The 124727-nt window shown below is 38.1% G+C and overlaps 2 protein-coding genes and 1 pseudogene across 2 annotated transcripts; 2 read left to right on the top strand and 1 right to left on the bottom strand.

Moving 5' to 3' along the window:
- Positions 1 to 7913: 7913 nt before the first annotated feature.
- On the bottom strand, positions 7914 to 86744 carry LOC149839337 (uncharacterized). The gene is made up of 21 exons (XM_090002475.1): positions 86442 to 86744; positions 74381 to 74479; positions 72841 to 72992; positions 58765 to 58837; positions 54937 to 55059; positions 50481 to 50589; positions 49987 to 50066; positions 49700 to 49781; positions 49006 to 49145; positions 48781 to 48891; positions 48524 to 48640; positions 48284 to 48373; positions 40594 to 40647; positions 40305 to 40379; positions 40029 to 40104; positions 39019 to 39118; positions 25534 to 25603; positions 23971 to 24044; positions 11099 to 11208; positions 10497 to 10739; positions 7914 to 8462 (listed from the first exon to the last, which is right to left on the bottom strand). The coding sequence occupies exons 1-21, from the start codon at positions 86565 to 86567 to the stop codon at positions 8101 to 8103; spliced, it is 2466 nt and encodes an 821-aa protein (XP_089858601.1). The 5' UTR covers positions 86568 to 86744; the 3' UTR covers positions 7914 to 8100.
- An 18801-nt stretch (positions 86745 to 105545) lies between these two features.
- LOC149839336 (uncharacterized) lies at positions 105546 to 105990 on the top strand (annotated as a pseudogene).
- Positions 105991 to 115582: 9592 nt separating this feature from the next.
- On the top strand, positions 115583 to 119052 carry LOC149839335 (trans-cinnamate 4-monooxygenase). The gene is made up of 3 exons (XM_090002466.1): positions 115583 to 116386; positions 118222 to 118361; positions 118450 to 119052. The coding sequence occupies exons 1-3, from the start codon at positions 115602 to 115604 to the stop codon at positions 119046 to 119048; spliced, it is 1524 nt and encodes a 507-aa protein (XP_089858592.1). The 5' UTR covers positions 115583 to 115601; the 3' UTR covers positions 119049 to 119052.
- The last annotated feature ends 5675 nt before the right edge of the window (positions 119053 to 124727 follow it).

The following is a 124727-nucleotide window of genomic DNA, read 5'->3' as shown; positions in this document are numbered from 1 at the left end:
TTAGGTTTTCTAACTGGGGTGTCTCTTCCTTTTATATTCTTTATTTGTTATTTTTAGGTAGTGTTAGCACTGTTTAACATTTTCTTGATAACTTCTTATCCCTCGAAATGGAGTCTGGGGCAATATGATTTCAGAAAAAATGTGCATTAAGCACCCAGTCGCCCTCCATAAGGTCTTGGAGCTCACTAGGTAGGACAGTGAAACGGTCTTGGCCTCGCCTTGCCCCTGGACTGGGGATGGAGGACATGAAATGGGGATGGAGGTTAAAATCAAAACCCGTGCATGGATGGAGGCTAGGGATGGCAGTGGACTGGGGGAAAGCAGGCCCCAGCCCTGCCCTGCCTTGCCCGTTTGGATCGTGTATGAAACAGGGATGAAGGTGGGGATGGACTTACACTTTTCCCTGCCCCCGCCTCATCCTCGTTTGTACCGGGGATGGAGGACGTGAAACGGGAATGAAGGCGGGCATGGAGGTTAAAATCCATCTCTGTGTGGGGATGGAGGTTCTAATCTTGAGACGGGGCGGGGGTGAAGACCCTATCCCTCGCCCCGGTCCATTGTCATCCTTAAATTGGAGGCCTGGATGGACTTATACTTTCCCTTGCCCTGTTCCCATCCCAATCCCTGCCTTGCCTCACCCTACCCTGTCCTCCAATCCTTCTTTAGGGATGGTAATAAACCAAAAAGAAACGAGGCCCTGCCCTGTTTGGACCCTGCCATCCCTAAGGCTCACACTTGACAGGCCCTTTTCCCAAGATGGAGGGTGATAAAGTGCTTAATTCACAAATATTTGTGCAATCATATTGCACCTGATCTATTCACCTCCAACTGAAGCAAAGACGAACCAGGATTAGGTGATATCACATGACACACTTTGAGTGTGCCGGCACCTGGCTACCCTTCATTTGCTTTTCAACCCCACAGCTTACGCACTATCAGCCAAAGATGGAGGGCATCAGGTGCAGTGGCATACTTCAAAGGCTAGGAAGGGGAGACGCATACAGCCTCTAATTTGGCCTACTGCAACTTGGGAAATAAAGAGCTCTGACTCCTTTGGGGGGCATCTCCCAGGAATGATTCCTTCCAAATCTGGTCCACGACTTAACCATAGCAGCCTCACTGACCGACCATGTCACTTTGTGAAAAAACAAAGAGCACACAGCCCACACCTCAGATTTCATTTTTTTTCAAAGAGCCAAATTTTCTATATGGTGTGTAAAACCCCTCTCTCCAATACTTTTTCAAGTATTCTAGCTCAAACTAGGATGGCAATGGACCTGGGCGCGGGGGCAAGGTACAAGTCTCTACCCTTGACCTATTTCAAAATTTCACCCTCCATCCCCACATGGGTTTTGATTTTAACATCCATCCTGGCCTCCATCCCCCTTTCATATCCTCCATCCTTGGTCCAAAAGGGACAAGGTGGGGTTGTACTCGTTTCTCCCTGGTCCACTGCCATCTCTAAAGGCATTTTAGTTATTATGCTAACGGGGATGGAGAAATGGTAAGTCTATTCCTGCCTCCATCCCTGATCCAAATGGGTCGAGGCAAGGGAGGGCCCCGTTTTCCCCTGATCCATTGACATCCCTAGATCAAACTTGTGGCCAGACCACCAACTTAATGTCACCTTAAGAAAGGGTGGCTCACGAGAATTTGAGGCCCATATATATATCTATATATATTGTTTTTCATTAGAGGCCCTCAGCATGAGTCGTAGTTTGTCCAAGGGGGTTTATGGCTGGAAAGGTCGACCACCCAAGATGCTCAGGGTGCGCTGTCTTTGTGCCAAATGAACAGCACCATGGTTCCACCTCATGGTAGTGCTGCAGTTCTTTTTTTTCTTGATAGGCAAGCTGGGATTAGGCAGACCCCTACCAGTTATACAATGTACGATTTGAACTTGCAACATCTGAGATGAGGATTTGATTAGACCATGGATCTGTCCAGAATTGGCATTTAAGATCATCCCCCAGCCTCCAAGAAAGATGGTGCTACTAGACCTTTTCATGCTAAACTTAGGCTTCACAGTACAGGGAGAGTTCCTTTCTTTGTCTTCACCAGTCTAGCCCAGGCTGAGTCACATGTGGCCAGGATCAGACCGAGGTATGCTATGTTCGCCCTATTCCAAATTTCGAGATCCCTCAATCCAAACCCAGCGCCCCTCTCCTTGCTGCTTCCGGTGAAATAGCCTTTATGATGCAGTGGACAGGAGGATGGCGCCTCAACAATAGGCTGCACCCCAGCAACAAAACTAAGAAACTAGTAAAAACAACAACAATTACGCCTTCATCCTAAAACAATTGGGGTCGGTGATATGAACCAAAAAAGAAAATCATTCTGGGTCTTCCACATGAATCCTTCTCCTCCAATCATTATCTCATAATTCATTCATCTCTTTTCCTCTGTCTACAATGAATATTTATTATAAAGCTATAAAAATCTTAGAAACCCATACCCTAGTATAGATTCAAGATAAATCTAATAATATGAAACTACATGACTCAGAAGTCAGAACCAATATGAATCTGAGATACTATAAATCTAAAACAATATCAAATAGCCAAAAAAGATCTAGCTGGACCCTTTATGAACTTGGGTCTTGGCTTGGCTCCTGCATCACTTTTCAAGGTTGCAGCATGTGCTTTAGAAGGCATAGCCTCCTATCATATGACAACAATCGGCCTTGCCAGCCAGCGAGATGATTGCTAACTCTTACCACAATCTCATGACAGTCTTCCACTTTTAAGTCTCCCAAAAAACAGGGGGAGACCTAAATCTTTCATAGGAAGAGCGCCAATGGACCATCCCAGGATTGCATGCAACTGCCCCCCACACTTCTATAAGGTACAATAATGCTGATAAGATGGACTTGTGAGAGTTTATCTGCTTTTGAGAAGATAACTACATGATCAGAGAAAATTAGTGATGGTCCTATATCCCACAAAATCAGAGAAAATTAGAGAAAAAAAATTGATTCTTTGAATCCAAGTACTGTATCGCCTGCAGGAACTCCAACTGACCTTATCATATGCCTTAAACAAATCAAGTTTGAGGCAAACTGATGTTGCTTTACTCCTTGTCAGCGAGTAAAGGATCTTATGAGCTCCTAAAATGCTATCTTGGATGGTCTTACCCTGCAAAAAAGCACCCTGATTATGTGAGATAATTCTGGTTAAGATACCTTGCATCCTCTCCCTGACGATGAACTTGTAGAATGAGTTGGATAATGAGATGTGGCGGTAATATAATATGCTAACTGCATCTTAGGCATTTGGAACAAGAACTATGAATGTTTAATTTATATGAGATGATATGAGATGTGGCGGTAATATTTAATTTATCAAATATTGATTAACGCAGGTCGAGGCTGGATCCAATTGACGGACCCAACCCAACCCTTGTTTTTCACCCTATGAATTTTCCATCTCATGTTTTTTCACGCCTTGTTTACTCTCATCTCTTGCCTATAAAATGACTCACCCTCTCTCTTTTTCAAATCTCACTTCCTCATCTCTCCCTACCACTCTTGTCTCCTCTCTTTCGAAAGCCATCGTGGGCAACTCTCGCCAGCGCCACCATCCCTGTCACCTATCCTCCTCCTACCGACAACATCACCACATGCTCGACAAAAGAGCTACCTCTTCCTCTTCCACCTAAATCACTGCTTTCTCTACTGCCGATATCATTAGACATGCATATCGGTGGATTATCACACTTGCACATATTTTCTTGTTTGTGACATAAAACCCGAGGTGTACACACAAGTCCTCATTGCATTTGGACCTTTGGCAAGCATGATCCATATTGCGTAGTTCAGAAGGAAAATCGCTAAGGGTCTTTTTGGAATTTTTTTGCTTTGTAAAACTTCATGAATTTCCAAGTAGGGAAATACACTAACTCATGTATAAATACGGTTCTATTTCATGCAAGTTAGAATAGAGATTTACGCATAGGTTTTGAATATTATTTCGACGTAAATGATGCGCGCGCGCACACACACACACACACATATATATATATTTTTCATGCATACGTCAAGTTTAAATTGCGCATATTAGAAGATTAAATGCTTTTAGATATTAAATACACATGCTTCATGTTTAAATTATGAATAATTGGATATTCACTACTGTTTATGCATGCTTTAAAGTTCAAATAATGCGATAGACATTTCAAGATATTTCAAGTCTTTTGGACTCTTGACGAATATGTAATTTCTGAAATATGCAATTGGGAGATGTTAACCCGCTATTGCGAAACCTTAAACATGTGAACTTTGATTACACAAGTATCAAGTTCTTTTGATATGTATTCGGGAAATCTGGGTTGTCCGATTTGACTATGTTGATATTTGGGTGTTGTTTATATTAAATTCCAGATTTGACCATATTGACTTTCTGATTTTCCCATATTGGTTTTCAAACATGAATATTGGAATGCATATGAAAATCCATGAACTATATATATGTAAAGATCTTATAAGTGGATGTGGATCATGTACAAATACTTGGTAAAGTGGACATATTACGATGGAGCACTTATGCAAAAGCATTGTTGTGCCTTGGATTCTGGATTTCTGTAATGCTTGTGGATTAGTGTCATATTATGAACTCGTGTATAGCCTGATAGATAAAACCCTGAGTGATTTTAGACTGATTCAACTAGTGGCTATGCAAGGATTATAAATACTGAAATAAATACCCAATGTTCACACAATGATTTAGAAAATATGCCCTGCTAATACAAACCCTTAGTTGGTCATTTTCATGTTTGGAATGATAGCATTAACATTATAATATCTTTGTTAAACCACTTGTGATATTGTGCTTCGAAAAGGTAAGCATTATGATGTGTTCATGAATTCTTGATTGATGTGTAATATGATTATATAATTGGATGCAAGAGTTATTTAGCATGTATGTCTTAGTTCTTTACAACTATATGATGTTATTGTACCAACTAAACTGTGTGATTCTGATAGATTACTATTCTAACCTTTTTAGGTATTGAGTAGCGTTGGATGTAATAGTGGGATGGAGCGACAAAGTTATGGAATCACACTATATCTCGTTTCATTCTTTGACTTGCTTTGATATGTCAACCTTTGACATTGAACAATTTCAAATCAATTATATATGGGTTGAAATGAATCATTTGTAGATTCTAGATTCTCTGTTTGAATCAATGTGTATGGGTTCATACCCAGATCTATTAAGATTGAGATCTAATTCTTCTTGTGGTGTATTTCACCTATAAGCTGCCCAAGGTTTGCTAACTTAGATTAATTAAACGATTTTCTTTGCGCTACCAATTTGATTTCAAATGGATCAATTATAATAAAAATTTAATTTTCTTAAAATTTTCAAGTTGAAATTTTTGGGGCATTACACCATCGACATCAATCTCTACCTCAGCATCTCCAACTTCTCTATCCTGTACCATCACCTCAACCACAGACTTCACATCCTCCCTTGGACATGTTTCTTTCCATCTATTCTTCATATTCTCCCTCTCTATCTCGCCACTGCCACTATAGGTGACCACATCTTCAGCTTCCTCTAGTCGGGCATTGAGGTTAGCAACAACCTTAGACTGAGTCAATGACTCGAACTTCTTCACCACAGAATGCACACATGAGTTTCTCTCGTTCTCCCCTTCCTTAGATGCTTCTGAAATAAGAGACATGAATGTGGCCACAAACTTCTCAACCCTTCTTTCATCTTCAACTATATATTTGTGGCACATTGAAGGTGTTAGTTGTTGCTTGTTTGATAGCAGATTTCTAGGTTTCAGTTGACTGATGCTGCATTTTTTGTGGAAAGTGTCAGACACCCAGGCTTTTGACCATGGAGCAAGGTCCCTCTCAACCCACTTGTTAAGCGTACTCCGTACTTCATAGTAGGAAGTATCACCTAGTGTATAATTTTTTTTGACTTTTTCAGTTGTATTCCAACAATAACACATGGTGCGAGTGTAGGTCCATCCGAGACCGTCTCTTCAATTGTCATTTTTTAATAAAAAAGTTTAATATTTTCTATAATAACATTATAAAAAATAAAGGTAAATAGGCGAGCAATAGCGATAAGGAATAGGCTATTGAAAAAGCATTACAAAAAACAATCATAATAGGCTATTGAAAATGCAAAAAAACTCAAGAATGATACACGTGTTCCCTACTCATGTTTATAATATAAGATACACAACAGATAAACAACTAAATTCGATGATTGATGCATATCTATTGTTAAAAATAGGCACTCACTGATAAATGATTTAAACAAAGAAAAAACAGAATACATGATTGAACATGCAAAGATTACTTAAAAACCATGTAATTCATTCAAAAAATAATTGACTCATGCCAATGTTTCAAAAAAATAACTGATTTATGTTGTTTAAAAAAATAACTGATTAAGCCGTTAAAGATCTGCTTACCAAAAAACTCATCTCGATGATTATCAAAAAATTGTCGATTAAGTGCCACCGATGAATCACTGAAAACAGTCACTAAAATTTTTTGCCATTTTTTTTTTGTCAGGGAAAAGAATGTTGGGGACTATAAAAAACCCTAGTTTATGCAAAAATAGCCCTGGAATGCAAACTTTACCATCTAGCTATCTCGATTGGAGCCCCACCAGATCTAGGTTCAGGCTCATGATTGCGAACTCAACTTCGGATGGTTCTTTGATGTGGACTGATGTTACATTGTATAAAAAATAATCACCAATAACAGTTGGTTGTATGCCCTCTTTGAATTTGAGAAAATTGAAATGCAAACTACTAAATCCGTTTTGCAACTGATGTTGGTGACCATAACCATCATAAGTTGTACCAATAAAGCTATTGGAACCATGGATTACAATATGCTTACTATTGACATTTGCAGTTATTCAGAATTTCAAAAGAAGCTCAAAGCTCAATGTGTTGGAAATAATTCTTTCAACAAGCCAAACATTTAAATATTAGAAGCTTTCAAATGTTCAAAAGAAGCTCATTATATGTTGGATAACAATTTTTTAACATTTTAAAGGAAATTTACAACCAATTTTTCAACTGTCTAATCAATATATGGATCAGGTTAAAAAGAAACAGATTTCTTGATTCATTTGTATATAATTCGAGTAATAATCTGAAAGGCATCACATCTATTGGAGGATGATTGGAGCCATTTGTATGCATCAAAAGATACATCATGAACTAAGACCTTCGTAAGAAAACAAACAAATCTTAAACAAGGACAGCTAGAACATCCTACAGCATCTAGGTACAGGGTCTAGAACCTGGTTATGCTGTTGCATATGCAAATCTGGGTGTAGGAAGCTAGCATGAACCAGGTTCATGCACATGTTAATGCAGATCTAGGGAGAGTTAGATACCCGGGGTATGTGTCATTTGCCGCAAGGACTAAGCCAATGGGAAACTATCCCTGGTGGGCAAAGGGGGACTACTTATGGAGTTTTACACTGAGAGCACCTGACCAAATTCACGGTCAACATGACACTTCTTGCAACAAGATGTCCAAACCATAGCAGTAGTTTGGACCCAAGGAGTTTGGCATAGTGGGATGGGGCTTAGACCGGACAGGCAGTCTAGGTTCAAATCCCATGGGCATCACCCCCCTGAGTAAGCTGAAGCTTGGTGACTCCCTATGGTCAAGGGGTAAGCCATCAGAGTTTTACACCGCCATGGACAGACTGTAAGTACGGCAAGCTGAGCCAGCGCAGCTTGGTCTCTGCTCCTGGGGCGGTTTCTCGGAGTAAACAAAAAAAGATGCCCAAACCATAACAGTAGTTTCTCCAAGCTAAATGGAAACATAGTAATTGTACAGTCACGTTCTCCGCTAACAGAAACGAGTACAAAATGCACAAGAAACTAAAACCACCAAAAAGTAAATAATGAAAAACATAATGGACTTATGATCCACCTCAATACAGAGCCATTTTGAATATGAATATAATCACAATCCAGAGTCTAATTTACAAAATTAATTCAATGAATTCCAAAAAAAAAAACAAAAAGAATATTACACATCCAAACAGCATACATGATACTTCTTTCATATCGATGTTCCACTTTGTTCCATTTTCTTTCTCAAAAAATCTACATATCTGATGAAGTGCGATTTATCCGCTGTGCCCCCAACTTCATGGGTGCAGCACGACCACCTCGGCCACGAGCAGCTGAGAGTGGCTTTGCACGTGTAGTAGGTGGTGGTGCAGCTATGGCAGCCCATGGATCGTCGTCATTGCTCACAGTTGATTTTGGCTGCAGTGGTTTAGCAGAAGTTTTTGGCGGTGGAGCCGCTATGGCACCCCAGGGATCCTCATCATTGCTTGTCACCATCTTTGATTGGATGGGCTTAGCGGTGGCGTTTGGCGCAGGAGCAGCTATTGCACCCCATAGATCATCATCTTCTTCCTTGGCTGCAGGTGCAATAGAACTTTTGGGTCTGGAACTTGCAACTGCAAAACAGTAACATTTAGATCGTGAATCTTCTCACATGTTCTGCTGTTTTTTGCATCAGCTGGGAAGGACCTGTAGAACCACGCTTATTATGCAAATCAATTCCATGCCATTACTAAAAAATGATCAAAATCATTTGTGGTCAAGCAATCATGCATCAGAAATGGTCATCATTTTGAAAGCTAAAAGTTTCAATGCAAAATGGCAATGCACATAGCACTGCTCCAAAAAGTTGGCATTCTAGCCATAGAATGGACTGAAGATGTACAAAGTGAAAAGCGGCTCTAAAAAGTCATATAACCGTTCATTGAAATTCAAAATCATATTGACAAAGATTTTAGAGCTGAATCCAAGATTGCCAAAAATTCGGAAAAGACCATAGCACAGTAGACTGAACATGTAAAAAATGTGTCGCTAAATTGAGGACAAGTCGTCAAAGGTCCTTCAAGCATGTAAAACCAGGTCTCTCAAGGGGTAGAAATATGGCCGATTTTCTGACCTGCACCATAATCAGCCGTGCAAAAGCCAATCTGATTATAAAACAGGTCCGACTTACAGCTCATTGTGCTCCCAAAACAGCTAAGGCTCAACTCTGATCGGAAATGTATAATGACAGTCTAGAACTTGGGCCACCATTTAGCAGAAAAAACCTGAATTCTGTCACGAGCACTAAACTTTGTTAGGCACATGCACTTGCATGTGGAGTCAAGGTGGCCCAACTAACACTGGATTGATGCTGAGCTACATGCCTAATACACTCATTGGTAGCAATCCACTAGGTGTTTCCATGCTACTAACAATGTTTCTAATATTGTTTTAGTACATTCTATGCATAGAGGCACACGTTATGACCCAAGTTACTTTAATGCAACATAAGTCTCCCTAGAGATACCATTTTGAAAAAACAGATGAGTTGGAATTTCAGGTTCTTCAAAAAATCATACTTGGATAATGTCCCTCAGTAAAGATCCAGCAAATATAGGCAAGGAAACAAGTGTATCTGAAGTGCATTACAAGCAAACATATTTAAATGGGGAATTATTAAATTGTCAATTAAATGTGCATTTCTAACCACAAATAACCATAGTCACCGATATATTGAAAATATCTTGATATTATCGGTATTTCAAGGTCAGCCAATATTTTCCCGAGATTTTCAAAATATTGCTAGAAACGAAAATATCGTGAAATTTTCAAAAAAACAATATCTTTAAATATTTGAAGTATCTTTTTTTGTTTCTTTTATATTAAAACTTTCCTAATTGTTTCTTTATTTTCATATCTTTCCTATTATTATTTATATTTTTTCAACTTTTAAAGTTTTCAAGATTTTCCCAAGAAAAATCACTTTTTGAAAATATCTCCGAGAAAAACCCTTGCTGAGAAATTACCTTGAACGGTACAGGTGACTATGCAAAGAACTAATCATAGAGAGGGTACTACATTAATGATATCGAAGTTCCAGTGTGCCTGCTGTTTTAGCTCTATGCCTTTCTGGAAAACGAAAATATAGTGAAATTTTCAAAAAAACAATATCTTTAAATATTTTAAGTATCTTTTTTTGTTTCTTTTATATTAAAACTTTCCTAATTGTTTCTTTATTTTCATATATTTCCTATTATTATTTATATTTTTTCAACTTTTAAAGTTTTCAAGATTTTCCCAAGAAAAATCACTTTTTGAAAATATCTCCGAGAAAAACCCTTGCTGAGAAATTACCTTGAACGGTACAGGTGACTATGCAAACAACTAATCATAGAGAGGGTACTACATTAATGATATCGAAGTTCCAGTGTGCCTGCTGTTTTAGCTCTATGGCTTTCTGGAAAATGAAATCAACCCAACTTTTTTGAAACCTAAATCAACCCAACTTCTCAAATACAGGAATGTGTAATTTCCTGCACTTTCAAAGAATGAACCCAATGTTGCATTTTCACACATATTGAAGATATTTTTAAAATTTCAATGCTGTTCTGTCTTGTGGGGATATAAAAAACAAATACAATGAAAGTAAATGTGGATTGTCTACTAACCTTGCTGTTTAGGTGGTGCCACAGGTCGTTTCTGAGCAGCATATATATTTGCAAGTGCTAGAGGGGCCTTTTGCTCAACTGGTTCAATATCATCCCATCCATCTTTGTCGCTCTCATGCTCATTTATTCCATTTTCTAGTTCCCCCCAACCATCTGTGGATGTAGGAGACGAGGGTGCAGCCTGATCAGCCATGTCACTACTATAACTCAAGTTTCTTGGCATAGAATCTGTCACATCAGTAGCTGCATCCCAGAAGCTCACAATTAGCAAAATATCTCAAGGTTTGTAACCACATGAAGTTTTCCAACCAATGATCAATGATCAGGATTTGACTGGATCTGGGTGCAACTCAGCCACCTTGAATTTGAGTCAGTACAGAAAGTCAGAGGACTTGCTGCCTGAGCCAAGTCAATTGTATCATTGGAACTATGCCAGGAAGATACAATATATGTCACTTAAGACATTACAAGTTAAATTGAGTCAGCTGAGTTGACCCACCAACAAAAGGTCATGGATTATGCAATTAGTAGCATTTCTTTTAACTAAAAAAATAACATTGATCACTGTACATTTGAAAATGACTGAAAACAGTGAAACATACCTAAGCTTGTGCTCGAGGTTGCAGAAACAATAGGTTTATCAGAATTGGCAGCAACAGCAGGTGCTTGCTCGGAAGCTTTTCCTTTTTGTGTCAGGGAACTCATAGCCCACCTGCACATTGAGTGCAACAATTAGACTTCTTTATATGCATCATGCATTTGACAGGAAAAAAGGAGCAGCAAATATCATTGATGGGATTTTGGAAAAAAAATGAAACTGTCAATCAGTCCAATGTTAAGAAATGTGTAAAATGTTGTATCACTAGTTATGTGCTACCCTATTCCTTTTAGTATTCTTTTGTACATTATAACATAATCACGGGTAGTTTTGTCATGTAAGTTTTATTTTTCTTGTCTTGTATTGTACCAAGAGGGAGTCGACCCTTAAGTGGGACTCACCTTCCCCTTTATGCAACTAATGAAGTTTAGTTTTCCCTCTCCTTTCTTGTTCCTCCATTGAGAAACCCGAATGCATCTCTTAGAATATGGTATCAGAGCCTTCGTAGCTCTAAGGAGAGGACATATGAGATTGGAAGGAAAGTATCAAGAGCTTCATTCTGGAACTGGTCACTGTTCCTGTGGGCACGAATCTCGAGGTGCTGATGCCAGCACGTCCAGGTAAGAGTTGCAATCTTCCTGATTTGAGTTAGGGCTTTGGTAGTGGATGATTTTAAGAGTTTAAGGAATAAAAAATGGTGGTGATCGGATTTATATCTGATTTTCTACAATTTTTTAAATATTTTCTGAGTTTCACGGAGAACATTGTCCAGATTCGAGTTTTTGGGTTATTCTGATCTTATCGATGAAGTTGGGTTGCCCCATTAAGGTCGTTTTTATGGTAGAAGGCTGTTGGGTATAATTTTGTGTGCCTTATTTCGTGATTTGAAGGTTTTGATGATTTTTGAGGTGTATGCGGCTGGCGATAACTGTGAAAGGGTTTATTAAAGGCCATCGACTTTGGGAATGACTTGCTAGGATGCAAGTTTGATCTGTTAAGCATGTTAAATGCATATTTTGGATATTGTATGCATAAAAGCTGAAGGAAATCGACTGATTTAGGTTCTTGACCCACTGCATTTTGAACATCGGTAGTGTGGTTGGTTGTTTGGGTGTGTATTCTTGTGTGTCGAATGGTAGAGAGTACTTGAATAGCTCTAAGGTGAAACCCAAGCCCACAGATGTGGACTTTGACAAAGAAATAGATGAGTGAATTGTGAATAATGCAAGGGTCAAAGCTTGGATATTGGGTTCAGTAGAACAAAGGATAACTATGACCTCTCCAAATTTCAAGAGACCAAATAAGCTTGGACATATCTCAAATAAGTTTACAAGAAAGAAAATTAGGCTAGGCAATATCAGCTCACTCAAAAATGGACAAATATGCGTCAAGGAATCAAGTCGATTGAAGAATTTTATTCTGATATGCAAAGAGTTTGGGATACACTAGCACTAATGGAGGGTCAAACAAGTGCTAAGTGTGAGATGTGCACCTCATGTAAAAATTGTCTAGGGCTTCTTGATCAGCATAAAGAGACAACTAGGGTCATTAAGTTTCTTATCACACTTCAACCAGAGTTTGATAGAGTGAGGAGTGCCATAATGCATTGTCCCCTTTTACCCTCGGTCACCAATGTCCTAGCTGAATTGATTGCAGAAGAGACCAAGATAAGGTCTCTTGGAACCTACTCATCCAATGACAATGTTATGGCAGCTCCTCGACAACTGGGTGATAGATTTGGTGGTAGAGGTGGTGGAAGAGTGGGAGAAAGAGGTGACTTGAGCTATATTCGGTGTCACTATTGTAAGAACTTTGGTCACATAAAAACACTTGTATGATCCTCGGGAAAAAGAAAGGTGGACTTTATGTAGTATCTTCTGATGGTGAGGGCACTAAGCCCAATAATGATCACACTGATATTGGTGCTCAGCCAGTTGATTTGTCTGCTGAGAGAACCTCAGAATCATCAGGTGGTGGTCAACTCCAGTTGTTGAAGAAGATGCAGTAACAAATCCAACAATTGCAACTCCCTGTCCAATCAGTTGTAACCTCTCCCTCTGTTATTCATGCTTCTTCCTTTGGTATTGCTTTATCAGGTATCTCAAGTCACTCTTCAAGTTGGTTAATAGACTCAAGAACCTCTTGTCATATGATAACCAATGAGCTTATTTTAACCAATTGTCATCCCAGCAGTGACACTTTTCGCAATGCAGATGATTATTTTATGTCTTTCTCAAAAGTCGGTTCAGTTACCTTTGATTCTTATCCTAGTAGTAAGATTAATATCTTCCAGGTTTATCATATTTCATCACTTACTATGAATCTTATCTCTATTGGCCAAATTACCAAGCTTAATTGTAATGTTACCTTTTCTCTCCCCTTGGTTGTGCGGTGCAAGATCAATTGTAAGGGAAGAAGATTGAGATTAGCCATAGAAGAGGATAATTGTACTACTTAGATTGGTTTGATATAAGAGAGCGAAGGAGGTCTGAGATCAGATTGGGAGCTTCAGATATAGATGAGTTTGTTTTGTGACACCAGAGATTGGGTCATATTTCCAACTCTAGGTTGCAAAAGTTGGTGTCTTCAGGAAACATTGGTGGGCCTCAATTAGTGGTGTCTGATCATGTTAAAGATTATGAGAGTTGTAAATTGACAAAGGCTCATGCCTTGCCATTTGGGTCTAGAGATAAGGAGTTTGAAAGTCCTTTTAATCTTGTACATTCTGATGTCTGGGATCCTTCACCAATTTTGCAAAAAGGAGGATCATCATATTTTGTTACTTTCATATATGATTGTACAAGATTTACTTGGTTATATTTGATGAAAAATAAAAGTGAATTTTTTGAGATCTTTTAGAGCTTTTATGTCAATCGTACTTTTGAGAAGTTCTTGCAGGAGAAAAGTATAGATCATAAACAAAAATTTTCCTACATTCCTGAGCAAAATGGGGTGGCTGAGAGAAAGAATAGACATATCTTGGAGACAACAAAAGCTTTCTCTTTGGAGGTAAAATGCCCAGAGCATTTTGGGCTGATGCAGTTCATATATGCCCTCAAGTGTGCTTAAAGGTATATCTCCTTTTCAAAAAATTGTATGAAAGATCCCCAAATTATGATATGATGAGAATATTTGGATGTATATGCTTTGTACTTCTACCTGATAGATATAGAGATAAATTGTCTCCTCGAACAGTTAAGTGTTGCTTGACATGTTGTCTTTCATGAGGATATGCTATATTTAAGTCAAAATGGAAAAAAGACAAGAGATGAGTCTAATTTGTCCCTCTTGGTGCCTTTTAGTGAAAGAGAGGGTGTAAATGAAAGAGTGAGATTCAAAGAGAGCAGGTTCAACCAAGAGATAGTCGGTTTGGACAAACCTACTCAAGAAGACATGAAAATGTTGTCGAAATCCCTTTCTTGGACCAAGTGGAGGCAGAGCCAAAGAGAAGAGAAGAGGTCAATTATGATATTATTCCTTTGTTAGATGATTCTGGCCAACCAAATTCAAAATCTTTGTCTGAGTCGTCATCTTCTTTCCTTAATCCTTCTCAAGTACGTAGAAGCTTTAGAACTTTGATTCCCCCTTATCATTTTGTATCCTACGAGTCATTCTCTCCTAAACATCATGCATTTTTTGTGTTGATTCATTCTTATGTTGAGCCTGAGTCATATGTAGGGGCAGCTGGAAATGAGGAGTGGCAAAGAGCTATGACTGAAGAAATGGGTGCACTTAAAAGGATGTAAGCATGGGAATTGATAAAACCTCCGTAAAAAAAGAATATTGTTAGGAGCAAGTGAGTTTATGACATAAAGAGATCAAGGCGGATGGGTCAATTGAAAGATATAAGGCAAGATTAGTAGCAAAGGGTTATAGTCAACGGTTTAGAATTGATTTCGCTGAAACCTTTGTTCCAGTAGCTCATATGACCACTATTCGTACATTACTCATTGTGGCTGCAGTACGACAATGAAATTTGTGGCAGCTAGATGTCAAGAATGCCTTCTTGAATGAAGACCTAGAAGAACTAGTTGGGAGTATCATATACTTGACCATATTCAGGCCATATATTACTTATGCAGTTCATGTAGTCAGTCAATTTTGTTGCAGAGCTCAGGATTATTAGATATGTGAGAAACACTATGCACTATGGTATGTTCTTTTCATCATCATCTGCCACAGAGCTGAGAGCATTTTGTGATTATGATTTTGGAGGCTCTACTCGGGATCGTCTCTATACTATAGGTTTATGTATTTTTATTGGAAGCTCTCTGATCTCGTAGAAAAGCAAGAAGCAACAAAGGGTTGTCTTATCGACAATAGAAGCTAAATATAGAGCTATGGCCCAAGTCACTGCAGAAATTATTTAGATACGGTGGTTCTTGGGTGAGTTGTGAATCGCCATTATGGACAAGACTCATTTATATTGTGACAATATAAGTGTTATTCATATTGCAAAGGATCCATAATTTCATTAGCGAACCAAACACATCGAAATAGATTGTCACTATACAAGGAAAGCTTATGAAGACGGAGTCATTGCTTTAGAGCATGTGAGATCAAGAAAACAGATTGCAAATGTATTTACTAAGAGTCTTACTCCTCACTTCAACTCATTCATTTGCAAACTCGGAATGATTCCTTTGCACCATCCCATGTTTGAAGGGGAGTGTTAAGAAATGTGTAAAAAGTTGTATCACTAGTTATGTGCTACCCCATTCCTTTTAGTATTCTTTTGTACATTATAACATAATCAAAGGTAGTTTTGTCATGTAAGTTTTCTTTTTCTTTTGTCTTATATTGTACCAAGAGGGAGTCGACCCTTAAGTGGGACTCACCTTCTCCTTTATGCAACTAATGAAGTTTAGTTTTCCCTCTCCTTTCTTGTTCCTCCTTTGAGAAACCTTAATGCATGTATCTCTTGGAATATCCAACTCCATACCTAAGGCATGAAACAATAAAGACACTGTTCCACAAAATTATGAAGAATATGCCATGCTTATACATTTCACGAACTTTTATGCAAGTAGACGGGGAAAAATACAATATCCAACATATCTCATCTCTGGTCTGTGCAAGTTTAGTAGTGCCCACCATGTCATTAGGTGATCTTTTTCGCTGCATAATCATATTCATGGCTAGACAGTAAACCTGATATAGCTCTACCATGAAATATTTTAGTATCTCACAATATGCTTCTGATGCTATATTGCTTTATATTTGTGCTCATTGCCAGTCATATCATTTGCTCCTATGTATCATATCCTTTTTCAAAGAATCGGTCCTCATGCTGATTTATATAATGAGTGATCCAGAAAGAAAACTTAAATTGATTAGGTTTAGAAAATTTCATATTATGATTTGTTTGCCAACCATGAGAGAACTAAATTTTTAGATGCTGATTAGGTTTAGAAAATTTCAGATTGTCGTAGCAACTGGCTTTCAAAATTTCCTAACAGCTTAAAAAAGGAAAAAGAAAAAGCTTAAGGCCTGCAGTTTATTTTTCCAATGGCTGAATAATGTGTAATTTTGTAACAATGAAAATTTTGAAACAAAATTTTCTCAAAGTAAAGGGCTTTACATGGATCTGACTACACAGTTGGAAGCATGCACTTTATTTAAAAGAAAGAAACTGATGCAGGGCAGGACCCGATTGGGCCCATCGTGCCACTCGATCCACCACACAGGGCAGATGAAAGACCCCGTGACTATGACTCACCTGCAGGGACTGAGCCACGACGCAGGGAGGTACCCCTGCGCACCTACGTCAGGCGTGGTGGAGCTCGCGCCCCCCCAGAACCAGCTGCAAAGAAGGACTGAACCGGATCGTGGGTCGGATCCAAATCTGGACCCACGACCCGGTCCAGTAAACACTCTTTAAAAGGCCTGTCTAGGGTTGCGTGAAGGATAATTTTGAAGATTGAAACAGCCCAGCCGACTTCTTTTTATGCAATTTTTCCTATTCTCTATTTGATTACTGTTTTCCCTTTAGATTTTCCTTACTGTTTATTGCATATTCTCATTGTTTATTGAACATTTCTGAGTTAATAAAGAAGTTCAGCCACACCGATTCACGGTGGGCCATTAGTTTTCACTCCTCCTCCAACGCAGTTGCATCAAAGTGGTATCAGAGCCGGCGTTCCACCTTCATCAGCGGTATGGCTCTTGAGGCGGGAACCGATCCGGTACAAGGCGAAGCGCGTGAGGAGGCGAGCAGCGAAGACCCAATGCTGCGTGTCATGGAGATGTTGACGAAAATACAGGAAAACGTGTCGCGTATCAGTCGGGACGTGGCAACCATATCACGGCGACTTGATGGGGTCGAAGGCCGAGTCGCTGCCCTTGAGTCGCCGGTGGATCCCTCTGCGACCTCAAGGCAAAGACTGGGGGTTGCGCTAGAGGTCGTAGCAGATGCAGCAGCAGTCCAGCCGACGTCCTGTCAGCCCGACTGTGTTGCTGCCCAACAACCAGCGTTCCCCCCTCCATTCCCAGGTTCGACAGCAACAGTGTCACGCGCAGTAGGTACCCCCCATCTGAACCAGGAAGATAGGGCAGGGCAACCCCACGTCGTGGGTGCAGTTTTGCCCTGGCCTCGAGCCATGGGGGCTATGCCGCCGGCAGGGCTGGGCCTGCAGGAACCCAGCGTCACGCCGGGTCCTGCCACAGGTTTGGGTCCGAGTGCACCCCAGACCAGGGCTCGGTTTCCTGTGGGTCTGCCGCAGGTCGGGTTGGGTCCGCAAGAACCCAGCAGCACGCAGGACCCCGCTGCAAGCCCCAGCGCAGCGACCCGACCCGGGAAAGAACTGTTTCTCCCTCCTGGTCCCGCGCGCAGAGGCATTGCGATGACCAACCAGCGGGTGGAACCTGGCGGACCCGTGTGGATGGGCCCGAACCCGAGAGGGTCCGGGCCGGAACAGTTTTCAGCAGGACCCAGGCCTGGATCTCGGGGACCATCCTTTGGGTCCCTGGGAGCGGGTCCGGGATCCGAAACCCCTTACCCAGCCAATCCAATTGGGTTTGGTGCGCGGTTCATCCCGACTCAAACCCAACCCATTAATTTCGAACCCCAAAATGAATCTAGTACCGACCCAGACCCATATCGGACCCGGACGGAGCTCCAGTTTGGATTCGAGCCGGGTCAGAACCAGACCCATAATCTCTTGGATCGGGGATCGAGTTCAGACCAAGCCTATTATCCCCAAAACTCGAACCTCGATCCTTCCCATCCATATCTTGGTCCGACGAATAGTGTAGGAGTGGGCCCGATTCACATCCCATCGGGCGAGTCAACCCATCCATATACCCACCAAGCCCCATACCCATACCCATACCCAAACCCAAACCAACCGGTTTACCCAAACCTGACCCAAAACCCAACCCAATATCCGGCCCAACACCATACTCCTAACCCACAACCATATTATACCCATTCTACCCGTCCGGAACCAGAACCTCAACCGAACCCTCCCCCGAACCTTGGACTTCCCGTCATTCCAGTACCACAATACCGACCGCAGATGGTACCCGCCCACGGGCAAACCCGACCGAGGCAATGTCAGCAGGAACCGGTGCGCCCCGACCGCCGACCCCCCATCGGGAGAGTTCGACAACACCAGCATCCCGGCGAACAATACCGCCATATGGGCAATGAAGCAGCTTGGGACGACGACATTTTCTGGAACGAGCATCCTGCAGGAATGGTGGAGCCGCGACAACAGAGACCACCAGACCACTCTTCCACCTATGGCGTGAAATTAGATCTTCCGGAGTTTGTGGGGCGATTCGACGCGGAGCAGTTTTTTGACTGGTCTTATGCAGTGCAGTTCTTCTTCGATTATCACACAGTTGCTGAACATCGTCGTGTCTCGTTAGCTTCTACACGATTGAGAGGCCTAGCACGGACATGGTGGGTGGAGCTACAACGATCAAGGGAGCGGCAGGGATTAGAGCGCGTACAGTCGTGGGAAGAAATGCAAAGACTGATGCAGTCAAAGTTCGTGCCTTCGGATCACGCCGAGCGAGCCTACAAGGAATACCTGACCCTGCGCCAAGGTTCCCGAACGGTAGCAGAGTACACCGTGAAGTTCCATCGTCTTTCCCTGCGTGTGCAGATCGAGGAAACAGCTCGTCAGCAGGTCACGAGGTACATTTCGGGTCTCCGCCCTGCTATCTCTGATGATTTTAGTTGTGTCACAGTCGAAACATTAGATCAAGCCAGCAGTTATGCCATGAACATCGAGGACAAGCTGAAGCGGAGGCAGGAATATCGGACGACCCGTAGTGAGCCCCCCAGCTAACCCAAGCCGAGTTTCCCAACCAGGGGAGCAAGCTCCCCTAGTGATTCAAAACCTAGGACCGACCTTAGCAAATCTGACCAGTCAGGTCCATCTTTCCACACCCGGTCCAAGACCAAACCTATTGAGTCGACCCTTCGTTGCTTTAGGTGTCAAGAGTTAGGACATGTCGCGTCCAAGTGTCCGACCGTGAGCAAGAACACCCATTTGGTTGAAGGAATTGTCGAGTCCGCAAGTGAGAGTGATAGTGAGGACAATTCATTAGTTGAGGTTGAGGATGAGCGGGGAGTTATAGAGTTCGACGGCAACGTCGAAAGTTTGTTGTCCATCCGTCATGTGTTGACCACACCCCGAGAATTGATCCCATCGAAATGGCTAAGGAATAACATTTTTAGGACCCGATGCAACTGTGAAGGTCACGCTTGTGATGTCATCATTGACACCGGAGCATGTGAGAACATGGTATCTGAGAGTGTGGTGTCTACCTTGAAACTCAACACCGAAAAGTTGTCCTAACCCTATAAGATGGCCTGGTTCAAGAAAGGAAATGAGGTTCCCATCACTCAGCGTTGCCTAGTCCGGTTTTCCATGGGGGAACACTACCACGATGAGGTGTGGTGTGATGTGGCCCCTATGCATGCGTGTCACATTCTTTTGGGACGTCCCTGGCAGTTTGATCGCCAGACCACTCACGATGGCCGCAAGAACACTTACTCTTTTATCTTTAATGGCCATAAGATCGTCCTTCTACCAATCCGGGAGACAGGTTTCCCCACAGTTGACAAACCCGAACGAGTCCCCCGACTCGCAGGCCTCTCGTACCGGCTTTTCCTGGACCACTGCCAGGAAGATGGCTATTGTTATGCCCTGGTGGCTAAGCCAGTGATGAGTTCACCTGTGTCCATTCCCGCGGATGTTGCCCCTCTTCTCGAGGAATTCCGCGACGTTATGCTGGATGACCTTCCTGATGGATTACCTTCGACAAGGGTGGTTCAGCATGCCATTGATTTTGTGCCCGGGTCGAGTCTACCCAACCTTCCCGCTTATCGCATGAACCCCTCCGAGCACACTGAGTTGTTAAGACAGGTTCAGGAATTACTGCAAAAGGGTTTCATTCGTGAGAGTGTTAGTCCTTGTGCCGTGTCTGCCTTACTCACTCCTAAGAAAGATGGGTCCATGCACATGTGTGTCGATAGCCGTGCGATCAATCGCATCACAGTCAAATACCGTTTTCCCATTCCTCGTTTAGATGATATGTTTGACATGTTATCCGGTGCCTCCATTTTCTCTAAAATTGATTTAAAAAGCGGATATCATCAGATTCGTATACGCGAGGGAGACGAGTGAAAAACGGCATTTAAGACACGTGATGGATTGTACGAGTGGTTAGTCATGCCGTTTGGGTTGTCTAATGCCCCCAGTACCTTCATGAACATGATGACCCAAGTCTTGCGTCCGTGTCTTGGGAAGTTTGTTGTCGTCTACTTTGACGACATCTTGGTCTATAGTTCTTCATTGTCTGATCATTTGAGTCACCTGCGTCAAGTCTTAGATATTTTGAGAAAGGAAAAATTGTATGCCAATGCCAAGAAGTGTGAGTTTATGACATCCAGTGTCGTGTTCTTAGGGTTTATTGTGTCTTCTGATGGCGTCAAGGCCGACCCTGCTAAAGTCCGAGCGATTGTCGATTGGCCTACCCCAAGGACTATAGGAGAGATCCGTAGTTTCCACGGGTTAGCCACCTTTTACCGACGTTTCGTGAGGAATTTTAGTACCCTTATGGCCCCCATCACGGAGTGCCTAAAAGGTACTAGCTTTCAGTGGACGCCAGCGGCTAGGAAAGCCTTTACGATCATCAAGGACAAAATGACCAGTGCCCCTGTCTTAGCCCTCCCCGATTTTAGTGCAGTCTTTGAGGTTGAATGTGATGCCTCTAAAGTGGGGATTGGCGCCGTCTTGAGCCAGAATCGTAGGCCTGTCGCCTTCTTTAGCGAGAAGCTGACTCAGGCCAGGTGCCAATACTCCACTTACGATGTTGAGTTTTATGCCGTTGTACAAGCCCTTCGTTATTGGAGGCATTATCTCATTTATAAGGAATTTGTTTTGTACACGGATCATGAGGCATTGAAGTACCTGAACAATCAGAAAAAGTTGAGTGTTCGTCATGCCAAGTGGGTCAGCTTCTTGCAAGAGTACACCTTTTCGCTTCGGCATCAATCGGGTACCCTGAATAAGGTGGCTGACGCTCTTAGTAGGAAGAACAGTCTGTTGATGACTATGTCGGTGCAGGGCATAGGTTTTGAACAATGCAAAGAGTTATACCCTACGGACCCTGATTTTCACAAAGTCTGGGAAGGGTGCACCTCCTCCGCTCGCAACCTTGACCCCCGTTTTTGTATTCATAATGGTTACCTCTTCCGTGGTAACCAATTATGTGTACCCAATTTCTCCCTCAGGCTTCAGTTGATTTCTGAATTACATGAAGGAGGGTTAGCAGGGCATTTCGGGCATGATAAGACGTTCGCTCTCTTAGATGAAGGATACTTTTGGCCCAAGATGCGCAAAGATGTTGTCAAGTTTATCCAAGGTTGTCATGTGTGTCAAGTGTCCAAGGGTCATCGTCAGAATAGTGGTCTGTACACCCCGTTACCCATTCCTGAACGACCGTGGGAGCATGTGTCCATGGATTTTATCGTGGGCCTTCCCAGCACACCACGTCGTTTTGATTCAATTCTAGTAGTTGTTGACCGGTTCTCCAAAATGGCTATCTTTATTCCGTGCAAACGCACCACCGATGCCTCTTTAGTCGCTTCATATTATTTCAAAGATGTTGCCCGTTTCCACGGTCTACCTTACACAATCACTTCCGATCGCGACACGCGTTTTATGAGCCACTTTTGGAAATCGTTATGGGCCCTGTTGAAAACTAAGCTCCAGTTCAGTAGCGCGTATCACCCCCAGACTGATGGCCAAACCGAAGTCGTGAACCGCACCTTAGGAAATTTGTTACGGAGCTTAGTGGGCGAAAATGTCAAAACTTGGGATCTCGTTCTGCCTCAAGCCGAGTTCGCCTATAACAACTCCATTAACCGGTCCACTGGTAAATCTCCGTTCCAAGTAGTGTATGGTCGGTCTCCCACCCATGTCGTTGACCTCGCCCCTGTGTCAGATCTCTCAGCTCCAGCTCCGGATGCCTTTGATGCCGTTGAATATATGCGTGACATTCACAGACAAGTCCGGACCAAACTTGTTGAAAGCTACGAGACCTACAAAGCTTTCGTAGATCAGGGTCGTCGTGATGTCCATTTCGAGGTCGGTCAACTTGTTTGGGTGTACCTGCGTCCAGAGCGTTTTCCCGTCGGTACCTATAGCAAATTAAGTTCTAAGAAGTATGGCCCCTTTCAGATCCTCCAGCGGTTAGGTTCGAATGCTTACCTCCTTGAGCTGCCCGATGATTGGCATATTTCCCCTATTTTTAACGTGGCTGATCTATATGCTTACTGTGGCAACAACAAGTCGACAGAGCCGACTTCTTCCCAACCAGGGGAGAATGATGCAGGGCAGGACCCGATTGGGCCCATCGTGCCACTCGATCCACCACACAGGGCAGATGAAAGACCCCGTGACTATGACTCACCTGCAGGGACGGAGCCACGACGCAGGGAGGTACCCCTGCACACCTACGTCAGGCGTGGTGGAGCTCGCGCGCCCCAGAACCAGCTGCAAAGAAGGACTGAACCGGATCGTGGGTCGGATCCAAATCTGGACCCACGACCCGGTCCAGTAAACACTCTTTAAAAGGCCTGTCTAGGGTTGCGTGAAGGATAATTTTGAAGATTGAAACAGCCCAGCCGACTTCTCTTTCTGCAATTTTTCCTATTCTCTATTTGATTACTGTTTTCCCTTTAGATTTTCCTTACTGTTTATTGCATATTCCCATTGTTTATTGAACATTTCTGAGTTAATAAAGAAGTTCAGCCACACCGATTCACGGTGGGCCATTAGTTTTCACTCCTCCTCCAACGCAGTTGCATCAGAAACACAAGCAACTTCACATGTTATTGCCTCAACAAGGCCTAGACAAGGGAGAACCCGTATGTCTCCTCTAAGGGATGCACGGTTGGCTAACCAAGTTGCACAAGCACTGGGCATGGCCTAGGCAGTGATCCTTGCCTGGCGTGGCATTTGATGATGCCTAATTCCTGCCTAATAGAATTTATTTTAAGTGGGAAATTCAATGAAGAAACACAGTATTAAATTATTACATTACAGGTATGTGCAAAAGAACATTATATTTTATAGAATATGGTAGCAAAAAGGCTGGTTATGTGGAATTCCACATAGTACAAGTTCCTAGTCGACATTGAACTGTTGGAAACTTGGAAACCAATAATAATGAAAAGATGGCACCGTACCATTGTACTGGGATAATCAACATTAAAAAAAATGATCTAAAAAAAATATCAATGAACAGAAGGAACACCATATAATACAGCCTCATGAATGGAAATTTGGAGAACAATTACACCACATCTCACAATATGCAGGGAAGCATTCAAAAGATAAGATCCAATTCACTCACCCAATCAAGCTTGTGTTTCCTGCTACTGAAGGCACTCCGATGATTGAAACTCCACTTGGGTCACCTGTATTCATCTGAAAAAGGATGTGCAAAGTTATAAACAGTCAACATGCCATATTTCTCAGCAAAAGTTCAATAATGAACAAGAAAACAAGCTTCTTAGTAATTAAAACACATAGAGAACCTAGTCACTTCAGCAGGATTCACAAACAAAAAATATAGGATGTTCCAGATGAACTAATTATGAAACACATAACAGCTTTTCTTTTACAATTTCAAAGCTCAAATATGTCAGGTTCTTACACAGGGACTCTGTTTCTTGATAATAACCATTCTTTACACAGGTAAGGAGGATTAATGTCACAACTGGCTTTGTACATCACCATCATTATAAGAAGGATCATCAGATTAATCTATATGCTAAAAGTTTCACATTATGTAAGTTGTAACTTGTAAACCTGCAATCCTCCAGTGGTATCTTTCTGGCCGGTATGAGCCCATGTTATATGTATAAAGCATTAATGACCAAATATCCAACATCTTGAAAAGAGAGATGATCTATTTATCATTTCTTTTTCTCTATGCTAGTTATTTGTGATATGCTAAGTATCAATATACAATCTGCCATTTAGTGTGATGAAGAGCAAATAATAGTAACAATAAAGACTGACATTATAATGATACTGTGCAATTTTGATAGTTCCAGCTTTATTTGAGAATGTAACATTTTCTTAAAATTTGTAGAACATATGATATTGGTCTACACATTCCGAGCATAGTCACAAGTATAGCTGATGTTGAAATATTTTCATGATATTAATGATAAAACATTTAAAAAGGAAAATGCTGTGATGTTTTCAAAATAATGAAAATATAAAAGAAAAATCTCATTTTTAATACTCGTTTATACAACTTGAACCAACACATGCAGCAAATGAATGCAAGAGAATGGATGACAAGTCTTCTAGATTTGTAAATGATTTTTCTGAAAGAAAATTAATCAAGGTGAATACTGCTATACTACTTCATGAGGACTAAATATGACACGCCAAGTGCAAATATAATAGTAATATGAAAAATATGATGAATTAAAATAAAAAATCATATTGAAGTTTTAAGATAGTATCAAATAGCACCATAAATATGATCAGTCTTCATGGATAATAGATAAATGACCATTAATGTAATGCACAAAAGCATCATTTAAGCTTTTGCTATTCCATTACATCTCACACAACATAAGAATGCTACTTTTTTTAATAATTGCATTTTCACTTTCATTATTTATTTTTCTTTTTTTTCCAGTTGGTAGTCAACAGGCACTTGATGTTTTGATATAGTCTCTAAAAATGTCCAGAGCAACCCAAATGATAGTCAGGACAGGTTTCACATGAAATTATTACAAACTTATGCCATTTCAAATTAGGTAACTCTATGAGCTGCCAAGCTCTATAGGAGACTTGGGACAGCTTATCTAACATTGACAGCTTTAGGAAGTCCCTACAAACAGTTAACTCATAATACAAAGTAACAAAATTAATCAGGGATGAGGGATGAACATACCTTCTCATGATGCTGTCTAGCTATCTGCAGAAATTGATCAACAGCAGAAAATGCTTTTGACCTCACATCACTGGGGAAAGGAGAAAAGGAAAAGGAAAAGCCCATTTCAATCTTCATCCTCTTTCAAAGTGCAAGTCCAGAAAAACATTCATTAGAATATGATGACGTTTCTATATGCATAAACAAAGGGCCCTACATATGCAAGTTTTTATTCGTGAATATTCGATAATGACCAATACAGACAAATATTTAATGGGTTTCTCTGTACACCTGATTGAAAAATAGAAAATAGAAAAGGAAAATCTAGTATCATAATACATTTTCATTTTTAATTTTAAAAGCATCTTATACCCACTTTTCTTTTCCGGGTATTCATGCTTAACATGAATAAATCTCCTAAATTTAGGAAGTTCCCAAACATGGAAACATGCCCCAAGCCAATTCGTACAAATGTGACTATATATATATATATATATATATATATATATATATATATATATATATATATATATATATATATATATATCAGGGGTATTTTGGTCATTTCCCTGTTGTATTAGGGACAGTCTAGTAGAGACTGTTTTGTAATTCTTGTTTCTTTTTATTTTGTATTTTCATGTTTTGTGACTGTTACAGTCAATATGACTGTTGGAACAGTCCAACGAGTTGTTGGACTGCTCCCAACAGTCATATTTATGACTGCTGGAGGCAGTCCAACTGCTAGCTGGATTGCCTCCCTTTTGCTTTCTCTTGGCTCTATAAATAGAGCCATCCCCTTGTTGTAATCTATGTCACAGGGACTCGGCTAGCAGGGTGCTGCACCCGCATCGACGCGACTCGACGCGGGTGCGGTCAACCCGACCCTGGGTGCGTTGACCGCACCTAGGGTCATTTTGGTCCATTTTTTTGTTTGTTTTTAATTTTGCCCTATGAAATGGTCTGTGGAATTTAAAAAAAAAAATCTGGGGAACCCGCGCCGGGGGGAACCCTCGGAACCCCCTTATATATATATATATATAATTTATTTTTTTACATTTTTGCCCCTGCCGCACCCCCGCACCCGGGTTTTTTGGAAGTGCCGAATCCCCGCACCCGCACCCATGTGACATAGGTTGTAATGCATGCTTTTTACAAGTATACTTAAGATCACTGTCACCGATATCGCTGATATTATGAAAATATTGTGATATTATCAGCTATTTCAACATAGCCGATAATATCGGGAATATATCACGATATTTTTAAAATATCGCCAGAAACAAAATATGGCAATAATATCGCGATAGTTTTTGAGAAAAATTCTTTTTTTTTTTAAGTTTGCATTTCCTATTTTTTTGTTTCTTTTATATTTTAAAACCTTTAAAATGTTTCTTTATATTTTTGAAAGAAAAATAATGCAAAACTTATTGTTTTCTTAGCTTTTTTGTTGTTATTTATATTTTTTTCAATTTTTTAAACTCCCGAGATTTTTTCGAGATATTTCCGATATTTATCAACTTTTGAAAATCTCTGTGAGAAATTACCTTTAACGATACAGGTGACTATGATTGAGATATTATAAAGACTTTTTTATGTGATTGTGTTTGGTGATTGTCTTCAAAGTGAGATTGTATTTTGACCCATTAGTGGTCCTTGTGTATTTGTGCTCTCTTTTGTAGCCCTTAGTGGCATTCTATTACTTTTGTTATCTTATATTTCACGGTATCAGAGCCATAAACTCTTGTAATTCAAGAATTATCTTAATCGAGCTATCCTTTTGGAGATTATTTTTTTTTCAGCTATCACTATCGAGAGAGAATTTTCTTTTGTCATCTGCTTCAAACTCAATGAAAACAACTACTTGATGTGGTCAACTGCTGTGAAAACCCACATCAAAGGGAAGAAATTATGGGGTTTCATTAGTGGATCCACTATTGAACCTCAATTAAAGTTAACAAGGAAAGAAGGAGATCAAGTGAAAGCCCTCTCCGATGAAGAAAAAGAACAAGCTCTAAAGGAATATCAAGACAAGTTGGAGGATTGGGAGGCGACCAATGCTCAAATACTCTCACGGTTCGTGAATACCATGGAGTTCAAGATTGTCACCAATATCATTAGATTCAAGAAGGCATGTAATTCATAGGTATTTCTAAAAAACACCTTTACTTAAAGAGACATGGCTTAGTTATACTATTTCAAAGAAAATGTACGTACTACCAAGCAAGGAGATAGAAGTGTTAGAGACTTGTATGGTCTCTTATCACCTATATGGGATGAATTAGCTATGCTAGAACCTAAGTGGGAAGGTCCGGCAATAGAAATGAGGCAAAAACAAGTTGAGAGAAAATATTTTCTCCTTGTATGGGCTTAAACCAAAATTTGAGCAAATAAGGCCATCCCTTCTTCATATAACTTTTGCACCTCCTAATAGTGAGGCTATTGCCAAAGTATGTCAAGAGGAAACTAGGCTTGAGATGCACAAGACTAGTGATGAGGTTTTTGCCGTATCAAGGCCCGAGAACCATGTGAGAACATATAAACCTCCTCACTTTGAGAAAAAAATTTAATGGAGATTTTGAGAAAAAGTACAATGGAGGAAGAAAAAAGACCATTGGTTATTTTTGTAATGAACAGGGGCATATTAAACTGGAATGCCCAAAACTCAAAAGAAAGGTGGCTGTGGTGAATGAAGAAGCTCCCAAACGAGAAGAAACAAACAAAAAAGCAACCACAATGACTTGACGATCGCTCAACTAGCGGAGGCTGTTTCACAAATACTAAAAGTCACCCCATCTACGTCTAGTGCCGCCATGTCTACCTCTTCCCCTCCAAGTAAGTCCTCTTGGATTTTAGATTCGGGAGCTTCATTTTATATGACAATGAATGAGTCCTTACTTTCCGATTGCACCAATTCATATTTTTCACGTGTCAACCACCAATGGAACTTCTCTAAATGTGAAAAGTATAAGAAATTTGAAAAATCTTTCAAAAGACTGAAAAATTTTTTTTGTTCCAAACATTAGAGTCATTCCACAACTTAACTTAAACCTCGGATCGATTTATCAAATTTTCGATTGCGGGTGTAAGGTCTTCTTCTCATCTAAGGCTTGTTGGATGCATGATCTCCGGTTAGGGAAGCTGATTGGGTAAGGCCATAGAAGAGGAGACCTCTATTATATGAATTTTTTGCGTCTTTCTAAAGAATCTTTTTGTAACTATGCCGAAGAGATTGACTTAGATCTTTGGCATAAAAGATTAGGACACCCGAGTATATCCAAATGATCCCTTTTTCATTTTTAAAAAAATATTGTAAGGAAAAAGACTGTGTAACGATTGTATACTTGGAAAAATGAAAATGCTACCTTTTGGATCTAGAACTTTTTTGTCTAATGAACCTTTTGAATTGGTGCATTCAGATGTATGAGGCCCCACTCCCGTTATGTCGAAAGGTGGACTCTTGTGTTATGTTATATTTATAGATGATTTTAGTAGACATACTTGGATCTACTTCCTTTGATTCAAATCCAATGTGTTTGCATGTTTTAGAGATTTTCATAATCTTATGAAAAATCAATTTAAGACAAATGTTAAGATCTTCCACTCCGATTTAGGTGGAGAATTTCTCTCAAATGAATTTCAAACTTACCTAAAAACCCATGGGATTATACACCAAAAATATTGTCCTAGAACAAGGGGTGTCAACGGGTCGGGTTTGGTTCGAACCCAGGTGGAACCAGACAGACCAGATTTTCGGGTATGGTATCGGGTCCGGACTTGAGTCTAATTGGGTATACTATAAGAGAAACCATACCCAAACCCGATAATAACTACATGAACCAGACCCGGACCATACCCAGTAAAATAATATTTTTTATCATTTTTACATTGAAAATTTGCGGGTCTTAGTCGGAACTCGGGTTGAGCCCGGGTCTGGTATAACATTTCACAAACTATACCCGGTTCCATGTATTAATCGGACCTTCGGGTCCAGACCCGAGTCTTAATTGGGTCTTCTTATTTTTCACCATACCCGGACCCTATAGGGTTTGGTTTGAGTCGGGTCTGGGTAAACCCGACCCATTGACACCGCTACCTAGAACTCCTCAACAAAATGGAGTTGCCAAAAAAAAGCATCGACATATATTGTTGAGACTACTAGGACATTACTTATTTCAAAAGGAATCCCAAAAAGATTTTGTGCCGAAGCTGATCTCACTGCAGTTTATTTGAGAAATAGAATACCCTCTCAAATTTTAGAAAACAAGTCTCCAATAGAAAAGCTTTTTAAGGTTAGTCTGGATTTGAAAAGATTAAGGGCTTTTGGATGCAAATGCTTTGTTCTTCTTGAGAAACATAATAAACTTTCTCCCAAAGCTATTAAATGTGTATTTTTTGGATATTCCGATAACCAAAAAGGTTATTGGTGTTATGACTTGAAAAATGATAAACGTTGTCTTTAGGAATGCTACTTTTCTTGAAAAAGAAAAAAGATTTAATCCTCAAGGATCTAAGGAAGAATCCGAGTATGCTTTCCTGTTTAATTTATTGCCTAAACAAAATATTGTGGTTAATGATTCTAGTGAGAATGATTATGATAATTGTAGTGTTAATGATGAATGAAGTAATGAACCAAGAGATGGTAGAGAACCTACTCTTGAACCTATACATTACTATAGACGTGGTGATGGGGAGTATCCATGTGCACTTGATAAATATAGTCAATCACTTGAAATAGTGGAACCTAGTCTTAGGAAATCCGAACGCATCTCTAGACCACCAAATAGGTTTGTCTCCTATCAATCCTTCTCTTCTAATTATAGGACATGTCTTTTAGTCATATATTCATATCATGAGCCTTCAAGCTATAAGGAAGCCAAAGACATAAAAGAATGGGTTGATGCAATGAACTTAGAACTAGAAGCTTTACGTAAAGCTATAAGAAATTTTTTGCTATGATTGACCATGGTTTCTTGAAATATTTCTTAAGTATTGAAGTAGCCTATTCGCCAAAAGGATACATCTTGTCTCAGATGAAGTTTGCAGCTGATATCGTTGCACGTTCAGGAATCATAGATGAAAAGCATGCCGACACTCCAGAAGTAATCAATGCCAAAATGAGAATTGAAGATGGGGTCTTGTTAGATGATCCAACACCGTATAGACAACTTATTGTATCACTAACATATTTATCTATTACTAGACCGGATATTGCGCATGCAGTTCATACTGCAAGCCAATTTCAGCATGCGCCAACTTCAGTCCACATGAGTGTTGTGTTGAGAATAGCCTGATACATTAAAAAAACTATATCTAAAGGGTTTTTTTTATCTTCTTCTTCATTATTAAATTTGATTGCACTTTCGGTGATCTCACCGCAAGTTTGAGGGGGAGCGTTAAAATGTGACTATATGTAAGGATATCTATGTCACATGGGTGCGGGTGCGGGTGCGACACGGGTGCGGCACAATTTTAAAATTTGTGGACACGGGGACTCGGCAAAAAAAAAAAAAAATATATATATATATATATATATATATATATATATATATATATATATATATATATATACTTTTATTTTATTTTTAAAATGCCACAGCTGACAGCACAGTCTGTGTGTCTGTGCACAGGCACAGACTGTGCACAGGCACAGGCACAGCACTGTGCACAGGCACAGACAGTGCACTGTGCACACTGCACTGTGCACAGGCACAGGCACAGGCACAGCACTGTGCACAGGCTGTGACTGTGCACACTGCACAGACTGTGCACAGTCACAGTCTGCACTGTGCCTTTTTTTATATATATTTTTAAGCAAAAAAAAAAATAAAAAATTGGTTTTTTAGGGACATTTTTGGACTCGGTCAAAGTTGACCGAGTCCAAAATGTGGACGGACTCGGCCTGGACTCGTTGACCGAGTCCGACTCGGCGTTGACCGAGTCCGGGCCGAGTCCGAAGCCGCACCCGAGTCCGCACCCGTGTCGGGGCGTGTCGACTCGGGTGCGGCACCTCCTTAGCCGAGTCCGTGTGACATAGAAGGATATATATATTATCAGGGGTATTTTGGTCATTTTCGTCCAACTGCTAGCTGGACTGCCTCTCTTTTACTTTCTCTTGGCTCTATAAATAGGACCATCACTCTTGTTGTAATCTAAGTCACACGGACTCGGCTAAGGAGGCGTCGCACCCGAGTCGACACGCTCCGACACGAGTGCGGCTTCGAACACGGCCCGGACTCGGTCAACGAGTCGAGGCCGAGTCCGTCCTTGTTTTGGACTCGGTCAACGTTGACTGAGTCCAAAAATGTCCATTTGTAGGGTGAAAAACTAAAAAAATGATTTTTTTTTAGATTTTTTATTTAAATTTTAAAAAAATATATAAAAAGAGGTTGTGCTGTGCACAGTCACAGACTGTGACTGTACTGTCTTTGCACTTTTTTTTTAATATATATATATATATATACCGAGTCCTCGTGTCCAAAAAATTTAAAATCGCGCCGCACCCGCACCTGCACCCATGTGACATAGGTTGTAATGCATGCTTTTTACAAGCATACTTGAGATATTATAAAGACTTTTTTATGTGATTTGTGTCTGTTGATTGTCTCCAAAGTGAGATTGTATTGGTGATTATCTCCATAGTGAGAATGTATTTTGACTCATTAGTGGTCCTTGTGTATTTGTGCTCTCTTGTAGCCCTTAGTGGCATTTTATTGCATTTGTTATTACTTCATTTCAATAAATAAGTCAAATATGGAATATGGACTGATCCACATACAGAAGCAGATATGAGTGGACCTAGATATGTATCTAGGTCATCTTAGATGGATATAGATGTGCAGTAACCCCAAATTGAACCATAGCCGACACATTTCCCACTGGTCAGACTAGAGATACAATTACATAAAAGCCATAACCAGGAATTCTACAATCTTGGATTGAATCATGTGTCCCAGTTAGCAAAAACATCATATTCCAGGTCAAATATGAAAGCAAAGCAGAGCACCATGGCAACGTTATCCACAGAAAAGTTCATGGGTTACACATTTATTGATCTCACTAAAGACAAGGATCAATTGATCCATCCTTAATGTTGATATTTGACAAGTTATATTCTATTTCACTACATCCAACCCTGCTTTGCATAACAAAACAGTTCAATATGAGCAATGTTATACAGAAGGTTGACCAAGAGTTCCAGAAACAATTCACTGCCACTGAACAAGTAGCAGAATTGTCAACCAAGTTTATTACTTCCACAATCAATACGTTTTTAAAAGGCAAGCATTTAAAGGGGCGCCTTAGAACCATCGATGCAACAGGGAACTTTTATAATTTAGTAGACATATGCCACTATTGTAAAATGTGATAAAATGGAGGCAGTCCAGGGTATGTTCTAACAATAGACTTCAACTCCCTTACCAATGAATGTAAAAAACAGCTCATCTCTCTAGTAAATTAGGTAGGAACACCTGTATACCTAATCTATGCAAAGTAGATGCTCTATTTAGCAATACAAGATGCCCCTGCATAACTCCTTGAAGTATTTCCCATACAATGGGTTATTTAGCAAGCCTATGTTGGAAGCAAGATATTCTGATTAGATCACAAATTACAAATATTTGAGAAAGCTGCATTGCTATTTCTCAGGGTAATCCAGATCGATGCAACAAAAGTGATAGGTCCAGCACAATGATGCAACAACTTGATTGACCTGTTTACCAAGTAGAATCGCACAAAATCTTCCCTCTTTGCCTTCAATTACCATTGAGGATGACTTGTAAACTTTATTTGACCTTTCCCCTTCAATTATTAATGGATGCCATTACCAAGAAGTGTACCTACAGCTTCTTGTACAAACTTTTTCTAATACATTTCTAATTCCACAGTGTAGATCTAGTTGTCATTAACTAATTGGTAATTGTTAATATATATATATATATATACCATCATACCCGTCTAAGGGTATTTCTGTAATTCTGCCCAATAGGGGCATTTTAGTCTTTGTTATGCTTTTCTTCTTTTTCCTTTTTCTCTTTATTATTTTATTTTTCTGTTTTTATTTATTTTGAACATGCATTAAATGCATGTTGCATTGTGGGTCCCAACCAAGAATCGTTGGCCCCAACGGTCACAAATGTGATCGTTGGGGGCCCAACGACTCCTTGTTGGGCCCCCCAATGCCCACTCCTTCCTCCTTTTTCTCCCACTCTCTTTCTCACTCTCTTGTCTATAAATAAAGGGGTAGACCCCTTTGCATTGCAAGGCTTCTTGAAGCCCATTCCTTGCATTTATAACATCTTTATGTTTGCAAGCCATTTTTGGCTTTTGGGTATGTCCATTGTGGACTTGATCTTTGCGTTCTATGTGTGAATGTCCATTATAGGACATTGTGTGTATTTCCGCGTATTTCATTACAGTAATATCATTGTTTAGCGCATTGGTTTACCCCTATCTGCCTGAATGATTGGCCTCAACTTGGGATAACGAAGTGGAAAGAAGCAGAAAACTGTTGTACGTTGTTATGACTATTAAAAACATGTTACAATTTCTCTCATTTGTAACTCAGACATAAACTTAGTTTTCAAAAATGCTAGTTGGAGCTTAGGTGGAAGAGCTGTAAAAGTACTAGTTTGCGCCTAGGCGAGATTGGTTGGGCTAGTCGAGAAAGAGAAAAACAACAAGAAAAGCATAAATATTACAATAAATAGTTAAATTTAGTAACAAACATATGATTGTCACAACGAATGAAGTGTGTAATTCAGTGTAACAAATCAAAAAATTTGTAAAACTGCATAACATTGAATATATATATATATATATATATATATATATATATATATATATATATATATATATATATATATATATATATATATGTATATATCTGTGAAAAACACAGATATACATGTGAAGAACAGAAATAAAAGGAGGAGCAAGAGGAGGAAAAAAAAGAAAAGGAGAAGAAAATAGAAAAAAAAATTAGGAGACAAAAAAGAAAAGGGAAAAGGAAGGAAAAACGGAAGAAAAAAGAAAAAGAAGAAGAATGTGGAGGGGCGAGAGAAGAATGAAGAAGAAAAGGAGGAGAAAAAAACAGAAAAAAGAAAAGAAGAAGAAAAGGAGAGAAAGAACAAAGAAAGGGGTTGGGGCAGGAGGAAGAAGAAAAACAAAAGAAATGGAGGGAAAAGAAAAAGGCAAAAAAAGAGGACAATCATGTCCACACCATGTTGGTGGAAAAATATGGCCCTACCGTTGTGACCTATGTCACATGGGTGCGGGTGCGGCGCAATTTCAAAAATTTTGGACACGGGGACTCGGCTATATATATATGTCACAGGGACATGCTATGTCACAGGGACTCAGCAAAACAGATGCCGCGTCGACGCGACGCGACGCGACGCGGGTGCGGTCAACACGACCCTGGGTGTGGTCAACGCACCCAGGGTCATTTTTGTCCACTGTTTGGGCGTAAAAAAAAAATCCCTGATGAAAAGGAGGATTTGGGCAAATTTTTTTTTTTGCCCTAATCTCTCCTCTCTCTCCCCCTGAGCTCGAGCTCTCTCCCAACTCCGCCTCCCAGGCTCCTCCTCTCCTTTCGCAGGTATGTACACTCTCACTCTCTTCTTGGGTTGGCAGGGGAGGGGCCGAGCACACCCTTCCCTTCTCGCTCTCTTGTTGGGTCGACAGGGAAGGGGCCAAGCCCCCCCCCTCCCCCTCTCTCGGTTTCTTGTTGGGTCGACAAGGGAGGGGCTGAGCCCCCCCTGCTCCATCGTTTTTCGGCACAGGAGAGGCCGAGCCCCTCCCCCATCTGGCTCTTTTTTTGGGTCGACAGGGGAGGGGCCGAGCCCCTCCCCCATCTGGCTCTTTTTTTGGGTCGACAGGGGAGGGACCGAGCCCCTCCCCCATCTGGCTTTTTTTTTTTGGGGTCGACAGGGGAGGGGCCGAGCCCCTCCCCCATCTGCCTTTTTTTGGGGGTCGACAGGGGAGGGGCCGAGCCCCTCACCCATCTGGATTTTTTTTGGGACAACAGGGGATCTGGCTCTTTTTTTGGGTCGATAGGGGAGGGGCGGAGCCCCTCCCTCCTCTGGCTCTTTTTTTGGGTCGACATTAGGTCGGCAGGGTAGGGGCTGAGCCCCCCCCCCCCCCCCCCCCCGCTCCCTCTGTTTTCAGCAGGGGAGGGGCCGAGCCCCCCTCGCTCTCTTGTTGGGTTGGCAGGGGAGGGGCTGAGCCCCCCCTTCTCCCTGTGTTTTCGATAGGGGGGAGAGGGTCGAGTATAATGGATTTGAAAATTTTAATATTTTTTTTTGTGTTTTCAGGATAAAAATGACGGATAAAGGGAAAGGACTTGCGTCATCCCCATCCCAACATGCGAGTTCTGCTGCTAGTTGCAGTGGGATTGATGATGTGGGGCCACTATGGGTACATGTAGATAAACTTGCAAAAATTGGAGAAGGAGGTGGTGGAAACAAGAGATTTCGATGCAAGCTCTGCGAAAGAGATTTTGTTGGGTTTTACACAAGAGTGAAGGCTCATTTGTTGAAGATACCAGGACATGGCATTTTAGCTTGCAAAAAAGTTGATGAGGCAATGCGAAGACAATACAAGAAAATACAAGAAGAATATGAGAAGAGAAAGGTAATGGCCGATTCTTCTGCAGTCAGTGTGTCATTTGCAAGCCACCAAGAAGATGCTGAAAAAAAAAGAAAAGTCAATATAGTAGGTAGAGGAACGATACAAGCAACATTCAATACATATGTAAGAGAAGAATTGGATAGAAAAGTTGGGAGGTATTTTTATTCTGGTTCACTCTCATTTAATGCAACTAAAAATCCTTATTGGAAGGATTTAGTAACATCCTTGGCAAATTGTAATTTGAGTGGTTATGTGCCTCCAAGTTCAGAAAAAATACGAACCACACTTCTTACAGAAGAGAGGGCAAATGTGGAGAGGTTGCTAGAGATTAAAAAATATTCATGGGAGCAAAATGGAGTTTCTATTGTGTTTGATGGATGGACAGATATTCAAAGGCGTCCATTAATCAATTTCATTGCTTGTTCGCTTAGTGGCCCAATATTCTTGAAAGCAGTTGATGCATCTGGGGAATATAAAAATGCAGAGTATTTGAAGGGATTGTTTATAGAAGTGATAAAAGAAGTGAGTGATCAGAAAGTGGTACAAATCATTACAGACAACGCTCCAGTTTGTAAAAGTGCAGCGTTGAGTTTGGAGAGTGAGTACCCTCATATTTTTTGGACTCCCTGTGTAGCACACAACTTAAATCTAGCCTTAAAGAGCATCTGCAACCACAAAGAAGAAGAAAATCCACAAGCATATGCTTTATGTTCATGAATTGAAGATTTAGAAAGAAATGTCAAAAGCATTAGGATTTTTGTTGTTAACCACCATCGTGCTAATGCTATATTTAATAGGCATTCTGATTTGAAATTGTTGAAGGTCGCTGAAACACGTTTTGCGTCCATCATTGTGATGATGAAGAGGATTAAAAGAGTGAAGAATGCTTTGATTAACATGGTGACTGATGAAAATTGGACATTCTATCGTGCTGATGATGATATCAAGGCTCAAGAAATTAAGAAATTCATTCTTGATGATGAGTTTTGGGACAGAGTGGTATACTTCCTTCAATTTACGCAACCTATTTGGGAAATGTTAAGAGAAGTTGATAAGGATGAGCCCATGCTTCACAGAGTTTATGAAATGTGGGATAATATGAATGAAAAAATACAAGCTATAGTTTTCATGCATGAAGAAAAAAATCCTGCATTGGATGATTCAGATTTTTTTAATCATATTCATTCAATTTTATTCAGAAGATGGGATAAGAGCAACACTCATTTGCATTGCATGGCACATTCTCTTAATCCAAAATATTATGCAAATAAGTGGCGGGCTGGTGGTATTGGTCGTGTCCCTCCAAATTTAGACCCAGAGCTATCAAGACATAGAAATATGTGTATGACAAGACTTTTCCAGAAGCATATCTTCTACATCAAGTCACACAAGAGTTTGGAAAATTTTCATCTTCGAGATTATATGGATCGACATTATTCGCGAGAGAAGAAGATAATATAGATCCTATCACATGGTGGTCAACATTTGGATCAGAAACACCTCTTCTGCAACGTCTTGCATTAAGATTGCTATCGCAGCCTGCTAGTTTATCTTGTTGTGAAAGAAATTGGAGCACATATTCTCAAATCCACAACATGAAGAGAAACAAACTCACCAGCAAGCGTGCAGAGGATTTAATATATGTTCATTCAAATCTTCGATTACTTTCGCGAAGTAATGATGAATACAAGTACTAATTTGTTCTCTTAGTTATTTGATTATTTCTTAGTTTTCATTTAAATATACTTGTATTGTATTTATCATTTTCAAATTGGGTTTATAACGCAGACAAGGAACATCCAAATTTTGGGATGTAAACCCAGAAGAGTGTGACTTCGAGGGAGAACATGATTTCAACATAACAAACATGGATTTAGCTGAGCCCAATATTCCTTCTAATGATGCATTTGATGATGAAGAAGAATATTATTAACATTCATTACTTCATCAGGATATACTTTGGTATGTAATTTAGTTCTTTTATACAATACTTATTTGATTGATATTTAGGTCGATTTATGTAATTGCTTTACTTATTTGATTGATAATTTGATATTTAGGTTGATATACTGCATGCATGATGAATCATATTATGACAATGTTTACTGTTAAATGTTAAATTGTTAAAACTTCAAAATTATATATATATATATATATATAATTTTTTTTACATTTTTGCCCCTACCGCACCTCCGCACCCAGGTTTTTTGGAAGTGCCGCATCCTCGCACCCGCACCCATGTGACATAGGGGGACAAGTGATGAGTTGTGAAGCCTGATTCAGGGTTTTTTTCCTTAAATTCTGTAGCCCAGAAAATTTAAAAAAAAATAAAAAATGGACCAAAATGACCCTGGGTATGTTGACCGCACCCAGGGTCGGGTTGACCGAGTCCGAGCCGCACCCATGTCGGTGCGTGTCGATGCGGGTGCGGCGACCTTGGAGCCGAGTCCGTGTGACATAGGTTGTGACCCATAAGTCTAGGTGGTGGCCCTGAGCCTAACCCTCCTAGCACCAGTTTTGACAACTGTCATAAATAGCATTTATAATGTTAGTGCAGTAGAGAAGTCAAATCAACCAAAATAAACCATGCTTCAAGAAATTAGACAGAACTCATGGACATCCACCTTGATTACTCAGCAAAATTTTGATGCCTTATTGTCAGTATGCAAACAAAGAACCACTGATTCCTAAAGCATAACATAATGTGTAGCTTTCATTGGCATTTGGTTACATTATCAGAAAACACCATGAGATGTTATTCTTACAAAGCAACACCAAGGTCATTTTGTTTGAAACATAGAACAGGATTTATTTGGTAAACAAAACGAATCTAGTAGGATGTTTCAGATACATCGATAACAAGAAAACAATGTTTACCTGTCAGGATCAATTGTAAGTACAACAATATTTGGCAGAATGCGAGTTGCAATCTCTGTCATGTCATAATATGCACTGGTGGCAATTAAGGCCATAACACCTGCCACAACAAATACTATATTACATCCTTGTGTTTGACTCAACTAACATTGTAGTATCAACAAAATGTCGACATAAAGTTAGCTGTTTCACAGATACCAGAAAAAACAGGACAACTGTATCAACATCTGCCATAGGGTATGAATATGACAGCATGGCCTACATTGTTAGTTGGCAGGAGAGCAAGACTTTGCATTGAGATCTTGCAACCTATCTGATCTTGTAAACACAATATTTTGTTGGATAAACCATCATGCTAAAACTAATCAAGACTGCATCAGAACTGAAGACCGATTTGCAGTTTCGACTAAAAAGTGCTTTGAGGTAAGAGAGGTTTTCCCTTTTCCCAGTTAAAAGATCAAAAACATCTCATGTTTTCATGGATGCCAAAAGCGAAAAGAACATAGTTAAAATTCCAAGTCAAACTTGTGATAAAGTCATCTGTTAGCATACATTCAGAATTGACCTAGAACTGTTTTATTTTCCAGAACCAGGATCTAATCAATGCCACAGATATATACACATGATATAAATATTCTTATGAACCATCCTATAGGAGCAAAGTAACACAATTTATAAAGGCCATCTTTTTTCTTCAACACAATATCCCAGCAGATGTCAAGATTAGTCATGAGTATCTATTATGTAAACACGTTCCCAGAATACCGTGTACAGCTACATATCTGAATCCCAGCAGTGCTTTAAACTGTCTCAACAGCATGTTCTACACTTCCTATCACAGCAATTAAATTTGTAAAATATTCTAATAGCTGCAGTACCACTCAAGTAAAAGTAAATAGATCCCTTTTTGTCAATTTTCAGAAAAATGAAACTACTAGAACAGAACAGCTTTAATAAAACAAAAACACATTTTGTGAAGGGAAGAGGACATCAAAAAAGGGTTCTTCCACCTGCTGCCCTGGCTGGAGAAAAACTATCACGCAGTGCACGAACAGTGAAGGCATTTATCAGAACTCTCTTCCGCGTCTGCATTAAATATAAAATTCAATCACCCAGTTGCACATCATATTAGGCTTCTTTAATAGCAAGTATTCATCAAGTTAACACACACTAATATTCAAATACGAGCAGTCATCAGAAATATTAACATACTAGTAACTATAAAAAGACGATCCATAATCTGATGCTTGAAAATGCAATAATAACCACGGAAGGTGTAAACTTACCCCATCATTTAGATAACTGGCTATATTCCCAAGTAGAATTGTTGTATTTGTCCTGATTGCTGCTTCTTCATCCACCTGCACAATTAAAAGCATTGTATATCTGCTAGCAACCCCTTCACAAATTGAATAGATAAGAATTATTTCTTGGGGGAAAAGAGCTAATTGCATCAGGTTAGAAACCACATCTTAAAAGTTGATAAAATTCAAAATATTAAACAATGAATTGCTGAAATGAAGAATAAAAGAAGAACACACAATTTTGAATGAGATATAGAGTATTGAGATGCACCTGTAACTTTGAAAGGTATTTTAGCAATGACCCTGAAATAGAACGCTGAGAGAGCTGCAAATTCAAAGAAAACAGAGACCAACATATTAGAATAGCCTCCTAACAAAAACAATATTGCCAGGAAAAGTGGTGTTAAAAGCTTGATCAACTGTAGAAAGAATACTACTTATTGAATGAAAGATTTAAAACCCAGTAAAACTATGCAATTACATCATGCACCAACTAAAATATTGCTATCACAAATATAAAAATGCATCCCAAAGCAATTTATCAAGTTCCATCAATTTGATACAAATATCTTATAGCTTGTGTTGCTTTTTCTATACTGCATGAAATTGAAATAAAATAAACTTATGTTCATGAGCTATGTCATGGAGCCTAGGGTTTGCATGTTGCAAGGATATCTACAAACAAAAAGCAACATCTGTTTCCTGCTAGCTAATTCAGTGACTAACAGCAAGCAAAATGTGCATGGCCTGTATGTGAACGGTAGGCATATTTATAGCCTGTTATTTATGACAGTTTGGATAAGACATCTCACAGCTCCACCAGATTCTTCAACAGGCTGGCTTGAAGCTTATGCATGTAAAGTAAGGATTATGTCCTGCAGCATATGACTATAAATGCAAGGGCCACAACCGGAAATTTGACCACACCTGATTCAGTGATCAGGCCTAATCCCGACATAACATTGAGCACTTTTTACAACTATACTAACGACATAAAAATGGACTCAGAATACAATGCCAGTGGTCGTTTACCTATTCTGCTTACTAATCGACAGTGTTGGTAAACATTTACAGTTAACAGCCACATGTCTGATTACAGTATTGCCAGTAGGCCTTGGGATCATCTCCCAAGTATGTAAAAACAATACCACCTTAATTTCTTTCCAAGATATTGTTGATATGCATTTTCCATATCAAAGTTAGGGCTGCCAACATGTTGGGTCAAGTCTGGACATAGATGCAATATTATGGCAGCAGCTCAACATCACATCAAATGGCTGTTTGTGTATGTCCTACAATGTCATCATGGATGTACATCAAAAGTCATTCTGTAGTCTATGAGCTGCATCTACACATTCTCCACTGCCTGCACGCACACATGCACACAATCTTCTCATAGAGCCATTTAGTGAAAACCTCCCCTCTTCAATCCTCATTCATATATATATATATATATATATATATATAAGTGCTATTTGGAAAGAAAATGAAGGTCCCACAAAATTTGAGGAAAGCTTTCCTCTTTGATTCAAGTCCATATACATGCATAGTAATTGGATGGCTCAAGGATCATCATTGTAATAACTGCAATTTTTAAATGTTAAATAAATTCATTATATGAAATTGAACCCTATGGATCTTGAATCGGATCTGGACGTGATCCAAAGTCCAAAAGCTTGATCCAAATAATATTCAGATCTGGATCTTTTATCAGATCTGGATACTGATTCAAACCCATATCCAAAAATAAAATGGATCCTTCAACGGATTTGGATATTATTCAAATGGATATTTTAACATATCTGAATATTATCCAAATGGATATTTTTAGCCGCATATCTATAAATATTTAAATTGACCATGGGTAAAATGGTAAAATTTTAAGTGTTTAATATGAAATACTGAAAAATATAAGGTTTACTTTTGAAATTTATATAAAGAAATAATAAAATAATAAAATATCAGGCATTAACCAATGCCTGATAGCCTCCATTGAACCTCGTCATCTGGAGATGACACCCAAGGGGGGGGAACACCCCTTTGGCCTGTATATACCCCCCCCCGGAGGGGTGGTTTCTCTCACTACACTTGTTCTTCCATCAGAGCTTCTCTCTCCTCTTTCTATCTTTTTAGACCTTCTCCCTCTTGTTTTAATGCCCTAACCTTGTTCCCTTTCCTATTTCTCCTTCTATTTGACCTCAGAACCTTGCCTGCCTAGCTAGGATACTTGCTATCCATCAAAAATTCGATCGTCTACGATTCAATAGCGGAAGCTCTGTCTTTTTTAAGACAGGTTTGAGACCCTACCGCGGAAGCGCTGCCAAAATCTCCGCTCACCCTCAGAGGTTTTGAGAAAGCACAACAGAAGCGCTGCCAAAATCGTCATCGCCACGATTAAAGGCAGACTTTAGAACGCATCGCGGAAGCGCTACTAAAACAGCCACATTCAAAGGCGGACTTGAGAACGCACTGCCCAAATTTCTACTCACAAAACAAATAAGGTATGTGCCCGTAGAAATCATTTGGTCTTTTCATATGGATTTATAGAATCTCCTAGCTCTCTCCTGAACCTTTAGGATTTTTTTTATAGACCAAAAATGAGGTAATTATGTCAAAAAATTTGTTCAATTATACTCCTATATAAGAGAGGTTCTGTCAAAATCTTTAAAATAACTTTTAGATTTTTTATACTAAAATAGGAAAGGTTCTGTCAAAAATTTCAAAACAATTGATGGATTTTTGAAATTAAAATAGTCCAGATACTGTTCAAATTTCAGTAAATTTGTAGGGCATTATTGCTCAAAAATAGAACAGATGTTGTCCAAATTTTTAAATAATTTTTTGAACTACAATATGAAATAGGGAAGGTACTTCTTGATATTTCAGAAAATCCCAAAATGGTGAAAAGGAATCTCAGAATGATTCATATGAATTTATTTGAATTATTATTTAATTTTTAGAAATTCAGAAATTTAAACATGCGTATGCATATTTATGAATGAGTACTAATTTAGAACTCTGAAATTCTTCCAAGATCTATTCATGATTGAAAAAACCATAATATGATGCGTTGAATTGTGTTGATACAAATGTTGCATCATTTTTTATAATCATTTATGTTTAAATTATTTGAAATGCATATTGTGATGCATAAATGTGTGATGAAGTAAATGTATACTTCAATTGTAAATTTCATGTTATTCGTATTACAAACATGGTTGTTTTTTAAAATGCATATTGCATAGCATGAAAAAATTTGCATGAAAAAATTTATGGGTATTGACCCAAAAAGTGCAACTTATTGTAAAATTTGGGCATGTTGCATTTATTGTAAAATGGGCATACATTGAAAAAATGTTCTAAAAAGGATAAGAAAAGTTGCACTAATGATTTGGAGCTTGTCACATTGAGAAATGGTGGACGAGCGAGTCGGTCAAATGTGAACCGACGTCAGTACCAACCCCGCGGATTTTTTTGTATTCCCTGTGAAGATGAAAATCTAATATCAGGAACTCTATGAAGATGAAAGTCTAATATCAAGTCTATCAGGAACACGTACGTGGTTAAATTTTAGTTGTGGTTTGGTTTTGTTTACTTTTCAACCCGCGATGGGCCTGAAGATCAAAGCAGTTTTCTATTTTAAAAATTACTTCCACTGTGTTTAAAAAAAAATTTAAGTGAAAATTTTAAGTCTCTAAATTTTCAGGGTGTTACAATCATCGTCATCACCATACCTTTTCTCTACTACATGGGGTCGGCTTTGCGAGTCCTATTTCTACATTTTTGTCTATATAGAGCTATAACTTCGGCCACTTTACAATCTTTCAGGTCTCCTCTAACAACTTTCTTCCAAGTCTTCAGTGGTCTTCTTTTTCTAGTTCCTTCAAATTGCACCATATCAACCTTTCTCACAAGCACCGCGAGAGGTCTTTCTGCAACATGTCCAAATCATCTTAAACATCATTCACTTATTTTGCCTTTTATTGGTCGGACTCCTAAGCGCATTCTAATATATTCATTTCTAATTTTATCTTTTCTTGTAACCCCAAACATCCATCTTATCATACGCATCTCTGCAACATGCACTTTGTCTTCTTGTCGCTTTCTAGTCGTCTAACATTCATCTCCATAAAATAGCGTTAGTCTTATAGCAATCTTATAGAAATGTCCTTTCAGTCGTAAGGTACTCTTTTATCAGATAACACGCCACTAGCTTGTCTCCACTTAACCCAATCGACATTGTTCCTATTAGTGACATCTTTAAATCTCTCATTTTGTTGCAGCATAGACCAAGCTTGCCAGTCGAGGAAGTGGGAGCAGGACGCAATTTGGGAAGCGGAAGTGGGAGGCGAGACAGTTATAAGAATTTAGGAAGCGGGAATCACAAAACGACTTGAAATCGAACCGAAAATTGAATCGGAAGCAACCTAGGGATCAAACCGGAAGCGAAAAGGGATTCGAAGTGGAATCAAAGAGAGAATCAAGTGGAAAGCGAAAAGAAAGCAAATAAGAATCAAACAAGAAGTGAAAGTGTAATAATATTTTTCCTAATTAAACAAAATATAAAATTTATGTTAATATGGACAAAATAAAGCATGAGTACATGACATTCAAGCTGATCTATTAATCTCAAAACTAAATCATATATGCAAGTGCAACCATTTAACAAATGCATCTTGTTTGCAAGTGCAACATATCATGCATTTTCATGTCAAAAGACCAAAAGTCAGAAATGTCATAATTTTTCAGTAAGTTGATCTAGGAGCCTTTGCATTTTCGTATGATCCAAGAGACTTTGCATTTTTTATGTTTTTTTTTCTGCTAACTGCATTAAAATTAACCCCTCTGCTACTTTGTTTTCTTGTTTTCTCTTTTGTTTACAATAGAAAATGAAACCAAGAGAGAAACAGAGAGCAAAACAAGTTACAAAACATTTGCTAAACAAGTGAAAAACAGGTCATATATAACAAATGCATTATTTTTCTGTTTTATTTTTTCCTTTTACATACAATTAAGTAATTACTAACCCTATGCACGTATTCTATTTGACTATGTGTTCCTTTGCAGCAGAGAATTAAAGTTATACCAGTGAAAAAAATGCATAATCAGCAGAACATAACAGAAATAAAAAAAAAAGTAAAGGGAAAAAGGGGAAGAGGAGGGGGAGAAGAAAGAAGAAGAAGAAGGGCAGCAGGGCAAGGAAGCCCAATTCCGGGGCTTTTGGTTTTTATATGGGGTTATGGATTTACAAGCAAATGACCTTTTTGTCCTTTAAAATTTGTTTTAATTTTAACCATTTTCCTTTTTTTTTGGGTCAAAGGTAAACTTAATGGAGTAAAAAATGTTAAAACACAACGATTCCCAAAAATTGGGAATCAAGATTCCCTTTCTAGAGAATCGTGTTTCCTAATAAAACTGTGATTCTCTTGTGACTAGAAATGTGGTTCCCAAAGGAACTGTGTTTCCTTTGCAAAGGGAATTGTAATTCCCTTATATAGGGAAGCACAATTCTAAAAAAAAGTAGCGCTCCCCCACGCTTTTCGGAAGCAGCACGCTTCCCCATAGCCATAGGTGCTTCCGATAACTCTCATATAGATCCTAAATACCGATACTTATGACATTGTTGAACATGCATATCTTGTAATATTATGCCATTGTTTTAACTAGCTTTTGTACTAAACTTGCACTCCATATATTCAGCTTTTGTTTTACTAATTCTTAAACTATTTTTCTTCATTATGCTCCCCAAATTTTTAGTAGCTTTTGTATATCGTCTCTGTCATGACTAACCAGTACTACATTGAGAGGCCTAAGGATAAAGTATTTAAATTCCAATTCTGAATAGAATCAAAACTCCAACTCTTCAATGACAAAAAACAAAAGAGACACAAGATGCACCAATGAGGTGACCCATGAGCTTGTCCTTGCATGAAGGGCACAATCTGTTTTTCCAAACAAGGAAATTAAAAAAATGAGCTTATTCAGGATACATTGGGATAGAAATGAGGAATTAAAGGATAAGGAAGCCATGTTAAAAGAGGTTACAAGAAGAAAAGGAGGCTGACCAATGGTTTGGATCGCGTAATGGAGTTAATGCAGACCTACAACAGGGAGGAATGGATGGCATCAGCAGAGTACTGCTGACATCAGCAGATCTAGGACAATATGAAAGTAAAAGGTATGAGAAAACATCAATTCTGGTTCAAAAGATGCTTCTGGACTTATTGGAACAGAATTTTTAAGGGGTTGCTGACATCAGTAGGAGAGTGATGACGTCAGAAAGTTACAAGTCGAGGCTACAATCAGACTCCTTGGTGGGGGTTGGGGGAGGGGTGGGAAGCAGCAAGAGAACGAAGATAAATAAGAAGAAATAATATGGAAAAAGAATAAAGAGAAGGGAAGATAGGGAAGAAATGAAAAAGGAAGAATAAAGAGAAAACTCACTGTGAATCTGAATGGGAGTTACGTCATGTTTGCAGGACCATTTTTCCAATCTAAGACCATGTTAGACTCACACACATGATGTGCTAGAGAGGAACAGAGGAGAAGGGAAGAAGAGGAAGATGAATAGGCGGCAAGAAAGGAGTGAATATCAGCCCACCTATTTCCATTAAAAACCTTCTTATATATGGGACATCTGGGGGGATACAAGTGAATGACAAAAATACCCCTGACGTCATGGAGTTACAAGAATGCCATTCCAATGGAAGCATAATATAAATAACAAAGGTCAAACATGTCTGAAACATGGTAACAACAAAGTAATCCCTGATGCTAAGTCTAACAATTTTCATATCCAGATACAAATGAACTGAAATCTTTGGCCCACCACAATAAACCAAACTCTTCTGTTGTTTCAAATTAAACGATAATTCATATCCCCATAGATGGATTTTCAAAAGAAGTCCAATCTATGACAGCTATAAATGTTTCAATATGCTCCTAAGGAAAAAATCAGAAACTTGCTTTGCAGTATACGAAGCAGCTAGTAGCTGGTAAAATCTTGCAAAATTCGGAAGTGTAGACTTTAAAACAATGCATGCAAAAGAAATATCTTTCTAAATATAAAAGTCATGAATTACGTGCAATTCTAATAACAGTCAAGAAAGCATGATATTTATGCCACACAGAATAACCTAAGCAGCAGGAACATCACAAACATGTCACACGGACACTTCACTTAGCATGTGTATCCCGTGTCAATACAACACGACACCCGGACACGATACGACACTTCACGTACATAATCAAACCAGTTGCACACACAGTCAACATTGTGTCATTAACTTTATCTATTTTATTGAGTTCTTTTTCTTTTAAAATGTACCACCAATTACATTATATTTCAATTCCAACTTGGCTTCATTAATTGATGTTCCTAATTATAGTGATTTAGAACTGTTGTTTTACACACACATACATACATCTATGTGTGTGTATGGTTGTGTACTCGTATCCTAATTTTTGAAAATTACCGTGTTGTGCCAAGCATATCCACATCGTATCGCACCCACACATCCATATCCATATGACATAGCTACAAATAATATTAAAAGTTGCAATGAAACTCTTTAGGCTTGTGGAGCCCCTTATTGGACAGAATCTATAAAATAAATTTTCATTATAACTAGACAACACTATATCTCTAGGCCGACAAAAGCACCAATAAGCACTATATCTATAGGCTGACAAAAGCACCAATAGGCCTAGATTATACTAGCTGAGAATAACCAAGATATAAAAAGATCCAAGCAATGAATTTGACCAAAAAATCGTGAGTCCATAAAATAAGCAAATACATTCATAATTCATAGACATATTGATGAAGTGCCATCAGAATGAATCACTGCCCATCACAATCAGAAGCTGAGATCCTTGCATTACTACACATTTACAAGGCTATATTGCTCAGTAATATTATCAAAATTTTGATTGTACCCAGCAAGACAAAATTTACTCACTTTTGGTGCCAAAACTAACATAGATTTAAGTGTCAATTCCCGAAGGAAGGCAGATGTATCAGAAAAGCCAGAAGCAACATGAGGATAAACCTGAAACAACAGGAAACAGTAAGACAAACGATTTTAACATTTAGAAGATACAAAAGGATTCATAGTTTCATAAAGATACATATCATGAATGCATGTATATGTTACCTATGCCAAAATAAAATAAATAAAATAATTTTCAGAATTGCTTACTTGCTCATCCACAACTTGAGCTGTCAAAGATGCACCGAACTGATCAATGTGCTGCAGAAGACTAACTCGGACAGCTCGATCAGTTGAAGCAAACAATTTGACAATTGTTGGAAAGACCTGAAGGAATGAGAAACAGCAGATAAGAAACCTGAAACCTAATTAATGAAATAATAAAGAAATATTCAGATCTTGCAGATTCAGCTCAATATTAAGCCTATCTCCATTTTAAAAAAAATCGAAGGTAAAAATATCATAACCTTGAGATTAAATTCATCATTGGAAAGCCAAGAACCCATTTTCAAGAGAGAAGTCAAAGCAGGAGCAGGAGCAGATCCAAATTCCAGTGCAGAAGCTAATAAAGGAAGTAACTGCAAAGACAAAATTCAGGCACCACTGACAATCTAATGTAAAGTATAAATAAATGGAAAGCTCAACAAGATGGTAACAAGTATCAGGCAACTCGATCATGAACAGAAACAGACCTTCTTTAACACAATTTGGTGGGGAAGTTGTTCAGCCAAGTTTGGGAGTTTCCGGAAAAAAGAGTCCTTTTCAACGCTGTCTTTCAAATTTAGAACTTCCATGAATTGGATGGTCTCTACCAACTTATTCTCGAAATATTCTATCAAATAAGAGGAAATTGTAATCTAACAATCAAAAAGTCAACTAAACAACAATAATGCATTCAAGAAAAAGAAACTCCAATCGTAAAACATTAGAAAGAAAGATACGCAATTGTAATAATCACAAAGTCCTTACAAAGAGAAGGAAAAACATTTTCCAACAACCATGACATGGCCTCCCATACAAATGCTACAACAATGTTGGCAAACATTGGAAAGTCTATCCTTGACATTTACAAGATAAAAATGTGTCCTAACACTGTTAATGGTCAGTGTCCATGCCCAAAAAAGATGTCAGTGAAGCTCTCCGAAAAATTGCCTCACAGAAATCGTCCATGCATAATAGAAGCATTTTTTCGTAAATGTATCATAATGAATATAGAATGCATCATAATGCTTATTCATCAAATGTTCATTATAAATGTACATCACTGGATCCAAAGAATGTAAATGTGATCCATAACAAATAATAATTAGAACACACTACATGAACAAGAATTAAATGAAAGCCAACCCAATCATAATTGGAAGGCATGGAATGACATTAACTCACCACTGTTATCAATAAGCTTTGAAGGATTTAATCTCCGTGATGGTGTGGAGCTCAAAAGTCTCTGATAATCTGGAAGCAAAGACTGTAAGGCGAGCGAATCAATAAATCCAGAGCAACATTCAAAGAGATTAACAAATGATTAGCATTAATGCAATAATGTTTGATAATAAGTAATTTGACATGGCATACATGAATAAATTGTTATTGAATGCAATCATTCACTATGTTGCCCCCAGAAATTTATATAGAAAGCCAAACATTATCTATGTAAATACTGTCAGACTAACCTTTGGCAAGGAAGAAGTGTTACGCAGATCTTCAGTTTTAGATAATTTTGTACCAGAGAATAGTTCATGGATAAGACAACCTGATAGAAAACAATTAACAGACTCATTCAATATTCTCATTGACCATGCAACAAGCATCGAAAAAAAGACCAAGAATGACTAAACCAACTGCATCATTTTCGTCATCTTCACAGTAAAATTTCACTTAGATACTTTCTTTTTTTAACTTCTGTAAAGTATATACACTAATGCAAATCAGCAGTAGCCATTTTGCCTGCAGTAACTAAGCTTTATGCTTGAAGGCACTCTCCACCATTTGGTAAATGATACTTTGCATAGATAAACGAGCAGAATATAAGAAACTTTCAACATCAAGAAGTAGCCACATAGGAAACAACCTCTACTCAGAGCACTGCACCCTTGTCCTAAATTAACCAACCAACCAAAAATCCAAACAGAGAAGTGACCATAGGCACATCAAATCAGAGACTCACCCAAGCCCCACGAGTCAATTGCCCATGGTGGAGATTTTCTGATTGCCATCCAGTCAGACTTAACCAATTCCATTGGTTTGTACTGTGAACCAACCAGCCATTCATATTGCTGCAGGAAGAAAACTTCAGAAAGAAGCTCAACATCTTTATCATAAAAGGTCAATTCATAATGTAGCAAACATAACCAAGCAAAGATAAGAAATGGGCATATATAAGCTTCTATCACATCACACTGATGTAATGAAATGAAAACAAAAGCAAACAAGTGTTTCTTATGGACTTACAAGAACACAACCAACCAAGAAGAACACTTGATAGATCAATCCACACCACCCACACAAGGGGTCAAATAAAGGCTTTTGTATTACATAAAATGCAGGCATTGAAGTTTATAAGGGCTTGAAGCCGTATTAATAACAAACAATAAGAATAGGGAGCAGCCAAACTAGCTGTTGGGCTGCTCCCAATGGTCAATCAAGGTACCAAAAAGTAAAAACTACAAAAACAAAAAATAACAATTTAAACAGTCAGCCCCTAATGGGCTGACTTCTATTACAAGGTAAAATAACAGGAATACCCCTGATGGGTATTCCGGTTTATATATATATATATTAGAAGCTTATCTTAACACCCCTTTTAAACTCATGGTTTAACAACCGAGAGTTTGCCAAGTAGGAAGTCAAATCTAGGTGACGGGAGCACTTTAGTGAAGAAATCCGACAATTGACACTCAGAATGAACATAAGGCAACGTGATGGTCTTCTTCATAAATTCTTCACGAACGTAGTGACAATCAATTTCAATGTGTTTGGTCCTTTTATGGAATATATGATTGCTTGCAATGTATACTGCGCTCTTGTTGTCACAACATAATCTCGAGGGTTTTACAATGTGAACTATCAAATCTTCTAATAACTGTCTCAACCGGACTAACTCAAACTTAGTTGTTGTCATGGCACGGTACTCTACTTCAATGGAAGACAGGGACACCTTATATTGCTTCTTGCATCTGCATGAAATTAGAGAATTATCTACAAGAACCAATGTTTGAGCGTCTATCATTCACATCCCCTCCTCAGTCAGAATCAGAATATGCAATAACTTCTAACGAGGAAGAGGATGAAAGAAATAATCCATAATTAATAGAATTTCTAATATATTTAATAATTCTCATTACATCATATAATTTGTTTCTTTTAATTTCATAACATCTATATCTTTTTTTATTTTCAGCATAGCCTAGAAAAACACATAATAACTTTTGAAAAAAGTTTAGCGTTTTTGTTGGTAAAGACAAAGCATTTACAACCAAAGACTCAACCTTTTATAATCGAGAGATGTTTTAAATAATTTTTCAATAAAAGAAATGTTTTCAATGGTTTTTTAAGGCATTCTATTTATCAAATAAACCGTCGTAAGAGCGGTTTCAGCCCAAAACATTTTTGCAACATTTTTTTATATAAGAAGTGTTCTAGTAGTCTCAATAATATGTCTATGCTTCCTTTTGGCTACTCCATTTCATTGAGGAGTCTAAGAACATGATTTTTGATGAATAATCTCATGTAAGTCAAGATAATTTTTGAACTCCTTTGATACAAATTCTCCTCCAAAAAGATTTTAATATTGGTTTTAAATTAAGTCTTTGTATAGCAATAAAATTTTTTGAAACAATCAAATACTTTGAATTTGTGTTTAAGAAAATATATGCAAGTGTCTACTATAATCATCCACAAACACAACATAATAAGATACTCCTTTAAATATAACTGGAATCGGTCCCCATACATCCGAATGTACCAAATCAAATGGATTTTTAGATATAAAATACTAGGCCCAAAGGGTAAAGATTTCATTTTACCAAGGATGTAATCTTCACAAACAAAATCCTTTTCTTTATAACTTGTAAGAAATTGAAACAAATGTAATTTGGAAACACTAGGATATCCTAGTCTTTTGTGCCAATTTTCTATATATTTTTTTTTTACAAAATTACAAAAAGTATGTTTTGATAATTTAAGTTTGTCCATAATATAGAGATCTCCTCTTCTATGGCCTCGCTCAATCGGCTTCCCGGACTGAAGATCCTGTATCAAACAATCATTAGATGAAAACAAAATTTTACATCCATGATCCGCAATTTGAGAAACGGATAAGAGGTTCAAATTCAATTTTGGTAATACTCTAATATTTGGTATAAAAAAAGTTTGTTGTTTTTGAAAAACCCTGAAACTTTTAATTTTTAATAAAGTTTCATCGGCGGTTGAAACATAAGAATTATTTGGGTTAGTATGACATTCGGATAATAAGGACTCATTTGGGGTCATATGGAAAGAAGCATCGGAATCAAGAATCCAAGAAGTCTTACCGGGGTCAATGCTTGTGAATACAGAAGCACCCGAGAAGGAAGAAACTTGATTTTTGAGTATTGGTTGTAGTGCCTCCATGAGTTGTGCCAAGGATAATGAGCTGATGCATTTGGAGTCGTCTACACCATTTCTTTCAAAAGATGGTCTCACTAAAGCCACCTTCTTATCATCTCTTTGATTTGCTTTCTTTCTTTTGGAGCAAAAAGGCTTGATGTGATGCGACTCATAGCAATAGTTACATATTATTTTGTCGCTCTTTTAGTATTCATGATCGCCTCTTTTATCATGTTGACTTCTTCCATAGTCATTGAAATTTCTTTCATTCTCAATATTTCTTCCAAAGTGAAGAGGTTTATAACTCCTTTGTGATTTTCGGGCTTTGACATAGCAAGCACGGATTCTCCATATTTTGAAGAGGATGTTTTTTTCAACCTATTTTCCTCCATAGTTAACTCTTCAAAAGTTTCAACTATGGTAGGTACACCTCCTCTATGAAGAAGGGTCAATTTGGTCCCTTCAAATTCGAGTCTAAGCCTATTAACAAATTGATAGAAATGCTCCGTTCTAATTTGTCTTTCACAGAGTTCTATATCTTGGGGGCAATGTCATTTTGGCTCTAAAAGAGTCAATTCATCCCAAAGAAAAGAGAACATTGTAATATTCTCTAATGCTCATCCCTCCTTAAGTCATAGTTCTCACTTTATGTGTCACTAGCAAAGTCAAATTTCGCTAAGCTAGAGCATATTTTGATGTCAACACTATTAATGAGTCATCCAATTATCTTGAAATGACCCATCCTCCACTCTTTCGATTTTTTCTCATATTCGGTGACGACCTTAGACATCTCTTCTCCTTGAAGAGCCACTTCCTTTCCATTCTCAATCTTAGTAAGTATAAGTTTAGGCTCTCTTTCGGTGTCATCAACCAAACTCAATAGACCCTTTTTTCAGATTTTATGTTTTACTATGGATGCCCACATCACATAGTTAGTATCGTCGAGTCTCACGGGAATAGAGATGATCACTTCTCTTTCATCCTCAATTTTTACAATAATGAGAGAGAGAAATAGAGAAATGAAGGTAGCATGAATTTTTTTTGATGAGATCTTTGATATTGCGCTTCCCGATGCAATGATCCCGCGAACCGATGCTCTACCAATCTCACGATCCTCCTCTTGGCCTTTCCAAATGAATAACAACCTAAGAGCATCAAAGCGTTGATACCATGTAATGAAATGAAAACAAAAGCATACAAATATCTCTTACGTACTTACAAGAACACAACCAACCAAGAAGAACACTTGATTGATCAATCCACACCACCCACACAAGGGGTCAAATAAAAGCTTTTGTATTACATAAAATGATCAAAAGGCATTGAAGTTTACAAGGGCTTAAAGCGTGACCGTTGGGAGCAGCTCCAACAGCTAGTTGGAGTTGTCCCAATCAAGGTACCAAAAAGTAAAAACTACAAAAACAAAAAATAACAATTTAAACAGTCAACCCTTAATGGGCTGACTTCTATTACAAGCTAAATTGACAAGAATACCCCTGATGGGTATTCATATATATATATATATATATATTAGAAGCTTATCTTAACAAAAAAATATGCATGAGCACTCACGCGCACAAATGAACACACACACACACAACACAACATACACACACACACACAAACATAAATTGTTAACTTCCAGGAACATTTGAGGATGTTAACAAGCTCACCACAAATTTATACATCTAATGAATTTAAAAACGACATGGTGGTCCCACACATTACCTGACAGCACAATGGGCATTATAACATTAAAAGGCATTGTGCACTTCAAAAGCACTGTTAGTAAATGTCCAAATTTCTCTCTATATGATAAACAGAATGCCTATGGTGGCGATGGACATTTTCCCAGGCTCCGAAAACTGGAGAATAAATGTCATTTATGAAGTCTCCCAAAAGATCTGGTGGGTTGCACCAACATTTAAGAAAAATATAAATATGATAAACAATTAAAGAGAAACAGCCAAAAGTCAAAATGCTGAGAACCAGAGATGGCGAAGGAGATCACTGAGAGAAGATAGACAACCATTTACCAACATTGGACCCGTAGAAGATTCATTATTTCCATCAAACTCAGACAATACATCAAATGCGTGAAGCTTCCAGTCTAGTGTTGGTGTCACCACTACGCTAGCCAAACACACATTACCATGAACCTACAACCAAAGTAAAAGAAATTAGGAAATCTTGACAAACTTCAATCACTGAAAAGCCACATACATGAAATTGAGGGTTAAAAAGTGAAAAAAAGGAACAACATCCAACGAATTCAAACCAAACAAAATGTTTCATTTGTCAATTTCATTTGAGATTCTACACCAAAGTAGAGGAAATCCAATTTAACCCCATATAATGAATAAATAGAGCGCAAAACAATTTTCCTCTGGCTTGTTCAGTTTCACAAGTTTGCTGCTGAACTTGAAGGATAATTGCAAGAACAAATCTGAACCCAAGAACCATCAGCCAAGATGAAGCAAGTTTGAGGTCCAACACCTAATGTGAAAATCAAGTCGTCAAAGCCTTTCTCATTTAGACATGCCAGCACTTGGAAAAAATATCATTGTTGGCTTGGTGCCTTTTCACAAAGAAGCAGTGGAGTAGACAACAATCTTCTCATTGTGAACAAGCAAGATTACAGTACAAGCTAGGCGGATGTCTGAGGTTATCTAAAAATGAAAACAGATGCCTCTATATGTGCTCTGTTTTGTGCTGGGCAAAGCACATGCTACTAACATAAAGCACTTTAGATGGTGAAACTTTCTCATTTCGTAGACATGAGTGTATAGGAAGCTAGTAGGGTGGCACTAGCCAATGCTGGAAACCAACAAAGGCGTTCAGTTTCACACCTATGTCACATGGGTGCGGGTGCACTTTCAAAAAACTTGGGTGCGGGGGTGCGGCAATATATATATATATATATATATATATATATATATATATATATATATATATATATATATATATATATATATATAATTTGTGCATGGGAGGGGTCGAGCCCCCTCCCTGCGCCCTCTTTGTGCAGAGGAGGGGTCGAGCTGATGAGTTATGGAGCCTGATTCAGAGTTTTTGCCCTTGCAGAAAGGGGGGTCCGGGGGCTCCCCCCGGCATGCGTGGGTCAAAAAATTTGGACACAAAGCTGATGAGTTGTGGACACAAAATATTTTTTTTAATAAAAAAGTTGGACACAAATGACCCTGTGTGTGGTCAACGCACCCAGGATCGGGTTGACCGCACCCGCGTCGAGTCGCGTCGACGCGGGTGCGGCACCCTGCTAGCCGAATCCCTGTGACATAGTTTCACACAATTACCCTTGATAACAGTAGATGGCTAAAGTTTACACCCAGGTGACCTAACCATTCTAGTGTGGGGTTGGCCAAGAACCAGCAGGGTGGCTCTGGCCAATCCAACGCCGAATAATGATGGAAAACACTGGAATGTCTTATGTTGGTGATATTGGAGTATATATACTGGCACATACACACCAGAAAGTATATAAAATTCATAGGTATACACAAGTAATGGGGGTTCAAGATGTTATTGTTCCTGAAACTTGCAATAAAATGTTAGGGTTCATATCCGACCTTTGACCTAGAAGACGTTGGAACCTGATCGCCTTAGGGGATCAGTTTTATCCAGCTGTTACGCAGCTAAGCGCACTCCTCAAGAGAGGCCACTCACTGTCTTGGACACAAGCCAAGGCCTTAACCAGTAAGGTAGTTGGCTGGCTGTCTGGCTGGTTGTTCACACTAGATATAGGATAACAGGGGATGGACAGAAGGGACGAGAGGATGGTAGGTCGCATGAGATAGGGAGAAGGTGAGAGAATAGAAACAAGACAGAGGAGGGGAAAGAGAGTGAGACGAGAGGAAGAAACAAAAGGGAGAAAAAGATAGGAGGAAAAAGATGGAAGTGGAGAAGGGGAAATGCATGCAGAGAGAGAGAGAGAGAGGAAAGGGGGACACCTTGGAGAAGAAGAAATTACTTCTCTTAGAGGGAGAAACTGCCTCCAAACTCAATTTTATTCATCCAATACCCTAATCACCTTAGAATGATTACTTAAGTACCAACTACCAAGTAGACAAAAACCTTAAGAGTTCAGTACAGGTTCAAACTCAACTCAACTAAAACTCAAACTAATTTATCCAACCCACAGAACATTAATGGACTTTGGGTCACCCACTGTACCTGACTACATGAATTAACAAATACAACACCTAATACACAAGATTTACGAACTCTCAACAAATGTATAGTCAAACAAGTGTCAACAAACACAAGAATGCCATAGTTTCTCATGCACATTAGAGAAAATGTTGTGTACTCCACAATCAAGGAGTTGCTCAAGGCTAATCTAGAAACTACAGTGAAGACGAAATTCTTTATTGACGGCACTGGACGTTAAAATTAATGGCATAGACAACCTTCATACAGGACTTTAATACCTCTTTTCACTTTTAATTTACAAAAGAAGTGGCACTAAGAGTATCAACCCTCTCACTACCCCCATGCACAATACTGCTCATCCCAGATTATGCTCTCCAATGTTCTCAAAGAAATCACAAACTCATGATTTACAATTACCATTTCAGTTTCAAGTTTTCGTTCTCTTCCAAAAATTCCTTCATTTTCCTAATCTATTTTTCTAAATACTTTGAATAATTGACCAACCTTCATCACCAAATGACCCATTTGTGCCGTTCATTGTTAGACAGAGGTACAGAAGTCAAAAAAGCCAAGATGATGGAATTTTTACAATTTATTAGGATGCCCTTCTGAATAAGATAAATAGCAATTCACCACTCTGCCCTTATGCAACACAGTGAAAAGCTATGTTGGCATAGATGCATAAGATTAGGAGAAGATAATCATTGTTCTCAATGAGAGAAATCACATTGGATAGATTATCAACATGTTCATATGATTAGAGTAATGGTGATTTACCACGACAATACAATAAATTGCCATGTTGGGATACAATATAAAAAAGAAAATTTATACATTACAAAAATGTCACCAACCATCAATGCCTCTGCCTAAAATTAAAATCATAAACCATATATAAAGGTACTCATCTTCAAGGATCAGTGATATATTATTTACTTCTCCCATAATAATACTCTCTTAACATTATAAAAAATCAAGACTTATAGAAAACACACACACACACACAAACTAGTGATTGCAAATCTACAAATTACTTTGACAAAATACATCTAAAATCTATGTAACACGGACTCTTCTAACAGGGCATCGCACCCACACCCGCACCCATGAGGGTGCAACACTTGGGCACGGCTTCCTTTGTGTCAGGTGAAGTCAACCACATTGAGGTTCATTTCTGTCCAAAAGTAGATTCAGTTAACCTTAACCAAGTCCAGATTTATCTATATTATATATATATATATATATATATATATATATATATATATATATATATATATATATATATATATAAATGCACACACATACATGTATATATATATGCACCTCGGAACCAGTGTAGTGTTACTTTTTATTGATGAGTAGTAGCAATTATAGATTGTTAATTTGATTAATTGCACGAATTTATGCATGATGAATTGATGATACGATAGTTGTTTTAATTTCATTAGTGTTAACTTAAAACTGTTAAAAATTATATTTATATATATATATATACACCCTCCCCGCAACCCCGCACCCAAGTTTTTTTAAAATGCCGCATCGCGCATCCGCACCCACACCTATGTGACAGTCTAAAATCAAAAGCTTTAATTTGGACTTCCAATAAAAAAGTACAAGAACATCAACAAGATGAAAGATACAAGAGCAGTAACTTTAACTGCATGGGCAGACAAAAGTTAAGCTTGACATGTTACCAGTTTGCAATCATTATTCAAGAAACTGATGGCTTTAGCTATTTGATGCAGTCCCCATGCATAATATTCATCCCTGTAACAAACAGTTAAATTAGCAACAACCAACAGTTCATTTCACTTGATTCATAAATTTATAGAAAACAATGAGTGTATGCAGAAGTTTCCTTTTATATAACCAAAATCAATAGATGCATGTGTAAGAGGCTAAAAGCTAAATATATTAGAGAAAAGGACAGCATAATCATAGAACTGTTTTGTCCAGCAAGTCATGTAAACCACTGATTAATAAACACAAGTAATAATTTTCAATTGTGAATTGTAGTGCTACTCAAACTTAAGAAGCATAAATGGGTTTCCCTCTGCATCCAAATCCATATATTGCACCTCATTGCTTGTAGAAGAGAATTGGATCCTGCTGCCATTCCCTGCTTAAGAATTTTATAGCAAGAAGAATGCTTTTAACATTACAAATAGCAATACCTTTAGAATAAAATTATATATATATATATATAGTGAGAGAGATAAAGGGGATGGTCCTACCCCTTTTTTCGTTAAGTCCCATTAGGATCCTCAGAAAATCGTACTTTCAAGTATTGTTTGCTCGATCTGAACCGTTAGATGTGTCTATCATTGCTTATTTACTAACAAGCTTTCTTTCAAATTGATTTGATGTAAAAAATGTAAATATTTTATCATCAAATTTTAGTATAAAATCAAACATTGATTTTTTTACCTCTTTAAAATACACATCTGAGCATGAAAAATCTTAATCAAATACATGTTCTCTATTGAGTAAACAATGATAAACACATCTAACAGTACAGATTGAGCAAAAAATATTTGAAAGTACGATTTTTGGAAGGCCCTAACGAGACCTAACCAAAAAAGGGTAAGTCCATTCCCCCCCCCCCCCCCCCTCTCTCTCTCTCTCTCTCTCTCTCTATATATATATATATATATATATATATATATATATATAGAGAGAGAGAGAGAGAGAGAGAGAGAGAGCATGATTACCATTTCATTTGACAGAATAATTCCTGACTACGGTATATATATTGTGTCCGTGTGTTTGTGTATTTCAGTACTAGGAAGTATATATATATATATATATATATATATATATATATATATGAGAGAGAGAGCATGATTACCATTTCATTTGACAGAATAATTCCTGAGTATGGTATATATTGTGTCCGCGTGTTTGTGTATTTAAGTACTAGGAAATCTTAATAGAAAAGGAATTCTGGCTTTTATTGTTAACAAATTCTTGTTAACTATGTACTGTTATCTTTTATTTAATTATTCATTTCTTCTTATTTGTCTATTGATTGTATTATGTCTATTGTTGTTCTTAATTTTTTTGTATACATGATTTTATTTTTTGAATATTGTTCATTCACAGTGTTAGTTGTATGGTTTGTTTATTCAATTGTTAATTTATTCTTAATTTTTTTGAGCAGGTTATGTAATATAATTGCTTTACAGACAACATATTATTTGTCTATTGCTTATTGTTGATTGATTTTATGTTGTATACATGTTTCTTATTAATTTTAGTAGTTTGATTACATATTTTGTATGTTTTTTAAAAAAATTCTTATTTGGGGTACCGCCTAGGCCTATGTCACATGGGTGCGGGTGCGGGTGCGACACGGGTGCGGCACAATTCCAAAAAATTTGGACACGGGGACTCGGCTATATATATATATATATATATATATTATAAATATATATATTTTAAATATTATAATTATATATATAACAATAAATTAACACATAAAGATTGTAAATTTTAAAGCAAAAAAAAAGCAATTCTTAACAACACAAACTTACCAAAATATAACACATAAAGAAGCTTGTGAGTGTGATAAACAGCAAAACTTATCATAAATCTGCCTCATCGTCTGAATTAGAAGGAAGAACAGGATCGAGGTAGTCCATGTTGAGAGTATGTAAATTATGTTCTCCCTCCAAGTCAAAATCTTCTGGATTTACATCCCAATTCTTGGATGGTCCACAACTGCATCAAAAAATCATTATATTAGTATCTAACTTAAAACTTTGAATACAAATATGAAATATTTAAATACAAACTTTGAGTACAAAGAAAAAAAAGTACATATACTCTTCTTTGGTGCGGCGAGAAATTAATCGTAGATTTGAGTGAACATATACCAAATCCTCTGCTCTTTTACTAGTGAGTTTGTTTCTTTTAATGTTGTGAATTTGAGCATATGTACTTCAATTTCTTTCACAACAAGATGATGTAGCAGATTGGGATAACAACTTCATTGCAAGACGTTGCAGATTTGGTGTCTCTGATCCATATGTTGCCCACCAATTAAGGGGATCTTCCTCGTCCCTTGCCACAAGTGCTGCTAAAGAATCAAATCTTCCAGTAAAAAACTTGCCAAACTCACTATTTACAACCTTAAACATGTGAGGATCATTAAAAACTCTTCCCAAATATATCATTCTATTTCTTGATATCCCAGGATCTTCATTTGGAGAAACACGACCAACACCTGTTGTCAACCATTTTTTTGCATAGTATTTTGGATTGAGAGAGTGTGCCATGTAATGCAAAGGTGTATTGCTTTTATCCCATCTTCTCACTAAAACTGAATGTACATGATTGTAAAATTCTGAATCATCAAGTGCAATATCTTTCTTCTCATGTTTAAAAATGATACTTTGAACTTTTTCAATCATATTGTCCCACATTTCATAAATTCTATGAAGCATGGGTACATCTCTGTCAACTTCTCTCAGCATTTCCCAAATAGGCTCTGTAAATTCAACAAAATATGTAATTTTATCCCACCAAAAATCATCACAGATGCATTTTTTGATAGCTTGAGCCTTGACATCATCTTCAGTACGATAAAAATCCCAATCTTGATCAGCCACCATCATCATCAATGCATTCTTGAGTTGCTTAATTCTTTTTATCATAACAATTAGAGAAGCAAAACGAGTTTCAGCAACTTTCAGTAACTTGAGATCAGAATGCCTATTAAATATAGAAAGGGCATGATGATGGTTTACAACAAAATTTCTAATATTTCGAACATCATGCTCTATTTCCTCAATCCATAAGCACATTTCATGTGCATGTGCATCATCTTTTGATGGATTGCATATACTCTTAAGTGCCAAATTTAAACTGTGTGATGCACAAGGAGTCCAAAAAATATGTGAATATGTATCTTCACTTGCCAAATTCATTCCTGCACGACTGCAAACTGGAGCATTGTCAGTAATGATTTGCACCACACTTTCTTCACCCACTTCTTTTATCACTTCAACAAATAATCTCTTTAAATATTCAGCATCTTTATACTCTCCAGATGCATCAACAGTCTTCAAAAAGATTGGCCCATTTAGTGAGTAAGCAATGAAGTTTATCAGTGGTCGCCTTTGTATATCAGTCCACCCATCAGAAACAATCGACACTCCATGTCGTTTCCATGCAAATTTTTGGGTCTCTAGCAAGTCTTCAATTCTATTTTTTTCCTCTGCAAGAATGACTGTTCTTAGTTTTTCTGAACTAGGAGGCACATAACCACTCAAATTGCAATTAGCCAAAGATGTAATCATATCTTTCCAGTATGGACTTCTAGCTACATTAAAAGGAATTGAGCTTGAGTAAAAGAATCGACCAATCTTTTTATCAATTTCTGCTCTTGCCATGTTTTTGAATGACGCTTGTATTGTTTTATTGTTTTCCATCTTTCTTTTCTTTAAAAGCTCTTCTTGTGTATCACTAGCAATAGGAAAAGACAAATTAATCGAATCGTTTTTCATCTCTGCAATTTTCTTCTTTTCAGCTTCCTCTTGTTCTTTTTTTAATTGCTTTAACATGTCTTTGTCAACCCCAGAACATGCCCTAATTCCTTGACCACGAATATGCAAAAGATGTGCTTTCACACGCGTATAAGAACCTGTGAAAACAGTCTTACATAGATTACAATGAAACTGCACATTCCCACCACCACCACTACTAGCTTTTATCCCTTTTGTCACAAGCCTCCAAAGTGGTTGAGAAACATCTAATTCAGGGTTAGAACTTGAACCAAATGTATTGACACTACCGCTAGAACTCGCCATTATATCTGAAAAGTGAAAACTGAAAAGAAAATAATTAAATAAGTAAATAAAATAAAGTTAATAAAACAGGGAATATTGGAGGGGCCGAGCCCCTCTTCTGCGAGCAGAGGGTGCAGGGAGGGGCCGAGCCCCTCCACTGCGAGCAGAGGGTGCAGGGAGGGGGGCCGAGCCCCTCCTCTGCGAGCAGAGGGTGCAGGGAGGGGCCGAGCCCCTCCCCTGCGAGCAGAGGGTGCAGGGAGGGGGGCCGAGCCCCTCCTCTGCGAGCAGAGGGTGCAGGGAGGGGCCGAGCCCCTCCCCTGCGAGCAGAGGGTGCAGGGAGGGGGGCCGAGCCCCTCTTCTGCGTGCAAAGGGTGCAGGGAGGGGGGCCGAGCCCCTCCCCTGCGAGCAGAGGGTGCAGGGAGGGGCCGAGCCCCTCCCCTGCGAGCAGAGGGTGCAGGGAGGGGGGCCGAGCCCCTCCCCTGCGTGCAAAGGGTACAGGGAGGGGGGCCGAGCCCCTCTTCTGCGTGCAAAGGGTGCAGGGAGGGGGGCCGAGCCCCTCCTCTGCGAGCAGAGGGTGCAGGGAGGGGGGCCGAGCCCCTCCTCTGCGAGCAGAGGGTGTAGGGAGGGAGGCTACGAGCAGGGTCGACATACCTGATGGAGGGGGAGACGGTGGCTGCCTGTCGCCGGAGTTCGGATCGCCGGCGTGGTTGCAGGAGAAAGCTGCAGGGGCTGAGGGGGAGAGGCAAAATCAAGAGGGTAAGCCCCTCTCCCTGTCGATAAACCCCTTTTAGGGTTCGGCTGCCAAAAAAATGGATCTGGGTCGGGTTTGGACCCGACCCGACCCGGATCCAAAACAAAATTTAAAACTCGAACTGGACAATTTTGGACTCGGTCAAAGTTGACCGAGTCCAAAATGTGGTCGGACTCGGCCCGGACTCGTTGACCGAGTCCGACTCGGAGTTGACCGAGTCCGGGCCGAGTCCCAAGCCGCACCCGAGTCCGTGCGTGTCGACGCGGGTGCGGCAACCCTTTAGCCGAGTCCGTGTGACATAGGCCTAGGCCCAACATCTCCGAACAAATAAGGCCAAGAGAATGATGCATCATATAAAATTCTATAATGGACAATCCAAATGTCACAAAAGGCAATAAATACATAATTCAATTTCCAAATAGGTGAGTTCATATCAAATATCCGATTTGAAAAAGCAAGTTTCAAATCAAGTCCAATAAAGTTAAGTAAAAACCTTATAAAAATTTGTGCAATCATATGCACAATAATATGTCTATTGATGCAATTATATGCAATACATGATGTCCCATGACCATTTTTTACAAATTTGAACAAGCAAGCAATAAACACTGATCATTTCCAATTTGCGCAATCAACATAGAGAAGACGAAATTTTTAGATTATCTTTCATAAATTTACCAATCAAAGAACACATGCACCAAGACACAAAAATCCAATAGAAATCAATAAAGAGACAAGAATAATAGTTTTAAGAAGCTAAATCTAAATCATAAGTCTACTATGAGACAAATGGAGTCCCACATGTAGAGATTCATAAAGATACATAATTATCTCTATTAAAAAGTGTACATATATATATTTATATGATATATATATATATATATTATGTGTACATACCAATGTATATACACATAGTATATATGTATATTATATATATATGATATATAATATACATTTTTATATAATATATTTTTTATTTCTTTATTTTTCCTTTTAGTATCTAGTTCCATTTGAACTAGACTTAAACTAGTCAACATATTGTTGACTAGTTTGAGAGCCGTTGGACTAGCTCCAATGACTCTCTTGTGCTTCTCTTAGCTCTACTCCAAGAGCTCATTCATGCCTATAAATAAGGGTTATCCCCCCTCCAATTGTATTAATGCTTTTTAAGCATTTTATATGAAGTTAATAAAGATTATTCATTTTATTCCTGTGCCTTCTTATTGGTGTCCTGTGGGTTTTGGTTAGTGTCTTTTATAGACACTTGTTGTCAACGTTTATGCTCTTGTTGAAGGCTGGTATTTCATAATATTGTATCAGAGCTTGGAAGCTCTTAGAGTTTTTTTGAAAGGTGTTGCCTCATTTTCCGTGCCTTTGAAGCAAGAAGAAGACTTTTTCTTCGTTCATGATTCAAGTGTCCTTATGCTTGCATAGCTGGAGAAAAGAGTGGTGATCGTTGACGCCCCTCAAAGATAGTGAAACTGTGATTGTGCTATTGTTCTTTCTCTCATTTTATTTTTTTTCTTCTCTCTTTCTCTTACCTTCTTTTTTCTCTCATTTTCACCCTTGTAAGAATGGATGATACCAATTATGTAATGTGGGCTTCAATTATAAAGCATCACATTTGAGGAAAAGGATTGTGAGTTTAGTAGATGGTTCTGATCTAGAACCAAAACTAATCATCACCAAAATAGAAAATGAGAAAGAAGTACCTCTCACGGAAGGAGAGAAGACTAAGGCATTAGCCACATATGAGAAAAAATGAAAAGAATGGACAATTGGGAATGACAAGATCATGTCTTGGCTAATTAACAGTCAAAAAATGCTCAAGTCTTGCATAATTTGAGCATGCCGATAAAGCTTGGGAATACCTTAAAAATATGTATTCCCTTAAAGATATTGCACATGTGTGCAATTTGCAAGACAAAATACGAACTATGACCTAAGGCGACAAGAGTATTAGAGAACACTATAACGAGTTGTCCGAACTTTGAAAAGAATTGTCTCTTCTTGAGCCAAAATGGCATTGCCCCAGAGATATCGAGTTTCGCCAAAAACAACTTAATATAGAGCACTTTTACTAATTTGTGAATGATTTAAGGCCGAAATTCGAAACCACCAAATCAACTCTTCTAGATAGAGGAAAAGTTTCCTCTATTGTTGATACTATTGAGGAATTAACTATAGAGGAGAATAGGCTAAAGAAGTATATTTCAAAAAATGAAGATGATTCTGTTCTAGCCATATCTAGACCGGGGAATTTCATGCGTACCTATAGACCACCTCATTTTGGAGGACAAGGTAATGATTATGACAAAAGAAAAGTGATTTGCCACCATTGTCGTGAACCGAGACATTATAGGCCTCAATGCCCCAAATTAAGAAGAAGAGATGACAAGAAGATGGCTTTGGTCGGCTCATCACAAGAGTTAAAAGATCCAAGTAATCAAGATGCTCCTGTATCTATGGCACAACTAATGGAAATACTTTAACCTCTTCTCAAAGGAGCATCTTCATCTTCATCAACTATGGCATCAACTGGAGTCGCAGTTTCATTCAACCTTCTCTGATCCCGATAAATCTCCTTGGCTTCTTGACTCTAGTGCTTCTTTTCAAGATCCCAAATAGTGGTATTTTGATTGAATGTCGTAATAACTCAAGTGTGCTAAATGTTTTCACGGCCGATGGTACATCTCTTGAAATAAAAGGAATAAGTAATTTTAAAAAATTTCAACAAATTTTTTATTTCAAAAGTTAGATATATTCTCAAGTTAAATTTAAATCTTTTATTTGTTTCTCAAATATCTGATAATGGATGTAATATCTTCTTCTCTTCTGATGGTTGTTGGGTACAGGATTGTTAGTGAGGGAAGCTCATTGGGGAAGGCCACAGAGAAAGAGGTCTCTACTATATGGATTTTTTGAAATTACTCAAGGATACTTTTTGTTATAACGTTCAGAAATTGGATTTAGATTTGTGGCACAAAAAACTTGGTCATCCTCACATATACAAAATCCAACATTTTACAAGTTTAGAAAAATATTGTAATTCTGAAAATTTTGCTTGTAAAGATTGTATTCTTAGTAAAATGAAGAAATTATCATTTCATGACAGAACTTTTGTTTTCTCTAGGCTACTTGAGTTAATACATTCACCTGCACCGATCATATGAAAAGGTGGATACACATATTATGTGATTTTTGTTGATGATTTCTCTAGGCATACTTGGATTTACTTAAACATAAATCTGAACTTTTTTTACATTTTCAAACATTTCACAAAATGGTCAAAAACAAATTTCAAAATGATATTTCCATTTTTCGTACCGATTTAGGGGGAGAATTTTTATCAAAAGAATTTAAGGATTATTTCAATTTACATGGCATCACACACCAAAGATCTTGTCTTCACACACCACAACAAAATGGTTTGAGTACCAAAAGAATTTTAGGCTGAAGCAACCTTAACTGCGACCTATCTTATTAACAGAATGCCATCTTCATCACTAAAAAATATAACTCCAATCGAAAAACTTGTTAAATTATCTCCTGATTACTCTAAATTAAGAGTTTTTGATGAGAATGCTTTGTCTTCACTAACAGAATGATAAACTTTCTCCCTGTGTTATCCCTTGTGCCTTTTTAAGTTATGCAGATAATAAAAAAAGTTAGATGTTATGACCCTCAAAATAAAAAATTGTATGTTTCAAGAAATGTGTCCTTTTTAGAAAATGAAAGTTTTTTTTTATTTTGAAAATGCTAAGGAAGAAACTGAGTATTTCTTTCTATTTGATTTAACTTCAAAGCATGATAGTTGTGATTATGAATGTGATCCTGATGATGGCCAAGATATGGCAGATTCACAACACCTTGACAATGTATTTAATAAAGAGCAAATCCAGAAGGACACAAATTATTTACAATACTCCAAGCGTAAGGATCCCAATCTTCCATATGCATTAGAAAAATATTCTGAAACGCAAACCAGAAAACCATCTAGAAGTTTTAAACCTCCCGCTAAATTTGTATCTTATGAATCCTTTTCTCTAAACTATAGGGAATTCATTGCATTAATACACTCATACATAGAACCTTCAACCTATGCTCAAGTTAAAGAACATTCTGAATGGGTAGAAGTCATGAGAGTAGAATTAGAAACCTTAGAAAAAGCTAACACTTGGACTATTCAAAACATTTCACAAGGAAAGAAACCCATAAGATGTATGTGGGTATAGAAAGTTAAAACCAAGAGTGATGAAACTCTTGAAAGATATAAAGCCAGATTAGTTGTCAAGGGATACTCTCAAGAGTATAGAATAGATTACGAAAAAACTTTTGCTTCAATTGTCAGGATGACACAGTTAGGATTTTAGTAGCCTTAGCCCATCGTCTATATTTCAAATAGATGTCAAAAACGTCTTTCTTAATAAAAACCTTGTTGAAAAAGTCTATATGGAAGCACCACCTGATATAAGTATTCCTAAGGGTAAAGCTCTTCGTTTAAATAAAGCTCTTTATGGTCTTAAACAAGCATCAAAAGCTTGTTATGATAGATTTAGTCATGTTATGATCGATATTGGATTCAGATCTTGTTTGAGTGACACTTTTTGTTTGTTAAAATTTCTGATGCAGGTATGATTATTCTCCTTCTTTATACAGATGACATGATCATTTTCGGAGGAGACAAACAGGGAGTTGAAAACATTAAAAGGCTTCTTAAAAATCATTTTGAAATGACTGATCTGGGTTTATTAAGATTTTTTTAGGAATTGAAGTTGTTTATTCCCCTAAAGAGTATCTATTATCTCAATCTAAATTTGCTTTTGATATTGTTTCCAGGTCTGAAATCAGGAGATGATAAGAGAGTTGATACTCCTGAGGTTGTCAACACCAAAATGCGAATTATGATGAAGAACCTCTTGAAGATCTCACTCTTTACAGATAGCTTATTGAAGCACTTTCCTATCTCTCAACCTAATATATCACATGTTGTACATACAGCTAGTCAATTTCAGCACGCTCTCACTTTTGTTCATTAGGGAGCAATTTTGCATATTATTAGATACATTAAATTTTCTCTTTCACGAGGCATTTTCTTGTCTGCTTCATCTTCATTGGATTTAATTGCTTATATTGATGCTGACTGGGGAAGTGATCCCAATAACAGACACTCAACCACTAGTTTTGGTGTTTTCTTAGGAGAATCTTTGAATTCGTGGCGGTTTAAGAAGCAACAAAATGTTTCTCTTTCATCAACAGAAGCTAAATATCAAGTTATGGCAACCACAACCATGGAGGTAGTCTGGCTCAGAAGATTGTTGGCTAATATGAGAGTTGAAGTGACAAAAGCATCACGTATATGTTGTGACAACAAGAGTGCGATATACATAGCCAGCAACCGGATGTTTCATGAACGCACTAAACATATTGAAATTGATTGTTACTACATCAGAGATGAGTATCTACATGGGACTATTGATTTGCCTTATGTTACCTCAGAATATCAATTAGCAGATTTCTTCACCAAACCTATCGCTACTCCTAGATTTCATTTCCTCTTAGACAAACTTTCAATCATTGTACCGTAAGTTTGAGGGAGAGTGTTAAAAATTGTATATATATATATAATATTTTTTCTTTATTTATTTTCATTTATTTATTTTTCCTTTTAATATCTAGTTCCATTTGAACTAAACTTAAACTAGTCAATATATTGTTGACTAGTTTGAGAGTCGGTGGAGATAGCCCAACGGCTACAAATAGAGTCGTTGGACTAGCTCCAATGACTCTCTTGTGCTTCTCTTAGCTCTATTCCAAGAGCTCATTCATGTGTATAAATAGGGGTTATCCCCCTCCAATTGTATTAATGCTTTTTAAGCATTTTATGTGATGTTAATAAAGATTATTCATTTTATTCTTGTGCCTTCTTATTTGTGCCCTTTTGTGGGTTTTGGTTAATTAATGTGTCTTTCATAAACACTTGTCAACATTTGTGTTCTTTTTGAAGGCTGGTATTTCATTACAATCTCTACATGTGTCATACAAGAAATTTTATCACAATGCAATGAATATAAAATCTCTAAGAATCATGATATAAAATATCAAAGAAAGAAACCATTTAAGATTTGCAAGAGGTCATAAGTACCCAAGTCAATAAATTACCAATGGGCAAGAACACAAAGTCACTAAAGACTCAATGACAAGAATTTTTCAAAAATAAGTTTTGACAATGCTGAAGAGGAAGCATAAATACAAGAATCCTCTAAGATATAATACATAATCAAGAAACACATTAAATATTAAAAAGTATATTTGAGTGCATGATGACAATAATCTTCCTCTTTAATAAGCAATATCATCCAAACATACATGAAGTAACACATTAACCCATATAAGATTAATGCAAGTCATATATAGGAATAAGCATATGGTGCGTGATATAAGTATTTGCCAAGAGATGGTCACAAAAGCCACTAGGGATACATGAAAACCACAAAGAGTATGTACCAAAAAGGGCACAATAAATTAAATTATATTTAACAAGTATGCAATAAATCAAGAGCCTACAATTAAGAACAAAAGTGTCCACCAAAGATCTAAACAAACACAACAAGTATCAAAAGACACACCAACAAAGCCCATAAAAGGGCATACGCAAGTAGGCTTAATTACAAAAATATTTTATTTATTCATCAAAGTGCAAGAAATATGAAAAACATGTAATCATAATTTTAAAATCCTTAAGAAATAACATATTTACTTAGTACATAATTTTTAACATCTTTTGATAATTAAAAAAGGTACTAGCATACTCAAAATATACTTTGAATCAACAAGATAATGCAAGAGCCAACAAAACAATAATATATTTAAAAAGAATTTTAAAAGAAATTTCAATTAGTTAAAAAAACAAGTCCAATTTTTCAACATAAAATACCAAAAATCAATTTTTGAAATTTTACCATAGGCACTTCACCAAATAAGAAACACATACCAGAATGTCAAATCATTGACTCCAATCCATACATCAATTAAGAATCTTCCTTAGAAGAACAAACACGAACAAGATACCAAGATCAAAATGCCAAACTCTTATAGCATGTCACGAAATAGCACGGACCTCGATACACTCCAAAAAGAGCTCCAAGAGTTGAAACATAATGCATTTGGACAAGATCATAACAACAAAGGTGAAACATATTGAATATGAATGAATATCTTCATTAATAAATAACACAAATAAAATACAACAAAAAATTACATAAATTCCACACTACATAACTCTCAAAACACACAAAAAATACCTAATACTACCCATCACTCTCACACCTTACAAAGCACACACCCATCCCAATTTATAGAGAAAAGAAGATGAAAAATAGAGGAAAGAGAGGATAGAGAGAGTCCTCAACTAGATACTTAATATATATATATATATATATATTTTTAAATATATACATATATATACGTATATATTAGATATACAAAAGGTACATTAATCTTAAGAACTCTCTCTCTCTCTCTCTCTCTCTCTCTCTTTTCATAACCCTCACCCACCGCCCCTCTCTTCATATCTCTTTCTCTCTCTTTTCGTAACCCACGGCCCCTCTCTGCATCTGTCCACTCTCTCTCTTTGTAACCCTCACCCACTGCCCCTCTCTCCCTCTCTCTTTGTAACCCTCACCCTACCTCACCCCCACCGCATCTCTCCCTTTCTCCTTCTCTTTCTCTTTTCGTAAACCTCACCCACACCGCCCCTCTCTCTCCCTCTCTTTGTAGCCTCAATCTCTCCCCCTTTATAACCCCACCAAAGTCAGCTCTCTCTCTCTCTCTCTCTCTCTCTCTCTCTCTCTCTCTGCAAGTAAGAGAAGAAGAAGGTAAAGGTGGTACGTGTACCTCTCTCTCGCTCTCTCTTCATTACTCCTCTTTTTCTTCTTCTTCTAAGACATGGACCAAAATGTACTTAGACAAAGTTGACCGAGTCTATTTTTTGACAAATATAACCCTAGGTGTGGGTTGTCCGCACCCAGTGCAGCATATTTTTGTATTAGCCGCACTGGGTGCCGCACCTGCAGCACGTCGCATCGACGCGGGTGTGGCAACCCTTTTGAAGAGTCCATGTGACAGTTGTTAAGCTATGTCACAGGGATTCGGCTAGCAGGGTGCCGCACCCGCGTCGACGCGACTCGACGCAGGTGCGGGTGCGGCACCGGGTGCGGTCAACCCGTCCCTGGGTGCGTTGACCGCACCCAGGGTCATTTTGGTCCATTTTTTTGGGTTTTTTTTTAAATTGCCCTATGAAATGGACCCGCGCCGGGGGGAACCCCCGGACCCCCCTTATATATATATATATATATATATATATATATATATATATATATATATATATATATATATATATATATATATATATATATATATATATATATTTTACATTTTTGCCCCTGCCGCACCCCCACACCCGGGTTTTTTGGAAGTGTTGAATCCCCGCACCCGCACCCATGTGACATAGTTGTTAAGCTGTTGCAGGAAGAACAAATATACAAAGGTTGAAAAAATATGGGCTTTTAATCTTTCTACCGCCATATAATGAATAAAGAAAGCAAACTATGCAGAAGATCAAAAGTAAGAAGCCAAGACTATTTATGGTTACAGTTTACCTTCAACTGTTTTACAGTTAAAGTAATAACTAGATATTTTTAGGCTTTGTCTATTTCAGGTTTACAGCTTCAGAACTTAAAGCAAGCACTGATACAATTTTAAGAACCATCATATAACTTTAATAGACTAGTCCAGAACTATAATGTGTGGTTCCCATTCACATCCTGAAGAGAATCCCTTAATCATGCCTTTGAAAGAGATTGCGAAAGCACATTAATCTGTTGAGTAAAGTTAACACAACAGTATGACGTGAATTTGCAAAATTGACATTTGATAGCCACCAGCACAATGAAGAGACATCAAATAAGAAATTTGTGTTACTTGTGAACTCTATATCACATGGTGTAGAACACATTTGAACCAACTTTTTTCCATGCATAAGGTGAATAATAATAACTATCATTATACTACTTAAATTAAGGCTTTACTAAGATATATAAGATGAGAAGATAAAAGTCTTTCCAAATATATTTGCAGCAAAACACTGTTTACCTTATTATGCCACAAAGATAGAAACAAAGAATATAAGCAAGCAACATTATCTAATGATGGGAACAACATTTGCATACCTTTGTGTACCCTCTAAACCTAGCTCCTTTATCTTTTCAGAAAGTGGCATAACAGGCTCTGTTACAATGTAAATAGTTGGTTTAGCAATGGAACCATCAACAGCTTCAACCTCTGTGCTGTGAAGAAAAGACAAAATATTTGGATGCCTAACCTGCAATGTTTTTCCTTTAATGATTAGTATTACTCAATGAGAGGAACACGAGATAATAGGGGAGCAAAAGCACAAAAGCAAATGGAGCGAACAGTCGACACTCAAAAAAGATCACAAAAACTCCAAACAAGCAGCCATTTTGCCTGCATTTCCTATTGGATTAGCTTGGAGAAATATAAGAGACTGCTTGTGCCTTCACTTGAGGGACATCACAAATGAAAACAGGATTTACAAATGGCTAGCAGCTTTAAGTTAAATGACTATGGGAAAAGTGTGGGACACTAGATGTGACAAACTCAGGAAAAAATTAAATTACATCATGACATAATCATTAATATAAGCTTAGTCAATATGAACATCCTCTCCATAACGTCAGCAAAACACCAACTATGTCAAATCAGCAGATTCAGTACACAGAACCCCAAAAGGCAACAAAACACATATTATGGAGAAATCCAATTCCTATGTAGAATATTGATCAGTGTAAGTCATAGAAATGAAATTTTTAACCAAAGGTAAGTTACAATATAGACACTGTATGTCTTCCATGAGTAATGAAGAGGTTCAAAGAAAAAACAACTGTCAAATGTGCGGAGGAAAATGTAAATTAAAAAAAAAGGTCAGGTCATTAACTCCACCAGTATTGACTAATTCAAGTTAGCAGCAAGATTAAAATTCAGCACAAGAGGACAAAAAATCCATACAAAGAAAGCCCACAGAGATGTCCAGGGAGCCTTTCAAACTTGAAAAGAAAAAAGAAATAACAAAAACTAAAGATTCTTCCTGTAACAGTTAACTTTTCATAGATGCATGTTAGAAAATTCAATTATAAACTTTTTATTCTAGGTCCAGATCTGAAAAGGAACAATACAAAATGTTATATACTATCATAAAACTAGAAGTTGTTTTTAAGAGAGTCGCAGATCCAATCGACCAAGGAAATCAGTTGATTGATCAGACCCATTATGATCAGATATGAACTGCTATTAGACGAGGGTTCTCCAAACACATTTATTTTGATTGAAAATCCATCACAAGCTTACAAGTATGGAAGAAAAAATTCATCTGGGAACAGAACATCAATCAATATTGTATTATTTCAAAATTTAAGTAGAATTGCATTGGAAAGATTAATAAAAAACAACAAGGATGTCAACAAAAATAATATGCAGCAATCATAATCAATAAGAAGACCCAAGAAATAATTTGTTCAACTGTAAGTAGGAAATGGTACAAAACAAACCAAAATATGCAGAATCAAGCCAATTCAGATGTAGGCCATGCATTTCTCAAAAATTGGTCTGCAGAGCTAAAGACATTACATCCATTTAAGGCAGCATGATCAACTTTTTGGATATTCCAAAATGAATAAAATTCAGAAGGCTTACTGTGCGAAGACGCTTGACGCCATTCCTGCCAGCTGCCAAGTGTCCATCTTGTGCATTATTTCCTGATAGAGAAAATATAGACACTGAACTCCCATCATCCTGGTATAAAGGAAAATACTCATGAGAATATGGGAGCTGTAGCATAAAAGACCAGCATAGATCACAAAGCAATACTCTCCCTTGAAAACAAGAATCAGACCACCAACTCAGCCAATACACCCAGAGGACTCAGAAAAAGCAATCTTCATCATAGAATCGTATCTCTAACATGTGGGCCATTTTATTAGGGGTTATAAAACAAGATAGGCAGAAGCCATTAAAACCTTAGCTTCCATAGTGGGAGCACTCAATAACGAAATTATGACAACAATAAGTAAAACTATTGGCCACTCTAGAAGTAAATTTCAATAAGACAATCTACCAAATAAACATATTGGTAACCCAAACATAAATGTTGAAAGCCGATGCACGAATCATGTTTTTCTAACAATATTCATGAATGCTATTTCCAAATGTCTATCCTTACAAACCTCAGCCCGTGAGTGGTTAACTTCAACGCGCCAAAAAGCAATGACTTGTGTTCAAGAACCAATTTATCATAATGTATCCCAGTAATGAACTATATTTCAACCATAACCACCACTTGCAAAGACAACTGATCTAGTATCACTTTAGGGAACAGACCCTACGCAAGAAACATACACCCACCAACTTATCCAATTGTACAGCCAAGCAACCATATTTAAAGGGGGTTGAATCCAATAGCTGAATCAGTGGAGTCAAACTACCTGTGTGGGGGCTTGGTTTGAAGTTTGAACACTGGGATCAAAGTTCAAACCCCCAAGCTTGGCCATCAGAAAACAAACAAACAAAAAACTTAAAGCAAGAAATAGAAAATACAATAGAACATTAACATGCTGTTCTGCTGTAATTAATTGTTGTGAACTGTGTTAGATCCTATCTCATAGTATCTGGGCTCTCTACTTGGGGCAACAATCCACAACAACAGTAACTCGACATTTCAATAGTAGTGGAGCTGATTTTAGTCAAATGGTCCTTCCCAAAGTCACCAGGATTGCAGGTTTGCTAGGTGCTTAGTGACCCTGGTATGCTATATACTGAAAGTTAGGTTGATAACTGTTAAAATATATATATATATATATATATATATTCTATTTTGTGTTAGTTTGCCAGATAGGGGCATTTTCATCTTTTCATATGTACATATAGTTGTTTTCTAGAAACAACTATATTTTTAGTTTTGTTTTTTATTTCTTTCTTAAATGTATTTTTTCTTTTTTCTTTTTATTTTTTGGATGCCATTTGGGGCCCCACTCAGAGTCATTGGGATCTCCCCAACTCATTGGGATCTCCCCAACGACTCAGTGAGGGGAGCTCCCAATGGCCTCCCCGCTCTCCTTTGTTGTACATAAATAGGGGGTGTTCCCCTTTGTTCTCTTATTGTATTCCAAGCCTCCTTCAATAATATTTATATTTTTTACTTGTTGGTATTGTCCTTTTGAGGCTTTTTATATTGTCCCATCATGGACTTCGTGCTTATGCACTTTTATACTCATTGTGCCTTTGTAATTGTCTATTATTGGACTTGTTTGATGCTTTTGCATCTTAGCCTTGTAATTTTGCGTACTTCATTACATGGTATCAGAGCAAGGTTGTGCTCTTGGTCTCTTGAAAGGTGACCATTGATAGATCGTGATTCGAGGATCAACGTTTTTGCCGCAATTTAAGGAGCTCCTTCGTACTCTTCCTCATTCTTCGCTTTAAGCTACAATAGAAAATGAGCAAAAGATTGATTTTTCCTTAAGTTGAATGGTACAAATTACATGATGTGGGCATCCGCCATGGAAAATAACCTCAAAGCCAAGAAGCTTTGTGGATATGTGATGGGTTCTATTCCGGAACCTCAACTCAAACTCACCAAGATGGAAGGTGGTACAAAAAAGCTCTAGAAGAAAAAGCTCGCATAAAAGCTATTGAGGACCATCAATCCAAAATAGAAGATTGGGAAAGTAAGCATACCAAAATCCTCACATGGTTTATGAACAATGTTAAGATCAAAATATGTGCCAATATAGCTAAATTTCGCAAGGCAAACGAGGCAGGTTTTTTTATGAAAGGTATGTATACACAAAAAGATCTTGCAAGACAATTTTTTCTTCAAGAAAAAATATGTACCATCAAACAAAGGGACATGAGTGTCCATGATTACTTTAGCACTCTTAGTCCCTTATGGGATGAACTATCTCTTCTTCAACCCAAGTGGGTTGCTAGTGAAGATGTAGAACTAAGAAGAGAGCAAATGGCAAAAGAGCACTTTTTCAATTTTTATATGGGCTTAGGCCCGAATATGAACAAGTTAGATCTTCTCTCCTTCATAGATCTAAGCCTCTTCCTTTGGAGGATGTCGTTGCCGAAATATGCCAAGAGGAGACTCGCCTTGGCATAATAAAAGAAAGAGATGAAGTGTTAGCCGTGTCCAAGCCCAGGAATCATGTAAAAACCTACAAAGCCTCCACACTCTAGGAGACAAAATAACTATAATGGAGGCTACAAGAAGGCTATTTGTCATCATTGCCATGAACCGGGTTATTACGACCTAATTGTCCCAAGTTATATGAAACTCCTAAAAATAAGATAGCTTTTGTTGAAGCAACCATACCAAAGAAGGAAGAACCAATTAAAGGAAAATATTCATTTTCTCTTGCTTAATTATCGGAGGCACTTCAAATGTTACTCAAATCTTCATCCACATCAGGTGCCGCAATAGCTTCATCTTCTCCTTCAGGATCTTCGATCCGGTAAACAGATTGGGCAAGGCCATAGAAAAGGAGTTCTCTACTTCATGAACTACCTAAACCTTCCTCTAAACTCTTTTTGTAATTATGTCCAAGATAAAGATATTGAAACTTGGGATAAATGAGTTGGACACCCAAGCTTCTCAAAGATGTATCTTCTTCCCTTTGAGAAAACATTTTGCAATGAAAAAAATTTAATTTGCAAAGATTGTATCTTTGAAAAGATGAAATCTACTCCCTTTCCGAATAGAACCTTTGTCACTAAGAGACCTTTTGAATTAGTGCATTCAGATGTTTGGGGACCTTCTCCCGTCATATCAAAAAGAGGATATTCATATTATATTACCTTTATTGATGATTTCAATAGATATGTATGGATATACTTTCTTAATTTCAAATCCGATGTTTTCTCATTCTTTAAAAAAATTCATATGTTTGTCAAAAATCAATTTCAAAGCAACATCTCTATTCTTAGATTTGATTCGGGTGGTGAATACTTATCAAATGAATTTCAAAATTATTTAGAACTAAACGGAATTTGTCACAAAAAATCATGTCCTAGAACTCCCCAACAAAATGGATTAGCCAAAAAAAAACATAAACATATTTTAGAAACCACTAGGACACTACTTATTTCTAAAGACATTCCAAAATGTTTTTGGGCCGAAGATGCTCTAACATCAACTTATTTGATAAATAGAACGGTTTCATCATCTTTGCAAAACATATCCCCTTATGAAAAATTATTTGAAAAAGCACCCGATTTCAAACGGTTGCGGATCTTTGGTTGTAAGTGTTTTGTGCTCTTTTATAAAAGAGATAAATTGTCTCCAAAAGTCATTGAATGTGTATTCATGGATTATGGAGAAAAACAAAAAGGATATAGATGTTTTGATCTTAAGGGTAACAAATTATGTTTCTAAAGATGTAACCTTTTTTAAAAATAAAAATGGTTTTGAGAATACCAAGGAAAACAATGAAGTCGATTATACCATTTTATTTGATCTTTTGCCACAAGAAGAGTTGAATTCTTGTGATGATTCCTTGGATGACATAGGGGATGATCCCTTAAATGTCAATAAAGATGGTGATGATAATGTGCATGAAGATGAAATGAAATGGGGATCTTCGAAACACGAGCTTTGATTAACAAGAGCAAGTGTCAAGAATGACACTAAAGCATAACCCTTAAAAAGGGTATAACTGGAAACAAAATAAAAATAAAAAATGTATTCTTTATTGATATGAAAAACCAATTGCTTAAGAAGCATTGGAGTAAAATACAAGAGGGGCTGCACCCCTTTATATACACAGCTGAAAGAGGACTCAATAGAGCTGTTGGGCACAGTCCAACAGCTCTATTTAGAGCTGTTGGAATGTGTCAGTCCAACAGCTCTATTAAGAGCTGTTGGACTGTGTCAGTCCAACAGCTCTATTGCTAGTCAAGTCTGGACAGGACTTGACTAGCAACAGTCATTCTAGTTCAAACTGAACTAGATGACATAAAAACAAAAAATAAAAATAAAGGAAAAAAATACAGAAAAGAAAGAAATTAAAAATGTATTTATATATATATATAATAATATAATATTATTATATATACATATATGTACAGTTTTACATTTTAACACTCCCCCTCAAACTTACGGTACAATGAGCGAAAGTTTGTCTAAGAGAAAGTGAAATCGGGGAGCAGCGAGAGGCTTTGTAAAGAAGTCTGCTAACTGATATTCTGAAGTGACATATGGCAGATCAATTATCCCGTGTAGATATTCCTCTCTGACGTAGTGACAATCCATTTCGATGTGTTTGGTGCGTTCGTGGAATGTTCTGTTACTGGCAATGTAGATCGCACTTTTGTTGTCACAACACATTTGTGAAGCCTTTGTTGCTTCAACTCCCATGTCAGCAAGCAGTCGTCGGAGCCAAACTACTTCCATGGTCGTGGTTGCCATGGCTCTGTATTCAGCTTCGGTGGATGAGAGAGATACCTTCTGCTGCTTTTTACACCTCCACGAGATTAATGATTCTCCTAAAAAGACACAAAAGCCAGTGGTTGAGTGTCTGTTATTGGGATCACCTCCCCAATCAGCATCAGTATATGCAATTAAATCAAGAGAAGAGGAGGAAGATAAGAAAAGTCCTCGTGAAAGAGAGGACTTGATGTATCTGATAATACGCATGACTGCTCCCATATGAACAGAAGTAGGAGCATGTTGAAATTGACTTGCTGTATGAACAGCATGTGCTATATCTGGTCTGGTAATGGATAGATAGGAAAGTGCCCCGACAAGCTGTCTGTAAGGAGTAGGGTCTGCAAGAAGTTCTCCATCATCAATCTTCATTTTAACATTAACAACTTCTGGAGTGTCAACTTTCTTATCATCAGTAATACCAGACCTGAAAACAATATCAAAAGCAAATTTAGTCTGAGATAATAAATATCCTCTAGGAGAATAAGCAACTTCAATGCCTAAAAAATATCTCAACAAGCCCAAATCAGTCATTTCAAAATGAGATTTAAGAAGTGTTTTGATTGTTGCAACTCCCTGTTTATCGCTTCCGGTGATGATCATATCATCCACATAGAGAAGAAGCACAATGATCCCTGCATCAGAATTCTTAATAAACAAAGCAGTGTCAGTTAAACAGAATTGAAAACCAATATCAATCATAACACGACTAAACCTATCATACCAAGCTTTTGGTGCTTGTTTAAGTCCATAAAGAGCTTTTTCTAAGCGAAGGACTTTACCCTTAGGAATACTTAGACCAGGAGGGGGTTCCATATATACTTCTTCAACTAGCTTTCCATTTAAAAAAGCATTTTTGACATCCATTTGAAAAATAGACCATTTTTTGATAGAAGCTAAGGCAATTAAGGTTCGGACAGTAGTCATACGAGCCACCGGAGCAAAGGTTTCTTCATAATCAATCCCATATTCTTGGGCATAACCTTTGGCTACTAAACGGGCTTTATATCTTTCAAGAGTACCATCACTCTTGGTTTTAATTTTATAAACCCATCGACATCCTATAGTTTTCTTCCCTGGAGGAAGATCTTGAATATTCCATGTAGAAGCCTTTTCAAGTGCATCTAATTCAGCTTTCATGGCTTCTATCCATTTGATATCATTTTTTGCTTGAAAATATGTGGATGGTTCTTCATATGAGTGAATTAATGCAATAACTGCCCTATATGTGGGTGAGAAAGACTCGTATGATACAAACTTTTCTGGAGGCCTCGAGATTCGGGATGATTGTCTAGTTGGAATGTTAGAATATTTCTCAAGTGCACATGGAGTATTAGACTCTTGTCGCCTGGAATATTGAATACTAGTATCTCTATGAACTTCTTCATTTTCAACATTAAGATCAATAATTTTGTGATCATCATCAAAGTTACAATCAAGGTCATATTCATCAGATGTTGATGTTAGATCTAGCAAAAAGGAGTACTCAGTGACGTCTTTTAATTTTCTAAAATCAAAGAAGCTCTCCTTTTCAAGAAAGGAAACATTTCTAGACACATATAGTTTATTATTTTTGAAGTCAAAACATCTATAACCTTTCTGATTTTCAGCATATCCTAAAAAGGCACAGGGAATCGCACGAGGGGAAAGTTTATCATTTTTGTCAGTAAATATGAAACATTTGCACCCAAATATTCTTAATCTAGAGTAGTCTGGAGAAATGTTCATAAGTTTTTCAATGGGAGTGATATTTTGTAACGAAGAAGATGGCATCCTATTAATGAGATAGGTGGCAGTTAAGGCAGCTTCTGCCCAAAAGTCTTTAGGGACTTGATTTGCTATTCATAAAGTTCTAGTGGTTTCTATAATATGGCGATGTTTTCGTTCTGCCAGTCCATTTTGTTGAGGTGTATAAGGACAAGATCTTTGATGTGTGATGCCATGCAATTTAAGATAATTTTGAAAATCTGTGGATAAAAACTCTCCCCCTGAATCTGTGCGAAAAATAGTAATATCATTTTGAAACTTGTTTTTAACCATATTATGAAAAGTTTGAAAGTATGAAAATACTTCAGACTTATGTTTGAGAAAGTACATCCACGTATGTCGGGAGAAATCATCGACAAAAATAACATAGTAAACAAATCCTCCTTTAGAAATTACTGGTGCAGGACCCCAAACATCCGAGTGTATTAATTCAAGTGGTCTTGAAGAGAAAAAGGTTCTGTTCTGAAATGGTAATTTTTTCATTTTGCCGAGAATACAATCTTTACAATCAAATGATTCAGAGTTACAAAATTTCCCTAAATTTGGAAAATGTTGGATTTTGGCTATATGTGGGTGACCAAGTCTCTTATGCCACAGTTCCAACTCTATTTTTTGAATATTATAACAAAAAGCTTTCTTCGGCATTTCCAAAAAATCCATGTAATAGAGTCCTCCTTCTCTATGGCCTTCCCCAATCAGCTTGCCTGACTGGCGATCCTGTACCCAACAACCATGAGAAGAAAAAGAAATATTACACCCATAATCAGAAATTTGAGATACAGATAAAAGATTTAAATTTAATTTGGGAACATGTCTAATTTCTGGAATAAAAAAATTTTTTGTTTTATAAATTTTTTCAAAATTTCCTATTCCTTCTATTTCAAGAGAAGTCCCATCAGCAGTAAAGACCTTTGACACACTTGTTTTATTTTTAACACATTTGGATAGACTTTGATTATTTGGGGTCATATGAAAAGATGCACCAGAGTCAAGAAGCCAAGAAATTTTACCTAAATCAGAAAAAGATGAGGCTGCTGCGCCGGTTGAAGCTTCAGATGAGGAAGAGGCACCTTTGATGAGAGGCTGAAGAATCTCCATTAGTTGGGCCAGGGAAACTGGTGCATCCTGATCTTTAGGCTCCGATCCAGCAATTGCAGCTCTTTTTTCTCTCAGTTCCTTAAGTTTGGGACATTGTGGCCTGTAGTGTCCCGGTTCATGACAGTGATGACAAATAACTTTCTTCTTATCATAGTCACCATTTTGTCGGTTAAAGTGAGGAGGCCTATATGATCGAACATGATTCCCTGGTCTAGACACGGCTAAAACGGAATCATCTTCAATTTTTAAAGAACCTTTCCGGAGACGATTTTCTTCCATTGTTAACTCTTCAATAGTTTCAACAATAGAAGGAATTTTTCCCCTGTGAAGTAGGGCCGATTTAGTGGTTTCAAATTCCGGCCTTAATCCAGTGATAAACTGGTAAAAATGTTCAGCATCGAGTTGTTTCTGACGAAGCTCGATGTCTTCGGCACAATGCCACTTTGGTTCTAAAAGGGAAAGTTCTTCCCAAAGTTCGGACAACCCATTGTAATATTCACGAATAGTTTTGTCTCCTTGTGTCATCATTCGAACTTTTTCTTGGAGGTTGCACACGTGTGCAATATCTTTAAGGGAATACATATTCTTAAGGTATTCCCATGCCTTATCGGCATGATCAAATTTGGCAAGACTTGAGCATTTTTTAATGTCAACGCTATTGATAAGCCATGACATTATCTTCGCATGAGATATTCTCCATTCTTTCCATTTCTTCTCGTATGAGGCAATAGCCTTGATTTTCTCTTCTTCCGATAGAGGGACCTCTTTATCTCCCTCCTTTTTAGTAAGAGATAGCTTAGGTTCCGAATCGGAACCATCCACAATCCCCCATAAGCCTTTTCCCCATATATGGTGCTTCATGATTGAAGCCCATGTTACATAGTTCGTATCGCTTAGTTTCATAGGCATGATGGTGACTTTATCATTGTCATCCATCGATTACAAGGAGAGAAAGAATAGGGATAGAAGAGAAACAAGAAGAAAAATGAGAAAGAAAGAAAAAAAAAAAAAAACAATACAACAAGATGTGAAATCTTCTCCAATGAAGTGATAAAACACTTCTCTTCAAGTGGCGAACACTTTTGCAAACGGGCACGGAAACCGAGGCAGCTTTTCCTCAAGATTTAGTACTTCCGCGGCTTTGATACCATGAAATGAAATGGGGATCTTCGAAACACGAGCTTTGATTAACAAGAGCAAGTGTCAAGAATGACACTAAAGCATAACCCTTAAAAAGGGTATAACTGGAAACAAAATAAAAATAAAAAATGTATTCTTTATTGATATGAAAAAACAATTGCTTAAGAAGCATTGGAGTAAAATACAAGAGGGGCTGCACCCCTTTATATACACAGCTGAAAGAGGACTCAATAGAGCTGTTGGGCACAGTCCAACAGCTCTATTTAGAGCTGTTGGAATGTGTCAGTCCAACAGCTCTATTAAGAGCTGTTGGACTGTGTCAGTCCAACAGCTCTATTGCTAGTCAAGTCTGGACAGGACTTGACTAGCAACAGTCATTCTAGTTCAAACTGAACTAGATGACATAAAAACAAAAAATAAAGGAAAAAAATACAGAAAAGAAAGAAATTAAAAATGTATTTATATATATATATATAATAATATAATATTATTATATATACATATATGTACAGTTTTACATTTTAACAGAAGAATCACCTATAAATAATGATATTGTTGATAAACCTATGCAAATTTATACATGACGTGAACAAAGGAATCTTCTAAATGCTTTAAAAAAATATTCTCAAGATTCATCGTTAGAAGAAACCTCACTTAGGAGATCCAATTGTATCTCCAACCCACCAAATATATTTGTCTCTTATGACACATTAACACCAAAATATAGGTCATGTTTAATAGCATTACATTCTTATCATGAACCATCACATTATAATGAAGCAAAAAATATTCCTCAGTAGGTTGAAGCTATAAATATAGAACTTAAAACTCTTTAAAAAACTAAAAAATGAAAAATAACTTCATTATCCATAGAAAAGAAATCTATATGATGTAGATGGGTTTTTAAGGTTAAAACGAAGAGTGATGGGTCTCTAGAACGGTACAAAGTTAGGTTAGTGGCTAAAAGGTACTCTCAAGAATATGGTATTGATTATGAAAAAACTTTTGCCCCCTTAGCTATAATGACTATTGTTAGGACCCTCATAGCCGTTGCATCTATTAAAAAATGGCTTATCTACCAACTAGATATGAAAAATACTTTTTTAAATGGTGAATTAAATGAAGAAGTTTATATGGATCCTCCGTCGAGGTTTTCTATTGAAAAAGGTAAATCCTTAAACTTAAAAAAGCTTTATATGGTCTAAAACAAGCTCCAAAAGCTTGGCATGATAAATTTAGTAATGTTATAACTCATCTGGGTTTTCATTCATGTTATATTGACACTGCTCTTTTTGTTAAAAGTACAAGTTCTATGGTTGTTAATCTTCTGCTTTATGTAAATGATATGATTATCACTGGAAGTGACAAACAAGGAATTAGTGATATTAAAAATATTTTAAAAAAAAACTTTGATATGTTTGATTTAGGTTTCTTAAAATACTTCTTAGGTATTGAAGTTGCGTACTCTCCCAGAAGGTACATCCTTTCTCAAATGAAACTTGTTGCTAATATTTGTACGCTTTTGCATCTTAGCCTTGTAATTCCGCATACTTCATTACAATAACTACTCATGATCCAGTTAATGAAAAATAGTTCACTGTCTACTACAAAATCCTTGACCCTGATTCTACCCTAGCAAATCACTCAGGGTCTTGGTGATCCATGACCTGCAAAGAACAAACCTACTGATTATGGACTAGCACCTCATACATGTAAGGGTCTAATAGTTGAGATAAGTTTGCAAGTAAATACAGCATCACATGAGAGCGAAGCTGTCCCAAGGAACAATTGACGCTAATACATATATAAAATCCAAAAATAACCAAAGTACATATCACTCTCTACATCCTATAAAGTCCAACTCTTCTCAATTAACTTATTAACTAATTAATAATGATGTGGAAAGATATTCAATTTACTTAAAGCATTTTTTCTTTAGAAACTAAAGCTGTCCAATTAAATTGGCTGAAACCTATGGAATAGGTGACAATAGGTCCAACCTAATATTCAATTGGGCCAATCCCAGATGATTTATAGTTAAGCTTTAAGCTTTATATCCTGTCCCGGATATGGGTTTGTACATGGTAAAAAGAGGATGGCATTTAATAACATCATCCATTTTATTGGAAGGGTGGAGTCCTCTCAATGGCTTTTCAATTATTAGAGAACATACGCCTGTTTTGTGCATACTTTAGTTTTCGGGTGAGTTAAGGAAAACTACTCTTGATTAACTAGAATGGAAAACAGCTGTGGTCACAACGGCTGGCATGTCTCAATATCGCTAGCTTAAGCTTGCCTTATTTTATCCTCAATGGGGAGCATACGTGGAACACATTTATCCAGAAGTGGAAAAACGCGGGAGTAGAGGCTCATTTTCAACTACACCCCAATTGTCTGCAAACAAACTGAAACATGCACGCTAAGTTCTAAAATCTCTCAAGCTTAACAATGGAATGTACTTTTTACCAACCGCTTCTTAACTTCATTTTGAATGCGAGACCCATGTACACCACTAATTCCACTCACATTGTTCTACCAAAGATCTGTACTGTTTGTTTAAATACAAAAGTCTGTACGAACACAAACTACGTGTCGTGTACGCAAACATAGACTTCTCTAAACCATAAACACCACTACAGCCAGATAAAACCATTCTCCTAATCGGTGTTCTTCCGCCACTTTCTTTAGTTCGTGTTAGTCTTTTCCACCAGAAAAAGCATTTCATACAAAATATATATATATATATACACTGAGTCAATCAATCTCAATTGCTAAAGTCACAAGATGGATATCAAAATGTAGGTTGAGGATCGCAAACGCATTACTACCCGGCGACAACCAAGCAATCAAATCCCAAGCTACAACCACCAACATTTCCAATTCCCCCAAATCCCGCTCTATTCATATCCAATCCATCAAGATCGTCCGCAGGATCACCATTGAATTATACACTTCCACCAATAAACAGCCCGCCTCCAAATCGCGCGCCCTACTAATTATCGAATCCCACTGCATCGGCGCACTCAAAATCGTGAAACTCCATCGAAAACCAAAATTCTCGGAAAACAAACTGATCCAAACGACAAAAAAGAGGTGGATGATCACGAGGGACGACGCCCAAGATCTGTTTCCCGATGCCGCCGATCTCCGAAACAAGGGAAACAACATGAATCGGGAACAACCGGATCGTTCGCCGGCGGCGAAGAACAACAACGGGGTCGACGGCAAAGAGAAAGGGACGGAGGAAATGGGTGGAGGTGTTTTTACCTTGGAGGTGCCGCGGTGATGGACCCAGGAACCCCAGGAGGAGGCGTAGGGCTCGCCGATGTTGTAAGGGAGGTCCTTGATTCCGCCACCCGACCCACCCACCACCCCCTTCAAGAACTTCAGCATCTTCCTTTCCCCTCTCTAGATCCAGGAATCCTCAATTCCTCTCTCTCTCTCTCTCTCTCTCTCTCTCTCTCTCTCTCTGAAGCAGATCTGGGAAAGGAGGCGAGAGTCAGAACAGGGAAAAGAAAAAAGGTGGGAGGAACAAGGAGAGAAAACGGGAAGGGAAAATGTATGGGGCCTAACCCGAGATCTGATATTATTTCACCTTATTCAGCCTTGGATATGGTTTTTCTTACGAAGGATCCTGTTGGACCCAGATCCAGATCTAGTACAACAAACCTAATAGGATCTCTCTCACCCCAAGCCCACCGATTTCTGGCGGAGGTCTAACCCGTTGTTACCCGTCATTAAGAAAAAAATAGGCTGTTCAATGTAATAATTAAAATGTTAGGGACTCCTGGTAAATAGCATACAATTTGAACGTTAGAGAGAGAGAGGCTTTCTTTTTTAATATTCATTCAGTACCATATTTTACATAATATTCAAAAAGAGCATCATGTCTCCTGAAAAAGCAATTCAAGTACCAACTCTGAAACACAAAACTCTTTTTGAAATATCAAGCGAAAGGTGGATCTTAGAGGAAAATTTTCCCTCGTTTAATTCTCAATTGGAAATTAAAAAACAAAAAAGACAAGGGGTGTGAACGGATTGGGTTTAGTTTGGACTTGGGTAGGACCAGACCCATAGTTGATTTGAAATGCTGGTACCGGGTTCGGACTCAGGTCCAATCACACCTACAATAAGAGAAACCATACCCGGTAAAATAATATTTTTTATCTTTTTTAATTTAAAATTTATGGATCAGGTCGGACCAGTGTTTGGTATGAAACTTCACAAATCATACCCGGCTTCTAATTGAACCTTTTAGTTTATCACCAAACCCTAACGCTATATGGTTTGGCATGGGTGAGATCTAGGTTAAACCCGGCCCATTGACACCCGTAGTTATGACTCCATGGAATTTTCTCGAGTCCTTAAGTTGTAATTTTAATATTCATAAATAACTGACGATAAGTGGATGAAACAATTATATCAAAATTTACTAAATTAAAAAGTACTCCGTATAAAAACAACTTTGACGTAAAAAAAGCAATGATCACTTTGAAGTAAAAGCCAAATGTGGCTTGTTGGGTTCATTCCACATGTGCCTTGTTGGGTTCTCCGTGGGTAATCACATTACTTGAGCATGACTTCATTAGAGTCAAGAGTTAGGCAACAAAACCCTAACATGCTACTTCATGTTTATACTAGAGTTATATGTGGCTTTCAATGCCATAGTTGCATAGAAACCATATTTATTTTGCCTTATTTGTCTGGTTTTAGGCGTATTGGTACACATTGAAACCAGTTTTAGAAACACCAGGAAACTCGTTTCTAAATGCATATCAATCTCGTTCCTAAGAATATAGGAAATTGGTTTCTTATATAAGTGAAAATAGTACCAAATTTGGTTTCATCTATAAATGCATATGAAACTCGTGGCTAATAATATAGAAGACCAACTTCTTATATAAGTGAAACTGGTACCAAACTTGTTTTCATTTAAGGTGGTCACAAGAATTGTATCCCTCTCTTTATTTAGTTATTGTTTTAAAGCATATTGCTTTCAATATCTTGATTTTAAATGTCGCTTGAAACATTGGCCCATTGCTATAGCAATATATAGTGAAATTAGGTGATATTTTGATTTTTAGTCTTTTCTTTTCTTAGCATTTCTTTTGTCGTAATATATATGATGGTATTATTCTTATAACATAAACAATGAGATGTAATTTCCAGAAACTTACCATCATCAATAAAACCACGTATCAAAAACTCGTATCAATGTCTATTAGAAACTCATACTAAAACTTTTAGATACATGTTTCAATAAAAGTGTACCTGAAATTTTTGAGGGTCTTGCCTACCCGTACCAGTACCCCTACTTGTCTCATATAGATATATAGTGTTTTCAATCACCCTTTTATCATAACCCTTAGTATAAATAATGTATCAAACTTATTTATTTTAATAGAGCAATCAATCATATACACTTTTCTAGAATACCACCATGATGATTTTTCAGCATGTTTTTGCTCATACATCACATATTGACAACATTATCTTATCTCATATGTGTAAATTGGTCAACTGAGATCTCTTATGACTCTTTCATGACCTCTAGACATCTTATGCCAACATTGCACATAGTCTTTACTAAGTCATATACTGACTTACAGATAGTAGTTACATATATATGAATAGAAAACATTTATCACTTGTATGCTTGGAGAATATGATTATGAATGACATTAGAAGCAAAACATTTAGAAAGTTGCAAGATATTTAGCTACAATGATAAGCATAATAAGAAATGTATGGTTCTTAGGTGGGCAATAGAGTAACTACAAGAAGATACCTGTATTAATAAATTTCTCTGTAATAGTATTTTATATATGACTCACAAAGACCATTCAACTAAACTAAAATGCCAAAAGGACAAACTCAATCAAAACCAGACAAACTTTAGTAGGACTTGTCATTTAATAGTATGAGTCCAAAATTTAATAGGAAAATGTGAAACCTATCACAATAAGCAAAAAATGGCCATTACAACTCGGAGCAAATTCTTCACATCATTGAAGTTGAAAGGGAGAAAAAATAGAAGTGCATAAGAATACCCGAATGATGAGAAAAAATAAATAAATAGTGTACAAAAACCGAAATTAAAAGATCTCCAACACAAGTATCATAATTAAGTAATAAACTCAAAATGTACACATGAAAATAAATAAAAGAATAGTAATATATAAAGTAAAATGAATAAACCAAGAATGCCATCATAAATCAAATATTGCTTGGGTACATGAAAACCCTAACCTTATTACCTTGCAAATATAAAATGAAAAAACATCAAACTCACATCATAATTCTTCAAATATAATCTCACCTTTTGAACCCGAGTATTGTTCCCCTCGTGCACAATCTGCAAAAAAAGGAAGAAGAAACGAAAACAATAAAAACCCCTAGAAGTTGAAACAAAACCCAAGAAAAAACCTTAGATCGACAAAGAGAAGGAGAAGATGGGTTGGAAGAGGAAGGGGAGAGGGGGAAGACCTGATGCATTCTCCTTGTCTACCATCCACCATCTTCTCGTAGGCGATTGAAAACCAAAGAGACTGTCGTAGAGGAACTAATGAAAAGTGAAACCCTAATCCTAAAAAATGAAGAAGGAAAAAAATCAACTGATGATCGATCGCAGAGAGGATGATTGGCTTGAGGATCGATTACTCTGAGAGCGATCGACTTGAGGATCGATCACAGAGTGAACAATCGACTTGAGGATTGATCGCAGAGAGAACATTCAGCTCGAGGGCTAGGGTAGGGAAAGACAAGAGAGTGCACCAAACATAGCAAAGAAAGAGATAGAGGGATCACAGAGAACATAGGCTTTCTGCCCTGTCAGCATGACTGTTCTGATCAATGGTTTTGAAAGTTCTAAAAAACTAATCAAAATTATTCTAAATTAATTGTCAAAATTTTGAGTGAAAGTTAACACATATAAGAATATTCTTTAAAAAGAATTTTGTCAAAAGAGTTCTCAATAAATCCCAAAAAGATTTTCAATTCAGGGTAAATTTCTATAGTTGATAGAATTTGTCTTATATTTTTTTTAACATGGATCAGTCTAAGAATTTTCATAATTTTGTAATAATTGATTTTGAAGTACTGTTTCTAGGTTGTGTTTTTGACATGTTAGGCATCCTCAGTTAAATTTTGAGAGCTAAAACTGATTCCTGTGATTTTTGGTGACTTTTTCACAATTAGGTTAATAGAGACCCAAACTGCATAATTATCATGTATTAGTGTCTAGTCATTTTTCATATTATTCAACATGATATATGATCCTTAAATTTAATTGGTGGTCTGATATGCATGCTAACTAAATGTTATTCATGCTCAATTATGAATGTTAAGAATGTATGTGCCATATACAATCATGTGCATTATGCATTATGACGCATGATCAATGAGAAATAAAAGAATGCAAATGTTAATTTTGTGAATAAACTTAGATATGACTGAAGTATGTATGTACCCTTTATGTAATCATGTAGGCATATGATATTCACACACATAATTACCTCAAAGAGGTCATTCTCAAAGTCACCTAGAGATGGGGTTTGAAGTATGAACAATTTGAATGAGTTAAAAACAACCTTATGTTATAGAATCTCCTTGAGTGAAGATTGGCCTAGTGTACTGAGAGCACTTGAAATTAATTCATGAGCCTAATATTAAATAATACCTATGACCCAGTCAAACCCGGGACTACATTAGTGATGGTGGTGGTACACTTGACAGGTCGATCGTTGTTGCTTTGAAAAGCTAGGCATCTTTTTGGGTTCCCAGTCGTCGATCGTAGGGAGCAGGACTATCGTGTGGTCCAAGTGGTATGTCTCAAATGTTTGCAAAGTAAAAATCGATTTTATATGGACCATTGGGAGTTTCTTAGTCATAGACCACTCCAGTGAAAATTCTGAAGAGAGTTCACAGATTCTTCTAATCAATGAGACTAATAAATTATATGGCATAATAGACACCTCATTGGATTGGCTGAATCGGAGTTAGGAACCCTGAGTATGTACCTTTTAAGGCTAAAAAAGAGAAACAAAACATCAAGCATTGAATCACTGATATTTATTTTAGTATGTGCATGATTGTAGGATTTCAAATGTATTGCTTGTTTACCTGAATTTATGCATTGTAGAATATTTGTTCTGAAATTTGACTGCAAGCATGATTGATTGAGAAAATGTAAATTATGCTTATCCTGATATGATGTGTTGCATGGTTTAGTCACTTATCTGAAAGTGTGTCAATGCTTATCTCTTGTATTTGGATCACATATGTGTATATGTGTTTTGATGTCACCTACTTGATTTATAGATTAATGTCTCTACTTCAACATTTTCAGATAATGCTTAAGTTGGTGTGATGACGAGTTGCTCAACAACATCATATGGATCATCGTCATTCTTCTTTCTCAGGGAATCTAACTTCTTTTTGAAATGTTTTTTATTATGTTGGATTTTAATAACATGTAAACTCTGAATTTAATTAAGTATCAAATTGCATTAATTCTTTTAATTAAGTGCTTAAAACCCAATGTGTGTGCAATTGTGTTATTGTAACCCGCCCCAAGTTGTATCGGTTTTCAATTACATTATTCTGTTGTGTCTAAAAAAATATTCTTCAAAAATTTTGATACAATTTTGGGGCGTTACATTCACGCCCTTTTGAATTGATCTCATATAGACATTTGGGGTGGATATTCCACACTGTCTATATGTAGGGCCCATTTTTCTTAACTATTGTGGATGATTCAAAACAATCCACATGGGTTTATTTGATGAGATTCAAGTCTCAAGCCAAAGGATTCTTAAAAAAAATTTGTCACAATCAAAACTCATTTTCAAGGTGTTTTTAAAATTGTTCCGAGACTAATTTTTTTTCACATGAGGTTCAAAATTATTTCACTACAAGAAATCTGAGAATTAGCGATGACCTAAATCCGTCGCTAAGCCGACGCCAATCCATCGCTAAATAGTTTAGCGATGGATTAGCATCGGCTTAGCGACAGATAGCTTCCATCGTAAAATTATAGTCGCTAATTAGTGATAGAAATTATCTGTTGCAAAATTCGTCACTAATTTGCGATGAATTAACGAATGTCATAATTCTTCGCAAGGTCGTCGTCAATATACGAAGATTTTGGTTTTACGACGAATTATAATCCAACACAAAAACGTTGGCCGATTCATGTTTGTGATGGATTAATATTTGTCCATAATCTGTCGCTGAATTGGACGTCGGTAGTAAATAGCGATGGAAAATAGCCATCGCAAACAAGAAATAAAATTTAAAAAAAAATTAAAACATAAATATCGAAAAAAAAAATCGTGTGATACAATTTATATTTTCTGTGTATAAAAAACAAAATACACAAAAAAATACATATAAAAAAAACTAAAATAACTTATCAATCCATTATAATTTTCGTCAAGTTCTAATTGTTTATAAGTGAACATTTACATTTTTGAAACAACAAGAAGGTACAATAAATTCAACACATGAATCTAATCATCGCCAAAATTCTATGTGTCATCTTCTTCATTGTCTCGATCTGCCCCTTCAGCTCCTCTACGCTTATTATCTCCAGTAACCTACAAGAGGAAAGAAAATATTAGTATTGATAAACAAAATATAATGAAATAAATTATATGCAATGCACCTAAGTTAAGGCAATCAAAGTAACATGAAAGCTAACGACATGCAACAAAACACAAGAAACTTTCATACCTGAGAGACACCTTCAGACAAAGTTCCTATGTCCCGAAAAAAATTACACAACTCATTACGAACAATATCGGAAATTGCTTCATGTAAATAGTCACGCATTGTGTCCTTAACGAGTTGGCGTACACCATCCCAAGAATTAGGCGGGTCAGTCGGATGCTTGGAGCTGATGTTGACGAGAGAACTTTGTGAGCTGTGACTGGAGGAAGCAACGATTGGTGAGGTGTTCATATTACTCACAAACCCAAACACACGACCCTTTTTAGGTTCACCTGTTGCAATCACCCATGCTGCAGGATTAAATGATGGATGCTGAGTAGAGTCATCGCCATATCGCTCTATCATTTGTTGCTCATATGACTCCTACAAAGTAATGATTATAGTATGAATTAATAATTAAGAATTACAATATTTATGATAACTTGTATATTACAATGTTTATTAATATAATAAATACATATCATTGTCATTCTCGCCTTCTATGATATGAACTCTCCTGTGGTCTTACGTTTATGTATTTCAACAAGCACATCTTTATATGGCACAATGTCTCCTTTTTCTGCTTCTTGCGAAGTTAAATAATAAAAGAATTATTTAACATGTTTGCAACAATACTTATAAAATTAACAATATATATATATATATATATATATATATAAATATATATATATATATATATTGATGAGTTACCATTTTCTTCAGGTGGCTTCCAAAAGTCTTAGATTCACCTGTGTGTAAATGGGCATCGTGCATTTTCGCTCGGTTTTGTGCAGCCTTCGCTGGGGGGTTTCAAAATTTATACCCCGCCCACTTGTCGCACATTGCATCCCAAACACCTGACCTGATAGTAGGAGGTTCATGGCCCTTCCATTGCAGTGAATCATCTATCCTGTCAGATGCTTTTCTTGCTGCAGTCTTCATATTGTGCAGCATGTCTGCAAATCGATTGACAGTCACCTGCCACACCTTCCTTGCATCATGTTTCTCCATCGTAGTCGTGAAGTGATTCGAAGCCTACAAATATTTTCAGAAAGTTAGTAGACATGACTATAACAAAAAATTAAATATGAAACACATTAACTATGAGAAACAATTGTATATCGTGAATGAGAACCACAATTTGTCTAACACCTCCTTCGGGTACTCTTTTTATTGAGCGACAGGTCCTGGTAGATGTTGAAGTAGTGAATTCCTAATATCTCGTATTACTTCTTGTGGATCGAACCTCACACTGCACAAGAATTTGTATACATTAACTATCAATATATAATATTTATAAGATAAGTAATAAGTGAAAATGAAATACTTACGGTCAATTATCGATATACATTATTTGAATGAATCTTCTTGTGTCAAACTGAGAAGATCCTGAATCATGCGTTGGCTCGTGACTTGTATGAACAACTGGTGTAGGTGGGTCATGTACAGGCAAAACATCATCTGTAGAAAAATGTGTTAGAAATTTTTAGAATACGCATTTTAACTAATCAAGTATATAATTAGTTAAATGATATACCTATCAAAGCAGCCCATGAAGATGAAGGCTGAGACTGGCTACCACTGGGTGATCGACTACTGTAACATCTACGAACCATACTCTAACAAATAAAAAATGTCATGCGATACATTCAAATAATTCAAATTATTCACATCAAATATTGCAATATATTCAAATCATTCAAACACGTTACAATACATTCAAATCATAACTCTATACGTATCGAAGATACATAATCAAAGAATAAAAAATGTCATGCAATACATTCAAACATTGCAATATATTTCAATATATTCAAATAATTCAAATCATTTACATCAAATATTGTAATACATTCAAATTATTCAAACATGTTATAATACATTAAAATCATAACTCTATACGTATCGAAGATACATAATCAAAGAATAAAAAATGTCATGCAATACATTCAAACATTGCAGTACCTTCAAATCATTCATATCAAGTATTGCAATACATTCAAATCATTCAAACATGTTACAATACATTCAAATCATAACTCTATACGTATTGAAGATATATAATCAAAGAATAAAAAATGTCATGCAATACATTAAAACATCGCAATGCCTTCAAATCATTGCAATATATTTCAATACATTCAAATAATTCAAATCATTCACATCAAGTATTGCAATACATTCAAATCATTCAAACACGTTACAATACATTCAAATCATAACTCTATACGTATCGAAGATACATAATCAAAGAATAAAAAATGTTATGCAATACATTAAAACATTGCAATACATTAAAACATTGCAATACCTTTAAATCATTCAAATCATTGCAATACATTCAAATAATTCAAATCATTCACATCAAGTATTACAATACATTCAAATCATTCAAACATGTTATAATATATTCAAATCATAACTCTATACATATCGAAGATACATAATCAAAGAATAAAAAATGTCACACAATAGAGGTTTGTATTACAAGATTTTGCTCACTAGCTCAAGAATTCTTTCTCATCACTTGTTTGACTTTCATATTCTTCTTCTTCCCCCACTTCTTCATCTTCTTCTTCATTGTCTACCCATCCACTTGGTATATCATTTGGATCACATTCTTCCATGAATATTCTATTGACCAATGGAGATATAACATGCATACCATCTGCAACATCGTGACCATAAGAGAAGTCATACATATCATCTGATTGATAGTAATCACTCTCTTCAGTTAACTTGTTTTCCTTTAACTGATCATACTCAGGGTATAGTTTGGATTTCACCTTGCAAACTACCCACCATTCATTTCTATCTGACTTCCTTGTACTCGAATATGAAGTAAAGTAAACTTGTTGAGCTTGCGAGGCTAATATGAATGGTTTATATGTTTCAAACATTGATTTATGATTCACCTCCACAATGCCTGAGGCTTTGTTGACTCTTGTTGTAATAAGATCAAACCAATGACACTTGAATAAAGTTACCCTATTATTTATGCCTAAGTAAGTCAACTCTATCATTTCCTCTATAACACCATAGTAATCATGTTCATTTTCATCATAACTGTTACCCTTGACACACACACCACTATTCATCATTGATTTGTTTACACCGTAGTCTTTTATATGGAATCGATAACCATTTACGATATACCCGTTGTAACATTGCACAACTTTGGTCGAACCATTTTGTAAATCACATATTTCTTGATCTTTAACATCACCATGGCGGACCTACAAACATAAACAATGATTGTGATCACGACCAATTAAGTAACTTATTGTTGTTTACACGGAGACAATTTATGTCATCGTCCTTACCAACTCTTTCAACCATGCCACAAACTTAGTTTCACATTCTTTTTGTACTTCTGCATCGGTGAGAAGTGAAAGTTCTCTTCGCAACTCCAAATCAAATCGTTTGCACTTAACAAATACTTATATTATCGAACCGTGTATGCACATATAGAACATAAAATGATATAGATTTGTGTTGCGTCTACATACACTTACTCGATGTATGGGTCGATCGCTGAGCAATTAAAAAGAATATAGATTTATGTTGTGTCTTGCCCTCGATCATCCAAGAGTCTTGACCGACAACTGCCAAAGGCATGCCCAAGTGCTTAAAATATCGATAGTTTGTCAGTTACAGTAAATTGTTCTCCATCATTGTTATGAGGTGGGCATATGTAACATCTTGGAATGTGAGGTTCAAAGTACATAGATGAGAAATTTCAAATCTCTTCTAAAGTGTACGCCTCACAAATAGAGCCCTCTATTCCTGCTTTATTTTGAACCTTTTTTTTTAGGTCAAACATGCATCTGTCAAAAATATACATCTCGGATTACATTAAATTTCTCAATAGCATTGAAGAGACAAATATAAGAAAACATATACCTTTCAAATGGGTACATCCACCGATATTGCACAGGACCACCAACCCTTAGTTCATATGGTAAATGTATGATCAAATGTTTCATGACATCGAAAAATGCTGGCAAAAATATCTTCTCTAGCTGACAAATAGTAGTGTCGACAGAATCCTCGATATTCTTTACCTTAGATACTACAACTTCTGATGCACATAATGTTCTAAAAAATCTACTCAACTCAGATAATACCTTTCATATAGGTTTATCTAACATATCATGAAATGTTAGGGGTATCAATCGTTGCATAAAGACATGACAATCATGACTCTTTAACCCATATAATTGTCTCTCGTCGATCTTCACAGCCTGAACAATATTAGAGATGTATTCATCTAGAAATTTCAACTGTCTCAATCATTGACATACATGTTTTATTTGATCTGGTCCAAGCACGTACCTTGCCTTTGGTTTCAGTATTTTTCCATTATACTCTTTGAGTTCCAATTTTAGTCTTTTACATATTACTTTAAAATCCATACGGGCCTTCGAATTATCCTTCGTTTTTCCTTTAACATTAATTATTGTATTAAACACATTATCAAACACATTTTTCTCCACATGCATGACATTCAAATTATGTCGTATCAATAAGGTCAGCCAATATGGTAGCTCCCAAAATATAGATTTCCTTGTCTAATTGTGATCCTTCTCAAATCCAAGAAAGAGCGTTGGCCTACGGGCATCTGTCAGTCAACATGAAAAGTATCACAATCTTCTTAAAATCTCTATGCCAGACAATCTTGTGGGTGAACCTTTCATTTCAATTGTGCCTCATCGAAATACATTCCTTTATCGTCAGAATGGATGGTCGCTGGGTAGAAATCAATGATGACACTCAAACCAACACGGCTTTCTTTTATGTGTCAATCTAAAAGATTTTGTATCCTCCATGCAGTACGGACATGCCAACCTCCCATGTGTGCTCCAACCAGATAACATATCATATGCAGAGAAGTCACCGATTGTCCATAGAACAACGACCTTTATATTGAAATTTTGTTTTTTGTGGGCATCATACATGATAACATCGTCATCCCACAGTACTTTCATATACAAGCTTTTGGTCAAATGAGGTCGGACCAGGGATCAATAGAGACAAGAAAAGATTTTGATGCTTCATATACAAGCTTGCTGGAAGGTTGTATGGAGTTACAAATACTGGCCAACAAGAGAATGGAGTTGATCTACCCCCAAATGAATTAAATCTATTTGTACATAGACCGAGCCTAACATTTCTCACTTCCATTGCGAAGTTCTGATGAGTACGATCAAAGTGCTTCCAAGCTTCCGTGTCAATAGGATGTGTGATCTTGTATTCATCATGTCGTGCTTTATTTGCATGTCATCTCATATGTTTAGTTGTCATCAAAGACATATACAATCGTTGCAATCTAGGGGTGATAGGAAAGTAGCATAGCGACTCGTATGAAACTTCTTTTAATCTCGTGCTACTATTGCCTCTTGTCTTTTGCTTGAACCAAGGATGCCCACATGACGAGCATGATCTGCAATTTTCTTGATCTTTGAAATACTACATGCAATGATTTGGACAAACATCTATCTTTTGATACCCAATACCTAGAGCGTTGACCATAACCTTCGCACGATAAAAAATTTGTGGCAATTTCTCATATTTGGGCAACATACTCTTCACAATAGAGCACAAACGGTCAAAACATGATTGACTTAAATTGTACTCGGACTTCAAATTTAGTAGTTGAAGAACTGCAGATAAGATAATGTGACTCTAGCAATCATTCCAAAGTGGCTCATCAGCATCTCTAAGTAAATCATAAAATCTACTAGTTGCATCATTTGGTTCTTCTTTTTATACCCCAGTTGTTACATCACTAGGACAAATAGCAGAACTCAGTTTTGTTCCTGCGGCACCAAATATCAAATCCATATATGCATTATCGTGCACCATATCCACTCGTGCGTCAAAATTGTTCCTAAATTCTTCACAATGAAACATCCAATTTTGATAATCACTCACAAAACCCTTCCTGTATAGGTGATGTCTAACGCCAAGAGGTTTTACAAATCGATTGTTCTTACAAATCTTACAGGAACACCTAATCTGACCTATGAGATCCACTGTACTGACACTTATCATTGCAAATTCAATAAAACTTTTAATATCATCCATATATTCAAGTGATACCTCATTGTCAACTATCCTACGGTACATCCATTCACGGTTTGTAGTCATTTTATTATATGATATTACGAATAGTATCCTAACTAGTTAAAAGAGAATCATCAGAATGCTATGATAAAGAAAATATCAAATTTATCATGCAAAATATGATGCATGCTATATATTTGATATATCACACACACACACACACACACACACACACACACACATATATATATATATATATATATATATATATATATATATATATATATATATAAATGCCATACAATCACAAGAACTATGATGCATGCATTGATAACTTAATATTTTTATGTGCAAGCTATTCATAACACAATACATTCATTTGAAACATGTTTTCATGATACAATTTCACATGAAAGTCATAATCAAATTGAAAGTAACTTCATGCAAGCATGGATACAATCACATTAAACATTGAAATACATTCAAATCATTCATATCAAAACAATGTTAAACATGTACGTACAACAAACACACTCTAATATCCCGCTAACTACTACCATGCCTAGCATTGAATCCGTACTCAAAAAATAAGAACACTTCTATTTTCATACATTAAAATCATGTTCAACATGATCTCCAAACTCCATCAAAATAGTCCTAGATATCCACAACTAAGTAGTGTTTGAACAAAAAAGTGTTGCATCCAATAAATTAAATAACATGTGATGCACTTGCATCACTTACTCACCATAGGTATTTACCCGATTTGAATTGCTTTTGCCTTTGTATTTTTTTTCTTATTTCTTTTTGCATTACATTTTTAGCCGTATACGATGCATAACACTAAGCATCACACAATTAGCTCAGCAACATACCTGCAAAGAACATATATACAAAATAATACAAGGAAGAGGTTCGACCCCTCACTGGCGAAAAAGGAAACAGGGAGGGGTCGGAGTCCCTCCCTCGCATTCCGTAAGACAGGGAGGGGGCTCGACCCCTCTCTGGCAAAAAAAAAAAGAGGGAGGGGGCTCGGCCAGTCCCTCTCATCTAGTAAGACAGGGAGACAGGGAGGGGGCACAACCCCTCATTGACGAAAAAAAAAACAGGAAGGGGGCTCGGCCCCTCCCTTGCAAAAAGAAAAGAAAAGAAAAGAAAAGAGGGGGTCGAGCATCTGCGTCGAATCCTGTAAGACAGAGAGGCAGGCCCTCCAGCAACCACAAAGAGAGAAGGAGGGGGAAGGGGAGGGGGGGGAGAGATAAGGCAGGAGGCCACCGGCCTCCCGACAACCACATAGAGAGAGAGGGAAGGGCACGACAGAGGTTATCGCACCTCCTGCAACCAGAAAGAGAGAGAGAGGGGGGCGGGAGATGCGGCAGGGAGCTCTCTGGCAACCTGAAAGAGAGAGAGAGGGGGGGGGGGAGAGATGCGGTTGGGTGCCACTGGCTTCCTGCCAGCCTCTCGGCAACAACAGAGAAAGAGAGGGGAAGGCACAGTAGGGGTTGTCGACCCTCCGACAACCCAAAAGAGAGATAGGGGTGGGAGATGCGGCAGGGAGCCACCGACCTTCTGCTGACCTCCCAACAACCACAGAGAGAGAGGGGAGGGCACAACAGGGGTTGCCGGCCATCCGACAACCCAAAAGAGAGAGAGGGGAGGGCACGACAGGGGTTGTCGGCCCTCTGGCAACCCGAAAGGGAGTGAGGGGGGCGGGCCCAAGAAGAAGGTGAAGAAGAGGGGTGAAGGGTAACCTCCGGTTGTTGGACGAGAGGTCGGGGGGGGGGGGGGGGGGGGGGGGGGGGCGACGGGAGCTCGATGGGCGGCAACAGAAAAAGAAATGGAAAAGGGGCTCAAATTAAGGATTTAAGGGAAATTTAGCGATGGCCAAATTCTGTCGCCTACATCGTCGCAACTATGCAATGAAGTAGCGATAAAAATTTTTTGTTGCTGAGCCATCATGAATTTGCAACGGAGTTTGAGACAGAATTTGGTCGTCGCTAGTTAGCGATGGATTCACGACAGAATGTTTTTTGTCATTAATTCAACAAATAATTCGAATGTTAGCGACAGATGTTTTTCTCTCGCTATTCCGTCCCAAATGGGCAATGAAAAAAATATGTCGCTAATTGGAGTTTTTCTTGTAGCGTTTGCATGAAAATGACATTCTCCATCAACATTGTTGTGTAGCTACACCACAACAAAATGGTGAAGTTGAGAATAGTCATTTGTTGAATATCGCAAGAACTTTGTGATTTCAAGTAAATTTACCTATCAAATTTTGGGAAGAATGTATTCTCATTGCCGCCTATTTAATAAATAGGCCTCCCACTAAAATCTAAAAAAAAGAGTCCTCATGAAGTGCTTTATGATTCCAAGCCTAACTATAAGTATTTAAGAGTTTTTTTATGCTTATGTTATGTTCATAATATTTATTACAAGCACAAGTTTGATTCTCATACTTGCAAATGCATTTTCATTGGATATCCTTATAGACAAAAATAATACAAAGTTTTTTATCTTAAAAGCAACTCCATTTTTGTTAGTCCAGAAGTGGTTTTTCATGAAGATATATTTTCCTTTCAATCAGCCTCCAAAAAATCATGTCTTACCAAATTCGATTCTAGAAACCCATGAAGCTCTACCCAATGAACCAGAGTTGAATCCTAACAACCCTCCTTCAGCTGATCAAACTAGGCTACCTGAGCAAAATTAATCTGAAAATGAACTTGTCCCGAATAGTAAACCAGACCCCTCTACCACTCAAGGCCAAAACCAAATTAGACGATCTACTAGAAATAGAATCCGACCCACATACCTTGATGAGTATCACTGTTCTTATGTTGCACTCTACGCACATGTTACATCATCTAAGATTAATGAAACTAGTAATCCCTTGAGTCACTACCTCTCGTTCTCTCAATTTTCAAAGGATCACTTTGTTTCTATTTCATCCAACAATGAGCCACTAGTTTCAAACGGCTATGAGAGATGACAAGGGGAGAGAAGTTATGGCATCTAAGATTAAGGCCTTAGAGGAGAACAACATGTGGACCCTTGCCAAAACCAAGGTCAGAGAGCAAATATTTTAACCATGTGATCTCACTAGCTGCAACTGTCATTGATCGATATTGTGGCTGCTTGCTTTTTGGTTTTTCAAGAGATTGGTGTGTGTCCAAGAAAAGTACAGAACCGAGTAGTGGATCTCCTGGTAAATGGACAACTGACCCAATATTAATCCAAGTAACATGAAAGTTGAAAAGTACTTCTTGAGCTTAGTAAAATTCCTTGCTCGGGAGTAATCTTTAGATAACTATGAAGTCTCATAGCTGATTCCAATGGGGTTCCTACTAGCCTTGTAGCGGGTTGGATCTTTTAGAACTACTCCACTGTGACCCAACAAAATCTCGGGTTGGGTTGGGTCAGGTCAGGCCAGCCTATGGGCCTTATATATCAAGTCAAGTATGTTAGTAAAAAATGGACCCATCTTTGATCCCACCAATTTTTTTGTATTTTTCAAATTTACGATAAAGGAACCTATGTATTCAAGGAAATGAATGAGGAATATTGTAAATATACGAGGACTTGCAACTTGACCTATGTATTCATGGACTTAACAGGCGGGTTGTAGGCTTTGTATTAAATCCAGGCTCAACCCGAACTGGGCCTAGGCCTGACCCATTTGCTCAATGGTTCAGGCTTTACCAGGCCCGGACCATCAACGGCCTGATCAAGCCCGTCCACTAACCGTTGTCCAGTCCTAGTATCTCAGTATCTCGAAGCAGGTTATATGTCCGAATGAGCGCCACTTACATAAGCACGTGGGGGTAACATTGGCATATGAATTATCACGGGTCCCAAGAAATTCCTTCGTACACGCCCGAACACACGAATTTGTGTTCGGGGGCGAACACACAACCCCCTCTCCTAGTATCTGCTATCCCAAATGTCTGTATATTCAAGATGCTTGTATTTTTTTAATAAGCTTTGTTTTCATTACCAAAAAACAAAACCCGATAGTTATCCACATGAATTAAGCAATACCAGCAAGGGCACGTTTGTAACCACCCTCAAGAGAAAGCATTTTCTCAGGTTTTTGACAGAATGATCTACATAATAGAATTTTCTCACGTTCTTGCAAACACGAGAGCATTGTGCTTTTGAATCATTTTCCCACTTGAGAAAGGTGCTCAACTTTTCTTAGGAAGAATGATTCTCAACCACGTGCTTTTATCTCATGTGTGTGTGGGTGGAGGAAACGAATTTCTTGCTACTTTTGCAGACAAAAGAAAGTGATCGAATCACACGCTTATGATTTTGATTCACATCCCACTTATGCAAACATTAAAGTGTCAGAGAAAAACAATCATGCCGTTCACATTCACAATGACACAACAGTTTGCTTCTCAAGAAAAACCATGAATGCTTCGTAAATATTTTCACAGCTAAAGCTTTGTGCGGCATAAATATAAAAAAGAATCAACAGAAATATGTATGTAATAGTTCAGTAAGTTAAGAAAATACTTAGAAATATAAATTCCATACCCAAATGTGAAGTCTCTTTGCTTGGGTTCGATTTTGGCTGAGAACCACTTCAATCACCAACCCTTGTTTTTCTTTTTTTTTTATCCTTTTTAAGTGAAGACTTCACTGTTTTATGATAATAATGTCATTATTCTTCTCTTGGTAGTTGTTGGACAATCATCACTACAAGACCATAGAGTCAAACCAAATTGGAGCCATGACCGTGGAGGTAAATCAATAAACAAATCTCTCTCTCTCTCTGACTGTCAACGAGTTGGGTATCCGACCCATCAAGGTGCACTCAAACCCATCCAAACGTTTGGTTGTCGGATTCAGGTTCAGATTTGGGCTTTGTCAGGCCAAGAAAATGAAATCCCACACCCGGGTCAGTATAATTTAAGTAACTTATTTGTACTAAAAATACATGTAAAACACCTGTGGTAAGCCGGTCAAGTCAGATATCGGATGAAAACCATAACCCAAACCCGCTCTAATATTACAGGTCAGGATCCATCCCAATAATATTCAAGTCTGCATTATTTTATGTCCATACTCTATACCTGATGATTGGGTTTCGGTATACCTGATACGAACCCGATCCATTGACAGCTCTAATCTCTCTCTCTCCATGCTTGAACGATGCTGGTTCGTCGATGTGTTTAAAAAAGGAATTAGCAGCAGTCCTTGACTGCACTAATTCTCAAGGTGGCTCAGAATGAGCGTATGCGACTGATCTCATGTTTGTCACGGGTTACTATATATATATATATATATATATAGAGAGAGAGAGAGAGAGAGAGAGAGAGAGAGAGTAATGGGTCGGTGCTAAACCAATTTGGTGCTAAACCGCATGCTAAATAGGTTTTTCCTGCCTTGACAAAAAGCGTCCAAAGATGCACTGAATGTCAAAGACTTGACAATGTAGCCTTTTGAAATTTTCCTGCCTTTTTTATAATAAAAACATAGCCACTAATAATATTTTATAGAAAACACTATTATATAAAATTTGGGGAAGTGTGTCACTACTATATAATCAAAAGGAAATTTACAATCACGTCTGCAACATGCTACTCACGCGTGACACCAACATGATCCCCACTTACTGCTCCTCAGTCATGTTTCCACCTACCATTGTTTCTTCCTTCTCCCGTTCATTTGGAGTTGTTGACATTTGGTGTTAGGTGAATGACCACATCAAGGAAATAAAAAAAGTTCATTAGCATTATCTTCTTGGTTTTCTTACACAATTTTGGAGTTGTTGACATGGTTGGGAGTTGACGCAATGAAGATGAATAGATCAATAATGCAACTGTATTGGTCCGTATATAATTTTTAGATAGTCCAAGAGTGTCAAGATATTTTACTTGGTATATATATATATATACTCATTATAATTGTAATAAGCAATACGTTTTATGGGTATTTTAGTCTTTTTGACTTTGTAATAGAATATGCCCATTAAGGGCAGAACTATCTTTTATTATTTATTTTTGTAGTAAGTGTAATAGTCAAGGGCTTTTTAGTCCTTGATTAATAGAGTCGTTCCCCAACGATTAGAAGGGAGTCTCGCTCCCATTCACTTGTATAATATGGGATCTTTTCCCATCTCCATGTAATGTGTTTTGTGTGCATAACACATGGGAGATGGGATTGCACGTCTTTATGGATTGAACGAGATCCAAGCCGGGGAAATGGTTGAATTCAATGCCACTATTCCTAAACAACCGGGAGCCGGATTGCAACGAAGTGATGATTTTCTTCCAGGGATTCCATGCAGAAGCGTAGGGCTTCCTCTATCTTGTTCAGGTGTTACCTGAAGGGGGTGGCTGGATATAGAAAAGGCAGTCTTGTCAATCCGCTATCATAATAGGCTTCATCCTCGGGTAAGAGGCCTCGGGTTCTTTTCCAAATCCATCCAAGGAAAGGGAGGAGTTCTTTCTAGACTAGATAAATAAGGTTGTTGAACTAGAGATTTATGTTACTCTTTCCACCTTCGTAGCTGAGCACCTATGGATTGTGTTCCGGATCTTAAGGTCTTAGAAGCTCTATGTGATCTACATTCATTCCTGAATCTCATCGGGTACTGTTCACTTTCTCGCCATTCTTGTAACCATCACATGTAATCCGCGCAGGTGTGTCCGCACCCCTTGGAGTGAACGAGAAAGAAAGGATTTCTCAAAGCAATCTCCTTGGTTCCAGACCCATGAGTGCACTTTCCCGTATGAGCATTCAGTACATGTATAAGTCCAAGGAAGAGTTACAAGGTCACCACTACAGAGGATCTACCCCCTAATCTTAGATAGGTCGTCTGAAGGTTCACCGCGGTTAATTGTTGTGCTTACACACTAGGCTACCTTTCTCTGAAAGCTCTGTGGGACCACCTACCACAGGTCCTTCGACCGATGGGGTTTACTGCACAATGCCAAGACGTTGGCTCCTGCAGAGGGAAGCCCAACGAATGTCAGATGCAAAGCCCCATACCTCATTAAGATCATATTGGCATACTCTCCACGACTGCTGATCCATCTTTCAAGGGTAGTCTAGAAGGGAAGGTTGAGCAACACAATTGCTTATAAATGCCCATTTTTTCTGTGTTCTCTCTCCAATTCCATCGAGTATTTTTTCAAAACCCTGGGGGACCCTCTTCTTCAACCGTCACTAGTGGGACTGCTGATGATTACATGCATTCTTGTACCTTCTGTTACAATCATAGGTTGGACCCCATTAACCGGTATTTTGATCTTCGAAAGTAAAGAAATAAGGAATGATGGATGACACCTGCTAGGGCCCAATAGAGCAAATCCTGGTCCTCAAAAGCTCAATTTCTCTTTTTGAAGGAAAGATGATGGATATTCTTAATTTCTTTTTATGTCTTTGGTATGAAAGAGAAAGATATTCATACTTTAAGCGACTATCGAAGAGACCATACTACAGGATTCCTCCCTCACGCCATGTATCAGCGTGTTATGATCGTAGTTTTTTATGGTCTTATCCCGAACAAGGTGAAAGCATACGCTAACAATATTGTGGTCAAATCCCATAATCCGGATGACCATAACGCCCACCTACGAGAAGTTTTTGAGTGGTTGCGTTCTTCAAATTACAAGATTGTGCACTTATCGAACAAAGAAGATGACTATAGGATCAAATTCGCTTTCCGTGGTGCACTGGTCATGTCATCCCAACCCTTTTGCCTGTCGTTTGTGTGTGTGGAACCAGGTCTTTTTCGGTTTCAACTTCATGAAAGTAGGTAGGGCAGACATCCCTTTGGGTTCTTACGGTCTCCGAGAGAGGAGAGAATCACCTAACTAAATAAAAAAAGAATGGTGCTTTTTCGTTGAGTAGGCGTGGGGCTTCATACTCTATCAATGGAATTATGGGGTTTTCGTTTTTCATTTCATGAAGAGGAAAAAGGGAACAATGCAGATAGCATAGTAATCAAGTAAGGGCTTTTTTGGGGCATTCCTTTCAAGAATTCTCCAAAAAGGTTTCTTGCACAAGCATCTCATCCTACAGCCTTACTTGCTCTGTATGGATTGCCACATGGTTGGTTTCACTTAAGAAAAAAATGAAATAGATAGACCTTTCTCTTTGTCTCAGTCGATGGATCTTCTCAATTGGAATCTCTCTTAGTTGGATAATACACATTCCAGTTGACCGAGCCGTCTTCGTCTTGTTTAGTGGAGAAGCAAAGATATCAACGGAGGTCGGTTCGCCCTATTCAGCACGACAAAGAGGGAGTTAGAGACTTATTTCGGATAGGCCCTGAAAGGAAAAGGAAGGCTGGAATGCCTACATACGTCTATTATCTAATTCATCCGATCTGATAGTACCCTTTGGAACGTCCAGTGCCAAAGTCACTGAATGGGTAAGTCGCCAATCCCTCTGACTATGTAATGTACTTTATTTGACGGGTGACGGGCGGGCATTTTCCTAGAAGTTTCTATCGTATCAATCTACCCTTGTGTGATTCCTGTTGAAACATATACTCACTTGGGGGGTGGGTGCAGAGTGGACGATTTCAAAACGGACTCCTCCATTCATTCCTCGAGTGCCAACCACAAAGGGGAATGCCATAAACAGAGGCACTATTGGCCACTAACCACTCGCTCGTCGATCGCTCGTGCTCTGCATTTCAAGTTTGTTATCCTAACCATCTCCTTTGCTCTACTGGGAGCCTGGCCTCTTCTTCTATCTTATCTACTGCCTTTCTCCATGGATTTCTACTGTTCCATCTGCTCACTCTAATAGCTTGCTTCTCAGGTGGCTCGTACCCTGAGTGGTGCGGCTGAGTCAGAGTAGGCTCAACAATCGGCCTATGTATTTGAAGCATGCATAGAGGCATGATTAGTTCCATGAATCTCACTGCATTGACCATAGTACTTTTACTAAGTTGTTGTAAAAATCAGTTCCTTATTCTGCTACTGAAATGACTTGGCTTCCTGGTTCATGGGTCGTCGAACTAACAACAATATTTCAATGTCTCATGAACAATATTTCAATTTTAGGTGGACCAATGCAGTAACAATTACACGCTTGGCACCATCGGATCACTAAGGCAGACTTTCGTCCCTATTCGATGGGTGGGTCTTGCAGTCAAGCTCCTTTCTGCCTTTTCACTCGAGGGCCAGTAGATTGGGGGAGAAAAAGAAAGACAAAGACCACTTCGCTAGCGTGAAGCAAAGCATTGAAATAGTTCTTCTTTCACCCTGTGTTAGTGAATTGGAATGAAGCTCATGTGTGGAGCCTTCCACTGCTATGGATGGATCGAGCTACGTGAAGGTGCAGAGCAAGGAAGCTTTGTAGACAAGGCTCGTTCTGTGCGTAAGCGCTACACTCGCAGCAGTGTAGCAATAATATTATTAGTTTTAAAGTGTCGGTTTGTCCCTTAGTGACATTTGGTGTTTGAACCCATATTAGGTTATCTTCTTGTCTCTTATGCATAAACCCTATTCAGTTATGGTTTGCCATATTGTTCTCATTTCTTTACATGATATCAGAGCTTTGGTAAATTCACTTTTGAATACAAGTTGCTTATGTGAACGTGAACTCGTGGAACTTGTGATTATGAGGCTTGTGGGGTTCTTTACAACATTGTACCTCTCATCTTCTTTCACCTCTCTTTCTCTCTTCTACCTCTCCTTCACTATTGTGACAACACCATGGAGAGGACCGAGAGAACATTGTGGTTATCATTCTGGTAAGACTAAATAAGTCCAACTATGTGATGTAGGCATCAATTGTCAATCATCAAATTTAGAGACCAAATCTATAAGCTCATGTCTCTTATATGCTACCAAATCTTTCAGGTAGGAAGAAACATGAGTTGTAACAACTTTTTCATTGCATAATACCAGGACATTATTAAGCAGATAACAATTTTAAAAATGCAATAAAGAATTCTTAGATTGTTAAATGACAAATCTGATGTTTACATGAAAGAAGCAAGCTTTTAAATTAACAAGATCTATAAGCCCCAAAAAGTCTTCTTTCAATCCAATAGAAACTTGTATTGTTGTTGCATGATGCCTGAGTTTAGACCTTGCCTAGAATAGAAGAAGCAACAGATAAGCGCATGTATTAGTTATAAGACACATCCCAATCAATAGAAGAACCCAAGACTTTAAAAAAAAACTATTATACAAAAGCACAAATATCACAGAGCTTTTATAATAGTTACTGAAAAAGAAATCATCATCAGAAAAGATCAAAGTGATTTGATACACCAACTGCCAACAAGCAAAGATAGGAAGGTGTTGTGTGTTTTGCCCTGAAGACACAATGTTTGCTACAGTACGTGTTCAGGGGTCCGAATGAGCGCCACGTATATAAGCACATGGGGCTCGTATTCTCGTGTGTATCGGCATCACTTAGAATCAGAGTCCGGTATGGTTGCAAAGACTTAAGTACCCTTTCTTGCTATTCTCGCCATGAAATGATGGTTTGAGAAAATAACAAAAATGTCCTCCATTCAAAAAAAGGGAAACGATGACTCAAAAAAAGGACAAAAATATCCTCCATCCAGAAAGTCGAGGATGATGTTAACTCTTCAAAGTCCAAATAGCGAAACAAACCTAAAACACTCTCTCTTTCTTTTCTGTTTGAACTTTTCGTCGTCGTCTTCTTCTTCCTTCTCCGTAAAACACTGTAAAACCCTCTCGCTCTCTCTCTATAGAAGAAATTAATGGAGGCAAAGAGTCGGCAATCTGATGGTGATCGTCGTCCTCTTTCTGCTAGCAGTGGCCGGAATGTTGCCCTAGTTCAGCGAACAACCGACTGCGGTGGCCTCTCCTCTGCCTTCGAGGGACACCTACAATGGAATCTTCCTCCAGTACACCTACAACGGAGTCTTTCAAAGTACAATCTGTCTACCCCTACGTCGACAATACTTCTGATCAGAGCTATGCCTTCCTGGCCACCCTAATGCTGCTTAACACAGGCGTTCGCACCCTCAAGTCTTGGCGGGCATTCGTCGGGTTCTGGCACCGCTAGGGATGGCAGTGGACCGAGGGAAAGTGGGGCCCCGCCTCGCCCCGTTTGGATCGGGGATGAAGGGTATGAAACGGGGATGGAGGCGGGGACGAAGGTTAAAATCCATCCCCGTCCGGAGGTGGAGGCGGGGATGGACGTGCATTTTTCCCCGCCCCGCCACGATCCCCGCCTCATCCCCGCAATATCCTCGCCTTGCCTCATCCCCGTTTCAACCGGGGATGGAGGACATGAAACGGGGATGAAGGCGGGGTGGAGGATAAAATCCTTCCCCGCCAGGGAGGCGGGGCGAGGGTGGAGGATAAAATCTTGAGGCTAGGCGGGAGTGGAGACCTTGTCCCCCGCCCCACTGCCATCCCTAAGCACCGCGAGGTCCTCATCTTGACCTCCGACGTCGTGTTCTCTGACAGGACTCACCACCCTGCCAACGTCGGGAATGGCATGTTCCTCTCCGGCTTCCCCATCATGGACCTCAAGACTGCCATCGGGATGGCTGGCGACTACAGCTTAATCACGACGAAGATCGTGCTCAAGGGGACAGAGTTTGGCATCGCAATTTATAATTTACACATAGTAGCGATTTACGAAAATCGCGTAGCGAAAAAAAAAATTTCAAATTTCTAAATCGAGTAGCGATTTATGAAAATCGCGTAGCAAAAAAAAATGGCAAATCGCTATGCAATTTTCGTAAATCACTATATCGAGTAGTGATTTACGAAAATCACGTAGTGAAAAAAAATTGAAAAATCGCTAAATCAAGTAGTGATTTACGAAAATCGCGTAGCAAAAAAAATAATAAAAAATCACGGGAAAGGGTGTTATGAAAACTGTGAACAAGAAACAACCGAAGGAAACAATAAACAAAAATGATCAAACAAAACACTTTATTGCTATTTTTTTAGAGTTACAAGAGGGAAAGAAAAGAAAGAATTTATACATGGCCCAAAAAAAATCTTCCAGAGGGCGCTGACCCCCTACGACCCCCCGCCAGGGGTGGCCCCCCCTAGACCCACCCGCTAACTGTGCAACGGGATCCGCGTTGGGGGGCGCCCCAGAACCCCCCCTTCTGTAAGGGCAAAAACTCTGAATCAGGCTCCACAACTCATCAAGTTGAACAATGCTACAGTCAGTTGGTACTTGATGAAGCAGTGTAGGATCGTCTGCTGGATGTGCATAGAGGCAGAAAGAGAAGGGGGAAGAGAGAGAGAGAGAGGGTTAATGTTTATGGCCTTCTTCAGGGGGATTCCTTTCTCAAATAACCCTGCAGTGCAGGGACTGAGTCTTAAATAACCATCTTCAGGGTACTTAAGTCTTTGCAACCGTTCTTTTTCTAGAATCGTCGTTTTATGGCATTAATGGTGAAAAGGGTACTTAAGTCTTTGCAAATATACCGGTCTCCGATGCTAACTGATGCTGACAAACATGGGGATATGAGCCCCATGAGCTTATATACATGGCGCTCATTGGGACCCCCGAACACGCAATGTGGCTAACGGCCATCTTAGGGAGGAACATATAACCTGCTTCAAGCAAAGAAAGCAACTTATTTCAAACACAATCACTTATAACAAACCAACAAAACAAATAGATAAATATGATAAGTAAATGTCAAAATATCATATGAATCAGTTCATCAGCTTGTTCATCAAATAAACAATACAAGGAAAAGAGAACAAAACAACAAAGATGAAATCGAAGGAGGAGTTTTGACAAATAACAAGTGTGAAACAAAAGGAAGAAAAAAAAACAAGAAAAGGGGTTCTTAGGAGGGCAGTGAGAGTGGGGAATAAGGCTTCTAAGGAGGACCTTTTGGTGATGGAGAGTCATGGTTTTGGGGTTGGAGGGGGAACAAATTAGGGTTTATTATGGTGCTGGTGGTGAAACTCACCACCATTGATACTAAGAGAGAGAGAGAGAGAGAGAGAGAGAGAGAGAGAGAGAGCTGGTATCAAGAAGAAATACCAAAGAGAGGAGAACAAATTATGATTACAGCACCAATTTCGTTAAGGAAACTAGAGGAAATGAAATTGGGTACACCGATATCTTCATCATCAGTTCAAATTTTTACTACTTCATATATCAATGTTTTATCAAATGAAAAGTGCAACAAGAATAAGAAGAGCACAAAAAAAAAAACAGTTTTCTCATTGCAGTTCCTTCCTTTTTTCCTTTGTAGAGAGTTGGTGGCCAAAGCGAGTTCAACTGGCGAACAAATAAGGGGTTTCTGGTGACCACCTGCAACCTACATGTAGAGGGAAGAGGATAGAGAGACAAACCCCTCTGTGTTGTACATAGAGTGGGTTTGAAGAGAGAGAAAGAGACTCATTGATCGGTTGTGGATACATGAGAGGCAGGTGGAGGAGATGGGAGAATATCGCCAGTGACCGAACTTTGGTCGAAAGCAAAGGCTTCTCTTTGATTGTGGGTTCCTTCGCATGCCCACACCCACAATACACGGATAATGTCTGTTTTTTTTATGAGATGAATGTCTTTATGAGGCCATGACTTCTATACGTTATAGAGTAAAACCCTATAATGGCTAGAGTTAGATCTCGTTGTTATTGATCTATAACGATGAGCCTTTCTAATCATTAGATATTGTTGTTAAAGATCAATAATAGTGAGATAGAATTTTTGCTTCAAGATGAGACACACTTTTTGTACTTTGAGATACGTTTTTAACAACATTGACGTTACTCTACAACGACGATATAATTATCATTATTATAGATTAAAACCCTATAATGATGAGAGCCAAATCTCGTCGTTATAGATATAGCCATTAAAGTGTTTTAACGATAATATCTAACTATCAAAGAATCTCAATGTTATATATGTTTTTAACAATGAGATGTGTGCATGGACAAGGCATTTCAAGAAATATCCAGATCGCTGTTATTGATAAAGCTAATAGCGACGGAATTTATGACTTATTGTTATTGATGAAGTTAATAGCAGAGACAAAATTCTTGTCGTTATTGCTTTATTAATAACAGTGAGATTTTTTTTTGCTGAAAAAGAGTCACCCATATTGACATTCATCCTTGTAGTGAGAACAAAAACTAAGATCATCTCTCTCTCTCTCTCTCTATATATATATATATATATATATATATTGTGAAAACATGCTAAAATGCCGTTTGTTTGCTAAGGACTGTACCTTGGAGAATGTTTTTGTGAAATAAAATCAATAATTCTTTGATCATGAGATTTTAGTGCATTGTGAACCATTGATTTATCTATACATAGAGATCATCCTGCCACAGAAAGTCAGATCACTCGTTAAGATTTCAAAAATACAAGCTTACATTGATGGGCTTGCACCAATCGGGCATCATTGCTCACACTTGGCTTTGCAATCTAACCCATCTGGGTCTCACTCGATTCATCCAGCCTATTTTACAGCCCTAATTAAGCGCTACCTGCAAAGTATACATTCCATGAAATTTGCTTTCTATGCCACAACCAAACAAGCTATCAAGGGATCTCATTCCCACCGGGTGTATGATCCAACCTTGATTGGTCTTAGTGAGCCAACCATACACGATCAGGATTCAGTGGCATCAACAACTTGGTCCAGCTGAGTCAAAGCCATTGCTCAGACTCAGACCTATCTGAATCCGCCTTTCAGAGGTGTAAATGAGTAGAACTCAAGTTGGATCCAGGCATTACTGAACCAAAACTTTATTGGATCCAGTCTAATCAGATTCAGAGTCAGATGGAGAAACCGAATCCAGATCCAATTGCATAATATGAATATATGACATGTTTCATATGCAATCAAGTCGGATACTCAGTCGGAATCGGACAGGTTCAGATGCAAAACCTCCATACAAAATCCTGTACCGAATTTCTGAATCCCAATAATCAGACTCAGATTCAGATACAAAATCTCCATACAAAATCCGAACCCCGGTTATTCATCGGATTTGGTTTCCTTTACCGTATCTAATAATTCCACTCATCACATTTGGATTTGATCAGATATCCAGATCTAAATCCAATCCGGTGGCATTCCTACTTGAAGTCAAACAAAAAACTTTCTCTTGTCCTTGACCAGAACTTGTTGTACAAAGAAGTAATTATGGTTTAACAGAAAAAAACAAAGGCTAACACCCCATGTTCCGTGGGGTCATGAAATTCATGACGTGTCTAAATCTTAGTGGTTGTAGAACGACGTGCTTGCCTTGTCAAATTTTGTGCCACGTCACCCTCGAGAGTAGGTATAGTTTTTTTAATAAATTAAAAAAGAGTGACGGATGGGGTTAGGTAGCACGCTGGACTGGAGTAAGAGAAGTGACGGAGAACTGGACGGCGTTGACGGCTGGTTAGATGACGGTGTTAAGGATGACGGTTGTCTATCCTAACGGCATCAATACCAGTGGTGAAAACGCTTACCGAAGTGCCAGGTGTCAACATCTGGCCGAGAAAATTAAAGTGACCATCGCTCGAAACTTCCGGAAGCAACACCGGACAGGACCATGTCGCGAATATTACCGTTATTTTGAAAATATCTTTATTTTAAATGCTCAAAATACGATATTTTACCAAAATCATGCAGTATTCTGGAAATGCCTAGGTTGTAATGTTCATATTTTTATTATGATTTTAGTCTGTCACTATTTACTAACGCAATACAAGCAGTTTCTGTAATATAACTGGCTATATTTCATAACCTTTATATAATATTTCATATTTTTATATATGCTAAAGTACTTTTGAATTTTTTTGGCTACAGCTAGAATTTTCAAAATATGGCGAGATTTTTTCTCATTAAGATTATTCTAAAAAAAAAGATATTTCTTACTATGAGAAGAATTAGGGGTGTCAACGGGTTGGGTTAATCCAGACTGGACCCGGACCAAACCCTATAGGGTCCGGGTATGGTGATAAGCAAGAAGTCCCCAGTCTGGATCCGAAGGTTCGATTAATTCATGGATCCGGGTATAGTTTGTAAAATTTTATATCAGACCCTGGCCCGACCCAAATTCTGATTAAGGCCCACAAATTTTCAATGTAAAAATGATAAATTTTTTTTATTTTACTGGTTATGATCTGAGTCCGGTTCTTGTAGTTCTTATCAGGTCCTAGTATGATTTCTCTTATAGTGAACTCGGTTAGACTCAGATTCAGACCCAATATCATACACAAAAATTGGGTCCAAATCTAGTTGTACCTGAGTCTGAACTAAACCCGACCCGTTAAGAAAGAATACACCCACCACCTCCAATATGTCACAAAGATCGCCTATAAGTAGATTAAAAGACGATATAATACCAAAAAAGCATGTTATTTCCAAAATATCACATATTATGAAATTATCATGTTTTTATCGTGTAAAAAACATTTTTTGAGATATTCTTATGTATGCCAATATTTTTTCATCATTAAAAAAACAAAAAATTCAAAATATCGCGTTATTTTCTCCCCTTTCAAACACATAAATCTCCAAATTTGCCCTCACAACTCCGATCCACTGACCCTTAAACAACCTCCTCCACGCTTCGGCCATGCATCCACCCACCATCACCGTTAACGTTTACCGTTACAATACAATCTAACGCCGTTAGCCCCACCTTCTCCCTCCTTATAAAGTCGTCCTATCCCTCCCCAACTCTCAGCAACTCTACCCACCCAACCAACATGGACCTGGTGCTGGTGGAGAAGGCCCTGCTGGGCTTGTTAGCAGCGGTGGTGCTGGCCACGGCGGTGTCGAAGTTCCGCGGCAAGCGGCTCCGGCTGCCTCCGGGGCCGATCCCGGTGCCGATCTTCGGCAATTGGCTGCACGTCGGCGACGACCTCAACCACCGGAACCTCACCCAGCTGGCCCGTCGCTTCGGCGACATGTTCCTCCTCCGGATGGGGCAGCGCAACCTGGTGGTGGTGTCGTCGCCGGAGCTGGCCAAGGAGGTGCTCCACACACAGGGCGTGGAGTTCGGGTCCCGGACCCGGAACGTGGTGTTCGACATCTTCACGGGGAAAGGACAGGACATGGTGTTCACGGTGTACGGGGAGCACTGGAGGAAGATGCGGAGGATCATGACCGTCCCTTTCTTCACCAACAAGGTGGTGCAGCAATACCGGGGAGGGTGGGAGGACGAGGCGAGGCGGGTGGTGGAGGACGTGAGGTCCGACCCGAAGGCGGAGAAGGAAGGGGTGGTGCTGAGGAGGAGGCTGCAGATGATGATGTACAATAACATGTACAGGATCATGTTCGACAGGAGGTTCGAGAGGGAAGACGACCCCGTGTTCGTGAGGCTGAAGGCGTTGAATGGGGAGAGGAGCAGGCTGGCGCAGAGCTTCGAGTACAACTACGGGGACTTCATACCGGTGCTGAGGCCCTTCCTCAGGGGTTACTTGAGATTGTGCAAGGAGGTCAAGGAGAGGAGGTTCAAGCTCTTCAACGACTTCTTCGTCCAGGAGAGGAAGTGAGTGTTCCTACCTTGCCTTGCCTTCTCTCTCTCTCTCTCTCTCTCTCTCTCTCTCTCTCTCTCTCTCTCTCTGTTACAAAATTGGCACTCATGAAAATTACAAAGCTCCCCTCTTTCTCTCGCTCTAAAAAGTTAAAATTTCAAAGCTCTCTTGCAAATTACAAAATTTTCTCTCTAAAAAATTAAAATTTCGAAGTTCTCTCTCAAATGTTAAAATTTCAAAGGTATCTCTCAAATTATAAAGTTCTGTCAAAGTTAAAATTTCAAAAGCTCTCTCTCTCTGAAAAGTTCAAATTTCAAAGCTCTCTTGTAAATTGCAAAGTTTTCCCTCTAAGGAGTTTGCATGTCAAGGAATAGGGTGCCGCGGCACCACCTTAAGTGGATTTCACTGCCGCATAAATGGAATTGGACCCTCCACGAGAACAGTTTTCTCAGAAAACTCACCTCCATCGTGTAACCATGGCACGCCCGTCGAGGGTTTTCCGTGAAAACGCACTATTTCAGTGTTTGTGTTGTCATTGTGGGCTCCACAGAAATGCATGGCTGTTGATGAGTTTCTGCAGAAAACAACCCACGCCCTCTAAAGGTTAAAATTCTCAAGCTCTCTCTCTCTCTCTCTTAAATTACAATGTTCTCTCTCTCTAAAAAGTTGAAATTTCAAGGTTTCCTCTCTCTTTCTCTTGCAATTTACAAAGCTCTTTGATCCAGGCATGGCCAAGTCTGACTTAACCGGATCTAGCATAATCAGATCCGATTCAGAGCCGGATGAGATCAGCCAAAACTGATACTTATATGTATTGGATTCGGATTCTACTTGATACTGAATTCCGGGTCTGATTACTAGTCGGATTTAACTGTGACCACCAAATCTGACTAAACGATTTCGGATTTAGTCGAATATCCGACCTTGAATCCTAACGGTTTACATTTGGTAAATGAGTAACTCTGAACGACCCCCAAAAAGTTATTGGGTTTTTTTTTCCTATTTGGAAATTTGGTAGCACCTGTCACGTGGGGGTTACTGAAAGACATGAGTAGCATACATGTGACTTCAAAACTTAATTTTTCATTAATTCGAATACCTACCCGCCTCTTTTTATGTATAAAAAATGGACCCTTATTACTAGAGATGAACCCTGGATGGACTTACGCTTTCTCTCACTCCCGCCCAGATCCCCGCATTGCCCCGTCCCGTCCCGTCCCCAATCCTTCTTTAGAGATGACAATGGACCGAATTGATAGAGAACATGAAATGAGGATAGAGGTTAAAATCAAAACCAGTGCAGGAATGAACAGGTGAGGATGGAGAGCATGGTTACTTGTCCTTTGTGCTGTTTTTTGAAAATGATTAACGTTTTGTTATATTCTAGCAAATTGCAAATATGTGAAATTATATCGAAGAGCGAAGTACTTGGATTTTAGGTTTTTTGAGATTTTTCAAAATGGCACTTATTTTTTTGGCATAATTCAAAAGCGTACCTAGCGTTTGGAACTTTTTCAAAAGGCGCCTAAGGCAACCAGACACTTACCAATGTGTGATGGAGTATTTTCTTGGGCTCGCAGAGAAAAAAACAGGGTTTAAATCATCGACTCGATCTAACCAATAAGGTTGGTCTAGTAGGGCTAGGTGGTCGCATCCGACTCTATGTTAGTTGGCTCACCATGGCATGAATGTCTAGACCATAGATGGGTACACCCTTAGTTAGGAAAGATATTGACTATTTTTTTCCACATACAAAAATGTATATATTTATTTAATTTTTTATATTTGTGATGTTTTCAATAATTAATTAAAAAAGTAATTGTAGTGAATAAAAACCTTGGGCTTTTAGGAAGCTGGCCAGCACAAGGGGCTCACAGAGTGCATCGGGTGAACTAAAATGTGCCATCGATCACATTCTTGATGCTGAGAAGAAGGGAGAGATCAACGAAGACAATGTCTTATACATAGTGGAGAACATTAATGTTGCAGGTATATACCTTAATCCAAAAATGCTATGTCCTATTACTCCATTTCTTTTCATTATTACCATAAGTTTTTTTTTTGGTGAAATTCTCAGCAATAGAGACGACGTTGTGGTCGATCGAGTGGGCCATAGCCGAATTGGTGAACCATCCCGAGATCCAAAAAAAGCTCCGAGATGAATTGGACACGGTATTGGGACTTGGGGTCCAGATAACCGAACCAGACACGGCGAAGCTGCCATACCTTCAGGCAGTTATAAAGGAGACCCTCCGGCTGCGCATGGCTATTCCCCTGCTTGTCCCTCACATGAACCTACATGATGCTAAGCTCAAAGGGTATGACATCCCAGCTGAGAGCAAGATCCTTGTCAATGCATGGTACCTTGCAAACAATCCTGATCACTGGAAGAAACCGGAGGAGTTCCGACCTGAACGGTTCTTGGAGGAGGAATCGAAGGTCGAAGCAAATGGTAACGACTTCCGGTACCTGCCTTTCGGAGTCGGCCGGAGGAGCTGCCCCGGGATCATACTGGCATTGCCTATACTAGGTATCACTATTGGCAGGTTGGTCCAGAACTTTGAAATGCTGCCACCACCTGGTGAGAGCAAGGTGGATGTCACTGAGAAGGGAGGCCAGTTTAGCTTGCACATACTGAACCACTCTACCATTGTAATGAAGCCTAGAGTTTTCTAGATCATTTCTTTTGTGTTCCTTTTGTGCTTGTTTGTGAGTGTGTGTTTGTTTTTGTTAAAGGTCTTGAGGGGGTCAAGAGATAAAGAGCATGGGAAATTCTAGATTCATGAAAGATGACCAATGCTTGTGCCCTTCAAACAATAGATCAGCTGCTACGTGAAAGAAAACTTTATCGAATTTCATTAAAAAAATTTTTATCTTCGATGTTATTGATACCTCCTTCATTCTTCACGCTCCCCCCCCCCCCCGAGACACACATATATATATAAGGTGCTCCGGGAGTATCTACTCCCGCCTAATATGAGGTTTAGATTGTCAAGTTTCTTAACTTTTTTTGTTGATCAGATTTTATATGATCTATAAGCATTACTTAGTAGAAAACAAGTCTATAAGCATTACTTAGTAGAAAACAAGTTTTGGATCATGTGATTATAGCATATATGTATGTTTTTTAAGACCTTAAAAAATCAGTAGCTCACAATGTATCAAAATTTCATAACGTAAAATCCTACTTGTATGTTAAAAACATGATGAAAGCACGATTCCTATCAAATAATCTATTTTGAGTACATCCAGAAGGTTTAGTTGAGAAGATACAACCTACAACTATGATTTCTAGTATGTGTACTTCTGGGGCATTTCTGTAGCATCTCTCTCTCTCTCTCTCTCTCTCTCTCTCTATATATATATATATATATATATATATATATATATATATATATATATATATATATATATATATATATAAAGGGTGGGTGCTCCTTGAGGACATCGATGTTAGAGACCATTTTCCAGCAATTCAACCATACAATGTATTCAGCATATTCCATTTGTTGTGAATCAGCCCTTGGTTTGTGTTGAAAAAACACAATTTAATTTATATTGATTTCTAATTTAAAACTTTGTAGGCCATTTATTTTCCAAATTTAAAAATCCATTTGATTGACATTAGTATTAGGGGTGGCAATGGGGGCTGGTCGGGTTGGCGTGTCAGCATACCTCAACCCGAACCCGACCCGTTTAGTTTATTAAACGGGTTGGCTGTGGCAAACACGAACCCGGCCCGTTTAATAAACGGGTAACCCGACACGACCCGCCAACCCATTTAATAAATGGGTTGGGTCGGGTAAACGGGTTATCAAGTTCACGGGTCGGGTTGGCAGACGGGTTGGCGGGTTGACCCACCTGCCTAACCTATTTATTAAACGGGTCAGGCGGGTTGGCATACCCCTAACACGAACCAGACACGTTTAATAAACGGGTTAGGCGGGTCGACCCGTTTATTAAACGGGTTCATTTTTTCCAAACCCAAACCCGCCTAAGAGGCGGGTTGGCGGGTCGTGTCAGGTTTTGCCACCCCTAATTAGTATGCCATTTATTCACACTGTAGCATGAGAACTTGGTTTAATATGTGTATTTTTTTGCCTTTTTGTTATTTGCAGTTGTATGGCTAGTGAAAAGTTTTATGTGGTCTTTAGAGGTCGAAAGCTTGGTGTACAGGGGCGTAGCTAGGATTCATGTGAGGGGGGGAGGGGGGCAAACAGGGGTGTAACAAAAAAAATATATTTGGTGTGATAGTCTGGGGTTTGGGGGCAGCGCCCCAAAAAAAATTTTTTTTAGATAAAATAAAAAATGGCTACAATTATTAATAAAAATCTATTTCATATGGACAAATCAAATTATTTGCTGCAGTCAGGGCTGGGCTACAAAAATGGATAAAAATCTATATGGAATCTGGGCTAGGACTGGGCTTTTAAAAAAAAAAAAAATTTAATTGGGCCGGGAGGCAGGACTAGGCTACAGCCCAGTTCTGCCCCCCTCCCCCCGCTCCGCCTATGTTGGTGTATATATAGAGAATGGGATGAATGTGGCAGACAAGTGCTTGGTTTTAAGAAGGCTTGTATTAAATCATTTCCCACATAACAAGAAGTCATCTCCCATTTCATGTGTTTCCAAAAACAAAAAGAACTTGCAAGTGGAGAAGGCCAGAAGCACATTAAACCTTGTCTGCCATACCTATGGTCGTTGTGCCGGCAACATAAAACTTTGAAGCTAGACCCCTGGCCCCAGGGCCTATGCTGGGCATCGGCTTGCATAGATGAGAGATGCCCATGAGAATCGAACCTTGATGGCCTATCCAGCGGCCAAGGCCCCAACCCACCACGCCAAACCTCCTTGGGGCTAAGCTGGTTTTTTCAGTTGGGACTAGATTTCTTGCTTTGAATGTGGAAATACCACTGAAATCATGAATTGGAGATCACGATCTTGGTTGTCATGGGACTTATAAAGTGCAGTACTTAAACCTTGATTACCATACTAACCTTGGATACAGGCAGTAATGTAGGGCTCCAAATCTATGATTGATGTACACTAAAATATGTTAAAATATAAATATACTAAACAATAAAAGAAAATGCAGGAAAATGGAAATTACTCGCAATAGACAGTATAAACCTTAAACTAAGTCCCTACAATGGCTGTTTATAAGAAACAGAAAACCTAACTGTAATGTGAATATCAAATACGTCTAATATTTGATTAAAAATTAAAACGCAAATAGCAAAAATTGATCTAGATGGATCTTACAGGTGCTTCACATCTGCATCAGATGGCCAGTTTGGACACCTTACAACGATATGATCATAAAGACATAAATATTTATTTTCCCATTTCTCCATATCCTTTCCTATCATCTACATATAAGTCTGCCTAGGCCTACCCCGACCTCTTTTAACTAATATATTTTCCCATTTCTCCATCCTTCTAATCGGAGCATCATTAGGCCTTCGCCGAATATGTCCAAATCACCGTAAATGATTCTCTCTCATCTTATTTTCAATAGGTGCAACGCCTACCTTCTTACGTATCTCTTCGTTCTGAATCTTATCTTTTATAGTATTTTCACACATCCATCTAAGTATACGCATCTCAGCTACACTCATTTTTTGAATATGATGTCTCTTGACGGCCCAACATTCTGTATCATATAGTAAAGTGGGCCTAATAGTCGTCCTATAAAACTTTTCTTTCAACCGCAATGGCATTCTATGACCGCACAACACTCCAGTTACACTTTTTCATTTCATCCACCCAACCTTTATCCTATGATTTACATCTCCATCAATTTCTCCATACTTTTGAATGATAGATCCCAAATATTTGAAACAATCATCCACCTGTATTTCTTGCTCATCAAGCTTCACTACACTCCCATCACTACTTCGTTGCTTACTAAACCGACATTCCATATATTCTGTCTTACTCTTACTCAACTTAAAACTTCTTGCTTCCAATGTCAATCTCCATAATTCTAACTTAGCATTAACCCCAGCTTTGGACTCATCAATCAAAACAATATCATCAGCAAACAACATACACCACGGCACATTTTCTTGAATTGATTTCGTAAGCTCATCCATTACTATAGCAAATAGGAAACGGCTTAAAGCAGATCCTTGATATAACCCAACCATTATAGGAAAATTGGTTGTTACTCCTCCACAAGTTCGGACATTGGTTACTACTCCTTTATACATATCTTTAATTATACTAATGTACTTGAGAGAAACACATTTCTTCATCATTGTTCACCAGAGAACGTCCCTAGGTACTCTATCGTATGTCTTCTCCAAATCAATAAAAACCATATGCAAATCTTTGTTCCTCTCTCTATTTCTCTCAATAAGTTGTCTAAGACGATGTATAGCTTTCATAGTTGATCTTCCAGGCATAAAACCAAATCGATTCTCTGATATCATGACAACCTTCCTCAACTTGTACTCAATCACCCTCTCCCAAAGTTTCATAGTATGACTCATGAGTTTTATACCACGATAGTTTGTGCAATCTTGTATATCACCCTTATTTTTATATAGAGGCATCAAAGCATTCTTCCTCCACTCATTAGGCATCTTATTTGTCTGCCAAATCTTGTTAAAAAGATTTGTCAACCATTCTAAACCTTTCTCTCCCAAGCATTTTCAAGCCTCGATAGGTATACCGTCTGGGCCAACTGCTCTTCTTGATTTCATTTTCTTCAACGCCTCTGCAATTTTTTTCTTTTGAATCTTGCGCATAAAGTCACGATTCATCTCATGAAAAGGAATGGACAAGTCTCCAAGATCATGAGCATGACTTCCATGGGATCTTGAAAAAAAAAAAAAACAAGAATCACAGGCCATTGCAAATATGCTCTTGGTATTTCTTTCTTCACACATCTTTCCTTTTCATATCCCATGTTGTTGATCTTTCTCATCTTTTCCGCTATTAAAGAAATCATAAAAGCCAATTGTTTCTTGTTCTACAATTATTTCCACCGATCTCAAATGTAATGGAAAGAACCCATATATGGTGCCCCACACGGGCTGGACGAACAACCACATGTCTTTCTTAGTTTCGAATAGACCTAGCATCAAACGCTTGGTGAGTGCTGCCCGCGAGCAAAGTTGGCTACGATGCCTAACCTAAAATCGAGTGCAAACCCTAATCCTACTGCATGTTATGCAAGCAGGATACAATGTCCTTACATAAGGTGCCAAAAACGGAGGTTCTACCCTATAGTTGTTTTCAAATGGAAAAGCTTATTTAAGTTTTTTTTTGTGATAGGCAAGTTGGGGTTAAGCCGACCTCCACCAGTTATACAACTGCACCGGTTTTGAACTTGCAACGTCCCAACACAAGGTGACATGCTGTTCAAAGTTTATTTTGATTTTTTTTTAAACCGCAGCCAAAAAGGGTGGTCTGTCAACCTAAGGGACGTTATTAAAAAGTTAAAACAAAAAGGCAGAGACTTTTTTGGCCGAAAACACAATGCAAAAACCCCTTTTTTCCTTTTTTGTTTTCTAAGTCTAGCTAGGGTTAGGGACCCCCACCAATTACACAACATACCATTGGGTTTAGAACTTAAACGTCCCAACACATGGCGACGGGCACTAGCAGCTCCTACCAAATGTCCCAACACATGGCGACGGTGCATATTCGATCCATATTCAATACCGCCAATTTCTCCAATGAGAATAGCGCCAAGTCTTTGGTTATAGGTTGTTGTAGGGACATAACGCCCATGAGATACTCAAAGGTGGGACCGACTCCAACGCTATATATATATATATATATATATATATATATAGTGTATTGAGTAGGTGCTTGATGGGTTTTCCGGCTTCTCCCGTGCTTTTTACATGGTTCCGGCCTTATAAATGTGTTGGGCTTGGTTGATTTACTAAGAATCCATACCTGGATCATATGTTTTCAATGAAAAAAATGATGTTTACAGACTCAAAAAATAAGAAAGATTTTGGTCATAGGTTGTCGTGGGGACATAACACCCTTGAGCTACTCAAAGGTGGGACCCATTCCAACTAGGGGTGTCAACGGCCCTAATTTACCCAGACCCGACCCAAACGAAACCCCTATAAGGTCCGGGTATGGTGATAAATAAGAAGACTTGATTAAGACCCGGGTCTAGACCCAAAGGTCCAATTAATACACAAACCTGGACCTGACCCGAGTTCTGATTAGAACCTGTAATTTTTCAATGTAAAAATGATAAAAATATGGTTTTACTGGGTATGGTCCAAGTTTGGTTCATGTAGCTCTTATCGGGTTCGAGTATGGTTTTTCTTATAGTGGACTCAATTAGATCCAGGTCCGAACCCGATACCATACCCAAAAATCTGG

Source organism: Nuphar pumila, chromosome 4, assembly GCF_984573655.1.
Source record: "Nuphar pumila chromosome 4, dmNupPumi1.hap1.1, whole genome shotgun sequence".
Lineage (NCBI taxonomy): Eukaryota > Viridiplantae > Streptophyta > Magnoliopsida > Nymphaeales > Nymphaeaceae > Nuphar > Nuphar pumila.
This window is presented reverse-complemented; position numbering and strand designations above follow the sequence as displayed.

Bases quoted from the DNA above. Each gene is read 5' to 3' on its own strand.
- LOC149839335 (XM_090002466.1), top strand. From the start codon at position 115,602: ATGGACCTGGTGCTGGTGGAGAAGGCCCTGCTGGGCTTGTTAGCAGCG. The intron at 116,387-118,221 runs GTGAGTGTTCCT...TTGGGCTTTTAG, and splicing joins TTCTTCGTCCAGGAGAGGAA to GAAGCTGGCCAGCACAAGGG. The intron at 118,362-118,449 runs GTATATACCTTA...TGAAATTCTCAG, and splicing joins GGAGAACATTAATGTTGCAG to CAATAGAGACGACGTTGTGG.
- LOC149839337 (XM_090002475.1), bottom strand. From the start codon at position 86,567: ATGCTGAAGTTCTTGAAGGGGGTGGTGGGTGGGTCGGGTGGCGGAATC. The intron at 58,838-72,840 runs GTATGCAAATGT...TGTTTGTTACAG, and splicing joins GGTTTAGAGGGTACACAAAG to GGATGAATATTATGCATGGG. The intron at 40,648-48,283 runs GTGAGTAAATTT...TTGAATTTGCAG, and splicing joins TGTTAGTTTTGGCACCAAAA to CTCTCTCAGCGTTCTATTTC.